Genomic DNA, 144,179 nt, shown 5'->3' with positions numbered 1-144,179 from the left:
TTTTCAAAATCCTTTGGAAATATTTTAGTGGTTCTAAGAAACCGCTTTGAGTAATTTCAAGAACTAATATAAAAATCTGGGGCACGCTCCGAATTCTGCTGCAAATTTTTTAGGAATCTAGATCAAAAACTCAGGTCATAAATTTACTTCTAGAAGTAAGGAACTGAAGTTATTTTTAAAATTTGCCAAATTGCGTTATAGTACTAAATTCTGAACTTGAATTCCAAGTCGTGATATAGGGAACTGAATTCAGTTCCAGCATCTAGTTTCAGAAATCATGTTCACAATTTAGTTCAAACATGTAGGTTCTGAATTCTGGAAATGAATGCTGAAACTAAATTGATGAATTAAATTCTGAAACGTAATTCAGGAATTAAACTCTGGTTTTGAATTCAGTTTTTTTAAATGAAGGTTCGGTGTTCAGACCTAATATTTAGTAGTTTCAGAATCCAGATCTAAAATCCATATCCTGAATTTTGTTTATGAATTCTTAAAAATCCTAAATTATATCTCTGGATTTGAATCCCTGAATAAGGAACTAAATTTGAAACCATTTTCAAAATCCAGAAATAGTATTCAGTTCTAGAGTCATAGTTTTAAATTCTGAACCTGTAATCTGGAACTAAATTTTGAAATAGAAGTATGACACTAAATTCGGAACTTAAAATTAACTTCAGCATTCAGGTGGACCAGAATCTAGGTTCTGAGATTAGTTCTTGAATTTAACTAAAAATTCAGTTCTCTGCTACTGCTGGTTTACTCTGCTATCCACGACGTCCGAATGCGAAGTAGAGCACCTCCTGAGAGCATTTGAGGTTTTTACCACCTCAATATTACTGATGTTGATGGAAGAACCTCAGCACGACATCCAGTTCCGTCTAAGGTACTAGATAAAATGAACAATTCTCGGTCAAGCCTATTACCTATTACACTCAACCAGTAGAACATCAGAACTGATATGTGCCTGACTACCTCAAAACCTGGGTCGTCCTGGTGCGAAAAAGGCAAGTAAACGTGATGAGTTTTTCTCGTTGTTTCCAAAAGTTTGAGAAAACATAGATTTTGAGTTATTTATGGTTATTTTACGCTGTTGAAAATTTTATCACAAATTCCTGATTATATTTCTAATAGCATGGAGAAAAAATTATGCTGTTGCGTTAAGTATAACAAGAGATATTCACGATCAAAAACTTATCACTCTCCCAGAAGGTAAATTTTGAAAAGGCGCCCCATAGTAAAGTAAGTCGTATTCACGACAAAACGGCTCGATGAATTGATGTCAATGAAAGGTGAAGATTTCTTCTTAGATGGTACCCATCAACTGCCAAAGAGACGAATAAAATGTGCTTTGAACCCAAAATAGTACACATTTTAGGCGTTCTCCCCTTGTATTGTGGGAATCTGATTGATTGCAATAATAAAACTATATCCGTGATTATTGTCACCCTTCGCCAATTTGTCTTCTGAATGTTTACAAATTTCCAAATTTACAGTTTTTTCTACCACTGAAAACCCGAACAATGCAGCATTCGATCTCCCGAAGCCGTAACTTATTGGAAAATATAATTTCCAATAAAATATTGCTTTTTGTTCGCCGTCACACCTGCCGGGAACTAGCAGTACCGTGAGGGGCAATAAAAAAAAATCTCCCCAAAGGTAAGGGAACCACTTACCGTCAGCGGCTGGGTGGGCGGTGAAAGGTTTGGCAGATCTATGTGAATTTTCGCTCGCTGTGGTATCTGTTACCGCTTCCGGGGAGAAAGGTAACAGGTGCTGTCGCACATAAAACATGTTTATTTAATCTTAGTACTAAAGCAGTTTTCGTCGCTTCCAATCGCTTCTTTCGCACCCTTTTCTTTTATGCGGAACTTAGTGCTGACTTGTGTGTGTCCGATATCGTTGCACAGAGTGGCACCGGAAGAGGTTCCGTTTCAACTTCGATCTGATCGATTTCAGACACTTCACTTCGGCCCTCGGTCCCTCGCTCGGTTGAGAATCGGCCACATGTTGCAAATCGATATCTACCGAAACGGCTGCTGCCCGGAGAATGGGAACGAAATCACATGCTCGGCGTATTTTGCTCGAAATGAAACACAATCCGTTCGGATGCTTTAGGCGTCCCGGGAATGGAATGAAATGAAATAAAATAAAAACCCTGTGGAATCTGTTGAGTGCTGCTGCTGCCATGCTGGAACCATCGTCTATAGTCTATAGTCAGCCCGAGCGAATATTGACTCGGATAATATACCGACATGCTATTAGAGACAGAGAAAGCGGCTGGAACAAGTGTTCCAACGAGTTCCCACGGAGCTTCCGGGACACAGTCAACAGGATTGTGCGATTTTCGGTGCCCGGGCTGGAAAGTGTCCCATAAATTAATGTCGGCTTAGAAGGAGTTTAAATACATAATAGCAATAAATTAGATGGTGTCTCAACACCGAAGAATCGAACTGTTTTGAGCTATAGACTCTAGGGGTCCTTTTTCCGGTAGACCGTTTCAATTATCAAGCTTCAACTTTTCACATATCAAATGTTGGAACAGGAAAAGTTTTCTGTCTTTATAAGAGTCTATTTATTGATTATTAAAAGTCACTCGAACCGCTTCTACTGTCAAATTGATATAACTTTCGATCCATCAGCAGATTGAGTTTAGACACTAGTCTCTAGTCTCAGCCTCATTCTCGACGGGAGAATGTTGATGTATGCCGGCTAAGCCCAAATTTAGCCGTTTTATTTACCTTACATCCACCAAGAGCTACTTCCAGCAAAACTTTGTTTAATGAAAAAGATTGTCATACAAGTGTACACAATGAAAGCAGTAAGAAAGCGAGTGGTTGCTTATGCTTGTTGTTTTGGCTTGTTTGGGATGGTCGTATTCAAACAGCCATCATCAAACCGAGCGATGAAGGTAGATGAAGTAGCTCCGGCAACAACAGAGCTCAGCCAAACCAACCACTCGGCGAATAAAAGTGACTGACAATTCTTATTCATGATGATATGTGCGAGCAAATAAAAGAACTTCATTGCAAGCAACGAAATAAAACTCCGAGTCAGACAACAACAAACAAAAAGAAAAGCGCTGATGATGGTGCCGTTCAAGGGCGCCTGCTATCAACGCGGTATGGCCACCGGAGGGGGGGAGGAGATTGGTACAGGAATCCGTGTCGTCCTGCTGGCATCACTCGTTCCGAAAGTTCACGATGGTAAGATATACTTTTTTTTTCTCACACATGCATGGAATGATACTTCTCCCAAGAGAAAGGGGTTTTGTTGATGGGAGGAAAATATACCCCAGCGCAGAAAGCACCAATTCATCGCTCACATACAGGATGCTCGCTGGTGGCGAGAAGAGGGGATTCTTTATTTTCTAAGTTACACAAAACTACGTGTAGCAGGCACTGGCAGAAAAAACAATCTTGGAATTTTCGCGACGACAGACGGTGATCGGAAAAATTATTAATTAGTTCAACACAAGAATTTGCCAGTTAACATTTTTGCAATTTGTGAAAAAAAATTCCATCACTTCACGGCGAATTGGGTGGAGAATCTAGTTCTAGTATACAGCTTTCAGACAGGATAAAAACTCACGTAACAGTGCTAAAACAACTGGAGGTGGAGTCCTAGTCGCCTGTCGCTTTGAAATCAAATCACCCCAGCTATCTATACCAAACTGCAACTGTGTTGAGCAAATTTGGGTTGTTATCACTTTCAAGAATTACACACTTTACCTATGCTTGCTGCACCTACCGCCTGATCGTGTCCATGATTCTGATCTAATCGACCAGCACTTAAAACCTCTCTCGTTTGTAACGGAACAAGTAACCTTGAATGATAAGCTTATTGTGATAGGCGATTTTAACATTCCTCGTATTAGGTGGGCTCACTGTTTCTTCAAGTACTTCTACCCTGATTCAACAAGCTCGTCGTTATTTGCTACCAGAGATGGCATTTCACCAGAGTGATACACGCTGGCGTCAGATTCTTGTCCACACCGAGGATGCAAAAAACGAAGCATCGCACAAAGAGGAAAGCGCACTTCTTCTCAGTGTCCATACAGACAGACTTTGAGTGCGTGCTTGTGTTGAAAGAATCTGGTGCGAGAGAATAACATTCTCTTCGCACGAATCGCTCTCACGTGCTCTCGCCTAAATACACCCAAGCGATCACTGGCGCGTGATGGTGAGCGATCACTTCTGTGAAATTCAATTAATAGAGAATAGATCTGACCTTGCTATGAAAAATGTGCAATGAAAACTGAAAATTTAACGATAAATTGTTTTATTCTGCTGATTTTGCGTGTCCCACGCTTCTTCTACGCAAACCATACACCAGAGTGCTCACCGGCGTGTACACCTCTGTGAAAGTATCTGCATCCACCTCAGAGAATTTATTAGCTAATGCTCTAGCACTTTGGTGCGATTCAGTGGAAGAGGTAAAAGGAAATAAACAAACGCACTCATGATGCGTGCACACTTTATACAACAGTGGTGTATATATGTGTAAGAGAAGAGCTCTCGTTGAAGTTGTCAGTGCGAGGGGAGAAATTTTGCTTGCTCTTCGTCACACAGAGGAGATGGACATGACTGTCTGCTACAGTTCAAAATTATTGGATGACTACAACACAGCCGGTTTAGTCCAATTAAATGGCGTTTATACTAACGTCAGTCAAGAACTTTCTGCCTCGATTACACTAACGGAAGCTCTTTCAACACTTGTTAAAACTTGTAACCATCATCCACCGCTTCAAATATATATCCGGGACCAAATCAATTAATCATCTTCAAAAACATCACTGAATCAACATAACAGATCGGCTGAAAAGTTCGTATCGTTTCTATGAGAGGGCGCCACTAGAATTAAATCCATACCATTTTCAGTTAGTACCAACCTTCAAAAGATACGTGTATAAATTTGACAGCTGTCTGATTATTAGTTTGTGAGATATTGCATTTTGAGTGAAGCTACTTTTGTTATTGTGAAAAAAGGAAAAAAAAGGAATTTCGTGTGTTGATGAAACACTACTTTTTGATGAAAAAAAGTGCCGCCGATACCAAAAAATGGCTTGATGAGTGTTATCCAGACTCTGCACCGGGCGAAGCAACAATTCGTAAGTGGTTTGCAAAATTTCGTACTGGTCATATGAGCACCGAAGACGATGAACGCAGTGGACGTCCAAAAGAGGCTGTTACCGATGAAAACGTGAAAAAATCCACAAAATGATTTTCAATGACCGTAAAGTGAAGTTGATCGAGATAGCTGACACCCTAAAGATATCAAAGGAACGTGTTGGACATATTATTCACGAATATTTGGATATGAGAAAGCTTTGTGCAAAATGGGTGCCGCGTGAGCTCACAATCGATCAAAAACAACAACGAATTGATGATTCTGAGCAGTGTTTGGAGCTGTTATATCGAAATAAAACCGATTTTTTTCGTCGATATATAACAATGGACGAAACATGGCTCCATCACTTCACTCCGGAGTCCAATCGACAGTCAGCTGAGTGGACTGCACGCGATGAACCGAACCCAAAGCGTGGAAAGACTCAACAATCGGCCGGTAAGGTTATGGCGTCTGTATTTCGAGATTCGCATGGTATAATTTTCATCGACTACCTTGAAAAGGGAAAAACCATCAACAGTGACTATTATATAGCGTTATTAGAGCGTTTGAAGGACGAAATTTCAAAAAAAAACGGCCTCATTTGAAGAAGAAAAAAGTTTTGTTTCATCAAGACAATGCACCGTGTCACAAGTCGATGAAAACCATGCTGAAATTGAACGAATTGGGCTTCGAATTGCTCCCTCATCCACCGTATTCTCCAGATTTGGCCCCCAGTGACTTTTTCCTGTTCTCAGACCTCAAGAGAATGCTCGCTGGTAAAAAATTTAGAAGCAATGAAGAGGTAATCGCTGAAACTGAGGCCTATTTTGAGGCAAAGGACAAATTGAGCTACAAAAATGGTATCGAAAAGTTGGAAGATCGCTATAATCGCTGTATCGCCTCTGGTGGCAATTATGTTGAATAATAAAAACGAATTTTCAATATAATTACCTTTTAGGGTGATACAATGTTTCCAACGTTTTTTTTCCAATTTTTCAATACCATGTTTATAAAAAAATTTACCTTTCGCTTCAAAATAAGCTTCAGTTTCAGCGATGACCTCCTCATTTGAGCCAAATCTTTTTCCCTGGAGCATTTTTTAAGATCAGCAAAGAGCTAGTAGTCACTGGGGGCTAAATCTGGCGAGTATGGGGGGTCGGGAAGCAGATCAAAGCCCAATTCGTTCAATTTCTGAATCATCGACTCGTTGCGGTTTTTGTTCCATCGAAAGCAATCGCGGCACCCACTTGTTTTATCAAAACTCGAAACTCGGTTTTTTCCATTTTTTAAACAAACTACAAAACGACTTTACTCCAACCTCGATAACTCAGCTGTTTCTGGTCTGATCGACTTAAAATTTTGACCCGTTTCAAGCAAAGGTTAGTACTCTAGAAAGACGTGGTTACTGTTTTATTACGAGCGCCATCTCTGCTTTAGTCTCGGGACTTATTGATCCATGTATTACTAACTGGATGATATACAAAAAAAAAACAGTTAAAAAATTAGTCTTTTCAATAGATCGATATGTACAGAACAATTTACACAATGTGATGTGATGCTATATGCTAAACAATTCTTTTTTATTTTCTACTTGAACATCATATTTCTTTATCTGAATTCGATTCATAAAAATAGCAGTCAATCAATCAATTCGTAATTTCATTATCTTGCAAACATAATACTTTTGTCATATTTTGTGCTTTTTGACCGCAAATATGAAATCACACATCCTGAAAAATATTTTACCTTTTCTCACGCTCATCAATCCGTAGCTCCGAAATCGCTGCTCCAATTTGCAAATAAACACGAAAATTCCTTTTTCTCAGCCTGAAATAAAACAAGTGAAATCTAAACTTCGCTCCGCTTGTTTCGATCACAGTTGAAAAGTACTGTTTTGAAATAATTGCTTAATCTTCGAGTAGAAGCAAACAAACAGATTAAAGACATTTATTTTAAGGATTATTCGAGCCTTTAACAGCAGGCCTCGATTAAGTCGCCAAAAAAAACGCTGTTTGGCTATTTCCTCGTCACTCGAATCCCTCAGCCTTTCAAAAATATTAGCCCCAAGAGAATTCTCGCCGTGTCTGCAGTACAGATCTGCACACACCAAACACAAACGAAACTCCGCTGATGAGGCAACAAATAATGCTCTCTCTAGCCAAACAGTACACTGCTGCCAATGCCAAGACAGCCACAGCGCAAACGACAATACGAACGAATGAACGAACGAACGAACGTACGAACGAAAGGCGCTAGATAGACAATGTTGTTGCTGGTGAGCAGCGAAGAACAAAAAAGCGATCCAAAGTACTGTAGAAAATTTTCCCACCCGTTCCCCGAGGCGATTTAGAACTCGCAGCTCAGCCATCCCAACTCGAATCGGTGGCTCCCCGGTGCCCCCTCACCCAACCCCCCCTGTTGTGCGAAAAACCCATCGACGACGCGACGAGGACAAGGACGATGACGAGGGGATGGTGGAGAGGGAAAACAAGAAACCTTCGACAATCAAATCGCATCAACATTGTACTGGCTCGCCTGATGCCTCTGCCGTCGCAATGTGCGGGAAATTGCCGGGAGAGAGAGAGAGGGAAAACTTCCCCCCTAGCGTACGGCTGCCGAGCGTATAACGAACAGTTCGTACAACTTGTTTGCAATGGAAAAACGAAAAATTTATATCACGCAACATGTATTTATTTGCCACCGCCTGCATGCTGCGGAGGAACCGATGGGACATGTGTCACGGAGGAGAAACTTTTCCTAAGCAGCCTTATTTTGCTTGTTTCGCGAAGAAGTGCTGTTGCTTACAGTAAAGGAAGGTAGCTATTTACTAATTCTTCTCTGTGAGACGTGTTTGTTTAAACCGAGAATTGAAGCAGAAAATAATCTTTTAAACTACTCAACAATAAGGACTCGATGCAGATAGCAATGCGGAAAATAGACAAAAAGTAAACAATTAAAATATTGCACACGGGTTTCGAATGTAGAAAGGAGATACTTTTGCGAGTAAAGATTATTTTTTAGATTTCCTCTTGTTTTCTAAAGTAACAATAGCACAAGGATAGTTTAAGTGAAACGATCATTTGTCAATTTGTCAATTTGTCAATTTGTCAATTTGTCAATTTGTCAATTTGTCAATTTGTCAATTTGTCAATTTGTCAATTTGTCAATTTGTCAATTTGTCAATTTGTCAATTTGTCAATTTGTCAATTTGTCAATTTGTCAATTTGTCAATTTGTCAATTTGTCAATTTGTCAATTTGTCAATTTGTCAATTTGTCAATTTGTCAATTTGTCAATTTGTCAATTTGTCAATTTGTCAATTTGTCAATTTGTCAATTTGTCAATTTGTCAATTTGTCAATTTGTCAATTTGTCAATTTGTCAATTTGTCAATTTGTCAATTTGTCAATTTGTCAATTTGTCAATTTGTCAATTTGTCAATTTGTCAATTTGTCAATTTGTCAATTTGTCAATTTGTCAATTTGTCAATTTGTCAATTTGTCAATTTGTCAATTTGTCAATTTGTCAATTTGTCAATTTGTCAATTTGTCAATTTGTCAATTTGTCAATTTGTCAATTTGTCAATTTGTCAATTTGTCAATTTGTCAATTTGTCAATTTGTCAATTTGTCAATTTGTCAATTTGTCAATTTGTCAATTTGTCAATTTGTCAATTTGTCAATTTGTCAATTTGTCAATTTGTCAATATGTCAATTTGTCAATTTGTCAATTTGTCAATTTGTCAATTTGTCAATTTGTCAATTTGTCAATTTGTCAATTTGTCAATTTGTCAATTTGTCAATTTGTCAATTTGTCAATTTGTCAATTTGTCAATTTGTCAATTTGTCAATTTGTCAATTTGTCAATTTGTCAATTTGTCAATTTGTCAATTTGTCAATTTGTCAATTTGTCAATTTGTCAATTTGTCAATTTGTCAATTTGTCAATTTGTCAATTTGTCAATTTGTCAATTTGTCAATTTGTCAATTTGTCAATTTGTCAATTTGTCAATTTGTCAATTTGTCAATTTGTCAATTTGTCAATTTGTCAATTTGTCAATTTGTCAATTTGTCAATTTGTCAATTTGTCAATTTGTCAATTTGTCAATTTGTCAATTTGTCAATTTGTCAATTTGTCAATTTGTCAATTTGTCAATTTGTCAATTTGTCAATTTGTCAATTTGTCAATTTGTCAATTTGTCAATTTGTCAATTTGTCAATTTGTCAATTTGTCAATTTGTCAATTTGTCAATTTGTCAATTTGTCAATTTGTCAATTTGTCAATTTGTCAATTTGTCAATTTGTCAATTTGTCAATTTGTCAATTTGTCAATTTGTCAATTTGTCAATTTGTCAATTTGTCAATTTGTCAATTTGTCAATTTGTCAATTTGTCAATTTGTCAATTTGTCAATTTGTCAATTTGTCAATTTGTCAATTTGTCAATTTGTCAATTTGTCAATTTGTCAATTTGTCAATTTGTCAATTTGTCAATTTGTCAATTTGTCAATTTGTCAATTTGTCAATTTGTCAATTTGTCAATTTGTCAATTTGTCAATTTGTCAATTTGTCAATTTGTCAATTTGTCAATTTGTCAATTTGTCAATTTGTCAATTTGTCAATTTGTCAATTTGTCATTTTGTCAATTTGTCAATTTGTCAATTTGTCAATTTGTCAATTTGTCAATTTGTCAATTTGTCAATTTGTCAATTTGTCAATTTGTCAATTTGTCAATTTGTCAATTTGTCAATTTGTCAATTTGTCAATTTGTCAATTTGTCAATTTGTCAATTTGTCAATTTGTCAATTTGTCAATTTGTCAATTTGTCAATTTGTCAATTTGTCAATTTGTCAATTTGTCAATTTGTCAATTTGTCAATTTGTCAATTTGTCAATTTGTCAATTTGTCAATTTGTCAATTTGTCAATTTGTCAATTTGTCAATTTGTCAATTTGTCAATTTGTCAATTTGTCAATTTGTCAATTTGTCAATTTGTCAATTTGTCAATTTGTCAATTTGTCAATTTGTCAATTTGTCAATTTGTCAATTTGTCAATTTGTCAATTTGTCAATTTGTCATTTTGTCAATTTGTCAATTTGTCAATTTGTCAATTTGTCAATTTGTCAATTTGTCAATTTGTCAATTTGTCAATTTGTCAATGTGTCAATTTATCAACTTGTCAATTTGTCAATTTGTCAATTTGTCAATGTGTCAATGTGTCAATTTGTCAATTTGTCAATTTGTCAATTTGTCAATTTGTCAATTTGGCAATTTGTCAATTTGTCAATTTGTCAATTTGTCAATTTGTCAATTTGTCAATTTGTCAATTTGGCATTTTGTCAATTTGTCAATTTGTCAATTTGTCAATTTGTCAATTTGTCAATTTGTCAATTTGTCAATTTGTCAATTTGTCAATTTGTCAATTTGTCAATTTGTCAATTTGTCAATTTGTCAATTTGTCAATTTGTCAATTTGTCAATTTGTCAATTTGTCAATTTGTCAATTTGTCAATTTGTCAATTTGTCAATTTGTCAATTTGTCAATTTGTCAATTTGTCAATTTGTCAATTTGTCAATTTGTCAATTTGTCAATTTGTCAATTTGTCAATTTGTCAATTTGTCAATTTGTCAATTTGTCAATTTGTCAATTTGTCAATTTGTCAATTTGTCAATTTGTCAATTTGTCAATTTGTCAATTTGTCAATTTGTCAATTTGTCAATTTGTCAATTTGTCAATTTGTCAATTTGTCAATTTGTCAATTTGTCAATTTGTCAATTTGTCAATTTGTCAATTTGTCAATTTGTCAATTTGTCAATTTGTCAATTTGTCAATTTGTCAATTTGTCAATTTGTCAATTTGTCAATTTGTCAATTTGCCAATTTGTCAATTTGTCAATTTGTCAATTTGTCAATGTGTCAATGTGTCAATTTGTCAATTTGTCAATTTGTCAATTTGTCAATTTGTCAATTTGTCAATTTGTCAATTTGTCAATTTGTCAATTTGCAAATTGGTCAATTTGTCAACTTGTCAATTTGTCAATTTGTCAATTTGTCAATTTGTCAATTTGTCAATTTGTCAATTTGTCAATTTGTCAATTTGTCAATTTGTCAATTGGTCAACTTGTCAATTTGTCAATTTGTCAATTTGTCAATTTGTCAATTTGTCAATTTGTCAATTTGTCAATTTGTCAATTTGTCAATTTGTCAATTTGTCAATTTGTCAATTTGTCAATTTGTCAATTTGTCAATTTGTCAATTTGTCAATTTGTCAATTTGTCAATTTGTCATTTTGTCAATTTGTCAATTTGTCAATTTGTCAATTTGTCAATTTGTCAATTTGTCAATTTGTCAATTTGTCAATTTGTCAATTTGTCAATTTGTCAATTTGTCAATGTGTCAATTTATCAACTTGTCAATTTGTCAATTTGTCAATTTGTCAATTTGTCAATGTGTCAATTTAGCAACTTGTCAATTTGTCAATTTGTCAATTTGTCAATGTGTCAATTTGTCAATTTGTCAATTTGTCAATTTGTCAATTTGTCAATTTGTCAATTTGTCAATTTGTCAATTTGTCATTTTGTCAATTTGTCAATTTGTCAATTTGTCAATTTGTCAATTTGTCAATTTGTCAATTTGTCAATTTGTCAATTTGTCAATTTGTCAATTTGTCAATTTGTCAATTTGTCAATTTGTCAATTTGTCAATTTGTCAATTTGTCAATTTGTCAATTTGTCAATTTGTCAATTTGTCAATTTGTCAATTTGTCAATTTGTCAATTTGTCAATTTGTCAATTTGTCAATTTGTCAATTTGTCAATTTGTCAATTTGTCAATTTGTCAATTTGTCAATTTGTCAATTTGTCAATTTGTCAATTTGTCAATTTGTCAATTTGTCAATTTGTCAATTTGTCAATTTGTCAATTTGTCAATTTGTCAATTTGTCAATTTGTCAATTTGTCAATTTGTCAATTTGTCAATTTGTCAATTTGTCAATTTGTCAATTTGTCAATTTGTCAATTTGTCAATTTGTCAATTTGTCAATTTGTCAATTTGTCAATTTGTCAATTTGTCAATTTGTCAATTTGTCAATTTGTCAATTTGTCAATTTGTCAATTTGTCAATTTGTCAATTTGTCAATTTGTCAATTTGTCAATTTGTCAATTTGTCAATTTGTCAATTTGTCAATTTGTCAATTTGTCAATTTGTCAATTTGTCAATTTGTCAATTTGTCAATTTGTCAATTTGTCAATTTGTCAATTTGTCAATTTGTCAATTTGTCAATTTGTCAATTTGTCAATTTGTCAATTTGTCAATTTGTCAATTTGTCAATTTGTCAATTTGTCAATTTGTCAATTTGTCAATTTGTCAATTTGTCAATTTGTCAATTTGTCAATTTGTCAATATTGTCAATTTGTCAATTTGTCAATTTGTCAATTTGTCAATTTGTCAATATTGTCAATTTGTCAATTTGTCAATATTGTCAATTTGTCAATTTGTCAATTTGTCAATTTGTCAATTTGTCAATTTGTCAATTTGTCAATTTGTCAATTTGTCAATTTGTCAATTTGTCAATTTGTCAATTTGTCAATTTGTCAATTTGTCAATTTGTCAATTTGTCAATTTGTCAATTTGTCAATTTGTCAATTTGTCAATTTGTCAATTTGTCAATTTGTCAATTTGTCAATTTGTCAATTTGTCAATTTGTCAATTTATCAATTTGTCAATTTGTCAATTTGTCAATTTGTCAATTTGTAAAATTGTCAATTTGTCAATTTGTCCATTTGTCAATTTGTCAATTTGTCAATTTGTCAATTTGTCAATTTGTCAATTTGTCAATTTGTCAATTTGTCAATTTGTCAATTTGTCAATTTGTCAATTTGTCAATTTGTCAATTTGTCAATTTGTCAATTTGTCAATTTGTCAATTTGTCAATTTGTCAATTTGTCAATTTGTCAATTTGTCAATTTGTCAATTTGTCAATTTGTCAATTTGTCAATTTGTCAATTTATCAATTTATCAATTTGTCAATTTGTCAATTTGTCAATTTGTCAATTTGTCAATTTGTCAATTTGTCAATTTGTCCATTTGTCAATTTGTCAATTTGTCAATTTGTCAATTTGTCAATTTGTAAAATTGTCAATTTGTCAATTTGTCCATTTGTCAATTTGTCAATTTGTCAATTTGTCAATTTGTCAATTTATCAACTTGTCAATTTGTCAAATTGTCAATTTGTCAATTTGTCAATTTGTCAATTTGTCAATTTGTCAATTTGTCAATTTGTCAATTTGTCAATTTGTCAATTTGTCAATTTGTCAATTTGTCAATTTGTCAATTTGTCAATTTGTCAATTTGTCAATTTGTCAATTTGTCAATTTATCAACTTGTCAATTTGTCAATTTGTCAATTTGTCAATTTGTCAATTTGTCAATTTATCAACTTGTCAAATTGTCAATTTTTCAATTTGTCAATTTGTCAATTTGTCAATTTGTCAATTTGTCAATTTGTCAATTTGTCAATTTGTCAATTTGTCAATTTGTCAATTTGTCAATTTGTCAATTTGTCAATTTGTCAATTTGTCAATTTGTCAATTTATCAACTTGTCAATTTGTCAATTTGTCAATTTGTCAATTTGTCAATTTGTCAATTTGTCAATTTGTCAATTTGTCAATTTGTCAATTTGTCAATTTGTCAATTTGTCAATTTGTCAATTTGTCAATTTATCAACTTGTCAATTTGTCAATTTGTCAATTTGTCAATTTGTCAATTTGTCAATTTGTCAGTTTGTCAATTTGTCAATTTGTCAATTTGTCAATTTGTCAATTTGTCAATTTGTCAATTTGTCAATTTGTCAATTTGTCAATTTGTCAATTTGTCAATTTGTCAATTTGTCAATTTGTCAATTTGTCAATTTGTCAATTTGTCAATTTGTCAATTTGTCAATTTATCAACTTGTCAATTTGTCAAATTGTCAATTTGTCAATTTGTCAATTTGTCAATTTGTCAATTTGTCAATTTGTCAATTTGTCAATTTGTCAATTTGTCAATTTGTCAATTTGTCAATTTGTCAATTTGTCAATTTGTCAATTTGTCAATTTGTCAATTTGTCAATTTGTCAATTTGTTGTCAATTTGTCAATTTGTCAATTTGTCAATTTGTCAATTTGTCAATTTGTCAATTTGTCAATTTGTCAATTTGTCAATTTGTCAATTTGTTTGTTTACTTGTTTACTTGTTTACTTGTTTACTTGTTTACTTGTTTACTTGTTTACTTGTTTACTTGTTTATATGTTTACTTGTTTACTTGTTTACTTGTTTACTTGTTTACTTGTTTACTTGTTTACTTGTTTACTTGTTTACTTGTTTACTTGTTTACTTGTTTACTTGTTTACTTGTTTACTTGTTTACTTGTTTACTTGTTTACTTGTTTACTTGTTTACTTGTTTACTTGTTTACTTGTTTACTTGTTTACTTGTTTACTTGTTTACTTGTTTACTTGTTTACTTGTTTACTTGTTTACTTGTTTACTTGTTTACTTGTTTACTTGTTTACTTGTTTACTTGTTTACTTGTTTACTTGTTTACTTGTTTACTTGTTTACTTGTTTACTTGTTTACTTGTTTACTTGTTTACTTGTTTACTTGTTTACTTGTTTACTTGTTTACTTGTTTACTTGTTTACTTGTTTACTTGTTTACTTGTTTACTTGTTTACTTGTTTACTTGTTTACTTGTTTACTTGTTTACTTGTTTACTTGTTTACTTGTTTACTTGTTTACTTGTTTACTTGTTTACTTGTTTACTTGTTTACTTGTTTACTTGTTTACTTGTTTACTTGTTTACTTGTTTACTTGTTTACTTGTTTACTTGTTTACTTGTTTACTTGTTTACTTGTTTACTTGTTTACTTGTTTACTTGTTTACTTGTTTACTTGTTTACTTGTTTACTTGTTTACTTGTTTACTTGTTTACTTGTTTACTTGTTTACTTGTTTACTTGTTTACTTGTTTACTTGTTTACTTGTTTACTTGTTTACTTGTTTACTTGTTTACTTGTTTACTTGTTTACTTGTTTACTTGTTTACTTGTTTACTTGTTTACTTGTTTACTTGTTTACTTGTTTACTTGTTTACTTGTTTACTTGTTTACTTGTTTACTTGTTTACTTGTTTACTTGTTTACTTGTTTACTTGTTTACTTGTTTACTTGTTTACTTGTTTACTTGTTTACTTGTTTACTTGTTTACTTGTTTACTTGTTTACTTGTTTACTTGTTTACTTGTTTACTTGTTTACTTGTTTACTTGTTTACTTGTTTACTTGTTTACTTGTTTACTTGTTTACTTGTTTACTTGTTTACTTGTTTACTTGTTTACTTGTTTACTTGTTTACTTGTTTACTTGTTTACTTGTTTACTTGTTTACTTGTTTACTTGTTTACTTGTTTACTTGTTTACTTGTTTACTTGTTTACTTGTTTACTTGTTTACTTGTTTACTTGTTTACTTGTTTACTTGTTTACTTGTTTACTTGTTTACTTGTTTACTTGTTTACTTGTTTACTTGTTTACTTGTTTACTTGTTTACTTGTTTACTTGTTTACTTGTTTACTTGTTTACTTGTTGGATTATGTGAATACTTATTTATAATCCGTTAAAAATTGCTGACTTCGATTCGGTTCTCAACTAATCAGAAATTTGTTCATTGAATAGTGACGTAGATGAAGAAGATTACAAAAACATGTCAGAGGCGAACCGAATGACCCTCAAACAACAAAAAAGGACTCCACCTACTCTGCGTCTAAAAGATTTTCAAGCAGGCAAGTATAGCGTGAAGAGTAATTCGAATTCTTTTATTCTGGCCTCGATTCTCAGATCCGCCCCTTATTGCGACACGTTATTATCAAAATAATGACTGTGAAGACTAGAAGAAATACGAACAAGTATTCAAAACAAATTTCAGTAATACACCTCTCTCTGTTGAAACTTTGAATGCCGCTCAGCATAGAACTGGAAAATGAATTAACATAACAATATTTTGCATGGAATGAAAAAAAAACCTTCGCCCTAAATTTCATCCAATCACCCCACCGTTCGAAGCTCATTAAATTCATATTCCTGCCCTCGACGAACCACTTGCTGAATACATTCCAAAATTATGCAAGCAGCTCGCGGACGTTGGCTTGCCGCATTGTTAGCACGAACGAGATGGCCGCCCCCTGGTTTGCAACATAGTTTATTTTTGTTAACACCGAAACTGCTATCGCAGTATGGTGCGAAGGCTGCAGCAACAGCAGCAGCAACAACAACAACCAACACCAACTGTCAGCATAGCATTCCAACCAGGAGTTTTGCCGAATGCCACGGGCTCTAGCGAAGGCTCCCCAGTTGACTGTTGATTGATGGCTGGCAAATTGTAAACGACGAAAGCCGGGAATTTCGATCGGGATTATGTTGTGTTCAATGATTTTATTGGAAAACGGTGGTTTGCGTTGCGCTGGCAGTAGATTTAGTAAGGAGAAATAATGATTTCGACTAACAGAAACCCTTCATTTTTAAAAACCAAGGATCCCTATTAATAGCATGTGGTATCACTAACGGTTGCGTTTTTTTTTGACATAAAACAGTATATTTTGCGTTAAAATCAAAAAAAGTACAGTACATTGACTTTGAACAACCTATTTTAATCCACCTAGGGGTGTAATGATGCCTTTCTCATATTACTCATAACATTATAAATATTACAGTGGAATTTGCAAAATAATAAATTTGTTCATTGAACAGGAATATAGAAATCGGCCTAAATCTAACAAAATCTACAAATCCTTTTTACTCTGCAGCTCGGGAAGCGGAAGTAGTATCCACAACAAATTTTGGAATTCCGTATGAAAATGTAAGACTTTTCCTTTGAACCTATAAGTTTGTGAAAATCGATTTGACCATCTTGAAGAAAAGTGAGTGAGACCTTTTTTTGCATTTTTTTATCACTATTTCCGATTCAGATGACCGGAATAGCCGAAGTTGTTTCGTTTGCCAGCTACAAATATGATCTACAAATTTAAACAGCTTTGAACCTAATTAAACCTTGACTTACTGTCTCATGCTCTATTTCGATTAAACCAATTAAACGAAATCTAACAATAGAAGCGAACCTGTGTTTCTGTTTCTTTTGCATAGGTAAGTCAAGCTAACCAGCATGAATCAGCAGCATAAAACATGTAGTAGAATTATTATTATTGTTATTATTACTATTATTGTTATTATTAACATCATTACACCACCGGCAGAGTATAACTGCACTACTGTCTGTGAAAATTGCATATTTTTTCTAAATAAAATCAATTTTTATCAACCGCTGCACCACCTTTTACCAATATTACATGTCAGTAGCAGACATCCGTAACCGTTTCGTTTTCTTTATAGCATGTACAAAATAAAACAAAGCACGCATCGTTCATGTTGTGTTTGCTTCTTCCACGTGGCACCTACCGGTGTTGTACGTATAGTCATTTTATATGGTGGTTTGATAACTATGACACTCATCGCCCTGTAACTGCTAAGCCGGAAGTCGGATCCGGATGAAATTTCACAGTAGCTTTAAAGACAATATAAGCTTTTATTCTAATCAATATTTGTGAAAATCGGTTCAAGCATCGCTGAGAAATCGAAATGAGTTCTATTTTTGGAGAATTTTTCACCACCTTCGGTGCTTTCGCTACAGAAAAAGAGGTGCCGAAGTGCCGACTTATGTTTTAATGCCCACAAACTAACAAGTTCAGCTAACTTATCAGATAGGTTTATGGGATTTGCACCTGTTTTTGAGCATCGTTTGTGGAAAAATACTCATGAAATTGGTAGTTTTCCACTTATCAAACTTTAGTTCCGGAACCGGAAGGCAGATCCGTATAAAATGTTCTAGAAATCTTTAGGAAACTATAAGACTTTTCATTTGAATCTTAGATTTTGAAAATCGGTTAGGCCGTTTCCGAGAAAATTGATTGCACATTTTGTTTCGATCTTGAATAAAATAAGAAACTTTCTTTGGGTATAAACTAATATAACCTTTTCAATTTGTAAACAATAACTGTTAATTTGTAAACAATAATAATTAATACTTTTTTTTCTTTATTTTGCATCGTCGCACTAAATGATTAAACACACTTTACCCCACCCCCCTTAACCGGAAGTCGGACCCGGATGAAATTAAAGGGCAATCTATGAAAATATAGGAACTTTTATTTGAGCCTGTTTGTGGAAATCGATCGAATCAGTCTCGTTTTAAACTTTTTGACCACTATTTCCGGTACTTCTGGAATCAGGAAATTGGAACCAGTATAGCCAATGACGGTTCTTTATGTAAGTAACTAATATAGCCTACAAATTGAACCAGTTTTAAACCGATTCTAGAAGAATTTTACCCATTTTTGCATCGTCGCTCTAAATGACGGTGTGAAATTCAATAGCAAACTATGGAACTACGAGATTTTTTAGTTTATGATTTACATTATTTGACACATACTCACACATACACGCACAGATACATACATTGCTCAGCCCGATGAACTGTGTGTGTGGTATAGAACATTTAGCCCTCTGGGCTAATTTTCACTAGCCAATTTTTCAAGTGATTGCATAAACTTTCTTTATGAGAAAGGCAATAAGTGTACTTTTATAGAAAAGCATCGTTAGCATGATTTTGTAATAGCACTAACAAGTAGGTACAAATTGAATAAAAGGATTAAAAATTTAATTTTTTTTTACCTGAACTATATAAATTTTATTGTAGCAACCCTGCACGCTATACGAAATTGATCAAAGCACGCTACGAACGGAGCAAAGCCACACGTACCGTCGCGTACTAGCTTTGCATCATCATTTTAAATAACGATTTTAATGTTTTGACACTCATCGCCCTATAATTTCGTAGCCGGAAGTTTGATCTGGATGAAATTGCACAGTATTCTTCCAAAAAATAAGAGCTTTAATTTGAAACATGATTTGTGAAAATCGGTTTAACCATTGCTAAGAAATCGGAGTGAGTTCCGTTTTTGAAGATTTTCTTCACTATTATCGGTGCTTTCGAGAGCGGAAACTGTAGTTTTATATATTCACTAACTAACAAGTTCTGCCAACTAGATGAATTTAGTAGTAAATTTTTTAAAACTGTTCAGCTCGTTTCGCCATCACTTGTGAAAAAATACTCATGAAATTGAAAATTTACACTAATCGCACTGTAATATCGGAACCGAAAGTCGGATCTGAATCAATTTTTGGGGAACTTTTTAAAGAATTTTAAGACCTTTGATTTGCTCCTTTGTTTGTGAAAATCGGTTAAGAAATTCCGAGAAAATTGAGTGCACATTTCTAAATTAATTTGCAGATATTTCCTTTCAATTTCTGAACCGGAAGTCGGGTCCAAATGAAATTCAAGAAATTGGATGAAGCTATAAGACCTTTCATTTCAATCTAAGTTTGTGAAAATCGGTTTAGTCATCTCTGAGAAACGTGTGTGACTATTTTTTTCCTCTTTTTGGTACATATCACCCCGTAATTCCGGAACCGGATGTTGGATCGGGATAAAATTTAATAGAGGTCTATGGAATCATAATACCTTCATTTGAATATGAATTTGTGAAAATCGGCTCAGCCATCTCTGCGAAAATTGAGTGACATTATTTGTTACATACGAGGTCTGTTCAAAAAGTTCCAGGAATTTTTTAATTGTGCGCGTCTGGAGAGTCCGGTGGTCAAAATTTTTTTTATTGTGTTGGTACATATGTCCCTAATGTATGGTGAAATTTTCAGCTGTATTCATTGTTTACATTCTGTCTTGTAGCGGCTGGTGTAGACGTGTTTTTTTGAGCTCGCCGATTTTTATTAGTTTAAACTATGGAAGAATTTGTATTAAATTTTGCGTGAAAAATGAAATAAAGTGTAACCAAGTGTGCGAAATGTTACAGAGAGCCTACGGTGAGTCTGCTATGAAAAAAAACAAGTGTTTACGAGTGGTATAAGCGTTTCCAAGATGGCCGCGAAGACGTTGAAGACGACGAACGCTCCGGTCGACCCAGCACGTCAATAATCGATGAAAATGTGGGAAAAGTGGAAAAATTGATTATGGATGATCGCCGAATCACTATTAGAGAAGTTGCTGGTGAAGTTGGCATATCAGTTGGCTCATGCCATCATATTTTTTCAAATGTTTTGGGCATGAAACGAGTGGCAGCAAAATTCGTTCCAAAACTGCTGAATTTTGATCAAAAAAACAAACGCATTACCATCGCTCAGGAGCTGTTAAACGACGTCAACGACGATCCAAATTAAAACGAACCGTGCTAAAATCGGTCCGAGGCAAAATTACACGAAAAAGGAAGCTGTACACAGTCGTTTTGGTATTTAGAAACAATTATATAAAAAATTGGAATAAGGGGAAAAGTCACTCACACAAAAATATCGATATCTCCGTTAAAAACGGACGGATTTTAACAATCTATGGCTTGCTGGATAGCTATTACCAGGCAAAATCTAAGTCTAAAAACATATTTTGTTTCCAAGATCAATTTTGACAGATATTGCCAAAAAACTGAAAATTTTGACATAGAACTTCGTATAACTCAAAAAGTAAACACCCTATCTCAAAACCATTCAATAGCGTTATGGGTGAGGGGAAGACCTTTCATTTGCGACTAGTTTGATCAAAATCGGTCCAGCCTTCTCTGAGATTTCGACCTCTTAGATGACAAGACACACACACCCCCGAAGTATTGAGCTTAGCTTAGTTCCGGGGGGATCGAGGCAAGATGTCCAAGGTGTTTTAGTGGGTAAGGTTCAGCCAGTCCCACTCGCTGGTTCACAATAGCGGTAGCTTGACAACAACCGAGCGCGTGAGCTGGGAAAGTATATAAGGTATTTCACCTTGTAAACACACACACACACACACACACACACGCGCGCGCGCGCGCGCACGAACGCACACACACGGACATTTGCTCAGTTCGTCGAGCTGAATCGATTGGTATATGGGCCTCGGAAAATTTGTCTTCAGTTTGAGCGAATTCTATACATATTTTTAATATCTATAAAAAAGGTAAAACAGTACATTTAAGGGTGAAAACAGAACGCAGTATTTGGGTCAAAAATACAATACGGATACGAGCGCTAGGTATCACGAGTATGGGCCGAAGATAAAAAGTTCATTACCACAGTTCCTTGTGCTGGTAGATCTTAAAGCCTGAGCCGCAGCTAGTTTTTTGGTGACCCAGAGCATCTACAATAAACCTCTTCATAGTTAGTGGAATCACGAGTATAGACCGTGATCAATAAGTTCGTTATTGTAATTTTGTATGCTGATAGATCTTAAGGTCTAAACTCCAGGTAGTTTTTGGATGACCTAGAATATTCACAATAAGCAAATGATTTGCATGTGGTATCATGAACATAAACCGTGTACAACGATATTGATAGTTCATTTGGTTACGCTCAAGGATGGCTTTTATCGTATCAAAGAACGCTCACTAGCAACTCTTCACACGATTCAATCAGCGCCATCAAAGAGAGACGGATATCATTGCAGCAACAAAAAACCGGCATGGTTCAATTAACATAGAATAGACACCAGTGCGAGAGCTAATTTCTCTCGATGACCTGTCTGAAAATCAAAGATTAGCACGCTGCTGTGAGGATTCTCTCTGAAGCATTCTCGTTTCGCGATCCGATTCTATACGGGCAGTTGATAATTGCGATAGAATCATTTTACTGTTGCCGCTTATTCTAACTACACATATAAAAATATTTTGTGAATTTACATCTATTTTAATGCACATATTTGGAGCAGGTAATTAAACATAAAATTACTTTACAATTCTGTACGTTTCAATACAATTTAATCGCAAAATAAGCGTTAATTGAAAGATACAGTTATATTCATTGAATATTCAATGCAATTCAATTTAGTTTTGCATCGATGAAGGTTTTCAATCAAAATTTCGATTCAACCCATGTCTATTCCATGTTACTATTGATTTACATCTCGTGTAAATTGTATAAGTTGTGTCTATGAAAATGTAAGTGAATGCTCCACATAAGGGTTTTGAAATATTGCAACTCAGTATGAGAATCATCAAAGTCAAATCATCGATTTTTTGCGATAAATGTCAACTTGCGATTCTCTCTTAGTAAATTCCACACAGCATCGATCATTATCAGACTGACTGTGTCTTTTTTAAGGGCCGTGAAATACTCAGAGTATGAAGAGGAGCGAAGAAATGTAGAAAAATTCTCTCACGGTTCATGCATTGAGAGACACGAGTTCTTGTAGCATCTTCTACCGGATTGAAAATGTTGTATGCAATCTTGATAAATATCGAGCAGCTTCTGTCAAATAATCGGCAATCACCAACACTGATTATGCTAGTAGATCTTAAGACCTATACTCTAAGTAGTTTTTCAACGAACAAGCACTACCTCATAACTCATCACAATGATCCAATAAAATTTATGTGATACCACGAGTATGGATCAAAAAAAAGAAACTCACGAATGGCATCGGTTTCGTTGGTAGGCCTGAAGGCCTACATTCCAAGGAGGTTTTGGATGTACAAGAACTTCCACATATTTTTGCTGAATACAGTACTACCGCACTAAAAAATTATGCAAAAATCACCAGTCTCGCATTCATATACCGATATCTTTCGTTCCAAAGAACTCTTGGATGCACTCGATCCAAGCTAGATTCTATGAAATCGAACAATTCCATAATATACATTTAATAAAATTCAATTCACTGAAGCAAGTTGGATTATTTTGTTTACGTACACGGATACAAACCCATTACCGGTACCATGATGGGGAAAGCATGAAAAGCATGAAACATTACTTCTAATGAGTCCATGCTTATACTGATTATGTTGCGAGAAAATCCCATAAAAATTTCCACGATTTACGGGGGAACTAGGGTCTAAATGATGAAATAAGTCAACATTTTTGCCAATTTTTTTCACAATTATCGTTCAACAAAAAAAAATCAAATGTTCTGCATGATAAAAAGCATCATTCGAACAACATTTTGTAAATTTTTCGTGAAAAAAAAATTGAGAAATAAGCCGATGAGGAAGCATTTTTGAGGACACTTCTTAGAAATCATGCTTTGCGGTATCCACTGTATCTCAGCGCAGACTAATCAGAAGTGAACTAATCAAAGCAGTATAGTTAGATGATTTTTCACCAAAAACCCGCCATTTTTTAGCTGTAAAACCTCCCCAAAGTAACAAACAACGAAAAGGAAAACGTTGGGGTCTGGTTTTTTTAATATATAGAAAATGTGCAAAATTTGAAAAAAAAAATTAGTGCAGTAGATTTTTAATGACGATGGATACAGACTTTCAAAACCTGATTTCGAGAAAAACGCGTTCAAAGTTTTTGCCTTTCTCTATAGAAAGGTATAAGAATTGCTGGAAAAACCGACTTTCGAACGGAAGATCGGTGACCCATAGTGTTATATACCATTCGACTCAGTTCGACGAGATCGGAAAATGTCTGTGTGTGTATGTATGTATGTGTGCGCTTGTGTGTGTGTACTTTTCGAAGCTATTTTACCGCGCTCAATTTTCTATGAGATAGTTGAATCGATTTTAACAAAATTATGCTAGTTTGAAAGCTACTTTGGGATCATTGATCAAGTTCAAAGATCAAATGACTGCGACTTGTGGTTCCGGAGATATGATGGTATAAGTGACATAACCTACAAAAATCGTTGTTTTTTACCGCTCCAATATATATAAGAGTGCGAATATTTTGGGATCCCCCCCTAATTTCGTAAGGCGGTGGTACTCAAAAGTTTGAGCACTTCGATAAAAATCCCCATACAAAATTTGAGCTGAATCAGATATGGGTAAGAGGTGCTGTCCGACGGTAAAGGTTCTAAAATTTTCGATCTTGAAAAATCACCATTGGGGGGAGTACATGAAATTTCCGAAATCGAAATTTTTTTTTCATGCCAAACGCCTTAGAATTGCATGGTGATTTTTCAAGATATATGAAAATTCCACTAAGTAGACTAAGAAGGGTATTTTTAGATTAGCATCACTCTTCTCATACAAATAGGCAACGCAAATGTCAAGCACTAGGTTGGAAAAATGATGCTGACTGTGTGACATAAACAATGAAGCATGCTTTTGTGAACCACTCGAATCAATCTGAATCAATTGGTGTCAAAATTAGTATCCGAAATTATTGAATAAAAGTTGAAATATATTTTCATGAGACTGTTATGAAAGAAGAGAAAGGCATTATCAAATCACTAGGTGGATTAAGAAGGGTTTTTGTCTATCAGGTGTACAACTTTGCTTCCGTCGTTTTCCGATAGGTGGCTGTACCGGTTGAGGCTGATCAAAGTGCCTAACGAATTGTCATCGCCGTTTCAGTGACAGTTCTTGTTTTCATATTATTCACGCTCGAAAATGTCTGAAATGGGAAGTCTTGCCCCACCCGCCGTATTCCCCAGATGTCGCCCCTTCTGACTTCCACCTATTCCATTCGATGGCCCACTGTCTGGCAGATCAACAATTTCAACCCTTCGAAGAGTTGGGAAAATGGATTGCTTCATGGATAGCGTCAAATGAGGACTCCTTTTTTCGAGCCGGGACCCGAAAATTGCCGGATAGATGGGAGAAACGGACGGACAGTACTTTGAATAATTTATCTGTAAGCACTTTTTCGCAATAAGGCTTTTAATTTTGAAAAAAAACGGTGGAAGCAAAATTGTACACCTGATATAAAATCAATGGAAACAATTTATCACTGAAAAGTGTCCGTAGGGACTTACATTTTCAAAAAATCGTATTTTTCTAGAATGTTTTGTCAAGCTTCCAAGTCAATCGAAGCAGAAATCTTGGGCCTATGCGCCGAGCTCTCACTTCTTTGCAGTATGAGATAAGCAAAGATAAAGGCCCATAATTTGATGAGTTTTGTTCCGATAGACTTGAAAATTTCACAGAATTTTCTTGAAATGTTTTACTATAAGAAAGTAATAAATGATTTTTCAAAACTGTTAGACCCTACCCGCCCCTTAAATCATTCTGATCATAATATCATCAACAATAGGTGTCTCATAAGAAGACACGTTCCATGATGTTCATAATTTCCTTATCGTGGTACCGGCAATAGATTGTTATCCGTGAATAAATAAAAATTTTCTTTATCATGCAAAAACTTGTTTCATGCGACAATCGCTTAAATTAAGTAGAACATCAAGTTATTTCTGATAAAACGCGTAAAAAAGTCGTGTAAATTTAGGTGTCTCTGTCCCTGATGTTTTTCAATGTAATTTGTATTCAGATTAACTCCATCCAGAAAAAAAATGTACATTTTAATTGATCGAATATTTATTATATTTTGTGAGCCTAGGTAACACCGTTGGCCTCGGAATGTTGGTTACCAGGACAAAACTGATGATGCATCACTGGCAGCTAAATATTTTTCGAGCCTTCTTCGTGCTGGAAAAAAAAGATAAATGACCTGCTATCGACCTCCTGTTGGACCACGGTCACTAACAGCGTTCACCTGAGTCACGATTTACCACTAATCGATGACCGTTCACGAGTCACGGTAGCTTACGTTAATTGGTGTTTTAATTTTGTAGAAATAAATAAACGTACCGAAAATCCCGCCCCTAAATTTAGATTAACGTTGAAAATATTGGGTTTCATTAGCTGCAACAGGAACGCTAAAACGGATTAGGAAGGCAAAAATATCACCGGAGACCGGAGTCTCTTGAGTGATAGTAGGTTTTCATGCAAAACTGTAATTTTCCTTTTCACGATGCTAAATTCGGTTCCTTGACTCATACGAGTGCGGTCAAACTGTGCGATGTCCGATTTCTGCAGTCGTCAGTGTTAACTTCAACCCTGTCAATCGGTGCAGTGCCCGTGAAACGAGAATCGGATAATCTTTACAACCCCCCCGGGGGGGGGGGGGGGTGAGAGACGGGAGCGACATACGCACAACAGTTACCACGTTTAGGCATTTGCCGTTCCTGTGATCTTTCCTGCGACAGTGAAGATGGCAATAATTCTTACGAAATCAGAACGGCTGTAAGCAGAGGAACAGCCGAAATCTCCTCAATTGCTGCCACAATAAAGGATCCTATCGGAATCAAAATTCCGAACATTCGCTCGTTCACGCTCCGAAACGATGCTCATGCGCACTCGGGAGGTGGTGGGCAACCTGTGTGAACCATTACCACTTGTTAGACGCTATAGGGGTGAATTTTCTTCAACCCTCACTGCGACGAGCATTTGTGTTCGTACATAACGCTTCGTACAAGGGAGTGGTAACTGCTCGAATCCGTGCTGAGTGTCCTTTCGTCGACACAGTACAAAGCGTCCCGTACTGCTCTGGCGCCGCGGGAGAAAGCGAGACGGAAAAGGTGTTCATTCTAGCGAACCTTCCAGCGATCGTCGAGTCGTCGCAAACTTTCGCCACTGTGTGTTTTCTTTCCTCTGTGAGCGCTGTGTGCTTCCTGTTCCTCTACGTTCTCGGTTCCGACCGTTTTCCGTTCTTTCTCGCAGTAAGTACTTTTTTCGATCATCAACGGGAAGGAGAATGCGGTTCAATTGGAAGTTTGCGCAATTTTAGCCGAATTTTGAAGTGCAAAGTGGTGAAAAGTGATTCTCGAAAGTGGCGCTTTTCTGGGGCCTGGTTGCGGGAAAAATCGAGCTGCCAGAAAATGGCTCACGAATGCGGTGCTAGTGTTGGTGCTGGCAATCGCTGTATTGGTGCCCGTCGGAACAGTGGAAACCTGTTCGAGCAACCAACAACTTGTTAGAGGACTCGAATTCACTCCCTTGCCTGTACGACGGGGTGGTGGTATTGGTGCAGGGAAAACTATAACGCATTTCCTCGGTGAAAAACGGTATGATTATTCGAGTTTGCAAGCATGGCCGCCGGATCCGGTTCAGTGTTCTGTCAACTTCCAGTTGAAAATTGCTAAAAAGTGGCCAAAAAACGGACCAAATTGACCGGTGAACAGTGACTGTCGTACAGCACCGGCGGAACACCAGTGACAAGTGTCAGTTTGTAACCCACAAACACCCATTAGTGTCGTATTGTTGCCTCGTTGGATCTCGTTGGTTCGTGTTCGCCTGCGAACAGAGAAAAGTGTTGTGTAATTTTGCCTTGGACTTTGGGAAATCCCTCAGAAGTTCGAGTCCCGACCCGAGTTGGAAAAGTGCGCTTGTTTCGCAGGTACACCTGCTAGATCCGCGCACCTGTTGGACTGGACCTGTCCGGTCAGGATTTCCGTTCCGGCGAGGGGGGGATGGGCACGAAGAATAATGCAGAAGATCATCCTCCCGTTACCGACTACCCTCGAGACGGATGGCACTCCATTTTCGGCTACTTGTTGCATCAGCTGTAATTATTACATACATACATTAGTGAACTGTCCGCAATTTTTTAGATGTGAACAAACCTGCGACTACTGTCACGTAATGAAAGCAATTAAATGTTTGAAAACACAACGAAAGCAATAACCATCCTGTGAAATTACAACACAAAGCAAATTAAACTGAGAATATAAATCCTATCTAAAGTTTGGAATCAAATTCCCATCTCCTAAAACGCAAGCAAAGATTAGAGCAATAAATATTTTATACTGTAAACTTTTAACATAAAACAAATTAAGATAAATCAATATCGCTGAGCAGCTAACTCGAGTAAACCGCAATTACCCCTGCACATCCAGTGGCGTCACAAGCAGTAACGAAACAGCCAACCAGTTATCGGAAGTGGAAGTGAGAAACTCGTCCAAAGGAACTCCATAACAACAAGTGTTATACGATTGTTTTTTTCCTTAAATACATAAATATACACATTGACTCACCTACATTAGTTTTCCTACTCCTCCTCCTCCTTCGGATCGCTGTTTGTTGCTCTCGTATGCGTCAACCGACGGCAGAACCTGCCAACCGTAAGAATCAACCAGCCAGTCAACCACCCACCCATCCGCTCACCCACGGAAAATCGAGCACAGCTCCACACCCTACAACACCGAAGGACCAAGAACGCTCACTCATACAACGAACCATACAACTGCTAGAAAACACCAAAACTACAACAACAACAACACGGCAGGGAGAAAATCAACAACAACCGACGAACCAAGAGAACCAGCAAAGGAACCAGCGGCCCGCGAGTGAACGGGAGGGCTCGAGATCAACCGGTCTCGCTCTGCTGCACATGTGATCTTCACCAACACCAACGCGCCCAACTGTGACCGAAGCCGGGGTACACACAAAAAGAAGAGAAGTAAAAAAACAGTCATTCAATCGCGAATATTGCCAGCCACCCGCTCGGGGATTTCGTATCCGACCGACCAAATCTACTACTCCTTCGGCCAGCGCGCGGATTCATGAACCGGAGAGCGACCATTAAAACATATTTCATAAATCCAACAAGTGTGTTGTTTTTCGGTGTCGTGCTCGGTCCTGCAGCGGATCCCTTCCGTCTCCGTCGGTCATCAGAAGGAAAAAAAAACAGGCAAAGGTAACTTACCGACAGCGGGTGGAAGTTTTATTTTTATCGATTTATTAGCCTACCGCTAGTCCGTCCGCTGGTAGGAAGTTCTCCGCCACAGCAGCCGGGCTGCTTCCAGAAATAAATAACATTATTAGTGCGGGCGGATCAATTCAAACATGCCCCGTTGCTATATCGCCAAGAAGCAAACGACGGCGACCGACAGCGGTGCCGGTGGGGGTGGTGGCGTCGGTGGTGGAACGACGATTCCCTACGGACGTTTTGCTACTAATGGGTTGCTACCCGGTCAACCAAATGGAGCTGGTGGTGGTGGTGGCCACGTTACCATTATCAGCGGGACTGGTGGCAGCGGAGGTGGCACTACAACGGAAGTGGGAAATGTGATTGTGAAGCATAGCAGCGGCACCGGCCCGAACAGCGGAAATAACGGTGCAACGGTGGGCCCGGGAGGAGTGATCTGTAGTCCCAGTCCGGCACCGACCGGAAATGTAATTATACTGAACAGTGTGAGTGTGATCAGTGGCGGTCCCGGAGCGATGGGAAATGTGATTGGAACCAACGGCACCGGAGGAGCTGGCACTACGACCGCTGCGACCGGCAGCGGGGGCTTTGGGATGGCGGGTGGCGTAATACAACGAATAGAGGATTCCGTTGGACCGACCAGTCCGACGGAGGCGTGCGTGGCACCAATTTACTACACCAACTTGGCGGAAAATCAAAACGGTAAGTCGATGCTGCGGGGACAAAGGGCATCGTTAAACCATCTTAGGGTCACTGACGTTTTTCGCATAAGTCCGTTTGAAACGTTTCCGATTATTTTCATGTAGATTGTATTACATATTATTATTATTGACCTAAGAATACCACTTGAACGAATGGAAATTGAATGAATTTATCATGTTCCGAAAATATTTCATAAAACTATTACATCAAATACAAGTTTCCAACTGCGAGAGCTTTCGTTTAAGAAAACGAAAAATGGTTCAAAAAAATAGTTCCGAAATTGACTCAAATTTCGATGGTGATGTAAAATCATGTGAAATGTGAAATACATCTTCTGACATAAGGAGTGTATCGAAAAGTAGTTAGCAACATTGATTATTTAATAAAAAAGCGAAAAAAACATATTTTGACATCAGTTTCGATATATTGTGGAAACATTACATTGTTATGCATTTCACTGATTATATTGAAGAAAATCCTAGTTTCTGTGAAACGCTCGCACTTTGGACTTGACATTCTTCATTAAATTCTGCACAATTACTTTTTTGACTTTCCAGGTGGCCAGTTTTTTTTTAACTCCTGCATGTTTTTTGACACTGTACCTTCCTTCCGAAAGTGCCGCTTGACAATTGCCCAATACCTTTCAATTTGTCGAAGATCCGGGCAGTTCAGTGGGTTGATGTCATTTTCCACGAATTGTACATTATTTTTTGACAACCACTATAGAACAGAGTTGGCGTAGTGGGCTGAAGCCAAATCCGGCCAGAACAGAGGAGGAGCCTTATGCTTTCTGTACAGTGGCAGCATTCTCTTTTTCAAACATTCTTCCTCGTACACCTTGGCGTTAATTGTGCCCTTCGTGAAGGAAATCGACGACCGCAAACCACAGGTACAAACTGCTTGCCAGACCAACACCTGCCCGAACTTTTCCATCGCCACCGTGGTGTCAGTGTCGTCCAGTTCCTGGTACACCGATCTCGTATAATATTGCGGTCCGACCAGCGCTCGAGAGTCTTCCTTGACGTAGGTTTCGTCGTCGATCAGGATGCATCCGACTTTATTCTGTAGAATCCGGTTATACAGTTTTCGCGCTCTTGTTTTGGCCTGAACTTGCTGTACCAGTGACTTTTTCGGCACCTTCTGTTTCTTGTACGTTTTCAGGGAGTTCCGAACTTTGATCCGTTGAACCATCCCGATGCTGGTGTTGAACTCCTTGGCCAAATCCCGCGTCGACGACGATAGGTTTTTCCTGATGTACTCAACCACTTTTAAGTCCCGGCCGGGCTGGCTGGGACCCGTTTTCCTACCGGATCGGGGCAAATCCTTCATGGAAAGGGTCTTACCGAACTTCTCGATAATATTTTTGACACTGGTGTGGTGCACTTTCACCCGTTTGGCAATTTCGTTGTACGTGACACCACTTTCTGAGCACCAAGTGTGCAGAATTTTCTTTCGCGTTTCCGGATCAATTCGACTCATTGAAACAATAACCCGTACCGAAACCAATCGACTGTTTTTAACATGTAAACAAACATGTCACCGCAAAACACGCTGCAAAAAAATAAGCCATTTCAGAGTAATAACTTTTTGAATGTTGCTAACTACTCATCGATACATTCCTTAGTTTAGTTAGTATCATGAATTTCATTCAATATGCAATTTCAACTGACTTCTGATAAATCACAAGGACCTCAAGGGCGATCAACTAAGCTGAGCTATTGTCACGATTTGAAACAATATTTGAAACCAATTTGGATATACAATTGTTTAAAATAACAAAACGATCAGTTGTCTATCAAACTACATTAACAGTTGTTTTAGGCCGAGAATTCATTGATTCAAGCATGAATCGGCTTACTGTAAACTAGAGCATGATTGTTTAGAACAAATGTTGTTTGTTTCAAGAAAACATTGGCTAAATGAAATCAGATTTGTTGTTATCACTATATCAACCAAAAAAAGCCCTCACCCAAATATGTACCCAGAATTTATTGATTCACACAATAACATTTTCTGATGGTTCAATTTAGCATTGCAGGTTCCAAAAAGGAATAATCAAAGTAGATTAGGTTTATAGTTGAGGAAAACCGGGTGGAGCATACTATTGATTTGAATCATTTCGTCTTAATTATTTGTAAAAATGTATTGTAAATGATATTGAATAATATATTCTCATGAATGTTTAAAAGAATTATAAATACTTTTTGTTCACGCTTGGTGAATGTAAATGAATAATTTATAATAATAGAATTCTTAAAATATAATATGGCGGCTTTCGGATTGTGGATATTCTTTTAAATTTCTATATAATTTGTATTTTCAAACGGGTTTGAAACTCAAATTTAGAAATTCTATAAGGCCACAAAAGATTTGCTGTAGATTTATATATTTTCAATCAATTTAAACATTACATTTTAAATGTCATCGAATCGGTCTGGTCCGCTACACAATCCTGTAATTTATTGCACTCATGTGCTCCGCTTTACCATTACAATTCTGCTAGTGATGTTTGCAAAATTCACAAACAATCAACTAGTACGTACTAGTATTATCATTCGGCCAAAAGCATGCCAGATTTATTCGCAGTTAGTTTACCCACCTGCTGTTTCAAACAAAGTAGACTGCTCTGTTTTAATTGATTCATGTGATACCAATTTTTCTAACTTTTGAACAAAATAGGACATAAACTCTTCCTTTTGTTTTATGTTTTTGTTTCTATATTGCATGTGTCAGTTGTAACCCATTGTTCAAAAATAATCTCATCAATACATTTCTCATCTTTTTACCTTTTTTTATAAATATAAAAAATAGGTATAGAATTCGCTCAAACTTTAGAAAAATTTTCCGAGGCCCGGAGGGCCGAATGTCATATAACTGAGCAAATGTCCGTGTGTGTATGTGTGTGTATGTGTGTGTGTCTGTATGTGTGTTGTCAACTAAGAGGTCGAGATCTCAGAGATGGCTGGACCGATTTTGATCAAACTAGTCGCAAATGAAAGGTCTCCCCGTCACCCTGAACGCTATTGAATGGTTTTTAGATCGGATGTTTACTGTTTGAGTTGTACGAAGTTTTATGTCAAAATTTTCAGTTTTTTGACAGTATCTGTCACACTTGACCTTGAAAACAAAATATGTTTCCAGACTTAGATTCCGCACGGTAATAGCTATCCAACAAGGCATAGATTGTTGAAATCCGTTGATTTTTAACGGAGATATCGAAATTTTTGTATAAGTGACTTTTTACCCTATTCCATCAGTAGAAGTTTTGAGCGCTGTCTGGCAAAGAAATGCTTGGGAGTAACATAAAACACGATTTTTCACACTGTTACATACATTTGTTTCTAAGTACCCAAAAGACTGTGTACAGTATGACATTGATGGCAGCATTTTCGAGTTGAAAGCAATTCCATAATTATATTGATTTAAACTACTTACAGCAATAAATGCTGGAAGATCATAACAGCCATATACCATTCGAATCAGTTCGTCGAGATCAGCAAATGCGTGTAACAAATAATTTCACTCAATTTTTTCGGAGATGACTCAACCGTTTTCTACAAACTCAGATTCATATGAAAAGACGTATTCTCCCAAACAATTATGTTTGGCTCCGACCTCTGGTTCCGGAACTACAGGATGATATGTGAAACGATATTAAAACTGTGTAACTCATTTGTCTTTGGCTTGGCTGAACCGATCTATGATTCAAATCAAAAATTTTAAGATTCTAAAAAAAACATCTTGTTTTTCAGTCAGATCCATCTTCCGGTTTCGGAGATACAGGGTGATTAGTATAAAAATGTCTATTTCACATAAATTAATCAGGTTTATCGGGTTAGCAGATTTGGATAGTAGATGACCAAATAAACTTATTTCATTTTTGGTTGTATTCAGTTTTCGTTTCGGAAGGCACCTAAAAATTTAATTTGCGCTACGATTCCTCAAAGATGTCATTTTGAAACAAATGTAAACTATACAGCTACTCAGGTGAGTTTGTCTGGCTACACCGACTTTCGAATTCCGGTTCCAGTATCGAATCGTTTCTCAAAGCTCAATCGTTTTCTCAAAAAAAGCCAAATCGAATTTCAGAAACAATAGTTCAAATTAAAATAAATCCTATTTTATAAAAATTCTGACTACCGATTCTGGAATTGTAGGATGAAGATTTTTTTAAATTCAAAGCGATATAGAAGCTGACAATCCCGAAAAGCTTTAAAGTTGGACTCAAAAATATTGCAATTTATTCGTCATATGACCATACGAATCGGTTTGGGTTGTGCTGGTTCCTGAATACCGGCTCTGGAAGTACCTCAAATTACCCTAAACTCTAAAGTGAAAATTACTTCGACATATCATGGAATGTTTAATCGATTGTTACACTTTTAGATTCAAATTTGATCCGATTTACAGTTTCGACATTACAGAGCAATGAGAGATTAAAATCTCAAATTGCCACTTAAAACGACGGACAGTAGAATAATGTTATAAAAACTGAAATATCGCAGAATATTCATGTAAAAAACTCATGCGGATTGATAAAAAAAGGTATCATCTCACTGCTAGGTGGATTAAGCACGTTTTTTCTAAAGATATAGATAAACTTTTTTCCAATTAGGCTGAATCTATGCAATTTTCGCATTGACCTAAAAATATTCTACTGTTACATTTTCACGTTGTTAGTCCCTGGGCTTGATAATAGTTTGCAGTTTTGAGCAAAGGATGAAAATCGAATTTTTATTTCAGAGTTCAATTCCTCAAATCGGTTCAGGGCTTCTCGCAATGTAGTGGTCATTAGTCTTTTTTGAACAGCTTGGCGTTTTCCGTTCTTCTCAATTGTTACATAACCACGTTGACCAGACATTGGTCGGCTGGTTTCATCATCCTCGTAAAATTGCATTACGGGTTTCTTAACATTTTCATCTAGTCCACTGGCTGGATCAGGGTCATTTTGCCGAAAGCCATTTCGCCGAAAGGGTGATTTCGCTGAATCCTGAAATCGTCTTAAAATCGTAATTAGAATTGATTCAAAATAAAGACTAATGAAAGATGAAAGCGTTAACGCCCGTTTTGTTGACCTACAATTGTACTTCTTGAATAAAGATTGATTCTTGTACTCTTGAATAGAGATTCATGAACCTCAGAACGGAGTTCCCAAGAAGCATCGAAGCAATTGCATAGGTGTATCTACAAGGCAAATGTATGTGGTATTTTCTGTTTATTGGGTGAAAATGAAAAAAATATCTAATGCGGCTACGCCACATCGTTTCGGTTCATGTGCTGTCCGACCTCTCTACCGTTCGTTCGGACCTAACTAAAGCAAAGAAACCTAGCTTTTAGTAGACCGGGCAAACGAAGCGGTTACAGGTTTGTATGCAAAAGTCCGCCGCTTCCGACGGCGGGTCGGTGGCCAACTCAGCTGGCATCGGCTCGGCGACTTTGTGCCGCCGAGCCATCTTGGCTTCGGTTATGTGGCTGCGCCACATCAGTTATACAGGAGACATAACATACAGGAGACATGACCCTTTCGGTAAAATGGCGCTTTCGGTGAAATGACTCTTTCGACGAAATTACCCTTTTGACGAAATGGCATTCGGCGGTACGACTTTCGGTTAAATGGCTTTCGACGAAATGACGCGCTCCCCACTGGCTGCCCTCGATCTCATTCAGCTCTCATTCAGTAATCTTTTTGCCTCCGTTGCCGTATATATCGTCGAATTTAATGTTTTCTTTATTTACTCTACTGTCCATGACTTAGGCAGTACAGCTGAGAGTTGAAATTGTTCAGCCCTTGTCGTACTTTCACTTGAAAACTTTTCTTTGAGCTGCTCAATTATTTCATATAACTCGTCGATTCTTCCTTCATCAAAACTAACATCTTTGTTCAGAGAAAATAAATGGCTTCTAATGCTATTTATTATCTCGTGATATTTGATATATTTAACAGAACTAATTTTCGTTTTGTCAATTGTAATTTATAATTGGATATCAAATATCAATATTAACTTTTTCAATATATATTACTTTCTGTGAGATTTCGGTATCTCTCAGAACACTTTTAAGGAAATATATTTACGCAATCCATGTAGATGAACCTATCCATATTGTACTTCATTCTTCAATTCTGAACTGTTTCTTATTTTCACTTGATTCACGATGATTATTTTATCGGAAAGTCCCATGTGAAAAATTTTCTGTCACGACTTTCGAACTTGTGATTGTTTCTCAACATTGTAGCATATGAAGAAAATGTTGCTTAGAAGATGACATTTGTTACCCAAGTGACAATTCGAATGGCTTTAGGTTTAAAACATAATTTATAGTGGCTTTATCATTGATTCAGCAATGACTACCGGTTTTATGACAGCTATTATAAGTGCCACTCTTCACAAGTAATACAATTATTATAAATTGCATTTGAAGCTTGTATCAAACCTTTTGCGAAAACTACCAACTTAGCAAGATTTTGACCTTATCATTGGTTTCGAAAAAGCATTGCAACTCCCCCAAATAAAATAATTAGTGCTTGAATTTTTTCGAGAAAAATCGTACTTTTGAATTTAAACAACCACCAAAAATTAAAAAAAATTAAACAGAAACGTTGAGGTCTAGAAAAACTTCTACTCTAACTTTGCTGCTTTGATTTGTGCACTTCTGATTAGTCTGCGCTGAGAAACAGTGGACACCGCAAATCATAATTTTTTAGAAACGTCTTCAAAAATACTTCTTCACCGACTTATTTCTCAATATTTTTCCACGAAAGAATTACAAAATGTTGTTCGAATGATGCTTTTTATCATGCAAAACATTTGAATTTATTTTGTTAAACAATAATTCTGGAGAAAAAATCGCAAAGATGATTATTTTTTCATAATTTTGACCCTACCCCTCCTTAACAAACAAAGCAAACCATGCTTCGTCCACAACGACAGTCGGTAAAAACTTTGAATGCAAAAACCGGATGTATACATTTGTTTTGGAAGAACCGGTTAAGTTTTTGTCCGGTTCTTGCAGAAAAGATGTTTTTAAACGATTCTTGCATTGAAAAATCCATGCCCGGTTTTTGCTCTCCATGTTTTTATCCGGTTGTTTCATTCAAAAATAGGTAAACGGTTTTTCCAAACTAAGTTCTACTTATCCGATTTTTGCTTTCAGCCGTTCAAGTAAAAAAATTTCAATTTCATGAGTATATTTTCAAAAGTGATGGCGAAAAGAGGTGTAAATTTTCATAAAACTTACTGGTAAATTCATCTAGTTGGTAGATCTTCATGGTCTGTGAATTTTTAAATCTACTACTACTAGTCCACGTTTTCCGCTTTCGAACGCACCGGTAATAGTGAAGAAGAGCACCAAAAACGGAACTCACTTCGATTACCTCAGCAACGGTTGAACCGATTTTCACGAACCATGATTCAAAAGTATCTTAAAAGAAGAAACTGTGCAATATCATCCAGATCTGACTTCAGAAATTATAGAGCGATGATTATCAAAGCATTAAAACTGTCATACATAATGGTACAAAACCGGTACGCATCGATGCGTACTGGTACGGAAGAAGAAAAAACCTCCACCTAGCACACAGCTTGCTTTGTTCAATTTTGTATAGCGTGCTGGGTTGCCACATTTAAATCTATACTATCTTGACATAACTGTTTACAAATTGAAACGGTGATGGTAGTTTATACCCAAAGAAAGTTTTTGATTTTTGATTTAATCAAGTTTGAAAAAAAATTCTGACCGATTCTATTAGTGATGTTTTTGAAAACATAAGTAATATGAGTAAGGCATCATCATCATCATAAGGATTAAAAAAGAATTTTTCATAACATGATGAGAAAATTTGGTAACCTTACGATACGAAATGAGTAATTTAGGTGCAAACTTTCATCTCATATTTTTTAAGATTTTTATTGTCTAGCGAGTAATGTTAAAAGTTTCCAATCGTTAATTAAACAAGTGAAAAGTGAACATTACTAATGTTGAAGCCATTCAACATGGAATAATGGTGTAATTATATGAAATAGTGATAATGTTTTGGAACGAATCAATTGGTAAATATTGAGAAACATGACGAGCTGTAAAACTTGAAACGAAAATGTTTCCTAAATTGGAAAGTAATTTATTTTTAAAAGCAAAAATGGTTACTGAAGGATTTGAAACCATTTCTTCAATGGGAAAGCATGACAAAAACTTGGATCAACATTTTAAAACATTTCACAGTTTGGTTCAGTTGCGTTGAAAAATACCATTCATGTTCAAAATTATGAAATGAAGGGATAAGATGGAAATAGGAGCTCAGATGAAATAGAGATCCGTTACCCTATACATTCACGCTAAAAATTGAAAACGTAATGTAATGAGGATATGCTTTCACTAGAAAGAACTTAGATTAAAAACTTTGTTGAACTAGTTTAGTGATAATTTACGACATCTACACTATTGACTATCTGGCATCACTGTCCAGCAATCGTACAACTGAAAATGTACCCGCGCTTGTACACAAATTTATCAGTTTCCCTTTATACACGAACTGAGTGTTACAAATGAGTACAAAACAAAGTATAGTGTTTGGTGTTCATTTGGGAAAATTCTATTCATTTTTTTCTAACGTTTCGTCTTCTATTCAACACATAGCCGCACAACTTAACAGTTAAACTTCAAACGGCAATGAAAATGTAAGTTTATTTGATAACCTCAATTAAAGAAGTTCAACTTCTTCTCTGATGTGCTGACCGAACTCATAGTTAAAAATTAAATAAACTTTCACGTCTGTGCTTAGCAGTTTAAAGTGAGGTCATATCAGTCGTAGGTCTGAACTACACTTGCAGCTGATATTGAAATATGGAGCCTTGTTATTTATTGAACAAAACGCATTCCAGAATTTAAAAATCCGGTTTGTAGGAAAACTAAAAAATTGCAGTGATTTATTTTTCCTATATAAAAAGATCTGCATCAAAAACCGTTCACCACTAAGCCAGACAATAATGAGGGAATTGATAATAAGTGTACTCTCTTAATGTCCTTTTTTCGTAACTTGTAAAGATAAATATCTATCTCTATTAACCCTCAACGGTCAGCTACCCACGACAAAAAAATTGGATATACACCAAACAATCTCCTCCTGGTAGCAGAATCGGTCGAGTGCACACGGTGCTAAAATCACTAGAAAGTAATAGCCACTCAGCGTTTTTGGACTAAATCATTTTTCCACCAAACATTTCGGTTGCTTGGCCCCGCTCCCAGTCCATCAACCGCATCCGGCAACGAAGAAGCGCAACAACAAAAAAATAAAATCTCATCGGGGATTTTCCCTACTTTCTATATTATCTGGAAAAAAAAACCATCCACCATCGCAGCCCAATTCCCACCATCGAACAGCGAAAATAAAAGCTTTAACGAACTCACGTACTTTGCCGACCGTCGCCGCACTGCACTCTCCGACCAATTTGCCCCTTCCCCTCCGGCAGCCAACCAACCAACCAACCTAGGGCCAACAGGAACATGTTTCACCACGGCAAGCACACCCCCATCGCGGGCCGCACAAGAAGAGACCAATCTTCATGATCATGTTGTTCGGTGGGCCAGCTAAATTTTACTTTTAATTAAAATATATTTGAATTTTATCGCGAGTTACCTTCTCTCTCTCTCTTCTCGGTATTGTCGGCCTGTTGGTTTGAACTCTAACTCTGACTACGGAAACCTGTCCTTTCTGTCCACGACACGGAGCCGCTTGTTGTTGCGTGAGTAAGAATAACATTCATTGGTCGTAAAAAAATCAGCCCCTATCCAGTGCCTCCACCAGCAGCGGTCGTGACGCAGCTCTTCAGCATCGTGTTGTGCGTTTTCGGGATTTTTTTTTGTTTCTCCCCCCAACCGCGGTTCCTTTTTCGTAACGTAGGTACTGGCCGCGATGGCGGTCAGCCACTCGGAAGGCTAACCGGTGGGTGGGTGTTGGAGCGAATGACGCGGCCTATGGGGGAGAAGGAAGAGAGCAAAATAGGAACTTGTTGGCTTTCACTCCACGACATGAATAATATATTAGGAGAATAATTTTCCAATTAGAAATTCAAAAACAAGTTTTTTTGTTCTGCCACCGACGATGGTCCTCCTAATGGGGCTGATTTTTTTTGTCCTATTTTCGGAGGAGGAAAAGCACATTTTTCGCCCGGTAATGAAGAGCTGTTTGTTGCTGGAATGCAAGGCCCGTTGAAAGGTTTATGATTTGTTGGGACAGAGTTGGGGGGAGTGAGCCGGTAAATTGTGCTGTTTTGTGTTTGGACTACGCAAATCCGAAAACGACGGTCGACTATTGCCGAGACATTTGCTAGTCGAACTTTTAGGTGCTTGCGTCTCTTACAATTGATAATTTCATTTTTTTTTTGTATTATCATAGTATGAAACAGTAGCTAATTAATCTTAAGAAACAGTATCGAATTGTTTTTACAGTAAACGATTCACCGAATCAAAGTAGTGTGGCACATTTTGAGTTGTTGAATTCGGGAAAACGGTCAAAAGTTACTACTTTTTATCACCTCTCAGGCAATTTTCCAATTCCATCTCGAAAAAATGTCTCGTCTATTGGGGTGAAGCCAACTTTCGATTTCTGCGAAAGAAGTAAACCAATAACCTTCCAGATCGAGCTGTATCCATCGGAACAACCAGTAATCAGAAAGAGCAATGTCAAAAGAATACGGCGGATGCGGCAAAATGTCTTACTTGAGCATTTACAAATATTTTTTCACAACTTTTGCGAGACCGAGCGTTGTCATGCAGGAGAATAACTTTATCATGTCTTTGCTTGTATTCCGGCCGTTCTTCTCGTATCGCACGGCTCAAACGCATCATTGCAGCCTATAGCGATCGCCCGTTATAGTATCGTCTGGTTGCAGAAGCTTATAGTACACAACACCCTTTTGGTCCCACCAGATGCACAACATGACCTTCGAACCATGAATATTCGGCTTTGGTGCTGATCGTAAGGACGATGGCAACGATTGACCAGCAGAGCGTAGTATTTTTTTTCCTCCATTTTTCATCCCCAGTAACAATACGATGCAAAAAAAAACTTTTCCTTTGAATGAGCTGCTTGCAATTGAAAAATCGCCATTCAATGTCTCTCGGTTTCAGTTCATAAGGCACTCAGCTGCCTTGCCTTTGGGTCATCCCCATGGATTTTAATGGTTCAGAAACTACTTGTTGAGTCACTTCCAATCAGTGCAGTAGAACTTCATTCAATTCAATTGAGACGGAATGTGAAACACACTAACGATCTCTCTACTGCAGTAAACTTCACACTCTGACACACACAACGTTCGCTGACGTACCGAACGGGCAGCATTCAGCTTTTCTATCGATTCTCTTCCAAACAAAGCTCAGTTTAACCATCGTCAGTTGATCTCTTGAAGTAACAAAATATCTCTTCCAATAGTGTGAGAGCGGCCTTCAAATGAGGTTTATGTAAACATTCGAATTGGTTCAAGATAATAGATGAAAGACAAAACAGGTAGCTGAAATAACAATTACAGAATACACATAAATTAATAGTTTCCGCCTTCAGTTTTCATTTTTAGTACTTTACTCCATTTATAATTTTATTGATTCTAACTTGCTCACTACCAGCAGTGAAGACAATGAAGCAGCTAGACTACTTGACACTTGAAACTGAGCAAACCAAACTTCAAATTACTAGGTACGACTATTCAACTGACGATGAGTTCTGGAAGGTTGACTTGAAAATGGCAGCAAATGTCAAATGGATTTGAATCGATATGCTGACGGTCAGTGGGCATAAATTTCATCTGCTGTCATTCGATTGAAAATGAAATTTTACCGCACTGCTTCCAATGATTCTGCAAGCTTCTCTTGCGTTGGACTCGGATCTTCATCGAGTAATGCCTCCAACTTTTTTGGTTGTCCAGAGCGAGGCCTGTCTTCAACGCTGACATCTCCATTCTGGTAACGTCGAAACTATTCCCTACATGATTTAACAGTTGGGGCCTAATCATCACAAACATCAACAAGCATTTTATGCGCTTCAGCTGCACTTTTCTTCCAATTAAAACAGAAAACTAAAGCTCTTTTGCTCATACTTAACCCAATGAAAAGCAAGATTTTATTCAAAAACAAACTCGAAGCAATATGAATTGAATATTAATGACAGAGGTCTAACCTCTTGAAACTTTCGTTCAATATTCGTGCTGTCCGATCAATAACGTAAATTTTATCTGTTGAGAAGCAAGCACTAAATAATTAGGCAATTTACAACTGGTTGAATGTCTTCCATAGGATATATCTCCTGAGATGTGTCTTAAAGCTACAGGGATTTTGAAGATGCCACTTTGGCCACTGAAAAAGAATTCAAATAGAAGTAATCTCATTGACCAACAGTGTAATAGGTTTATCGAGAAGATTTTTAAAAGGGATTTGCCAAATTTCTAAACCCTAAAATTTGGACAGCTTAAATTAAGAATAATTCGATAAGGCAATGTCAGTGGTATAATCACATAATTGACGTAGGACTACATTCGAAATGTGTATAGATATTAACTGATTTGATACCGTTTGACCGTTTAAAATTTTGTAGTCCTGAAAAGCCCAATTGATTTCGGAAGATTGCGTTAGTATTCTAGAAAGTAGGGCGGCAGTTGAGGACAATTTTCTAAATAATTTCTATCTGGTACTTTTGAGGTCCTGAAAAAAAACCGTTACTGGCTTTGAAGTTCTCGAAATGACTATTTTTTTACGGATTACTACATTTGTATTCCAGGAAGTAGGGCGCCAGTCGAAGTCATTTGTAAGTTTGAGCCTTAACGTAGAAGAAATCATTACATAAATATAATCGTATTCAAATCATCGTCAATCAAAATATTCAAGGTTTGCACTACACTAATGATGTTTTACCACGATTTGCTGAGAAGTAATCTTTATAGTTCTTTAGACAACATCTAAAGGGTGATTTTTTAAGAGCTTGAGAACTTTTTTAAACAATAAAACGCATAAAATTTGCAAAATCTCATCGGTTCTTTATTTTAAACGTTAGATTGGTACATGACATTTACTTTTTGAAGATAATTTCATTTAAATGTTGACCGCGGCTGCGTCTTAGGTGGTCCATTCGGAAAGTCCAATTTTGGGCAACTTTTTCGAGCATTTCGGCCGGAATAGCCCGAATTTCTTCGGAAATGTTGTCTTCCAAAGCTGGAATAGTTACTGGCTTATTTCTGTAGACTTTAGACTTGACGTAGCCCCACAAAAAATAGTCTAAAGGCGTCAAATCGCATGATCTTGGTGGCCAACTTACCGGTCCATTTCTTGAGATGAATTGTTCTCCGAAGTTTTCCCTCAAAATGGCCATAGAATCGCGAGCTGTGTGGCATGTAGCGCCATCTTGTTGAAACCACATGTCTACCAAGTTCAGTTCTTCCATTTTTGGCAACAAAAAGTTTGTTAGCATCGAACGATAGCGATCGCCATTCACTGTAACGTTGCGTCCAACAGCATCTTTGAAAAAATACGGTCCAATGATTCCACCAGCGTACAAACCACACCAAACAGTGCATTTTTCGGGAAGCATGGGCAGTTCTTGAACGGCTTCTGGTTGCTCTTCACTCCAAATGCGGCAATTTTGCTTATTTACGTAGCCATTCAACCAGAAATGAGCCTCATCGCTGAACAAAATTTGTCGATAAAAAAGCGGATTTTCCGAATGGACCACCTAAGACGCAGCCGCGGTCAACATTTAAATGAAATTATCTTCAAAAAGTAAATGTCATGTACCAATCTAACGTTTAAAATAAAGAACCGATGAGATTTTGCAAATTTTATGCGTTTTATTGTTTAAAAAAGTTCTCAAGCTCTTAAAAAATCACCCTTTACAACCATTAGAAGTACTAATTTTGTACAATGTTCCCCATCGTTGTCCACTTTTCGTTGTATTGTTCGCCAATGCAAAGACCAGTAGGATGACTCAGTCACTCTTGTTTGAAGCGAAACCGGCTCTGCGAACGTCCCGCAGCAGAACTGCTCACAGTGCCGATTGATTCTATACTGGAGCAATTTTGGTTCAGGGCTTTCTTTCGATGTGATTTCGTTTGTAGCTTTTTCACAAATGGGCGGTTCCAACGGCCACAAAAATTGCAACATACAGAATTTTGATGTCGATTATTTCATTTCGAATTTGCATATTTCAACTAAAAATGATAGTTTCCAAAATGCTGTACGATATTCATATCTCGCTTTCAGAAGGGCTAAATTGTGGAATTCTCTCCGATATTCAACACTGTTCGGAACATTTTTATCGAACGCGAAGCAGCCAAATGCTAGCTTTATTTGCACTCGTTTGATGCGAAATTTTCACAACGAAAAAGTGCACAAAGCTAATCAAAATATTCTAGATTTGCACTGGTAATTTTTACCTCCAATTTGCAAAGAGGTAGTCTTTATAGTTCTATAGATAATACTTAGAGTCATTAGAAGGGCTAATTTTGTATAATGCTCCCCATCGTTGTCCATTTTTCGATGCATTTTTTTTTCAAAGCAAACGACCAGCAGCAGAATGACGCAATCGCTCTTGTTTGAAGTGAAACTACGAAGTTCCGCAGCAGGTCTTTCTTTTGATGTGATTCCGTTGTAGTTTTTTCTCAAATGGACGGTCCCAACGGCAACAAAAGTAGCAACATACAGAATTTTAATGTCGATTATTTCATTTCGAATTTACATGTTTCAACGAAAGAAACTATCAAAATGCTGTACGAGACTTATCTCTGGCTTTCAGAAGGGCTAAACCATGGAATTCACTACGATATTAAACACGGTTCGGAAAATTTATCTCGAACGCAAGGAGCCTAATGCGCTCGTTTGGTGCGAATTACGCACTGTGAAAATTGCATAAAGCTTATCAAATTATTCTAGATTTGCACTTAAATGATGATTTTTACTTCCGATTTGCAAAGAGGTGGTTTTTATAGTTCTTCAGATAACATTTAGAGCCATCAGAAGGGCTAATTTTGTATAATATTCATCATCGTGGTCCACTTTTCGTTGTATTTTTCTCCAATGCAAGCGACCAGCAGCTGGATGACGCAATCGTTCTTGATGGAAGCGGAACTCACACAGCGAACGTCCCACAGCAGATATGCTCACAGAAGAACTAGTTGTGGTTTAGGCTTGAGGGACGGAGCGTCATATTCGCCATTGACTGAAGCACCAGACAAATAATGTCGAGTGTAGTTCCAACATTATTCAACTCCGTTCATCTATTATCATAGACTGAAGCTAGCAAACGTCCAACAGGGTCCATTTATAGATTCGGTCGATTTTGATGTTCCGTGTTTGGACCTATTTATTCACTATTTAAACAATGTTTTCGTAACAAACGTGGTATTACCAACAATCTTACACCTTTTTCCATTCGTTTCGTGAAACAATTATAGAATATACTCAAACAGGCAAAAAGTTATTAAGAAATCAAATCTAAAGTAATTTCATCACACTTTCCAGTTGGGAAATTCTGAAAATGCACCCAGGTGAATATAGTAAATAAAGACGTAGTCCTACATAAAAAAATCCAATACATTTTTTGCGTAAAGACTAAATGCCAATTCATACCAAAATAGCGAGGGAGCATCATGGCTGCGTAGGAATGGTAACAATCGCTTTTTTAGGCATTCTTCACAGTATATTTTCTTGTTTGCAGTTTCAGTAGTGATGAAGCTTTGATTCGCCCGACCACAGCTGCATATTGCATGCCAAACCAAATATTGTTTGGGAAATTTGACCTTTCTCTTCATGAAATTTCCGAAATCGAAAAAAATTTGATGTCAAAAGGCTTAGAATTGCATGAAACGTCGAAATTTAGTGTCATCTCGAAAAATATATATATTTCTTAAATCGACTTTCTGGGACTTAGAAAAAATATCAAAATTTTCAAGTCCCAGAAAGTTGATTTTTTTCAATAAATTTTTTTGAGATAACACTAAATCTCGACGTTTCATGCCATTTTAAGATTTTCGTCATCAGAAAAAATTTCCCCCTATGGTGCTTTTTCAAGATCGAAAATTTTCAAACTTTTACCGCTGGGCAGCACCCCATACCCATGGCCGATTTAACTCATATTTTGCATGAGGACTTTTTCCGAGGTGCTTAAACTTTTGAGCACTAAAGCTTTACGAAAATAGAGGTGATCCGAAAATGTTGGCACCCTCATATATATAAGAGCGGTAAAAATCAACGTGTTTTATCGGTTGCGTCACTTATACCATCATATCTCCGGAACCAGAAGTCAAAGCTATTTGATCTTCGAACTTGATCAATGGCTCAATAGTAGCTTTCAAACGAGCCCAAGTTTGTTAAAATTGGTTCAGCCATCTCTTAGACATACACTCACAGACATTTTCCGATCTCGTCAAACTGAGTCGAATGGTATAAAACACTATGGGTCTCCGAGGTTCCGTTCGAAAGTCGGGTTTTCCAGCAATTCTAATACCTTTCTATAGAGAAAGGCAAAACCTGTTTTAATCCACTTAGCGGTGTAATGATGCCTCTCTCATTTTCATTTTCTCCTGTATATTACAACAGAAATTCCCCGAAATACTAAAATTTAAAAAAGTTCAGAAAATAGTTTTCAAGATTTCTGTTGCACGACTACATTGGTACACTACATTTGACTTTAAGTTAGTGAAAATCTATTCAATCATATGTGAGAAAGTGAACTGAGGTCCATGTTATCATATTTGATAAAATATAATACTTCCGGAACCGAAAGCTGGATATCGGCATAGTGACATTCGGTTCATTCAACCATACACTAACATGAACTACAAATTTATTAACGGGTCTCCAAGACGATTGGAATGTGGGAAAAAATGTACCGGTAGTCGGACTTGGATAAAATTCAGTAAATCATTTATGGGACTATCAATGCTTTATTTGGTTACAGAATCTCATGGTCTGCAAACTAGGGAAAATCACTAGCCTATATAAAAAGGTAGCTTATGAACAAAGTATTCCTGAAATTGACGTTTTCATACTGAGCACCCTATCTCCGGAACCAGGGGTTTGATCCAAAAGGAAATTTGTATATTCTTATGACATCCTAAGAACTTCCATCTCAGAGAAAAGTGAGTGACATTATTTTCAAATTTTTATGCATATCACCCTTTCATTCCGGAACCGGAAGTTGGATCCAAATAATTTTCTAGAAATTTATATGGGACCATAAGACCTTTCATTTGAATCTAAGTTTGTGAAAATCGGTTGAGCCATCTCCGAGAAAAGTGAGTGAAAATATTTTCACATTTAAGGTGCATATCACCCTGTAATTCCGGAACCAGAAGTCGGATCCAAATGAAATTTAGGAACTTTATATGGGACCAAAAGACATTTTACTTGAATCTCAGTTTGTGAAAATCGGTTGAGACATTGCCGAGGAAAGTGAGTGACAATATTTGTCACACTCACCCATACACACACAGACATTTTCGTCGCTGAGTCGAATGGTATATGACATTCGGCCCTCCGGGCCTCGGTTCAAAAGTCGGTTTTCGCACACGAGAAAAACAGATAGGGAAAATTACATGCGAATACAATTATGTAATGAAAACCGCAGAGACGGGACTCGAACCCGTAGCTAGCATCTGTTTGCTAACACATGGATCAATAAGTCCCGAGACTAAAGCAGAGATGGCGCTCGTAGTGAACCAGTAACCACGTCTTTCTAGAGTACTAACCTTTGCTTGAAACGGGTCAAAATTTTAAGTCGATCCGACCAGAAACAGCTGAGTTATCGAGGCTGGAGTAAAGTCGTTTTGTAGTTTGTTTAAAAAATGGAAAATAACGTGTTTCGTGTTTTAATAAAACATTGTTTTTTAATGGGTAAAAACACCGTGCAAGCGGAACAATGGATTGAAAAATGTAATCCGGACTCTTGTCCATCAAAAGCAACGATTTGTCGGTGGTTCGCTGAGTTTAAACGTGGTCGTACCGACACAAGTGACACGGAACGCTCGGGTAGACCTGTGGAAGCCGTTACACCGGAAAATATGAGTGAAGTGACAAAAATTATAATGAAAGATCGTAAAGTGAAGCTCCGTGAGATTGCTGAGATGACACAGATATCATATGGAAGTGTATTTACTATCCTTCATGAAAAATTGAGCATGAAGACACCGCCGGGTGCCGCGATTGCTTTCGATGGAACAATCTGCACCCTGCCACAAGTCGATAAAAACAATGGCGAAATTGAACGAATTGGGCTTTGATCTGCTTCCCCACCCCCCATACTCGCCAGATTTAGCCCCAGTGACTACTGGCTCTTTGCTGATCTTAAAAAATGCTCCAGGGAAAAAATTTGGCTCAAATGAGGGGTCATCGCTGAAACTGAAGCTTATTTTGAAGCGAAAGATAATTTTTTTATACACATGGTATTGAAAAATTGGAAAAACGTTGGAACCATTGTATCACCCTAAAAGGTGATTATGTTGATGAATAAAACAAAAATTTGTAAAAAAAATGTTGTTTCCATTGTTAGTCTCGGGACTTATTGATCCATGTGTTAGCTATTGCTTGGCCAATTGAACTACCCAATTATAGTCCTATCTCTGTGGCAAACTTTTCGCCAGCCATCACTTATACATCGCATCGCAAGTCTATCTACACTCTCGGCTTTGTCGTCAGACACTGATTTGATTTTTTTTGTCACCTAATGCTTGCTTCGTTTAGAATCGGAACAAACTTTTGCTCATATTGTGGCGCTACTGGTGGACGGATTTGGAAGTTCTTGGCGCCCACGTATCGGTAATTTTGTCAGCTTCACGTATGATTTTTGACATTCCGCAAATCGACTGTACTTTGTAAACAATCAACATGGAAGCCGAAAGAAGGGAAAAAATTGTGCACAGTTATTTGGAAAATCCATTGTGGTCTGCATCTAGACTAGCTAAACAGCTGAAATTGCCCAGAAATACCGTATGGCGCGTTATCAAACTGTTTAAGGAAACATTGATGACGATTCGGAAGCCTCAAGGCAATCGTCGTAGTGGAACTGTCGACCGGAAACTGCGTGGTAAGATTTTGAAGACGATTGAGAGGAATCCTAATCTGTCGGACCGTGATTTGGCCAGAAAATTCGGTGCTGCCCATAGTACCGTGAGGAGAGCTCGACTCCGGGAAGGAATCAAGTCGTATCAAGCTAGCAAACAGGCAAATCGGACCATAAAACAGAATAGTGTGGTCAAAATTCGTGCTCGGAAAGTATATGACCAGGTGCTGACCAAGATCGACGGGTGTCTTCTGATGGACGCTGAAACCTATGTCAAGGCTGACTTCGGGCAAACCCCAGGTCAAAAATTTTACTTGGCAACGGCTCGGGGGATGTTCCAGCCAAATTTAAATTTGTTTTTGCCGACAAATTTGCAAGAAAATTTATGATTTGGCAGGCCATTTGCAGCTGTGGCAAAAAAACGAAAGTTTTCGTTACAAATAAGACAATGACATCGGAACTATACCAAAAAGAGTGTCTCACAAAAAACAGATTTGGCAAGCTGTCATTACAGTAAAGTCGTTCAAGAATGGTATGCAGAGAAAGGGGTCCATTTTGTTCCGAAAAACCTTAACCCACACAACTGCCCCCAGATGACGACCTGATGGAATAAGATAGCTAAAACGATGGACGAAGAAGTTGTGCGCCGCCTAATGAGCCGTGTTGCAGGAAAAATTCGGGAACTCCTTCGAAACCGTGACGAATAATTTTATCCGTATTTTTTCTTAAAAGTATAAAGAAAACGTTACATTTGTATAAAAAAAAAAGATCTTGAATTCAATAATAAATCACTGAAATACAGGCAATTGTCTTTGTTCCAGCAGTTGTGAAGCAAGCTTTACTGTACTGTCAGAATCGCCAGATTTGATTAAAATCTGTTGTTATCGTTACTGCAATCTAGCATTTCTTCGACAGCTCCAATCAATTTCGAGTAGAGCAGCGACAAATAGGATTCAGCAGCGACAAGTAAGAGTTCACCACGAAAACGATTTTGAAGTTTTTGAAAGCAGTTTTGCCAGTAAATTAATGAGATTCAACAAGATCGTTTACTATTGTTTAAGAATTTCGATATTGAACAAAGTTTCGTTTGGCAAGTAATATTATGTGGCGGACGATTTCGTTACAATTGAAGCCATGAAACAAGAAATTTATCAAACGAAGTTTCTTCAAAAAAAACTAGAGCGCAACTTACATAGTTTTCACTATCCATAATCGATCAATCAACGTAAAAACCGATTTACTGCTGACCAAAACAATATTGTTCTAGTGTTTTACAGAAAGACCAATCCTGAATCGGCAGACTATGCTCAATTAAACTCATGTCCGACACTAATCTACCATCCCCCACACAAACATTTCGCACAGTCACATTTTACCACCTGACACAAAACCACTTCCCTTGATCAACTTTTAATTACTTTATTAACGCACCTCTGAATCCCGGGGCAAAGCCCAGCTTTCGATCGGAGCAGCGAACCGGTTTTTCCTCTACCAGGACCCCCTCGAAATGATCAAATCACGCGTTAGGCACCTTATCTAGGACTAGGACTAGGTCCACGTCCTTTCGCCGGTGAACCTTCATCAACTTTATCAACACCCTAATTGCGGCCATTCAGGTGTAATTAACAAAGATTCGCTACCCGTTCCCATCCCGTCCTCGGCCCCGGCGCAACGAATCAACCAATCCCGACCAAGTCCAGTGGTGTCCAGAGGGCAAAAGTTTCCTTTCGTCTGTACGATTCTCCACATGACCGTCCCGGTTCTTTGATAGACTCTCTTCTGTGTAAAAGTAAAGTTTGATTGCTTCCGCGGGCGACTGATTTCCGGGGAACGAGAGTCATGCTATCAATTCTGTTCAATTGTGGCCCCGAGGGCATATCCAGCTATATCACTCTTTCGGGGAGGAAAAAAAATATCCCTGCTATTTGCTGTAACACGGTTTCCGTTCGGACCGGTTCCGCTCCGATAATGAAGATTTTGGGGAAGTTTACAGCGCTTGACCCAACTGCTCGCGAACCTTGAAATGTGGCAAAAAAATGCTCACCTGGCACCCAGATAGTGAACTTCCACAAGGGGATAAAAATAAGGAGATTATGAGGATTTCATTTTTTTTTTGTTATTTCGCAAACCATCCTGCCTATCCCCAGAGGGAAAGTTCGAGACAGTGGTTGTTTAAATACTGACTGGACTGGCCCTTCGGTGCTTGGACCGGTAAATGTGGCCCGAATCGACGGAGAGTGAATCGCTTAACAATTACCGTCAAAGTCCGGTCGGAGCGAGTTCCTTTTTTTCATTTTGGTCACTTTTTGCGGTTTGCAGATCTGGGGCCGGTGTTTTCAGGGAGGTTTCTTCCGTTCTGACAGGAGCGACAGTGATTATTATTCATTTATGTGTAGCGACTTACTAATCACAAGATTTTTTCCTGGTTCACAACGAATAAACGAGGTTTTGCGCTAGTTCGGGAAAACGTGGCCTCCAGGGGATACAGTCTAAACCATCATCATTTGAATTACTGTCGTTTGTGCCATTTTAGCTTGATTTAATAACATTTCAATGAGTAATTAAAATCGAAGTCCTTAGGTATCTGAAAGGGGTATGAAATTTGCAATAATATGAGAATTTTTTAAAACATTTTTCGACTTAATTTCATCATCACTAATTCATGTTTTACTTTTCACGAATCGTTATCCCATGGAAATATCACTACTTTAGTAAAGTAGACAAATTACAAAGCATACCATTACCATCTCTTCTTTTGGTGATACCATATCATTCAACCGGTCTCTTTCTTTGAATCGAATTTCAAGAAAGGTTCTCATCGAGGCGTGTGATAGGAAATTGTGAACCATAGTCGGATAACAATATTCCAATCTATTACAACCAGAACTGTATAAAATCGTAATTCCACAAAATCAACAAAAATGTCATTCGCTTTTCTCCAGGCGATCGACTAATTTGATATCGTGGCTGGTCCTGCAATTGCGAGAGGAGGGAGGGGAGAGGCTTGCAATTTGCTGGTGTCTCGACGATCCTGGACTGGTGTTACGGTACGAATCTATTCGGTCAAATCTAAAGTTCTCCAAAAGCCAGCGCTTCCGACACCGAGTGCGAATCGAGCAGAAGAATGATTGGATCGATCCAGCGATTCCGATTGAAGGATGCGGTTCACTGAGGCACAGTGGACCTTTCACATAATACTCATTTTCTCCTTTCATCTTAAATTCCCCGAAACACTACAGTTTAAAAAAGTTTAGAAAAGAATTTGGAAGATTTCTATTGCATAATACATTGTTTTATCCCATCATGGGCTACTCTTGTGAGGGTTACAAGGCTCCACACTTCCCATACCGGAAGAACTAGGCTATGGTGCCCAAATGAGCATTAATAACAAAGAAGGAAACTCTTTAGCATGTAACCCAAGTGACTGATTCCTTTACGGGTAACCAATTAAAAGATACGAGTATTCTCTATTGCAAATTCGCCAGAGAATTCATCATTTGGGTAGGAAATGTGCTTCACCCGGTAACGACTTAATCATTGGGTCGTGCGTCTGTATCGTATCGGTATTTTGTCATCCTACCAACTGCTTCTGTGTTTCCAATGTCTTCGTTAATGAAACTTCGGAGAATTTCGCATTGTATCTGCTTCGGTCTTGGCACTGCTCTCCTATAAAGTCGTTACGATTATTACTTTAACTATCTAGGAACGATATCGAATTGATTGGTCTACTAACACAAACTTTTCTAATCTGTTCTGGTATTTTCGTATTTATTTTGCATCCCCATAGTGGGATACGAACGATGATTGATGAGTGAGTGTAGTATTAGTGAGGAACTGAGAAAATGTAACGAATGTCAGAAAAAGTACCAAGCATTCTACAACGCAATCTAAAAAAAGGGCTAAATTTAACATGCAATCAAACTACTAGGTGTGCAGACTTTCGACGTTGTTATCCACGCAGTTTGCGGCTTCCAGAAGTAACAAAAAATTCCCCTTTTCTGAGCCAAAGGACAGGGGAAACAGAAATATTGAGTTAATACACATTGCAATCAATGCATACAGGTACATGTGGTATGTATCACCAATCATGAGAGATTTGATTAGCATATTTATTTTCTGCCACAGATCAGTGGGCAGTATCAGTTTTGTCATAATCATTACAATGTACTGAGGACTAACAGATCGGCTGAATAGTTCGTATCGTTTCTATGAGAGGGCGCCACTAGAATTAAATCCATACCATTTTCAGTTAGTACCAACCTTCAAAAGATACGTGTATAAATTTGACAGCTGTCTGATTATTAGTTTGTGAGATATTGCATTTTGAGTGATGCTACTTTTGTTATTGTGAAAAAAAGAAAAAAAGGAATTTCGTGTGTTGATGAAACACTACTTTTTGATGAAAAAAAGTGCCGCCGATACCAAAAAATGGCTTGATGAGTGTTATCCAGACTCTGCACCGGGTGAAGCAACAATTCGTAAGTGGTTTGCAAAATTTCGTACTGATCATATGAGCACCGAAGACGATGAACGCAGTGGACGTCCAAAAGAGGCTGTTACCGATGAAAACGTGAAAAAAATCCACAAAATGATCAGTGATTGGAGCTGTTATATCGAAATAAAACCGATTTTTTGGTCAATATATAACAATGGACGAAACATGGCTCCATCACTTCACTCCGGAGTCCAATCGACAGTCAGATGAGTGGACTGCACGCGATGAATCGAACCCAAAGCGTGGAAAGACTCAACAATCGGCCGGTAAGGTTATGGCGTCTGTATTTTGGGATTCGCATGGTATAATTTCCATCGACTACATTGAAAAGGGAAAAACCATCAACAGTGACTATTATATAGCGTTATTAGAGCGTTTGAAGGACGAAATTTCAGAAAACGGCCTCATTTGAAGAAGAAAAAAGTTTTGTTTCATCAAGACAATGCACCGTGTCACAAGTCGATGAAAACCATGCTGAAATTGAACGAATTGGGCTTCGAATTGCTCCCTCATCCACCGTATTCTCCAGATTTGGCCCCCAGTGACGTTTTCCTGTTCTCAGACCTCAAGAGAATGCTCGCTGGTAAAAATTTTAGAAGCAATGAAGAGGTAACCGCAGAAACTGAGGCCTATTTTGAGGCAAAGAACAAATCGTACTACAAAAATAGTATCGAAAAGTTGGAAGATCGCTATAATCGCTGTATCGCCTCTGATGGCAATTATGTTGAATAATAAAAACGAATTCTGGCAAAAAAATGTGTTTCTATTAAACGATACGAACTTTTCAACCGAACTGTTATGAGCTGTTTTCTGGTCCTTTGATAAATTATTAATCGTAGTTCCGTGCTGAGAGTGATGAAGTTAGAGTAGGAAAATAATAAGATATTGTGGAAAGGGAAACTACTAAGTATTCTAAAATCGACAGCATTGCTGTATGTAACAAGAATTACATGTATTTCATATAGAAATACTAGGTGTTGTTGGATGAAATGGTTCACGTGAACATCTCACGTCTCATTCCGACCCCCACCCGTCTAGCGGGGGTACGCGCCCTGTAGTTTATCATCCAAAGCCTACACAGAAAAAAATGATGAATTTTACTTGTGACAGAATTCGACAAACGATACAACTCACAACTACTTAATTTTTCAAATGACGCAATATTCCACTCGCACAAAATTTTACAAGCTCCGAATGTAATTTGCACTCGGTTACCAAGTGCCGCTGTTTGGATTTATATGTATCAATTATTCAACGAACAGATATGAGCTCTGTGGTTCAGTTGAGTAACCGATGTGCTTGTGATCTAATATTTCTCGGTTCAAGTCGCGATGCTGCTAACGATCTTTTGTTTTTTATTTCTCTCGATTTCAAGCAATGTAATTTTCAAGTCACATAATTTTACATGTTCTTGAATAAAAATTTGTGTGGAATATGACGCTCCATTTATGTGCGACTTGAACCGAGAAATATTAGATCACTAGCACATCGGTTACTCGACTGAACCACAGAGCTCATATCTGTTCGTTGAATAATTGATACATATAAATACAAACAGCGGCACTTGGTAGCCGAGTGCAAATTACATTCGGAGCTTGTAAAATTTTGTGCGAGTGGAATATTGCGTCATTTGAAAAATTAAGTAGTTGTGAATTGTATCGTTTGTAGAATTCTGTCACCAGTAAAATTCATAATTTTTTTTCTGTGTACTTCCGTGAACTGAAAACCGGATGTCTGATAGCCGAAGTTAATTCGTGCGATCATCAACTAATAAGACCTACTAACTAGAAAAAATCACTGACTAGTATTGTAAAATACACAAAAAAATTGAATTTTACAGGGGACTTAATTCTGTAAACGATACAATTCATAACTACTTAACTTGTCAAATGATGCAATATTCCATTCGAACAGAATTTTACAAGCTCCAAGTGTAATTTACACTCGGCTACCAAGTGCCTCTGGATGTGTTTATATGCATCAATTGTTTATAAATCAGATATGAGCTTCTGTGGCTCAGTCTATCAATTCACGTGCTTTGTGATCTAATGGTTCTCGGTTCAAGTCGCGCGCGCCTGCTATCGACCTTTTGTTTTTGCTTTTCTCATATAGAAAGGTTATGCAATCACTTGAAAAACCGACTAGTGAAAATTGGCCCGGAGGGCCAAGTGTCATATATCATTCGACTCAGTTCATCGAGCTGAGCAATGTCTGTGTGTGTGTGTCAAATAATCTCACTAGTTTTTCTCGGAGATGGCTGAACCGATTTTGACAAACTTAGATTCAAATGAAAGGTCTCGTGGTCCCATACGGAAATCCTGAATTTCATCCGGATCCGACTTCCGGTTCCGGAATTATAGGGTAAAGTGTGTTCAATATTGTACACTAGAGATGGGTAAAACAGCTCATTTCAAAGAACCGTTCAGTGATGCAGAGTTCTGTCGAAAGAACTAGTTCTCCAGAGCCGTTCGTTCGTTCTTTTTGTATGTGTTTGTTTGTTCAAAGACTGAACTAGAACTTAGGTTCGGTAGGTTAAGCGAGCAAAACAAAAGGTCCCACAAATTAGTACTGAGGTTTCGTGATAAAGCTTTCTTATTAGAGAACTGCCGTTCTCGACAACAGGTTGTGCGAGCAAAAAAAAAAGTTCCACGAATTTGAATTTGCACAGAGGAACTACCGTTATCGAGAAACGAACTATAGCTCATTCATTCTTTCAAAAGAACTAGTTCTTTTGAACCGTTCGCGAACGAATTGCCCATCTCTATTGTACACCGTCACTTAAACTGGCGGAATAAAAACCGTAAAAAATGTTTTAAACTGAACTCTAAACCAGGGTTCCTCAAAGTGGTCGATATCCTTTTTGCGGGGGTCGACGTAAACGAAAACTGACTATGGAGGTCGACGAGGTCTAGAAATCGACCCCCTATTGTTTAATATCAGTTGTTATTTGAAATATTTTCGCTAAAAAAGTTGTGTTTGTTTGACCATCCGCAGAAATTGGTAACTATTTTACATCAATATTTTAAAAGCAAGAAATTGAATTTTCAAAGGAATTTGTTAATGGGGATCTGAGGCCTAAGTTAATTTTAGTAAAGGGGTCCATGACCCAAATTAGTTTGGGAACCCCTGCTCTAAACAGTTATTCCCAATCTTAGGATCAATAGAAAGATCTTATGGTCCTACCAAAAATGACTGCATATTTTCGGATGCAACAACCATTTAAATCGTACAGTGCGTTCTCTTAGTAGAATTTGTATGTCATGTTAGTTTGTGGCCGTACGAAACGACTTTGATTATACCGGTTCTCGGTTTCATTCTATATGTTATGCACAAACAATCTCTTAGTTTCTCTCAAAAATCGAAGAGAAAACTTTTAAATAGAATACCACAATATTATAGTACATGCATGCGACATTCCTTTCGTGACCGTCGTATCGATCGGATGGTAGTTTGCATTAGAGCAGCTGTGCGTTAATCCATTCTAATCCGTTTCAAGGTCATTTAATATCAGATCTTTTGTTCGTGAGCTTGTGCAGTAGATCAATACAGTATAAACAATAAATACCGTTAGACAGTGCCGGGTGCTATTGTGTTAAAACAATAAGAACAGTGAACCGACGTTTAGTGTGGTGCCGTGAACCGGTGCTGTGTGCATATTTATTCTCGGAGGTCGTTGTAACTAACGCTTGGCCTCAGCGGCCGAGTTGCTACGGATCATTAGCTAAGTATAATATTTTTTCCCTTCGTGTCCCTTTATCGTCTTATATTTTGACTCCCCCTATAATTTGCGCGGAACCTCAACCGCGCTATGGCAAGTCCATTAAATTCTCCCCTGCCCCCCGAAGATAAAATGGAAACAGATTTTAAATCTGCCCCAAATAGTAAGACTCACCGGGTTAAACAGTATCCCGAAGAGCCTTCACCCTCGGCCGGCCTTTATGTGGTTTATTTTCGGACCAAAGAGAAGAATAAACCGCTTAATATTTTGAAAATATCTAAAGACTTGGAGTCGAAATATACAACATTGAAATTTATTTCAAAAATTCGTCCCGATAAGCTCAGGGTCTCGTTGACCAGTCTGAAACATGCTAATGAGATCGCTCGAAACGATCACTTTACGCGGGACTACCGCGTTTATATACCAGCTCGCGAAGTCGAGATAGACGGAGTGATCACGGATCCAAGTCTGACATGCGAGGACATTCTCAAACATGGGGTCGGATGTTTTAAAGATCCCTTGCTTAAGAATGTCAAGATACTGGACTGCAAACGTTTGCATTCAGTATCGATCGCCGCGGATGGGACAAAGTCTTATCCCCACTCGGACTCGTATCGGGTGACCTTCTCCGGCTCGGCTTTGCCGAAATTCGTTCTCCTGGCCAGGGTTCGTCTACCTGTATGACTTTTCGTACCACGGGTAATGAATTGCACTAGTTGTCAACAACTAGGACACACAGCTTCCCATTGTGGAAATCGGCCCCGCTGCTCGAAGTGTGGAGAGAGTCATGCGGATGGCGTTTGCGACAGAGACATTGAAAAGTGTCTTTACTGTGGGGCGGCCCCGCATGACCTCACAGCATGTTCTGCGTATAAATTGCGTGGAGATCATTTGAAACGATCTCTCAAGCAACGATCAAACCGCTCGTTCGCAGAAATGCTGAAAATCGCCACACCACCTGAACAGAACCCCTACACCTGTTTGTCTGCGGACGATTGCGACTCTGACGATCCTCAAGAAGGTACATCTTCAACTGTCCCTCGTAGTTTTAGGAAGAGGAAAAATATATCATCTCCTAAACTCCCTAGAAAGGGTTCGAAGATATCTCTTGAAGGCCCTCCAAAAGTAACAGCAGAAGGAAGTGTTGGTAAAAAAAACGAAAAGAAGAAGCCAAAAGCTCCTAGTTCCGGAGACTTGAAATCGGAGAAAGAATATCCAACACTTCCGGGGACACCCAAAACCCCGAAAGTCCCCAAGGAACCAGAAAACACATCAAGTGCTGGACTTGTAAAATTCAGTGACATTGTGGACTTTATATTTTCCGTCTTCAACATTTCTGACCCCCTAAAAGGTATTTTGATGACTTTCCTGCCAAAAGTTAAAATGTTTTTGATGCAGCTGACTGCAAAATGGCCCCTCCTCTCAGCAATCGTTTCCTTCGATGGCTAATTTTTCGAACGAGGTCAAGGATTCGATCACTGTTTTACAGTGGAACTGTAGAAGTATCATCCCGAAAATAGATCCTTTTAAATACTTAGTAAATAATCTGAAATGTGACGCATTTGCATTGTGCGAAACTTGGTTAACTTCTGATGTATCACTAAACTTCCACGATTTTAACATTATTCGCCTGGATCGAGATAATCCCTACGGAGGAGTACTTTTGGGGATCAAAAAGTGCTATTCCTTCTTTCGAATTAACCTCCCCTCGATATCAGGTATTGAAGTTGTCGCATGTCATGTCACAATTAAAGGCAAGGACCTTTGTATTGCTTCCATCTATATTCCCCCTAGAGCCTCAGTTGGGTACCACTGGCTCAGCAGTATCATGCAACTTCTTCCCGCACCGACGTTAGTTTTAGGAGACTTTAACTCTCACGGTGCGGGATGGGGTTGTCTTCATGATGATAACAGATCAGCTATGATCCATGATATTTGCGACAACTTCAATATGACAATCTTGAATACGGGAGAAATGACACGAATTCCCGCACCACCAGCAAGACCAAGTGCGCTGGACTTATCCCTCTGCTCGACATCGCTACGGTTGGATTGCACGTGGAAGGTAATCCCTGATCCCCACGGTAGCGATCATCTGCCTATCGTAATTTCAATCGCCAGCGGATTAAGACCATCGGAAACAATCAATGTTTTGTATGACCTCACACGAAATATTGATTGGAAATACTACGCAATATCGATATCTGAGAAACTAGAAACAACACAAGAACTTCCTCCGGAGGAAGAGTATACGTTTATGGCTGGCTTGATTCTCGACACTGCGATTCAAGCTCAGACGAAACGTATACCCGGCGCGAATACTAACATTCGTCCTCCCAACCCGTGGTGGGACAAAGAGTGCTCATCACTGAACGCGGAAAGATCTTTAGCATTCAAAAAGTTCAGAAAATATGGAACACCTGATAATTATAGAAATTACGCAGCGCTAGATAAGCAAATGAAGAACTTAGTTAAAGCAAAGAAACTAGGTTACTGGCGACGGTTTGTTGACGGATTAACAAAAGAAACATCGATGAGCACTCTTTGGAACACAGCCCGACGAATGCGCAACCAAAACACAACGAACGAAAGCGAGGAATATTCTAACCGCTGGATATTCGATTTCGCTAAAAAAGTATGTCCTGATTCTGTTCCGGAACAGAAGATATCCCGCGCCGCGACTTCGAATACAAACGAAACACCGTTTTCGATGGTAGAGTTCTCACTTGCGCTCTTGTCGTGTAACAATAAGGCCCCGGGGTTAGACAGAATTAAATTCAACTTGTTGAAAAAGCTTCCTGACTCTGCCAAAAGGCGCTTGCTGAATTTGTTTAACAAGTTCCTCGAGGGTAATATTGTTCCACACGACTGGAGACAAGTGAGAGTTATCGCCATTCAAAAACCTGGGAAACCAGCCTCCGATCACAATTCGTATCGGCCGATTGCTATGCTTTCCTGTATCCGGAAGTTGTTCGAAAAAATGATTCTCTTCCGTCTAGACAATTGGGTCGAGACTAATGGTTTACTTTCAGATACACAATTCGGCTTCCGCAGGGGTAAAGGAACGAACGATTGTCTTGCGTTGCTCTCAACCGAAATTCAAATGGCATTTGCTCGTAAAGAACAAATGGCATCAGTATTTCTAGATATCAAGGGGGCTTTTGATTCAGTTTCTATAAATATCCTATCTAAGAAGCTGCACCAGCATGGTCTTTCGCCGGTTTTGAATACCTTTTTACATAATCTATTGTCCGAGAAACACATGTATTTTGCACATGGTGATTTGTCGACAATACGATTCAGTTACATGGGTCTTCCTCAGGGCTCATGCTTAAGCCCCCTTTTATACAACTTTTACGTAAACAACATTGATGAATGTATCAACACATCTTGCACGCTAAGACAACTTGCCGACGACAGCGTTGTGTCCATTATAGGACCCAAAGCTGCCGATCTCCAAGGACCATTACAAGATACCCTCGACAACTTGTCGACATGGGCTCTTCAAATGGGTATCGAGTTCTCTACGGAGAAAACTGAGCTGGTCGTATTTTCAAGAAAGCGAGAACCAGCACAACTACAGCTTCAACTAGGGGGTGGAACCATAGCTCAGGTCTTCACATTTAAATATCTCGGGGTCTGGTTCGACTCCAAAGGCACCTGGGGATGTCACATTAGATATCTGAAACAAAAATGCCAGCAGAGAATCAATTTTCTTCGCACAATAACCGGAACTTGGTGGGGTGCAAACCCAGGAGACCTGATCAGGCTGTACCAAACAACGATATTGTCCGTAATGGAATATGGATGCTTCTGCTTCCGATCTGCCGCGAACACCCATTTCATTAAACTGGAAAGAATTCAGTATCGTTGTTTGCGTATTGCCTTAGGTTGCATGCAGTCGACTCATACGATGAGTCTCGAAGTGCTCGCGGGCGTCTTACCGTTGAAAAACCGATTCTGGGATCTCTCATATCGATTGCTAATCCGATGCGATATCTTAAATCCGATGGTGATTGAAAACTTCGAAAGGCTTGTCGAGCTCAATTCTCAGACCCGTTTTATGTCCTTGTATTTTGATTACATGGCTCAGAATATTAATCCTTCTTCGTTTGTTTCCAACCGTGCTCATTTCTTGGATACTACTAATTCTACTGTGTTTTTCGACACATCCATGAGAGAAGAAATTCGTGGAATTCCGGACCACGTGCGCCCTCAAGTGGCCCCAAATATTTTTTATAATAAATTTAGAACAGTCAACTGTGAAAAGATGTTTTACACTGACGGATCAAACATCAACAGGTTCACAGGCTTCGGAATCTTCAATCAGAACATCACCGCTTCGTACAAACTCAGTGATCCGGCTTCAGTCTACGTCGCAGAATTAGCTGCTATTCAGTACACCCTCGAGATCATTGAAACCTTGCCCAAAGACCATTACTTCATTGTCACGGACAGTCTAAGCTCAATAGAAGCTCTCCGGGCAATGAAGTCAGGAAAGTATCCCCCATATTTCCTGGGGAAAATACGGGAACATTTGAGAACTTTATCTGAACGGTCTTATTTAATATCGTTAGTCTGGGTCCCTTCGCATTGTTCCATTCCGGGCAATGAAAAGGCAGACTCATTGGCTAAGGTGGGCGCATTAGAAGGTGATATTTATGAAAGACCAATCTGCTTCAATGAATTTTTCAGTATCTCTCGTCAGAAAACTCTCGAAAGTTGGCAAACTTCATGGAGCAATGGCGAACTGGGACGATGGCTGCATTCCATTATCCCTAGGGTATCGACGAAACCTTGGTTCAGGGGGATGAACGTGAGTCGTGACTTCATTCGTGTGATGTCTCGGCTCATGTCAAACCATTACACCTTCAACGCGCACCTCCGGCGTATTGGAATCGTGGAGAGCGGTCTCTGCGCTTGTGGTGACGGTTATCAGGACATCGAGCATGTCGTATGGACGTGTACGGAGTATCGTGACGCCAGGTCTTTATTAAAGGACTCCCTAAGGGCCCGAGGTAGACCACCTGAAGTTCCGGTCCGAGATGTGTTGGCTAGTCGGGATATCTCTTATATGCTTCTTATATACCAGTACCTCAAACACATTAATATCCAAGTGTAATCTGTTATACCTCGCTCAGAAAGTATAATCTCCACCTACAGGTTCGACACTAACATCCGCTCGATTCTCTCGATCACCGTCCCTGTCCACCATCTTCATTGGAACTAACAAGATCTTTTTTTGTCACTAACTTTTCGTTCCCCCCTTCCATGTCTCTTCACCATCTCGATGGCAACTAATTAGATCTCTGTAGTTTTCAGACATTTTGTTTCCATACCCCCTATTTACCTCGGTTTTCACAATATTTACTTTTTTTATTTTCTCATCTCTTCGTAACATCACCATCACCGCCTACGGTCCTACGCTCCAGACGATGACCATCATGCGGGCCACCCGCCGGGCCTTCGTAGCCTGGGGGTGTTTCCCGCGGACCCACACGAACCGAAAGGAAGCGGCCATATATAGCACCATTTGGAATTCATGCAATATTCAATTCACCGACACCTGCCGAATACCAGCTAAAAGCTTTTTTCAAAAATTCTAGACGACATAATCTAATAATACTATTCTAGTTTTAAGTTAGTCGTTAATTAAGATTAGGAAATACCCTTGGCATCTTAGAGCTTAAGCAGTGTGCCTGAAAATATATATTATACTATTGAAAAAAAAAATATAGTACATGCATGAGAAAGGCATCATTACACCACTAAGTGGATTAAAACAGGTTTTTTTTTATTTCATTGTAAGCCATGTAATATTCAAATCACACAATTTTACATGTTCCTAGATATAAATTTGTGCGAATACGATGCTCCATTTATGTGCATCATATAAGATGTAAAATCACAAGATTTTTTCCAACTGTGTATGATTTATCTTCACTTATTCAGTTATGAGAGCACACTTTTGAAGTTAAACTTTTTCTCTCATCAATCTGGAGCTAAAGAAAGACGCGAATGAAAATACATTCGTTTTGCATGGCTTCATAAGACTTTTCATTTGAATCTTTGTTTGTGAAAATCCGAGTATCAATCTCAAAGAAAGGTAGGTTTGTATTTTCTTCACAGATTAGCACATGTTTCTTTGTAGTTATAGAAACGAAATGAATTTCGTTCTAATTCGAACAAAGCAAGCACCGTCTCAGATTTAAATGAGACAAATCAATCAAAGTTTTGAGTAACGATAATGAAAAAAATCCCCCTACACTGAAAAAATTAACCTTTGATAATTTAGAATCGATCCCCTTAAAAATGTCCTTCTTGCTACACATGGAAGGTTGACAGGGAACATAATTAACTATGTTGAAATAAAATTGCATTCAAATAAGTAATGGTTTTTGTCTTGTAATTAGATTAAAAATTTTAAGATAAATTTATTTAGTGTAGGGTTCGATAAGTATTTTTTTCATTATTTTCATTTGAAAATTTAACCTATTTTATGAACATCATCAGCCCAACAATTTTTTGGAAGATTTGTTAATTTTCGGCTATATTTTTTTGCAAAAAATCAAAGGACAATTGATAGAAAAAATTTCAAAAGACAATCTGGATCAATTTTGGAAAAACAAAGTTATCAAAGTGACATGTCTACAAGTCTACATTCATTTAAGTCTGAGAGGTTACTGCTAAATCCGAACACGATTTGCTGAAAAATTCGTTTATTCGAATCATACACTGAAAAAAAAATGATTTTCAAAATTTAAAATCGATTTACAACAAAAAACAAAGGAATTTTATCACGAAGTGAGAAATTATGAACCCTTCCAACCGTCCACGAGTTGTAAGACGAACATTTTTAGGAAAAAAAAGTATTTCTAACTAAAACTTTTTCTTGTCCATTACTGATACTTTTCGCAAATATCGGGCAACTAGCAACAGGGTGCTCTGTGAAACGAGGTATTCTGTGAAATTGAGTTTCATTGAATTATTGAATGATAATAATCTTCAGTTGAGATTAGTTATCATTTAAAAGACACTACAAAAAAATCTGTTCTACACTGTTTTCGTTGAAAAAAAAACGACTTTCCAACGAAGTCTCGCAAACCGATAGTGTTTTATACCATTCGGATCAGCTCGACGAGATGTGTGTGCACGTTTCGAAGATACTTTTTCTGCTCAATTTCCTCCGAGATGGATGAACCAATTTTAACAAACTTAGGCTCGTTTGAAATACACTGAGGTCTTTTTTAAAGCGGTTTTTTAATGCGGTTCCTTTTTCCGCGGATTTTTTTTACCCGGATTTCTGAAGCGACGCGGATTTCCCAAGTTACACGGTTTTCTCGTATCATCCGCGTAAAAAAACCTCAATGTATTGGGCTATTGATCAAATTCGAAGATTAAATCACTGTCACTTCCGGTTCCGGAGATATAATTATATAAGTGACATAACCGACGAAACACGTTTTTCCTTTGGCTATGCAATCACCGTGAGAACGAAGACCCGGATGGCCGAGTGTCATACACCATTCGATTCAGTTCGTCGAGATCACAAAATGTCAGTGTGTGTTTATGTATGTATTATGTATGTGTGTATGTGAAAAATAATGTCACTCGATTTTCTCGGAGAGGGCTGAACCGATTTTCACAAACTCAGATTCAAATGAAAGGTTCCATAGATCACTATTGAATTTTATCTCGATCTGACTTCTAGTTCCGGAATTACAAGACAATATGTGCAGATCTTTGAGAAAATGGGCCCTAATTTTTTCGGGAAATTTCATAACCGATTTTTACAAACTAAAATGCTAATCAACGGCAAGAAAATTCTTTAAAAAGTCCTAGAAAAAGCGATCCAGATCCGACTTTCGGTTCCTGTATTACAGCGCAATAAGTGAAAAAAATTCAATTTCATGAATATTTTTTCAAAAGTGATGGCGAAACGAGATGCAAATATTCATAAAACTTACTGGTGAATTCCTCTAGTTGGTAGATCTTGTAAGTTGGTGGATACACTTTTGGACTACTTCTCCCCGGATTTCGCTTCCGGAAACACCGATAATAGTGAAAAACAACTCCAAAAACGGAACTCACTTCGATTTCTCAGCAACGGTTGAACCGATTTTCACAAATCATGGTTCAAATTAAAGCTCTCATTGTTTTTAAATATACTGTGCAATTTCATCCAGATCCGACCTCCGGTTCCGTAATTATAGGCGATGCGTGTCAAAACTTTCAAACTTTCATACAAAATGACGTTCTAGTACGGAAAAAGAAAACTTAACCGCCTAGTACACAGTATGCTTTGTTCAATTCAATATTAACTTGATATAACAGTTTACAAATTGAAAAGGTTATGGTAGTTTATACCCTAACAAAGTATTTGATTTTATTCAAGTTTGAAAAAAAACTTGACACAGTCTTCTGGTGATGTTTTTGAAAATATAAGTAATATGACAAAGACATCATTACACCGCTAGGTGGACTAAAAAGGGTTTTTTATTTTAGATTAGCATTACTCCTCTTATACTACAAGGCAACGCAAATGTCAAGCGATTTTTTTTGAGAAATAATGCCGAATATGTGACATAAACACTGAAAGATATTTTTGTGAACAACTCTAACCTCAACCTTATATCTCCAAATATCAAGGGGAACGTGCCATTTGAGCCAATTTGTTCTGAGTGTCAGAAATTATCTCAATATAAAGGCAAAAAATGTTTTTATGATACCTTTTCGATGAAAGAGAAAGGCATTCTTACACCACTGTGCCCATCTGTAATGTATTAACGGTTGCTAGGGAATATAATCGTCTATCTTGGGACAAAACTTTATCAAAATCAAATATGGTACTTTTTCCCTTTCTCATATAGAAAGGCTATGCAATCACTGTGAAAATCGATTTTTTAACCGAAGCCCGGAGGGCCGAATGTCATATACCATTCGACTCAACTCGACGAACTGAGCAAATATCTGTGTGTGTATCTGTAATAAAAATATGCACTCACTTTTCTCAGCAATGGCTGAACCGATTTTCACAAACAAAGATTCAAATGAAAGGTATCATATTCCCATAGCCTGCTATTGAATTTCACTCCGATCCGACTTCCGGTTCCGGAGATATAGGATGATATGTACCAAAAAAATGAAATAAATATGCACTCACTTTTTTCAGAGATGGTAGAACCGATTTTCACAAACTAAGATTCAAATAATAGGTATTATGGTCCCATAGTTTGCTATTGAATTTCATTTGTATGTGACTTCCGGTGGCGGAGTTATATGGTAATATGTGAAAAATTGAGAAAAAGTTTACACTCAATTATCTCTGGAACAACTCAACCGATTTTCGCAAACTAAGATTCAAATAAAAAGGTCCTAAAAATTTGTGAAGCATTTTGTCTGAATCCGACTTCCGGTTCCGGAACTAAAACGTTATAAGTGGAAAATTATCAATTTTATTATTATTTTTCCACGAACGATGGTTAAAAACAGGTACAAATTTCATAAAACTGTCTGATAAATTCTACTAGTTTACAGAGCTTGTTAGTTTGTGGGCATGAAAACTTTATTCGGCACTACTGGTCCCCTCTTTTCCTGTTCGGAGAGTACCGAAAGTGGAGAAGAAAAACTCCTAAAACTGAATTCACTTCGATTTCTCTGCGATGATTGAACCGATTTTCATAAATCTTGATTTGAATTAAAGTTCATACTGTCCTTAAAGCTACTGTGAAATTTCATCCGAATCCGACTTCCGAGTTACAGGGCGATGAGTGTCAAAGTTATCAAATTGCCATACAGAGTGACAATATGTACAACACCGAAAGAAGAAGAAAACACAAAACGAACAAGGCGTGCTTTGTTCTATTTCGAACACGTCAATTTGTCAATAATGATAATAATAATAATAATAATAATATTAATAATAATAATAATAATAATAATAATAATAATAATAATAATAATAATAATAATAATAATAATAATAATAATAATAATAATAATAATAATAATAATAATAATAATAATAATAATAATAATAATAATAATAATAATAATAATAATAATCCTACTACATGTTTTATGCTACTGATTCATGCTGTTTAGCTTGACTTACATATGCAGAAATATCAGAAACGCAGGTTCGTTTCATTTGTTAGGTTTCGTTTAATTGATTTAATCGAAATAGAGCATGAGATAGTTTGTATAGGTTTAACTACATTCAAAACTGTTCCAATTTGTAGGTCATATTTGTTGGTAGCAGTTCCGTTTATCTGAATCCGGTTTCGGAAGAATTGGAAATAATGATCAAAACTGCAAAAAGGATCTCACTCACTTTTCTTGGAGGTGGCCAAATCGATTTTCACAAACTTATAGGTTCAAAAGCAAGGTCTTACAGTTTCATACGGAATTTCTTAATTTGTTGTGGATACTACTTTCGGTTCCGGAACTACAGGTTAAACAGGATTTATAAAGTTTGTGAAATTAGATCCGAGCAAATTATCTTATTTCTATTCAATAGACAGTTGTTTTTGCGAATTTCACGGTTATATTTATGATGTAATGAGTAATGTGAGAAAGACATCATTACATCACTAGGTGGATTAAAATAGGTTTTTGAGAATCGATTTAAAATTTTTAAATTATTTTTTCAAAGTAAAGCTTGCTTCATTTAGAATTGGAACAAACTTTTGCTCATATTGTGGCGCTCCTGGTGGACGGATTTGGAAGTTCTTGGCGCCCACGTGTCGGGAATTTTGCCAGCTTCACGTATGATTTTTGACATTCCGCAAATCGACTGTACTTTGTAAACAATCAACATGGAAGCCGAAAGAAAGGAAAAAAATTGTGCACAGTTATTTGGAAAATCCATTGTGGTCTGCATCTAGGCTAGCTAAACAGCTGAAATTGCCCAGCAATACCGTATGGCGCGTTATCAAACGGTATAAGGAAACATTGACGACGATTCGGAAGCCTGAAGTCAATCGTCGGAGTGGAACTGTCGACCGGAAACTACGTGGTAAGATTTTGAAGACGATTAAGAGGAATCCTAATCTGTCGGACCGTGATTTGGCCAGAAAATTCGGTGCTGCCCATAGTACCGTGAGGAGAACTCGACTCCAGGAAGGAATCAAGTCGTATCGAGCTAGCGAACAGCCAAATCGGACCATAAAACAGAATAGTGTGGTTAACATTCGTGCTCGGAAACTATATGACCAGGTGCTGACCAAGTTCGAGGGTGTCTTCTGATGGACGATGAAACCTATGTCAAGGCTGACTTCGGGCAAATCCCAGGTCAAAAATTTTACTTGGCTCGGGGGATGTTCCAGCCAAATTTAAATTTGTTTTTGCCGACAAATTTGCAAAAAAAAATTATGATTTGGCAGGGCATTTGCAGCTATGGCAAAAAAAACGAAAGTTTTCGTTACAAATAAGACAATGACATCGGAACTATACCAAAAAGGGTGTCTCCAAAAACGAATTTTGCCGTTCGTTCGATCCCACGACCATCCCGTAATGTTTTGGCCAGATTTGGCAAGCTGTCGTTACAGCAAAGTCATTCAAGAATGGTATGCAGAGAAAGGGCTTCAGTTTGTTCCGAAAAACCTTAACCCACCGAACTGCCCCCAGTTCCGCCCTGTTGAGAAATACTGGGCAATCATGAAGAGGAGACTCAAGGCAAAGGGAAAGGTTGTCAAAGACATCAATCAGATGACGACCTGGTGGAAAAAGATAGCTAAAACGATGGACGAAGGAGGTGTGCGCCGTGTTACAGGAAAAATTCGAGAATTCCTTCGAAACCGTGACGAATAATTTTATCCGTATTTTTTCTTAAAAGTATGAAGAAAACGCTACAGTTGTATAAAAAAAGATCTTAAATTTAATAATAAATAACTGAAATACAGGCAATTGTCTTTGTTCCAATTCTATCTGAAGCAAGCTTTAGGACTCGATAAAGAATTTTATCACTATTTTTTAAATGTTTCTAACTTTGTGAGAATAACTGACTGTTTATATCAAAGTCTTCATGTTCAGAAAGTTTCATTCAAATGAAATTCGCCTGGATCTGTAGCAAATAATTGCTTCGAAATTTAAGATATACTACTTATTGGTTTACAAAGCTTAAAACGAATTTATGTAGTTTAAAGCTTTTTACACCAATAAGTAGTCTGCTGGGTATTATGAAGTGGCATTTCCAAATAAGGTCGAATTATGAAGCATTCCGATGTAACTAACAGTGGCAGCTGGACAAATCTGTATTCAAAAATCCTCACTTGTTCCAACAGTACACAGCTTTGGAATATTACCTTTTTTTCTGTTCTCTTAGCAATACCCCGATGACGTGATTAGCGTTAATGTAAATACCTTCTAAATAATCCACAACCAAGTCTCAACACAGCAGCAGCACCACTGTCCCGTAGCCTAATGTCATAGTGACCACCTGCCCCACGTTTTCCAACACCGGTTCCAACAACTTGCCGACATGTAACAAAAACCAACAACGACACCCCTCCCCCCCTGACCCGACTCTTCTCCAGTGTTGTTGCGTGTGCAATAAAGCTTTCCATTCGGGTTCGGGTTTGGGTTTGGGTTTGCGTCCTGCAGCCGACCGGGGCGTGGAAAGGTTGATAAAAACGTCATGTTCAATTCTAAATTCGGTTAATTGAATGTGACACGTACGCCATAATTAATGACCACTACGAGCGCAAATTGCTTTCAGATTGACTGAATTGTAGCAAGGGTCAAGTTGACTGTTTTGCTAAACGGTTTTGTCAGAATCTGTCCGATTGTTCGGCACGCAAATTAAATCCGATTCGGTCGTGTTTTTTTTTTTGCTTCTAAACTACGAAACGCGAACGAATAATTGTGTAATTCCCCTTCCTACAGCCGATAATTTCACGAAGGGGTAATTTACGCTTCAAGAATGTAAAAGATATTCTGATTGATGTCGAATTCTGTATTGTGACCACGTCAAAAAAATCAAAGCAAAACTATGAGTACTTTGATAACTTTTCTAGTGCCCCACTATCGTGTAGGGTGGAGGAGAAAGACGCTAATTAGCCTGTAATAAATTCAATCAAGCTCCTTTCCCTGCCGATTATGGTACATCGACTTGAGCAACAGATTTCAAGGCTGTTTGCTGTGGCCATCCGTATATCCCGACACAGAGTACTCAGTCCCCGTCAGTCGAGTGGCGCTGATGAGGCCGCGCGCTCCCAAATTCGTGTTATTTTCATTGTCCTGGGTCTCATGGAAGCACTGGAGCTTAATAACGCACACGATAAGCGTTGGTGGTTGCGAGTTATGTTGATTGAATTAAACCACTGTCGGGCTGTAATCGCGAACTCATTATTGCTGATTGTCGTTTCGTGTCCGCTTCTACATTACAGAACCCAAATGGCAGAGATTTCTCGTGCTTTATGGTACTGCATTCTCAAGTAGGGCACAATTTTCACGACACCTAACGACGTCACGATGACGCTGAATGGTGTCGAGTTCGGAGTTTGATCAATTCCTGGGACAGTTTCATCGGATTAACAGTTTTAAAGTTGGAACTTTTACACAAGAGACACACCAACGACAGATTCAAGGCATGCTGGTCCTTGCAAAACAGACACACCAAAACCGAAACCGTTCCCAATAACTAGCACGAATAACATAGCAAACCTTGAACAATTCTGCCAGCAGTACTTCTCGTGTACCGCATTTTCACGAACCCTTTCGAAATACTTGCGACTCCGAACAACCAACGTAGAATATTCCGGAACTCAATACAAGAGGGAAGTAAACAGATGCAACAAATATGTGGTCGATGTTGGTTCCAGTTTACACAATAACAAAAAAAATGGAACAACCAGGAGCTCCCAACTGGCATCGTAGTGAAACGATAGGAAAAAAGCTCAGAGACCTGATGCTCTTCTTTTCAAAATGCTGCTAAAATGTAGAGAACTAGTGGACTAGTGAAAATTCGGTGGAATGGCGTTTTTTTGTGAACCAGGTGAGTGGACCGCGTTTGGAAAGCGACATTGCTGACGCTGAATGTGTGGGATTTTTTTTTGCTGTCCTCGATGATTTTCCACACGAACATATGGCAGACTAGAAGAGTAGGTTTCTGGTATAAGATAATAGTGGAAACAGTGGTAGCAAAAAAAGGGCCACCGTAGACCGTAGTGTAATTTCATTAATGTCATACTTCTTTTGATTTTTTGACGAATGGGAATATTGATTATGTGGAAGCATACGCCCGTAGCTGAATCTCAATTTCTAGGAAATGGTGGATTATTCTATAATGATTTGATCGGAATGTTGAATTATTCATTATTGTTCTCGAAATTGCATGACGCAGTAGACGAACAGACACTTTTTTAGAGAACGAAACGGTTGGTATGGAGTCCGCAGCTGCAAATTGTTTTCCAGATAATCAGTTTCTAGAAAAGTAAAGAGTGACGTTTCGTTTCAAGCCTTTCCTTCAGTTTTGCACAGCCACAGATCACTGCATCTCGCCGACAATTGCCTTTTGCATGTTCTTGAGGTTACGCTTTATGATTCCCCATATTATTCTATTTTGCAGAACTCTGGTTGTAGGAAGGACCCTTGATCACTTTACATGGACGTTGTTAGCGGCATATCATCTCATGACTTTTTTCCCGTATTTAAAAGATACCAAATGCAGTTCCCTTTCACATCTCATTCGAAACAACAATGCACCGCATACGGTGGGAACGGTAGAAACCAAGGTCAATATAGTGGTGTGAACAATTAGACAATATCGGAAAGGGCCAAACTAACGAATGAGAAACAATGGGCTGGAAATCGCTGTTGACTTCAAACAGAGTGAAATTCGACCTTCGATACAAAAATTTGCAAATTTGCTTAACAACCAAATGTTTCTTGAGTGCATGTGATTTCATTGAACTTAATCAATAATGCTGTATGCATGCAATTCTACAAGAAATTCTCAGGAATTGAATTCGCTAACAATACGATAACAAAATTATTCTGAATAACGACGTATTGATTTTTCGATCGAATGTGGTTCGGTCGAATCTTAGCTAGCTTTGATTTTGCTAGCGTTATTGGGAAAACAATTCAAATACGACCGAAAAATTAATACGTCGATTTATTAATTTTAGTTGTTTGACGTAAAGCCGCCATAACTAAGTTCAGTTTTTGCAATGACTGAGCGGAAACATATATTGGAGAAGACAAATGAATGAAAACTAACAGAAAAGATGATTTTTTGGAAAAAGATACGCTCAGAGACAAGACTCGAACCTGCGTTCTTATGCATTCCGTGCATACGCGCTACCATTTCGCCACTCTGAATCTTGTTTTAGTCACTCTAAAACGCCAAACAGACACAATAACGCGTACATCGAACATGGTCTGCTTCTTCATTATCAGTAAACATTTGTGTTCAGTCACCGGAACATCAAAAACTGTTGAAGAATCCTGGCACCTCTTCTGCGATTGCATGTTCCGTGGTTTGATAAAGATGTATGTAGAAATCGTAAAACGAATTTTCAAATTCGAAGAAGTGAGGTTGGACGCTGTTTTCAAATCCGGGTAAAAAAAATTGTCTAAAAAATTTGCTGAATGCATGGGATATGTTGAGAGAATTCCCGATCACACTATCTCGTGGTGACCTGACGCTGATTCGATTTTTTAATAGCTTTGATATTGATATTGAGTTGATATTAAATACGCTCAAGCGAACACGGTGTGCAGCAGACAGCAGAAAATGGCACCGACACACAATGCAACAGCGACAATCCAGCAAGCGAACGCATATACTTTATAATCCAGTCATCACCTCACTGGACGAGCTACTTGCTATATTCACAGGCAGCGCTGCCAACTCTACGGATTTATCCTTAGATATACGGATTTTTGTCTACAGATAAATCTCTTGAAATCCACGGATTTTACATTATTTCTCCAGAAATATCCAGATTTCGTATTATTTCTATAGATATTCACAAAAAATAATGAAATCGCTCATTTTTTCTGACAACGTTTAATAAACCATCTGTCCAAATTCACTTTGAAGAAAAACTCGGGTTGATTCGGTGTTTACTCAGAGTCATTGCTAAATCATCTCCATAATTACTTCTGGCATGTGCAGTTATATAAGTAATTATACATGCATTTGCCACCGATCACTCATTTTTGGGAGCCTGTCTTTATGGCATCAAACAGTTAATTTTATGAAAATTTACAAGTATGAGTACACTTGAAAAACATTCTATGAATTTGACCTCATGGAAAAGTGGCATCACTGTTCATTGGAAAGGACCTACTAAGCAAAGAAATGATATACAGCATATATTTATAGATTCCTCTTTGTGCGAAACTTCATACTGCCGCTACTAATGAAATTCGAGGTGTAAGCAACGATCGAAACCATCGGCCGTGCTAGAAAAATCAAACGGATGACATCATGACGGCATGCTGTGTTTGGTTCTTGAAAACCTAAAGACTGTCCCAGAAAGTATGGACGCACTTTGATTTCGCTGTAAATAATTCACAAGTGTTAGATATTCAAATTTTATTCAATATACTGATAATGTTAGACTACAAAAACAGAATATTATTCTAAACATTTGCTACTTAGCCATTGTAGACTAGCTGGCGCACCTTCTTGCGAACGTTCCTCATTCAATTCCGTACAAACTTCTTGGCGACAAGTTTTGACTCTTTTTTCCAATCTTTTTCGAACTGTTGAATGGTTTCGGCTGCCGAGACATGTTTCCTAAGATGTGCCTTCGTTAATGCCCAAAAATCCTCAATTGATCGAAGTTGTGGGCAATTTGGTGGATACATGTCTTTTTTTACGAAAGTGACATTTTTGGTAGTATACCATTCTACCGTTGATTTCGAGTAGTGGCAAGAAGCAAGATCAGGTCAGAAGACAACAGAATCCTTGTGGCTTTGAATCATGGGTAAAAGTCGTTTTTGTAAACATTCCTTGATGTATATTTCGCTGTTCATTGAAGCAACGGTGATGAAGGGTTGAATCGTATTGTACAGCTTTCGAACCCTCGGCTTGATCGATGCTTCTTGTTTCCGACTACGTTTTGGTTGTTTCTGCTGCCCACTTTTTTGGCCACATCTCGAACTGAAACCTCCTTCTTCTGCTCGAACGCTTTCAGTATACGTTTATCCAACTGAGGATCAGGCTGGATCTTTTTTTCGACCCGTTTTCGGTTTATCCTCAAATGTGTTATCCTCACCGAACTTCCTGATTGCATTTCGCACGGCTTTTTCACTTACTCCTTCCATTTTCGCTATCTTTCTCAGTGACAGTCCGCGTTCTGTGCACCATTTATACACAATTTTTCGACGTTCTTTTGCTGAAAGTCCACGCATTTCGAAACGAACTAATGAAAACGAATAAACAACTGCACAAGTGGTTAGAGAAGAGTGTAAACAACAGGACGTAGCCATAACAATTGACAGATTCTGAACCATTGCGAAATGGCAGCGGTTTTTGGTTGCGTCCATACTTTCTGGGACAGTTTTTAAATCGATTCGAACCAATTTTTCAATAGTGTACTATTGAAATACTGAAACAACGTTGAGTTATTATCGTTGAACTTTATGACAGCAAAATGTTACGCGGCTGTTATAATTTTTAACGATAATAACACAGTCATTTGTTGACGGGTTTATATAATTTAACAACCAATCGATTTGGAAACATTCAGTTTAGATACAGTTTAGGACTACCTTACTCTACAAAATCGTTGTGTTTGATTCAGAGCCGCTTTTACAGAGGGACACGTGCCCCCGGACTCAGGCTCTTAAGGGGCCCTTGAGGGGATCCACCGAGCAAAAAAATATAGCATCCAGTTAGTTAGGGGCACACAAATTAATCTTGCTCCAGAGCCCATCAATGCGTAAAAATAACACTTAGCAGTAATATTTTTTCTTCGTTAAAGCCGTAATCATACTGATGTGTTTCAGAGCTAAACGATCGCTATTTTTTTTTTCAAATTGGAAGAATGATTTCGGTGATGTCCGTCTGTAGTTTCAACAGTTTCATTCAACGCAGCTGTTCTCTCCCCTCGTGAGTATTGGAAAATAGGACAATAAAAAAATGGGGCGTATTTTGTGCGGTCTTATTTAAATCGGAAGAGTCATCGTCACTACGCAACACACCATAAGTGCAGTATAAATAATAGCCATGCATTTATCCTCACCGTTTTTTTCCTTACGGAGTCGATACAAATTTATTCAATCAACTTGTTTGAAAGCCGTTTATAATATTCAACATACTCCTCCCAGCCCACCCTTCATGTGTTTGTTTGGGAAGGTCTCTTCATTCACAACCGTTTTATTGCACTCTATTCATTCGTATGTTTGATCAATAAGTTTTATAACTAAACCTCAGATTAATTTGTATACGGGCTTTTTTTACTCTCGCCTTGTTTTGCAGCATGGAACTAAAGTAGGAACAACTACAGCAGCAGTAGTAAAACGCTGCACTTGCTGCTGTCTGCCGAAAATTTCTCATTTCCGTTTTGTTGGTCGCTCGAGGTAATGAAAAACGAGGTGAAGGTAGGAAAGCGGAAAGTCGGAACGGTTGGTATGCATCGTGTTGGTTGCCGTTGGTATTCTCCTGTCTCGAAGTCTGCATCCTTAGGGGATAGAATATCGACTATGCGGGCAAAAAGGGTAATTATTGCAGTACTGATGTTAGTGTATTAAGAAAAAAAAACAAATGAAACAACAAATGAGGTTGACGGTTCCTAGTCTCATACATCACGACGGTAACATGCGTAATTTCAATTTTGTTGTGCTTCGTAGGGAAGACTTCCGAGACTGCCCATCGTTATGTCGATAACTCATTCTGATTTTAATTAAATGATTCAAACATTCGAAACAAAGTGTTCAGGCGGACACAAATCGGGAGAGTTGAACAATTGGATTTACTGTCTAAAGCAGTTTCGAAAATTGAGCCAGATGGTTGTTGTAAACGAAATAGATTTTGGTACCAACCAAGCCAAACTTTGAAGTCACTTCGTTATTTATACACATGTATATTAATTATGTCGTATTTTGCTCAAAAACTTTACTTGTTCTCGGAGCTGCATTTCGAGGAGCGGATGGAACGCGCGATGGAACGTGTCAGGAAGATCTAAGCTCCTGAACGAATTGTTCACCTACCGTCCGCATCAGGAACGGAACGCGCAGGGAACCACCCTCGGCTGATCGTCCCCGTTTGGGTCGGTTTTATCGTCACAGATTATATTTATAAATCGATGCTGATGTGCACCTAAGTGGATCGTACGAGGAACATCTATCTCCTGGTACCGGCAGGAGTTACACCGACAGCAACAGTTGAGGCAGTATGAGGCGGCACTCAGTGCCCGGAAAGTTTTGAGTAGTGGGGGGGAGTGAGGGAGCCATATAACAGGACGCGATGCAGAGAAGTTCGACACTGCGGAGCTTTCGAATGTGGTTTGTGCTCACAGTGCTTACAGTGCTCGTGCTGTTCGTCGTCGTGGCTGAGACATGCGGTTGAATGCTTTCACTTTACCGTGCCGGCGACCTGCAGTTTGCAGATAGGGATGATCAAGTTCGGTGGAATAAAATCCCGGAATGCGAACCTAAAGAAGCCAACCGACCAACCCCAGTCTCGTTTTCTCGTTGATGGCACATAAAATGTGACTTACAATGCATGATGTCATGTTGCCGTTTGGCAGCAACAGCCGCAACGGCGGAATATTTTGGTTGCATATAAATAGGTTTTTACTGCGACATGCCAGACCGAAAACAATCTAACATTCATACCGGGTGGATGTTCGTTCGATTTCGACCCGGCTATCGTCGGCATATAGTCGGTGCATGTCAAATCTTTACGGAACTTCGAATATTTGTTTTAGTACAACACGGATTTGAAGATCACTGCGAACGAAATACTCTCACAAGGCCGGCTGTCATTCTAAAGGTTGCAAAACATTTCAATTTGTGCAACTTTGGCAGGATTTAGAGCATTAACCGTCCATCGAGTTCGTGATACCGAGCGAAATGCAGAAACTTGAATTATTTGATTATTGGGACGTGAAAAATCATTCCAATTTCGGTACTATTTGGAAAGTGAAACAGTCAAAGATAAAATCATTTATTGCTCTTCCAGGGAAAACGATCACCACTGAAGTGTGACTCGTGTGTGAAAAATCGGCAAAAATTTGTGACAGAATACGATAAAAATATGTTTCAATGGGACTGTTTGAATGAAAAGAGAAAGGCATTATCACACCACTAGGTGGATTAAGAAGAGGTTTTTCCTTCGTAGATCTTCGAGTTCAGTATTCGACATTAGTATTTTGTCTGCAAATGCAAATTACTCTCCGAATCCGAGAAAGCGAACTAATGAAACCAGCGCCAGTTGTATGTATTACAGACTGTCCCAGAAAGTATGGACGCAACCAAAAACCGCTGCCATTTCGCAATGGTTCAGAATCTGTCAATTTTTATGGCTGCGTCCTATTGTTTACACTCTTCTCTAACCACTTGTGCAGTTGTTTATTCGTTTTCATTAGTTTGTTTCGAAATGCGTGGACTTTCAACAGAACAACGTCGAAAAATTGTGTACAAATGGTGCACAGAACGCTGACTATCACTAAGAAAGATTGCAAAAATGGAAGGAGTAAGTGAAAAAGCCGTGCGAAATGCAATCAGGAAGTTCGGTGAGGATAACACCTTTGAGGATAAACCGAAAACGGGTCGTAAAAAAGGTTCTGCTAATTCTCAGTTGGATAAACGTATACTGAAGGCGTTCGAGCAAAAGAAGGAGGTTTCAGTTCGGTATGTGACCAAAAAAGTGGGCACTTCGAAGTCAAATGTTCTTCGTGCAAAAGAACGTTTGAATCTTCGAACCTATAAGAAGCAGAAACAACCAAAAGTCCGAAACAAGAAGCATTGATCAGGCCGAGGTTTCGAAAACTGTACAATACGATTCTGGCTGGAAATTTGAGCTGCATAAACATGGACGACGAAACCTACATGAAACTCGATTACAAATCCTTGCCGGGACCACAATATTATACGGTGCGAGAAGGGCAAATGTTAAACTAGTCCGAGACATCGATTGAAGTCGAAAGATTTGGTAAGAAAGCTATGGTACGGCAAGCAATTTGTAGTTGCGGTAAAATTTCGAAAGCCTTCATCATCACCGCTGCAATTAACAGCGAAATATACATCAAGGAATGTTTACAAAAACGACTTCTACCCATGATTCGAAGCCACAAGGATCCTGTTGGCTTCTGGCCAGATCTTGCTTCTTGCCACTACTCGAAATCAACTCAAATCAGAATGGTATACTACCATAAATGTCACTTTCGTCCCAAAAGACATGAATCCACCAAATTGCCCACAACTTCGACCAATTGAGAAATTTTGGGCATTAACGAAGGCAAATCTTAGGAAACATGTCTCGGCAGCCGAAACCATTCAACAATTCGAAAAAGATTGGAAAAAAGTATCAAAACTTGTCGCCAAGAAGTCTGTACGGAATTCAATGAGGAACGTTCACAAGAAGGTGCGCCAGCTAGACTACAATGGCTAAGTAGCAAATGTTGAGAATAATATTCTGTTGTTGTAGTCTAATATTATCAGTATGTCGAATAAAATTTGAATATCTAACACTTGTGAATTATTTACAGCGAAATTAAAGTGCGTCCATACTTTCTGGAACAGTCTTTAATGGGCCCGGGGGTCAAGATTCTTATGTCTGCCATTAACTAACTGAATGACCTTTTATTGGCTCGGTGGGTCCCATCAAGGGCCCCCTAAGATCGTGGCGGCCCTGATGCACACATACACACAGACATTGCTCGGTTTATCGAATTGAATCGAATGGTAAATAACATTCGGCCTTCCGGACCTCGGTAGAAAAATCGGTTTTCACAGTGATTCCATAGCCTATCTTTATGAGAAAGGAAAAATAGGTATAGCATTCGCTCAAACTTCGGGAAACTTTTCCGAGACCCGAGTGTCAAGTTCCAATCGATTCAGCAAATGTCAGAGTATGTGTGCAAAATTAAGAGGCGTGTTTATAAAAGATGGCTGGACCGATTTTGACAAACTAATTGCAAATTAACGGTCTATTTAGAAGTATTTACCCTATTGTTTTTGCGATTAGATCTGATGATTACTTTCCGAGTTGACCTCGAAAACTAAAAATTGTTATATGAAATTTACAGCTAAAAAGTCGAAATGTGTTCAGTTAGAACTTTTTTGTGATCAATATTAGTTTTGCATATACCAAAGTTAAACCAGTTGACCAATCGCAATAATTAAAAATTGCACTTTTTTCAAATTGAATGAATATTTCATTCCCTGGTCTTAATGGTAGCCATTGGCATAAGTTTTTCCATGCATACACTACCGTGACAAAGTGTAGAAATATTCTCTTTGGTAGTGAGAATGTACTTCCAAAAACGAAACAAGTTTGCTTCGCACATGTACCGGCAAAAAATTTGCGTATAAGCTCAGATTTAACTTTAGCCAATTTTTTAAACTGAAGGAGTTTTCTACTTATTCTACTTATTTATTTAATATTATTGTCCCGGATAATGTACGGAAGCTTTCAACTGACGCTGTAATTGAATTTCTTTGTTGCACCACAACGAATACGGTAACCGATATGAAATCATTACTTAACTTTGTCTTATAATGTGTCACTTTTTCATTATCGCATTTTGTTACGGTGACCAGTTGGTGACTAAAAACAGTCAATGCGAGTACGTCGTAAGAGTTAGAATACCGAAAAGTTACGTTGGAACTTTTTATTTAAAAGTTATGTTATTCAGGCCTATTTGCGTACAAGCTTTACGTGGCCGATTTAGCTGAGTTTTTACATATATTTTTTTGTATTGAATCTCGTTGTCATACTTTTTCTAGGGGGAGAGGTGCTTCCATTTTCCTCCTGCGAGGATTGAGGGGCAGTTTGTTCGTGGTTCGTCTCATCATCCATTGCCGTGGTATTGTTGTTGATTTCGTTGCTAGTTGCTGTAAATGCGCCTTGTTGTACATTGTTTGCAGTTGCTGGTTGGTTAGATGGTAAGCTGTTAATTGCAGCTGGTGTACTTTGTTCTATAGGGGATACGTTGGATGGTTTCGTTGAAGGGGATGCTTCATTGTTGTTGGTGGCTGTCACAGGTGTAGTGGGGTTGCTTGGGGTTGGTGTGAAGGAAGCACCGTTGTCCTTTGGTGTAGTTGTCTCCTTGTCCAGTTTATCATTTGACTTATCGTAGTGAACAGTTTTGTCGTCAATACGACTTACTTTACTATGGGGTGCCTTTTCAAAATTAGCCATATGGAAGAATGGGCAGAACTTAATCGTGATTATCTCGACTTGTATTAATGGTAGCAACATAACTCTTTCACCATTTCATCAAAAATATGATCAGGAATTTAGGATAATATTTTGAACAGTGTGAGATAACCACAAACAACTCAAAAATTAAGTTTTCTCAAAATTTTAAAATAATGCGGAAGACTCTTTACTTTCGCTTGGGGTTTTCGCGCAAGGACGACGATTTTGAGGTAGTCAAGCACATATCTTCAACTGAATGCGTATAAAAGAGGAACCGTGGTGAAAATCGATCATTTCTTTTCGTGCGTTCGATGGTAGCAGACGTCGTGGGAGTTAAACCTTCAACCAGCAGCGACGGAAAGTGCACCTTCTGCGTGGTTAAAACCTCAAACGCTCAGGTCGCAACTCTCATTGGCTTTTCGGTAGTCGTAACGAGGTTTAGAATTCAGAGCCTGCGTGTTGAAACTGGATTCTGGAACTGTATTCCGGAACTAATTTGAGTTTCAGAGTCTGCGTGCTGAACTAACTCAACTCGTCACTCTTCACGAACGCTTTCATAAAAAGTTCTTTTCAGAGCCACCATTTTTACCTTTTTTTATATATATAAAAAATAGGTATAGAATTCGCTCAAAATTTCGAAAATTTTTCCGAGGCCGAATGACATATACCAACCGATTCAGCTCGACGAACTGAGCAAATGTCTGTGTGTGTGTGTGTGTGTATGTGAGTGTCTGTATGTGTGTTGTCAACTAAGAGGTCGAGATCTCAGAGATGGCTGGACCGATTTTGATCAAACTAGTCGCAAATGAAAGGTCTCCTCGTCACCCAAAACGCTATTGAATGGTTTTGAGATCGGATGTTTACTTTTTGAGTTATTCGAAGTTTTATGTCAAACTTTTCAGTTTTTTGACAGTATCTGTCACAATTGACCTTGAAAACAGAATATGTTTTCAGACTTAGATTCCGCACGATAATACCTATTCAACAAGCCATAGATTGTTAAAATCCGTCCATTTTTAACGGAGATATCGAATTTTTTGTGTAAACGACTTTTCCCCCTATTCCAGCAGTAGAAGTTTTGAGCGCTGTATGACAAAGCAATGCTTGGGAGCAACGGAAAACACGATTTTTTATTCTGTTACATACAATTGTTTCTAAGTACCAAAAAGACTGTGTACAGCATCCTTTTTCATGACAATTTGCCTTGGACCGATTTTAGCACGGTTCGTTTTTGGCAACATAATCGTTCGAATATGGCATTTATAAACCAGATGATATCAGCATTTTCGAGTTGAAAGTAATTCCATAATTATATTGATTTAAACTACTTACAGCAATAAAAGCTGGAAGAACATAACTTCCATATACCATACGACTCAGTTCGTCGAGATCAGCAAATGCGTGTGTGACAAATAATTTCACTAAATTTTTTCGGAGATGGCTAAACCGTTTTCTACAAACTCAGATTCATATGAAAACTAGTATACTTCCAAATTTGGATCCGACTTCTGATTTCGGAACCACAGGATGACATGTGAAACGAAATTAAAATAATGCAATTCATTTTTCTCGTAGATGGCTGAACCGATCTAAGATTCAAATGAAATCTAAGAATCATCTATGATTCAAATGAGAGGTCTTAAAATCCTATAAAAATTAGTCAGATCCGATTTCTGGTTTAGGAGATACAGGGTGTTTAGTATAAAAATGTCCATTTCACATAAATTAATCAGGTTTATCGGGTTTGCAAATTTGGATAGTCGATTACCAAATAAATTTATTTCAGTTTAAGCAGTATTCGTTTTGGATTCGGAATGTACCTTCAAATTTTAATTCGCACTACAATTTCTCAAAGATGTCTACACACTCCTCAGGTGAATTTATCTGATTTCGGCTACACCGATCTTAGAACTCCAGATCCAGTTTCGAATCGTTTCTCAAAGTTTAATCATTTTTTTCAAAAAGGCCAAATCGAACTTCAAAAACAAAATTTCAAATTAAAGGACTTAAGGTCCCATACAAAATTGGTGAATTTTATCCGATTCTGGAATTACAGATGATGAATTTTTAAAATTCATACCGATATAGAAGATGTAAATTGTTTGGCGTATTAATTTATGGCCATTCGAATCATTTTGGGTTATGCTAGTTTCTGAATACCAGCTCTGGAAGTACCATAAATAATGACGAAAAACTCTAAAGTGGAACTTACTTCGACATCTCATGGAATGTTCAATCGAATGTCACACGTTAAAATTGAAATTCGATACGATTTGCAGATTCGAAATTACAGGGTAATGAGTGATTAAAATCTCAATTTGCCGTTTGAAACGACGATAATTAAAATAATGGCATGAGAACTAAAACACCTAAGAATATCCATGCAAAAAACACATGCGGATTGATAAAAAAAGGTATCATCTCACTGCTAGGTGGATTAATCACGTTTTTTATTATAAAGAACTATACTGCTTATTTCATAATATTTAATTGCGTTTCAGAATGTATAATGTAACTAATTTGTAATTTAGTCTAGGCGCATCGTTTAAATTTCTAGTAATGAAAGAGGGGAAAGTTGCACAATTCAAACAATCGATCAACTACCAATTCGAATTCGGAAGCATAAATAAAGCGTATCATATTCGTATTCACGACATCCAGTTATGTCTGTGACATTACACACCCGTACTTTTTTGGCAATATTGACAATATTGTCCTGTCTCTGAGCGTATCATTTTCCAAAAATTCATCTTTTCTGTTAGTTTTTCATTCATTTGGCTTCTCCAATATATGTTTCCGCTCAGTCATTGCAAAACTGAATATTGACATGTTACCATCTGACTATCATAGGTAACAAGTGATTTGCACGGAATTCTTGTATCTTGACCGAACATCACATAAGAAGGTATAGGCCTCTTCAAGCGCATGCGTAACAAACGTACTCCATGTAGAACACCGGGGAAAAAATTCTTCCACTTTTATGTTTTGTTTTATAGACTGACTTGGATGAGATGAGAAAGCGAACTGACGTTCGTTGGAACTTATTGTAACTTATTATGATGAGATGTCAATTCGTAACATTATTTTGACTCAATTGTCATCATAATACGACTACGTCGTGTTTGTCATGCAACCATTATACAGCATCTGTTTGGTTTATATTTTTTATGAACAAGTTACATGTGCTACTTGGGAAGTCCTACCATACCCTCCTATTTCTATTCAATGAACAGTTGTTTTTGCGAATTACACAGTAATATTTTTGATATTATGAGTAATATGAGAAAGGCATCATAACACCACTAGGTGGATTAAAACGGTTTTTTTTTCAAACCGGGTCGAACACCACACACCGTGTGCTTAGTTCATAGAGGCGGTGCTGTGTTTTCTTCTTCCGTACCTGTGCACTTTATATGACGGTTTGAAATTTTAGACACTCATCACCTTGTAAATCTGGAACCGGACAACAGATCCGGATGAAAAATTCAGAAGTTATGTCATATCATAGACCTATCATTTGAACCTAAGTTTGTAAAAATCGGCCAAGCCATTGCAGAAAAAAGTGAGTTCGTTTCATTTTGGAGTTTGTGACCACAATATTCGGTGCTTCCGAAACCGGAATCCACATGGAGAACCCTTCGATCATAAAATTGCGATATCGCAGTTTTTGATTTTTGCGATAGTTGATTCAACTAATTTATTTTTGATTCAACCAATATGGTTTTTAATTGGCATATATTCAAGTAGTTGAAAAATATGTTGTTTTGAATGCTGTCAAATGCCGGAGACAGTTGAAAGCAAAACAATAATTGCAATGCAAAATCAACAACTTTTTTAGTTGAACTCTGTTCGCGTCGCTTCAAAATGTCAATGAAAACAACATCGATGGTTAAAGCGTTTGGTGAAATTGTGTTCATTCGATTTGAGAAATTTATGATAACAAGTGTTTATCTACTAGCGGTGTTGTGATAAAGTTAACCTTGTTTAAGATGAAAAAGATTTGGTGACAAATTAGAAAATGTTAATGAATGATCATCTCGTAATGCTTCAAATTCGATCATTGATTTACTTCCAGCAGACTGTTTTACTTCCAGCTGTTTGATACCGATGATGATGTTCATGCATTAGCAATAAAACGCTTTTTGACATGAATTTAATTTATGAAAATGACAGGAGCGAAGTCGCAAAATTCCAATTCCCAGCGGTTGATGCACCCAAGCTCATATAAATTGACTAAAATTTTTGCAAATCAATCACATTGTTCGAATTGATTCAACTATTTGCAATGTCTAAAACAAATAAAACCGATTTATTTTTCAACTAACAGAATTTTGTTTCAATAACAACACCAGATATTTCAACTAAAATATTTATTGAAATTGAAAGGTATGTGTCATCACTAATTGACAGCATTTTTTTTTTAAACAGTTAAATTAGTTTGTTCAACCATCGTTTCTGCTAATCGAAAAACAAAAATGACAGTTTAGTTAAAACAACAATCGATTAGTTGTACCAAATTTTAACCAATCGAATTCAGAAAATCAACTAATATTCTGGTTGAAATGGGATCGCGGGTGGTTTCGTGCAGGGACTGGTGTAGCCGGAATGGATACGTTTGGTCGTCAACTGACAAGGGCTATCGATTGGAACTGGTTCGAGCTCCAAGTAACTCCATTATTCCTTGTTTTTCATCACTGCTCTGTATGTTAGCTGCTTGAAATGTCCAACACTCTTTATCCTGCAATTCCGGAACCGGAAGTCGGATCCAGATGATATTCAGAAGTTTTGTAATAGTAAAAATCGGTCACGCCATCTCTGAGAAAAATGAGCGATTAAAATTGGATTTTTTACTCTAATCACCCTGTAATTGAACGATGAAATTTAGAAAAGAAAAGAAAAGTTTGTGCACTTGTTTTCATATTTTTTTGCACATTTTACACCATAATTCCGGAACAGGAAGTCGGATCCAAACAATGTTTAGGAATTTTGTATGGCACTAAACCTTTCTAAGGCAGTGTCTATGTTTGTAAAAATCGGTTACGTCATCTCCGAGAGAAGTTTCCGAGTGTCATATACCATTCGATTCAGTTCGTCAAGTATGCAAAATGTACACACGCAGGTATGAGTGTATGTAATGTTTTATGCACTAACTTTTCTCAAAGATAGCTGGACCGATTGTCACAAACTTAGATTCAAATGAAAGATCTTGCGGTTCCATACAAAATTCCTGAATATCATTTAGATCCGATCTCTGGTTACGACACCAGAAGTCGGATCTAAATAATATTCAAGAATTTTGGGGTAAAATGTACAAAAAAATGTGAAAATAAGGGCAATTTTCTCGAACACGGTTGTACCAGCTCTCACAAACTTAGATTAAAATTAAAGTTCTTATGATCTCATTCAAAATTTCTGGATTTAGTTTGGATCTGAAAACGTAAGTTTTAATGGAAGGTCTTGTGGTCTTGTACAGAATTCCTGAATTTCATCCGGATCCGACTTTTGGTTCCGGAATTAAGGGTGTGTGTTAAAAATTTTATACTATCGTCTGTGGCCTAAAAATTATGAATATTACAGGTGACAAAATTCTACAAACGATACAATTCACAACTACTTAATTTTTCAAATGACGCGATATTCCACTAGCACAGAATTTTACACGCTCCGAATGTAAATTGCACTCGGCTATCAAGTGCCGCTGTATGGATTTATATGTATCAATTATTCAATGGACTGATATGAGCTCTGTGGTTCAGTCGAGTAACCGATGTGCTTGTGATCTAATGTTTCTCGGTTCAACTCGCGCTGCTGCTAACGATCTTTTGTTTTTTATTTCGTTCATATTCAAGCCATGTAATTTTCAAATCACAAAATTTTACATGTTCTCGAAAAAAGATTTGTGTGAAATACGACGCTCAATTTATGTGCATCTTATAAAATGTAAAATCACAAGATTTTATAGAACTGTGCCCAAACAGAAAACGTGAAAATTTCGGCCTACTACGCCAATTGGTAGTCATTATCATTAAGGGCTGAGGACAGTACCATAAAGTGGTAGGTTTTTTGCTATTTTCCCGTTTCAAATACAGTTTTCTTGGAAACGATTCAGAATATAGAAAAACCCACGTGACAATATCTTCGGAATTTAGTTCAGAATATTCTGTGTAATTTTCAGAATGATTTTTTTGAGTTTAGCGGTCGTGTTGTATTTTTTTCTGACTGAAGAACTACTGAAAATTGTAACGCTCGGAAATGCATACCTCTACTTGGAATCCATATAATGTCCAACCCATACGATAGATTGATGTGATAAAACTTCTCATCAAAATAATAAAATGTATGCTGGCAACCCGGTACAGTTTGCTCATATATGAGAGAGTACAAAAGAAATACGATGCGCAAAGGTAATTGAGCGAACCACGTGGTCAATTTAAAACTCAACACGTGGCCCTCTGTCCTCAGACCTTAAACGGTCAAATAAACCAATACCGGTTATTCTTTCAAGAATCGAAGAAAATTATTTTGCAGAATACCACAGTATTATATATGATAGTATGTTTGATATGAGAAAGGCATCATTACATCACTAAATTGATTAAAACGGTTTTTTAATTGTCCTTATTGTTTTAATAAATATCTTATCCTACTTATTTTAATAAATCAATCCACATGACCAGTCTTTCTAGTCACAATTTTTGATAGCAAAAACGATTGCTGCTGCAGAAAACATATGGACCAATGAAAAAAGAGATCAGCTTACCGTTCGACTTGTATAAAACATATCGCAAAAAGAAAAAGTATTTTTTATTAATCTTCTAATTCTTAAAAGACTTTTCAGTGCACATTCTTTTAAGAGTATGCAATTAATAACCCTTAAACTTCTTGGACATCATTTTTGTGCAATTCACAATTTCGAGTTAGAAGGATCCATCGAAAGTGCATTCAAAATTTCATTCACCTTGTTTTTCTGAAAATCAGTCTTGAGTTATACTTAGGTTTGTTATACTGAAAACGTGTTAGAATTTTCATCCAGATCAGAGTACGTGAAGTCTAATAACATGCTACTCAATTCTCAAATTGCTCTCCTGTAATAATAGTGAAGATACAAAGACACACTCGATCTCTAGAAACCACTAGTATCGGAAAATCATTGTTTCCTGTCGTTGGCAAAGTACCATTTGGTCATATTCGAGTCATTTTTTTCTTTTTATGAGAGCGTTAAATAATAATGCTGCGGACATCATGATGTTGATATATCATAAATTTGTGTTAATCATGAAGTCCAACTACAGACAGTGTTCGTAGACGCCATTGAAAGATCTATCAACGTAATCGGATATTTTCCTGTGTTGAATACTCCGGTAATCCAAATTGAACTCTAGTTGGAAGATTTCCATTAAGGAAGCGTTAGTAAAACACATCAATCAACTTTATTTGAAATGGGAACAAATCGTATTAGTCACCTTTTTCGAATCGCATACATTTATTCCCTAAATAATCACTAATTGCGAATTTGCCTCAATCTTAAGACAAGAGCTATACGCGGATATCAAAAACACACAGCTCGACAGGAGACCATATCACTTACAGCAAAATTGACAATCAATCCTCACACTCCGGGCCTCTCCGCCGCAGTCCAGCCGAGTGCCACTCTTCTCGCAGAGACAGACAACCTCAAAAGGAACCACCCACCTACCATCAATAAGTAGCAGTTCATTTCCAGCGAAACCGATCTGCCGATTACAAAAGAAGCAATCAACGACGAATCGCACCTCATGCCACAACCCATCAACGTCAGATTGGATTTCACTCCCGCATTCAATCTGAAACAATCCCATCGAATCAACGCGCGTAACTCGACACTAACTGCTTGTTTTTCGCTAGAAGGCAACCAACGCAGCGCAGTGCCGGTGGTGCGGTTCTCCGGTACTTGCGGTTTAGGCGTACGACTAAAGTGTGGGGGGAGCTGTCACTTGATCAAAGGCATCTGAAATGTCATCAGCGAGAGGGTCTCTGCAGCTGGCTGAGCGGGTGTAAACAATATCCTTTCATGGGCTTCAAGTGGCCCACCTCCACCCATTTCGTGCTGACGTTTGAAGAGCCTTTAAAATTGAGTAAATTGCTGCCGTCCCCCAGTAGACGTTTGCCATTTGTCTTCGGAGGCGATAAATTTAGCATCGAAAGACGCAACAAACCGTTTTCGAGGAGGTCATTAATCTTGCTTATAAAAACATATAATCCTTTATAAACGTGTATTAAATAAATAATTATTGGAGTAGATTTACTCCTTTCCGATGGCTAATACGGGGCTCAGGCTCGGGTGCGTTATGGGCTATGCTTGCGTAGACAAAAGGCTTCTCTACTCCCACCTTCACCACCACCACCACTACCACCGAAGATCAGACGATAGAATAGAAAAGTGGGGGAAATATGGCAGAGCGCCCTGATGAGAAGTGCTAGGAAGTGATTCTCAGGATTGTCGTTTGTCCTGGTTTCGTCCCATCTTCGTCTTTCGTAATGTTTAATGGACGGAGCCATCGTCTTGAGAATGTGTGGAAAATGTTGAATAGGGATGTTTTATGGGTTGATCTATTCTCTACAGCAGGACCGTCTCGGAAAGGGTAGGTGACTTGATTTAGGAAAGATTGAAAGCTGATTTTCAATATGCAGTGACACAGATTAATTGTGCTTTTAGTATGTTCATTAAGGGGTCGCACGTCGGAGCATGTAGAGACTATTGAAAACTTATTAGGACTATAAGACATAGAAAGGCTAATGTTAATGTAACACTAGTACTGAAAACACTTTCATGTGGTTGAAACTTGCAAGAATCACGAATTATTAACACAGAAAAAAAAAAATAAACCGCTGACAACAAGACATCTAAGCTAGAAAAAACTTTTTCAAAAAAAACTGCGTACAATTTTACACGAAAGAGTTTCCACTGTTAGCAAGATCTGACGCAAGAACCCAGAGCTCGAAGCGCCTCTATTGGCAAATTTCTATTTCGCTTTGTCAAAAAACCATTGAATTTCTTACACACACGTGAAATGGATGTCTGTTCTCTGTGGTAGAACTAAATTGGATTGCAGAGACTTTCCAATTAATAAGCCGGTAGATCTAAATCGAAGAAGGGTAACGGTACCCTCATTCATGACAATTTTAGTAGTAGTCATCTTATACACGAAAACCACTAGTTAGAGTGAGATTTGTTTTCTCTGTTTGATAGATTAACTTTACCCGTTTGCATGTGCTTGGCAGATTTCCCTCCAGACGCCTGGCACCGTCTGCCAGAAAGTTTTGCCGGAATGCTGGCACAATCCTGGCAAGAGTCCGGCAACAATGCAACAACCGTTCCCGGCAGAGAATTTCGCCTAGCGGTTATTAACGGTTCTGTTTCTGCCGGATTTTTGCCACACGATAAGCAAAGCTTGTTCTCTCACTATACCAATATTTTCATTTCATTTACCATTTACCTCAAGACTTGTTTTCATTTTTGGATGTACATGCAGGATTGACGAGTATCAAATAAAGTCAAACAGAAAAAAAAGAAAGAATGATCTCGCAAGACGTGACGTGGCGAGAGAAAATCGCAATTTCACCTGCAAAATTTTGACAGCTGCCGGAATCTTGCCAGGCTTCTGCCGGCTGCCAGAATTTTTATCAAGCGGGTAGTTCGCTGTCAAATGCTGTGTTTAAGCAGTGTTCACACGTTAACATTTTTCTTCATGCGGTTGCATCAACATAAGGAAATGATTTCGTTGGAATATAATCAAATTATAATAAACCACAATTTCATATTCAGAAAGAAGTCAAATTACTTGTTTTATAGAGAATACTAGACTAGAGTTATATTTATATTGGGTTTGAAGATATTAACTTTTGACACTAGTGTGGTTTGATTATATGGTATGAACGTAGCTTAACATATTGTTGACAACAACGTCACTAGAACAAAATGCGTCGGTTTCAGGAACCAGCTTCCATAGCTGGGGGGGTTGGAAATTAGGTGCATAGAGCGTTTTTCTGTACTCTTTCTGATTAGACTTTTTGATAAACGCTTTGCTCTCTCATGAAGATACAGCTTTCGAGCACATGTGTGATTTTTTTCATTCCCGAATAAAAATCAGGAAAACAGTTATTAACAATGAAATACGAAAAAAAATATCGGCCAACCAATTTTAGAGCCGGGTTAGTTTGGTGTTTGTTGGGGGATGGGTTAATTTCTCATGTATATATTTCCTTATAATCATCACTAGCAGTTCAATTTGAACTGCACTGCACTGATGAGTCAAAAACGAAACGTAAAAATGATAAAAACGGTTATGTGCTCTAGCACAAAATTTCTCTAACCCCTAAATGACCAAACCTGCATCGACCAGCAATAGTCGAAAACACGTTTTTGTTCGGCACGTCAGAAAAGACATTGCACTCTGTTGCAAAACGAAGAAGTGTTCTGTAAATAGCAGAAACTTTACGTCTGCTTAGCGGTTCAAGTTGAACTGCCGAGTTTAGCACTAAGCCGTTTAATTTGAACTGCTCTGCACTGATGAGTCAAAGACAAAACGTAAAAATAATAATATTTAAAACATGCCAAGTGAGTTTTTGACCCGTCTCAAGTCAGTTGTGTTTGTATTTTTTTTTTGTTTCTATTCACAAAAACCCTACTTAATTCACTTAGTGGTGTGATAATTCCTTTCTTCTGTCAGTCTCCTTTTTTGTCAATATTGGTCCATATTACGTACAAAACATCTGTGATTCAATAAAACACAATGGGAATGACAGTACTAGCCTGTCGCTGAATTTTTTTCCGTAAAGCTTGCTTCAGATAGAATTGGAACAAAGACAATTGCCAGTATTTCAGTTATTTATTATTGAATTCAAGATCTTTTTCTATACAAATGTGTAGCGTTTTATTCATACTTTCAAGAAAAAATACGGATAAAATTATTCGTCACTGTTTCCAAGGAATTCTTGAATTTTTCCTGTAACACGGCTCATTAGGCGGCGCACACCTTCGTCCATCGTTTTAGCTATCTTATTCCACCAGGTCGTCATCTGATTGATGTCTTTGACAACCTTTCCCTTTACCTTGAGTCTCCTCTTCATGATTGCCCAGTATTTCTCAATAGGGCGGAACTAAGGGGAGGTGGGTGGGTTAAAGTTTTTCGGATCAAACTGGAAACCTTTCTCTGCATACCATTCTTGAACGACTGTGCTGTAATGACAGCTTGCCAAATCTGGCCAGAACATTACGGGATGGTCGTGGGATCGAATGAACGGTAAAATTCGTTTTTGGAGACACTCTTTTTGGTATAGTTTAGATGTCTTATTTGTAACGAAAACTTTCGTTTTTTTGCCACAGCTGCAAATGCCCTGCCAAATCATAAATTTTCGCGCAAATTTGTCGGCAAAAACAAATTTAAATTTCGCTGGAACATCCCCCGAGCCGTTGCCAAGTAAAATTTTTGACCTGGGATTTGCCCGAAGTCAGCCTTGACATAGGTTTCATCGTCCCTCAGAAGACACCCGTCGGACTTGGTCAGCGCCTGGTCATATAGTTACCGAGCACGAATTTTGACCACACTATTCTGTTTTATGGTCCGATTTGGCTGTTCGCTAGCTCGATACGACTTGATTCCTTCCTGGAGTCGAGTTCTCCTCACGGTTCTATGGGCAGCACCGAATTTTCTGGCCAAATCACGGTCCGACAGAGTAGGATTCCTCTTAATCGTCTTCAAAATCTTACCACGCAGTTTCCGGTCGACAGTTCCACTCCGACGATTGGCTTGAGGCTTCCGAATCGTCGTCAATGTTTCCTTATACCGTTTGATAACGCGCCATACGGTATTCCTGGGCAATTTCAGCTGTTTAGTAGCCTAGATGCAGACCACAATGGATTTTCCAAATAACTGTGCACAATTTTTTCCCTTCTTTCGGCTTCCATGTTGATTGTTTACAAAGTACAGTCGATTTGCAGAATGTCAAAAATCATACGTGAAACCTACAAAATTCCCGACACGTAGGTGCCAAGAACTTCCAAATCCGTCCACCAGGAGCGCCACAATTTGAGCAAAAGTTTGTTCCAATTCTAAATGAAGCAAGCTTTAAACTAATAACTTCACGTACTTCCCACAAAAAATAAACGAGTAACGTCAAATCACACGAACGCGGGGGCCAATTCACTGGTCCATTTCTCGAAATAATGTCGTTGAAATCATTTAGGGGTTAACCGCGTTTACTTTTCTGCATGTTCCGTCTTAGACTCGTCACACACTGACTTTGAAAATAATTTTCTAGCGTTGTTCTGGTAACTCCATGATGATTTGCCAAACAATCCTGAGTAGAGACGTCACTTTACACTATCAAAACAACTTTCAGACTATAGAGTAATCTCTATTGAAAAAAGAAAACACCTGTTACAAAAAAAACATGATTTTTGAAAAATTTTAGACCCTATCCGCCCCTTAAAGAATGTTATTTCTGGCTTGGATGTCTGTTCTCTGTGATTGAAGTAAGTTTAAAGTTATCTTATGTCGAAAAATTATGCCTGGTTTACTTGAATACGACCGTAGTAATTTGATTGTGATATTTCGGTCTCGACCCTGCCACCATCAAAATTTTGTATTTTTTTTCTGGGAATCCTACACTGAATCCTCCTACACGAAACGATTACGCACACAAAGCTCACTTTAAGGCAACCGTCAAGGTGCTAGCTGTAAGCTGGATATCGGACCTACATGTTGAGTACCGGAGGAGATTTAATTGTTACCTTTGTGCCATCCTGCAAGCTTGCGTACGCCAGTGCCGGTCTAAAAACCATCACACATCGTAGGATGTATGCACTGCACTTTGTGAGCGTACTCCGTACCTACACTAAAGAAACAAGTAGACAGGATATTGAACCATTTTGCGTATGTACTCTGAAACCGAAGCCTTTGTCGGTTGTCCGGTTGGCAGTCGAACTCCTGCCCCGATAGTGAAGAGTGCCCCTTGAAAGCCTCGAATGTTGGTACTTGCACTAGCGCCCACCCGCCTCATGGCCTGTGAAAAGTGAGTGCAAACAGAACAGAAACGAGGAGAGGTTAATCTTAATTGAGTAGTTTTATGATCCCATTATTTCAGACAATGATTAAGGCATCGATAGCGGAGTAATTTATGGTTAAATTGACCGAGTTGGCCTCCGCCTCTTAATAATGGGTCTATCTAATCGGAGCTGAAAAACGGATTAAAACCACCCCTTTGCTGGTCGGTCGGGATTTGCGCTTCGAATAGGTGGCGTGGCCATGGCAGCATACCGTGCACAGGACCGTGCTCGTTCGATGCGGTTTTCCTGCAGGCAGGATCCCGAACATCCACAGATGAAGGACCGGGATTATTTTTGTTGATTTCAGCTTGTATCAGAAATCTTCGAAAAAGGGTTATGTTCATCACGTTCCCGAATGTAGATTGCCATATGTCAACAGAGACGATTGGGAATACGGTTTGTTTTGAATCCATATTATTCTGCCTTGGTTCTCTCTATATCTCTTCTATCAGGTACATCATTATTATCAAAGACGAAACACAAGTAATTCAACATACATAAACTTAAGTAATAAGATCATACCTCCATGCAAGGTGTTTTCCGACAACATTTTTCAACAAGAAATTGAGTTCTCGACTGAAATTAAGCGTATTTCGATGAAAGTGTTTTGAATCGTCCGAAACAAGTGATAGTCAGGTGCAGACATTTGTGGACTAGGTCATGGATGAGGCAACATTATCCATTCAGCTATTATCCAAACAGTTTCCGACTGTTCAATATGTTGTAGTTGAAAATAAGTTAGAAGTGATTTTTGCATTATAGCGTTTCGCAATGATGATTTGATGGAAAACATTAAAAATTCAATCTGAAACTGACAGCTTTTTGTAAATTTTTGTTTGTAATCTTCTCCGATTTGGATGAAACTTTGAACATGGCTTCAGTATGGCAAACCATAAGTTTTGAACCGATGGAGAGGTCAATCCGACTCACGACTGATTTTTAAAAAGGGCGTATGTATTTTTGCATTTCACAAAAATTGTTTTTTTTTTTCAATTCGTTGTAACTCGGAAACCGTTAAATGTACAAAAATGGCGTTCAGGAAGAAGTTGTAGGGAATCGATTGGGCACTCTAAAAAAATATACACTGGAAAAAAAAATTTTTTTCCTAATAATTACAAAATAATCCGAAAAAGTTAAATAAAAAATATCAGAGTTTTAATTTTTTTTTTTGATAATTTTTCATTTAAAGCTGTTATTAAAACCTATATATTGATGGCTATCCCACCCGTGCCTTTTGTAAAATGAAGAAGTTAGGGCATATTCAGGAGTGTTCTAGTTCTAGATCCATAATTTATGTCAGTTTTAAAATTCAAATCTAGAAATTATAACAAAATAAACTGGCAGCCCCAGCAGCGTTTTATCTGTGTTTCAAATATAGAAAAAATAGAACGGCAATGTATACCAGTTTTAAATTTGACAGTAGAACTGGTCGAATAAATAAAACAAAACCGGATTGCTGGGGATACGTTTGTTTCAGTTTCATTTACATTATAGACCACCCATATGAATCTTGCAGCTGCTGAATTTGCTCTTACAGTTAAAACAGTTTACGGGTGCATGCAAATTCCAGAAGTTACGCGGTGCGTATCTCCCGCGTGACAAAAGACCTCAGTGTATTAAGAACCTACATCGAACACGCGAACCCGGACTCTGTTTGCCTTGATTCGTGTTTGTCTTGTATCCGACGAAATTACCGAAATTACATTAATAGCCGAAATATATGCAATTATATCTACGTGCATACTAGCGCAACGAATTTCGATATTTTAGCATCTTTTCGCCAAGCTTGTATTCAAGTTATGCATGCATGCAGTTTTTTTATAGCGTTCAGTTCTCTACCATTACTACCATTCTGCGATTTCGATAATAAATCGAGTTCATCTTATTTAAATTACACTCCAAAAAAAATTTGAATTTTACAGGCGACCTAATCCTTCATACGATGTAATTCAATGAGACCTAATTTGTCAAATGACGGAAATTTTATTTGTAATGACTTAATGTTAGATTAGCTTGAATTTTACTGGTTTCGACTGTAACTTGCGTTCTGCTAGCAGGTGCGACTGTATGAATTTAAATGCACCTTTTACCAGTCAAGCAGATGCATGCTTCTGTGGCTCAGTCGATTAACAGACGTACATGCGATCCAATGATTCTCGGTTCAAGTCGCGGTGGTTGCTATCAGTATTCTTTATTTTTATTTCAATGAATTTCATGTCATGGAGTCTTAGACACAATATTAAATGTTCTTCGACGTAAATTTGCGTGAACTGCGAAGCTCCATTTATGTGCATATAATAAGATGTGAAATCACAGGGTTTTTTTAGGTGTGTAGAAATTAATCTTAAGCACTTAAAATTTACCTTGATATTCTTGCAAAGCAACATAATAAATCATTTCATCCAAACTCGCATGACACAAGATCAAAGCAAACCATTTAAAAAAAACCCTGTGATTTTACAACTTAATAGATGCACATAAATGAAGCGTCGCAGTTCACGCAAATTCACGTGGAAGAACAATTAATATTGTGTATAAAACTCCATGACATGAAATTTGTTGAAATAGAAAAAGAGCTCTGATAGCAACCACCGCGACTTGAACCGAGAATCATAGGATCGCAAGTTCCTCTATTAATCGACTGAGCCACAGAAGCATACCTTATGATCAAAAAAGAGCCGGAATTTTCATTTTAAAATTCCCGCGCTTGTCCAATCGGTAAACTTTTATTCTCTCAACGTTGGCAACACTTTTATACACATTCTGTCAAATGTTGACGCATATCGTACGATTAGTTTTTGTTGGCGTCTATACAAAGAAGTTGAAAAATTTTCGTGTGGCGATTTTTATAATGGATAATTATAATGAAAATTTAGAACAATGGCTCGCCTTCGAAGCGCCCTTCGGTCGATTGTTGTGCGGTTTCAACGTCATATTCATAGATCCACACCTTATCACCAGTTATGATGCATTCGATGAATTTGGGGTCACTATCTGCGTTGGAAATCATCTCTTTGGCCACATCAACACGACGCTGTTTTTGAATGAAATTCAGCTTTTTTGGCACCAGCCGAGAAGCGACGCGTTTCAAACCCAAAACATCAGTTAAAATGTGTTCGGCTGATCCATAAGAGATGCCCAACAACACAGCAATCTCTCTAATCGGTACAGAACGATTTTGCAACACGATTTGCTTCGCCTATTCAATGTTTTCTTCAGTAACAGATGTTGTTGAGCGGCCAGGGATCTCATCATGATCCAAGCTTGTACGACCACCTTTGAAGCGTTTATACCACTCTTATGCCTGTGTTTTTCCTAGACACGAATCACCAAAGACCTTTTCTAACATTTTCAACGTTTCGGAACACTTAAATCCATTTGCAACACAAAATTTGATGCACGCACGTTGTTCTAAATTTTCATCCATTATAAAAATCGCCACTCGAAAATTTTTCAACTTCTTTGTATAGACGCCAAAACAAACTAATCGTACGACATGCGTCAGAATTTGACAGAATGTGTATAAAAGTGCTGCCAACGTTGAGATAATAAAAGTTTACTGATTGGACAAGCGCGGGAATTTAAAAATGAAAATTCCGGTTCTTTTTTATCATAAGGTACATCTGCTAGGTTGGTAAAAGGTGCATTTAAATTCGTACAGTCGAACCTGCTAGCAGAATACAAGTTACAGTCGAAACTAGTAAAATTCAAGCTAATCTAACATTAAGTCATTACAAATGAAATTTTCCGTCATTTGACAAATTAGGTCTTTATGAATTACATCGTATGAGGAATTAAGTCACCTGTATTATTCAAATTTTTTTGGTGTGTAGATTCAAAAAGAAAGTAATGACGTGATAGTTCCACTACCTGGTATTGAGTTCCATCTGGATACGATTCTCGTTCCCGGAATGATAAAAATTTCATTCACAAAAGCGTGTTTTATTTATATATGCGAGGGCGTTGAAAGGATCAAATTCCTTAAAAATAGTTAATAAATTCTTTTAGCGTGCAGGTCGGGATAGCCGGTGTTTAAACAAACTCTCTTTGATCCTCAATTTTCACTCCTGGAAGCACCGAAGATAGTGACTCTACACACTTAAAAACATATGCACATAAATGGAGCGTCACAGTTCACGCTAATTTACGTGGCAGAAGATTTAATATTGTGTCTAAAACTCCATGACATGAAATTCGTTGAAATAAAAAAATAGAATACTGATAGCATCCGCCGCGACTTGAACCGAGAATCATTGGATCGCAAGTACGTCTGTTAATCGACTGAGCCACGGAAGCATGTATCTGCCTGGCTGGTAAAAGGTGCATTTAAGCAGAACGCAGCTTACAGTCGAAACCAGTAAAATTCAAGCTAATCTAACATTAAGTCACTACTAATGAAATTTTCCGTCATTTGACAAATTAGGTCTTTATGAGTTACATCGTATGAGGGATTAATTCGCCTGTAAAATTCATTTTTTTTTTTGGTGTGCAATTAAAGCTTCAAATCGTTTTATGGCACTTTTTGTCTTGCTGTCTAGCAACAACACGTAGGACTGAAACGTGAGATATAATTTCGATTATATTTATAGATTCTCGTGATACCAACAGCTTCGCTTTTGCATCGATTGACCAATCAGAGCGATGCTTTCCAATTGTTATATCGCTTACTCCTCCAAAACCATCGTCTATGGCAGAAAAATCCGGTATGTCGAAGATTTTTAGCAGACAAAATATGACACTGGTAACTATTAATCAAAATTTCAATCATACATAATTGAAAATATGTGTCTTGATACATTCAAATGGTGAAATAATATTCATAATTGATGCAAAATTGGCTGAGCTGTAAGTGTTTAAAACCTGACCACATTTCTACGTGTATTTCTCCTTGAGCTTCCAATTTGCACCCCTATATAGAAAACAAAGATATGTTCCACATCAAAAGCTCTTCCAGTGAGCCATTCTGCTAGTGCAGGAACAATTTCTTAATGCCCTGTGTACATTTTGCTGGTGATTTCCCTCTTGGGAAAGTTTGGGAGTTTTAATCTTTTGTTTATTTCTATATCATCTGTGAGTTTAGTGATAGTGCTAGAAGCAGCAACTTGGGCAAAATTTCGATGTTCAAAAGGTTAACGATTAGCTTTTCTTTTCCTCTTAGGGCGTATGTCATTGCTTAACTGTAACGTTTCACTGCTCGTGTGTGGTTCGTGTATTTGCTGTGTGTCATTGTTAAACTGCCAGCACGATAAATAAGAAACGACAGTTTAGTTAAACTAACAATCGATTAGTTGTACCAAATTTTAACCAATCAAATTCTGAAAAACAACTAATATTTTAGTTTGGTACGTACATGCGCTGGTATGGAAGAAGAAAACACAACCGCCTTTAGGAACGAAGCATACAGCGTGCGGTGTTCGATTTCATACACGCGGTAAAGAAAACGAAAACCGACACCCAAAGAAACCATTTGATTTTTGTTAAGTTCGAAATAAAATTTTTATGACATAATTATTTAGAAAAAATTAGTTTGGTATGTGCTATAGTAACGCACAAATTCGAAGCGAATTCAACCAATTTTCATTTTTCCCTTTGAATCTAATCGAATTGCGTCGAACAGAGAGCGCTGGTACCGTTACCATATTTTATGAAATTCTGAAATTTTGTATTTCTCAATGCAATACAATTCAGTGCACGGATTGAAATTATGCTCTATAATGTAGTGGTCTTTAAAAGAATTCTTGTTATGACAAATTCATTCATATAATCAACTATCTAAATCATATCTAGGGGTAAACACGAAACCGTGCTAAAAATGCACCAACCAACTGTCAGCTGCCAGAAAAAAGTAATTCTCATAAGAAAAACTACAGCCCAATTCATGTCCAACAGACAGTAACTAGTTTGTCATTGCCCCGTTCGCACACAAACAAGTTACAAATGTGTAGACATAAAAACCGGAGAAAACACCATTAGCACGAAATTTATGGGCACGGGAAATGAATTTATTGATTCGACTGCGCTGTTGCTTTCCTTCCCGTGTCATTTCCACAGCTCCGTATCAACTGTTCGACTATTTTCGGCGAACGGTTCCCATCAGCATCACCGATGGATGGATCATTTCCGTTTCGGGCAACGTTTCCGCCATCGCATCGGTTGGCGGCCGACTCTCAGGGCGGAAAAACTCGCGGTTGGATGTTATTATTTGTTGAAATTATGAGCCATACAGTTATAAAGTGAATGAATTTCAATAATAAATCTGATTGAATAATCAGAATTTATGCCGAAAATATTCAAATCACAAACCGTATGTGTTGCATGCCGATCGCGTCGCGGGCTTTTCCAACAACAACAACAACAACAACAAAAAATAAATAAACCCATCGCCATCGACAGACTGCGAGTACTTTCGCTCCGACTCGGGGGTGGCCAGGCGCGTGCTTGTCGGCGATTTATTGCCGGCACATGAGGTCTTTAGTGGTAGAAGCGATATGTTTTACGGGGCTGGTTGTTTTTTCGCCTTTCTTTCTCTTCTTTCTTTGCTACCTCAATGTTTCATTTCGCTTCGCAAGGTTTCTCCACCACCATCCGGAACCCGGTAAGCAACCGATGTCCCCATGATGAATGGCAACAAATGAACCGTTGAAGGCTTACAACTAGTGATATCACGTCGGGGCCGTGTCGCATTTACCGATTTTCCTGGTTCCCATTCATGGCGAAGGGGTTTTCTTTACTTCAAAAGAAGGAAATCCAACGAGCTAACGAGTAGATAGGATTATCATAGTTGATTCTCTAGAGATGGGTGCTCAACGAATTACTGATGAATTATGGAAACACACAATTAGTAACTCGCTCAGGCTAACTTCAAAATAGACAACGAAGCGACAAGTAAATTTGTGCTGCTTTAACACATACGAAATATCTTAACTTACTGTCTGTGAATTGTCTATATCAAATAGTTTACCTAAATTTCAATTTGGTCTTCGCGAAAGAAGACATTCACATTCCGGTTGGTGGTCCCGGTCATGATGAAAATGTTGCTCTTCATACGGCAGGAGCAGATGGCTTGCCTCACGAGGTATTTTTTTGCGAACTTCATCAATTGATCAGTATTTGTTGGCATGTTCGGATGAGTGTTTCGATGTAATCTTGGCGTAATGACGGAATCTTTGCGTAACGATTGCACTCTATCCGTGCAAGTTCTAGGTGCAATCTACCTTAACCCTTTAAGGGGTGTGCTGTTGCTGAAATATTAATAGTCGGGGTTTTAACTTTCCCAGTCTAAAATGAAGCCCAGCTTCGGAAGGACTCGTTTTTTCACGAATCCACCGCAGTCATCTTTTCATACTGATGGCATCAATTTCCTCGATCGATACATACGGAGAACCCGCAGATCACAAAATTACAATATTGCAATTGTTGTTTCACGCCCTGGTTGTTTCAACTAAAATATTGTTGATTTAACTAACATATCTGTTGATTTTGTCATAACCATTCAGGTAACCGAAATTGTTGCATTCAAATGCTGTCACTTGGCGGAGAACGAAGACGGCAAAACGCAGAACAAAAAACCTCTTCATTTCACCAGAAGCGTTTCATATTGAAAATTTTTAATGGTAAATGAACGTCGTTTATGTTAGTTACGTAGTGGTCGTTTTATGTAAGTGAAAGTATGCAGAAGAATATAACAGTTAATTGTAAAACAAGTTTTCCATGTGTTAAATAGATATTCCTACAGTATAATTTTTTTAATTTCATTCGAGAGTAATGTATTCTAGGACAGTTCATGTCAATGTTATTAAAACCGCTTAACGCTTAAAAATTTGCTGCTAAAGTGAAGTAGTACTATTTGTATTTTCTTGAAAGTGTATCTGTAGCATTAGGTTTACCAGCGAGCCATTCTGCAAGTGAAGAAAATATTTCCTAATTCCCTGTGACCATTTATCTGGTGAGTTCCCTTTTGAGAATTGTAATCTTTTGGTTCATTTCTATATCCTTTGTGAGTTTAGTGATAAAGATATAAGCAGTTAATTAGGTAAAATTTCGTTGTTCAAGCAGTGAACGATAAGCTGCCCCCAGAAGAGGCTAACAGTAAAAACTATTTATTGCAATTGACGTCTTAAGTTCAAATAACTGAATAATTGGTTGAAACAACTGAGACATTTTTTTGCTTTCATGCATACAAGTAACTTTGCTGGGATTGTGTCTTTGCTCAATTGCACGAGTGACACCTCATTGAAACGTTTCATTTTTCGCTCAGGGTGTTTGGCATTGCTCAACTGAAACGTTTCATTATTTGTTTGTGGTGCGTGTCTTTGTTGGGTGTCGTTGCCAAGCTGCCAGCACGATAAATCGAAAATGACAGATTAGTTAAAACAACAGTCGATTAGTTGTACCAAATTTTAACCAATCAAAATCAGAAAACCAACTAATATTTTAGTTGTTTTGCGATCGTGCAGTAAAAATCCGCTACACAAATTTCACCAGATGATGAATGAGGCAATAGAATTCTGAATATCAATGATGTAAAACTGCAAATTGAAACCAAATGACGCACACATTGACGATCGCTCTATTGTAGTAAACTTCGCATTTTAACACACAACCTTCGCTGACGTACAGAACGGGTAGCATTCAGTTTTTCATTCATTTATCTTCTAGGTGAAGCTCAGTTTAACCCCCACCGTCAGTTGATCTGTTTAAATAAAATATTGAAAAATAAATTTAAATAAAATATAAATTGAGGCCTCATTGGCCTTCAAATGAGGTTCATGTAAACTTTTAATACTTTGGAACCAGAGCTAATAAAAGTCATTTTCATTGACTCAAAATAGACGAAAATGACGATAAATTACTGTCACTCTCAGCTTCGCTTGCAAACTATGAGAACGAAATCCATGTCCAGTCAATGACATAAGCGGAACAGTAGTTTCAAAATTGTGTTCTCTCTTTCTTTTGCCCTTTCAGTCATTTGCGGTTTTCAGTGAAAATCTCATAGTATGCAGTGTCGGTATTCAACCGAAGCTTTGAGAATCGAAAATGACAGACACAATGACTTTTACCTGTTGGTGCTCGAATTTGTAGTAGTTTTGATTTCCAAAGAGGTTCTGGGATGTATTGACTTCGATTTGTCATATTTTAGTCACTCTTTATAGCCAAGCGTCGCAGATTTTCAATACATCGATAAAAAAAATAAGGATTGAAATTCTGCTGATGCTCCATGCTGACGTTAGAGTGGTTTTGTATTGTCATAGAGTAAAGAGTGACGTTGGCGATTATACTTTCACATTTTTTCAATTAGAAACGAAAATACTTCGTCTCTCTTCGTTTGTTCTGGTGTCGGTCATTTACGAATGAGACATAGTAAAATATTGAAAATGAGGCTGTTGGATTGGATTCTTTCATTGAGAATGCGTGACAATTTTAAGCTCTGTTTGGAACACATCGCAATACATTCCAAACAGTTGAAAATTATCGATTCAAACTTGATGATAACCGAAAACTCAAACAAGAACCGCCAGCCTCTATTTATAATTCTGGACGGAGAGAGTTTTGGTTATCGAGTTGATGTCCATGCCTATTCCATAAATTTGGAAGTTGGTGGTAGGTGCCAATTTTCAAATCTGATTCGGAACTCGTTTAAATCACACATTCGGAAAGATCGTGGAGTTGCTATCATCTCGTGGATTCCCAAATTATTCGAAAAAGTAGTAAATGATAAATTTTGTCAGCAAGTAAAAAATCTTATAACAAATAATCATCAAAGGCCGCTTGGCTGCATCTAATTTACTAGAATTTGTGACGTTCACTCTCAATGCAATGCATGATGGCAACCGTGTAGAAACATTATATACTTATTTCAGAAAAAAAACATTTGACCACATTGACATACCGTTGCTGCTATTAAAACTTCAAAAAAATGGTGTGAATAAAGCTTTCTAGAATGTCCCAAATTATACCAAGCAAATTGTTTGCTTTCAAAATAAATTTACCAAACCAATCCATGTCACTTCTGGTGTTCCACAAGGCTCCCACTTAGGCCCTCTCCTTTTTATTATGTATGTTAATGACATTTCCTTCTTACTTAAACATATAAAAGTACTTATTTATGCAGACGACATGAAGCTTCATATGGAATAAGAAACGGCATTGATGCAAAATTTCCAGAACGACATTGATTGGTAAATAAATCAATTACGTTCTGCAGTATACATTGAAACACAATCATTAAACATATATTTATGAGATCAACTGGTAAAAAAAATAAAACTGTGCGTTTGCTTGTTGCATGCTTATCAATACGAAACACTTAAGGAACGCCGAGAATCAGCAATGATTTACTTCATTACTGACATTATTTTGCAACGTATTCAATCCGCAATATTACTTTCACAAATAAATGTTTATGCTCCTATCCGTTACTTAAGAAATGGTAGTATATTTTTGGAAAAGTCTTATAGGATAAATTATGCAAAAAATGATCTAACTAACCGAATGATGCGTTGTTACAATAAAAATCGTGATATAATTGAATTCAGTTGTAAAAAAATCAGTTAAAATTACAGCTAAACCTGAGAAATAATGCCAAGTGTATAAGTAAACATTGTGAATTATTATGGGTAGTCTACTTTAAGGGACTAAGTACGGTTATTCAATTGACGATGAATTCTGTGAGCTTCATTTTAGTATGGCAGCAAAAGTGAAATGGATATGCTGACAGACAATGGCCATAAATTTCATTTTCATCTAATAATATTTGATTGAAATGAAGTTTTACCGCACTGATGTCAGTATCCCCTAAAGACTGTCCCAGAAAGTATGGACACACTTTGATTTCGCTGTAAATAATTCACAAGTGTTAGATATTCAAATTTTATTCGATATACTGATAATATTAAACTACAACAACAGAACATTATTCTCAACATTTGCTAATTAGCCATTGAAGACTAGCTGGCGCACCTTCTTGCGAGCATTCCTCATTAAATTCCGTACAGACTTCTTGGCGACAAGTTTTGACAAGTCGGCAAGGATTTGTAATCGAGTTTCACGTAGGTTTCATCGTCCATGATTATGCAGTTCAAATTTCCAGCAAGAAACGTATTGTACAGCTTTCGAATCCTCGGCCTGATCGATGCTTCTTGTTTCGGACTACGTTTTGGTTGTTTCTGCTTCTTATAAGTTCGAATATTCAAACGTTCTTTAGCACGAAGAACATTTGACTTCGAAGTGCCCACTTTTTTGGCCACATCCCGAACTGAAACCTCCTTCTTTTGCTCGATCGCCTTCAGTATACGTTTATCCAACTGATGGTTAGCAGGACCTTTTTTTCGACCCGTTTTCGGTTTATCCTCAAAGGTGTTATCCTCACCGAACTTCCTGATTGCATTTCGCACGGCTTTTTCACCTACTCCTTCCATTTTTGCTATCTTTCTCAGTGACAGTCCGCGTTCTGTGCACCTTTTATACACAATTCTTCGACGTTGTTCTGCTGAAAGTCCACGTATTTCGAAACAAACTATTGGAAACGAATAAACAACTGCACAAGTGGTTAGAGAAGAGTGTAAACAATAGGACGCAACCATAAAAATTGACAGATTCTGAACCATTACGAAATGGCAGCGGTTTTTGGTTGCGTCCATACTTTCTGGGACAGTCTTTATGCCTTGAGATTGAAGCTTCTAGGCAATCCCATAGCTCCAGCATTGATAAAATCGTCAGATATAATTTTTATAAAGCAAGTTCAATGGCAAACTACTGAATCGAAACGATTAAAGTCGTCTCACAGAGCTGCATTAAAAAATATTCCAAATATGTCGGGTACGCGCTGCGAATATTCAAAACAAATTGAATTCTGACCCAAAAACTTCCTGAAAGCTCGCAAATAAACAAAGAAAAAAAACGTATTTGCCTTCGACGATGGGAAATAGTATCGCTTTTAATTTAGATAAAATTAGTCAATTGTTTCCTGAACATAATTTCAAGCGTTTTCTCCAATGAAGTTTTGATTCTGAGCCGAATTGCCCCAACAACAACGGTAACTTTGAGCTATCATAGCTCAGTTGTTACTTGACCAATTTCGATAAATTTTACACCCTCGAATTTTGTAAAGTTTGCAAATTATTTTAAGTATGTCATTATTGACGATCGTTTAGGAAAAACTAATGAAAATCTGATTTTTCCTGTTTCAAGTTTTTTTTTCAAGCTCGAAATATGTCCTATCTGCATTCATGCGGCACCTGCATCGCGAATAGGATAATGAGAACTTTAACTTTACCGAGTCATAACTTTGTTGTTAGTCAACCGATTTTCGAAATTTGTTCACCATTGGAAAAGTACTACTTCCAGAAATAAAATGCCCAAAGGGTTGTCTACCCAAAGTTATAATGAAAACTGTAGATAGATTACCTCAGAAAAGGTGATAATTTTACACATCATTGAATTGATAGTGATACCAGCTACAATTTTCGCCCAACTATCAAAACTATATTCTTGAACTATCAAAAGAAATCATTGAAAAATCGATAAATTATTAATATATATGATTTTTTCATTTTTTTCACATGTTTGTATATAACACAAAAATTAAAGCGATGACATATACATTTTTGCCTCCAAAATATTGGAATCATTACCAGAAACAATGTATTGATGAACAAAATTATATATCCGTTCAAAGAATCTCAAGAAATTTGGTACAAATACAGAGAATTTCTATTACTGGGAAAATTTTGCAAATAAAATCAAAACAAAATTTTTAAATTATATGACATATATTTTTTATTATTTTAGTTGGAAATTTATTATGAATTAAACAGAACCGGTTTATCGTATAACATTGGTTTTAAGTAAAATCAAAATAATTTTTTTCACTGGCCGTTGGCTCGCGAGTCGCATCTTCCTCCATTTTACCGTCGTCGTCGTTGCTGTAGTTTTTAGTGTTTTCGTAGTCACTGTTTTGGTATGTTTTTTTGAATATTCGTAGTATTGTCCGGATCGATGCTAGTTGAAGTGGGTTTGTGTTGTTGCACGATGGTCGCAGTTGATGCTTAACCTAGGGTAGCTTGTTCGGTTATTGCAATATTTTGTTTGTTGAACTCACTAGATACCCTGCTGAACGGTTGCCTTTGGTTGAGGATGTCTTTTTCGCAGTTTCAGTGCAGTACAGGTGCCGTAGTGAGCAGTTTGTTCACAAACCAGCGATTTACAAGGATGTCTTCAGCACTGACCACAAATTTCATAAAATGGAATCGCCTTATTCAGTCGCATACGTAACACTCGCACACCATCCCGGATACCGGTGAAAAAATGCCTCCATAGTGAGTGAAAGAATTTCTCCGTACTGCGACATACTTTCTCGAACGAAATAATCACTGAACTGATTCTTTAGGTAAAATTTCAATTTCGCTTGCTGTTAGTCTAACTTTGCAGCGTTTGAAATCAATACAAATTGAATTTGGTCTTATAGGCCAAGTTTCAGGCTTATGTAAATCGTATTTGCCCATTTCGTATACTCTATTGTTCACTGCACTGTATTGTCTTTGTTTCTGTTATCTCGACCGTAAGCAATTTTCGACTGTGTCGGATAAAATACGAACAAAAACTGATTTGGTGAGCTGGTCGGTTCGAAGCTGCTCACCAATGTGAACTGTTTCGCACACCTCTAAAACTCAAACTGCCAAGTGAAAATTTTGAACCGCCATTTAGAGCGACAATGCAAACAACGGGAAAATTCTTCTAAACTTGGTTTAAAATCAATTAAGAGCTGGAAAGTTATACTAGTTTATGCCCCAATAATTCCCAAATTATAGGAGATTCGAAGAATCTTTTAGTAATATTTTACGAAAATATGAGTGATATGAAAAAGGCACTAACTACTAGGTGAAATAAAACAGGTTTTTAATGAACGACGAAAAAAATGCGTCAAGTTGAAGTACACCAGTTTCTGATCGTAACTAAAAAAATATATTCCTTCAACTATAAACATATTCCTTATAGACTATCACAACGAGGTAGTGATTGATGTATACTACTTTTCTAGTCTGCAGTTCTAGCCCTCCTCTCCTTTTCACCGCATCTTTATTACATACACCTAGTTTGCTTCAAAAAGCGTGCGAATGTTGACGTGATTTAGTACTTCTAGCAGTCAGTCGCGAAGTTCCACACAGTTCAGAAGGCGAACAGTAATTAATTTCCTATCAAAACTAAAGTAAGATAAATTTTTATAGCCACCCATAAAGTCCTTATCGATCTCCGCGATGGGAAACGATCACGCGAACAGAACCCGAGAACGGCTGCTGCAACTCCTTAGAACCTCTGACTCCAGTCGCGAAGCGTGATTCTTACAGCAATTAATAGTTCATACTGTCGAGTTTTCAAATACATCACCGTTCGTAGAATGGGTAATCTTTTCGCCCGTAATTGCACTGCTTCGAAAAGTAGCGAGTCATCAAATGAACCGAGTTTAAACAGGATATAAATACTTGTGTAGTAATTTCCGTGTTGAACAGATCCATCACCAAATGGCTCATTACTCCACAATCAAACGAATCCCTATTTGTAGCCGAAATGCTAGCCAGGCATATTAAACACTATGCTTATGCTGATAGCACAGATTGCATTGTGAATGTGAAATCGGTAACCGTCGAACGGTGTTTTTTGAGTCGCAAAATCTGGCCCATTCCGCAGGTACGGAAAGGAGTCTCTCTTACTGCACTTGCCATACAACAGCCCACCACACCAATGCGGATCTGACCATTCGCGTGAATCGCATTTTCCTCGCAAGGCGAAATATTACTCATCGTAGCAGAAAACGTTTTAGATCAGCAACTATATAGGGAACGCGTCCAATGGAGCTGTACAATGGAGCAACCGAATGCGTACATCCGGCTGTGCTTCCGCTTCTTTGGCCACAAACGACCGTTTGCTGGTTGGGCGTTCGCTAACGTTCGTGAGGACCTTGTTCTCTTCCTATTCTACCGAACCCGTTGGAAAACGCTGGAATCTATTCCCGGCCACCACCATCACCACCGCTCGAATGTTGACTGCAACGAACCACCGACCACCGCCTCTCGTTCAACGAAACCCAACTGGCTTCCAGTTCGGTTTGCTGGAGCTGCTGGAAAACATTCATAAAACAAAAGGCATCCGAAATCAGAAGGAAAGATAAAAACCGCCACGTTTTGTTTTCTTATGCAGCATGTTGAATGCTTTCGCACCCCAGCTTATGAGCTCTCGCCGATATTCCCTTCCAAGCCGAGACCGCGCGTATGTGTGTGTATGTGTGTATTACAACAAACAACCAGTGCGGTGGAGGCGGCGGCGGTTGTCGAGGTGGCAGAGTTTGGCCGGAACAGTAACAATGACGAGTGGACCGCGAACAAAGAGCGCATATAAAATATCTATTTAATTTAAATGTGCAAAAACATTATATTTATATGCATAAATCAAAGCGTTGCGCTCGCGTTGGCAGCCAGCAGCTAGCTATATGCGAGGATAGCTGGTGGCGGCCTGAATGTACCTTTACACAGTACGGCCGCCAGAGGGGGACAACCAGGATTCTGTTAGAATCAGGAAGGACAATGGAGAAAACTGAGTGCATTCGTCGTTGCAGTGTTGGAACGGGTTCCAGCACCCGGCAATATCTGTATGTTTCTGCTTCCCTGAGTTCTAGCACATCCTGTCGGCCAAACTGTGGGCCGAATGGCCGCCACTGGTGTTACAAAAATTCCGAATGCCATTCCGCCATCTAGGTAGCTTCCAACTTGTGATTGTGCCCAAAATCAATCATCATTTCAAGCATAGAAATCAGTAAAAAATAACAACCGTTTATAAATCCGTTCGTTACATGAAACTATCCTAATTTTCCTAGTGCTGATAGGATTCCAAAACGATCTTTAGGTGAAGCAAGAATAATAAAGTTGGAATCATTGAATATCTGTTTGCGAAAAAAAAAGATTTATCTTGATCATTTATTGCACTTTAAAGTATATTAGTCCTATTCGAACGCAACACACTCTGTTGACTGAGTAGCCCTTTTGTTACACCAACTCTTCATCTCTGTTGCATCTCTAGTCACCTATCCGCTGTTCTTCAACTTCTGTTCAACAATTGCCTATTTTTTCTGGAGGCCGCAGAACAAGCCCAAACCAAACGATTTCTTGGTCCATCGTCTAACAGAAGGCCTTCAAACCCTTGGTGGGCCAAAGAATGCTCAGATGCTAAACACTCGAAACAAAATGCTTTCAAGACGTTTTTGAAACGAGGAGGAGGAACTTCTCAGAATTTTGAAAAATTCTTGACTTTAGAAACCAAGTACAAGAGCATACTTCGGGCCAAGAAATGTAGCTATTGGAGACATTTTGTCGCAGGTTTGTCAAGAGAAACCTCAATGAGCACTCTTTGGAATACGGTCAGACGAATAAGGAATCGTAACGTAGGAAATGAGAGTGAGGACTACTCGAACCGATGGATATTTGGTTTTGCGAGGAGAGTTTGTCCAGGTTCTGTTCCTACGCAGAGCATTATTTGGGAGTCTTCTCCAAATAATGGTTCCATCGATAGCCCCTTTTCAATGATGGAATTTTTTAAAGCACTCATGTCTTGTAACAATAACGCTCCTGGGTTGGATAGAATTAAATTCAACTTGGTGAAGAATCTGCCCGACCTTGCAAACAGACGTTTGTTGGAATTGTTCAACAAGTTTGTTGACAAAATATTGTCCCAAATGACTGGAGGCAAGTGAAAATTATCGCCATTCAAAAGCCGGGGAAACCAGCTTCCACTTGGGTCGAAGTCTTGAAGTTCTGGCGGGAGTTCTTCCATTGAAAGACCGTTTTTAGGAACTTTTATCGCAACTGCTAATAAGATGTGAGGTACTGAATCCCCTGGTTGTTAATAGCTTCGAAAGGCTAGTTGAGCTTCAATCTCAAACGTGACAGTATATTTTAACCATATGTCACAGGAAATCGACCCTTCAAGATTCCTATCCGTGACACCCTCCTAAATGTTCCTGACTCAACTTTATTTTTCGACACATCCATGCAGCGCGAAGTGCGTGGAATCCCGGAACACCTACGCTCGATGGAAATCCCAAAAATATTTACAAGTAAGTTCAGGCATATTGACTCTGAGAAAATATTTTACACGGACGGATCACGAATTGAAGAGGCTACTGGGTTTGGTATATTCAACAATAATAAGAACCTGCATTTGTTTATACAGCAAAGTTAGCAGCAGTTCATTATAGTTTGAGTGTAATCGTCACATTATCTCCAAACCATTATTTTCTCTTCACAGATAGTCTGAGTGCAATTGAAGCCATTCGCTCAAACGCTGCTGGCAGAAATGAACCGTTTTTCTTGGGCAAAATAAAACAGTGTCTGAACGACATATTGAATAATAATTATCAAATCACAATAGTTTGGGTCCCGGCTCATTGCTCCATTCCAGGCAATGAAAGAGTCGATAGTTTTGCCAAACGTGTTGCTATTGAAGGTGAAATTTATGAGCGACCGATTGCTTTCAACGAATTCTATAGCGCGTCTCGCCAAAGAACACTTGCCAGCTGGCAAGCTTCTTGGGATGAAGATGGGTCGGTGGATGAACTCAATTATTCCTAAAATATCGACAAATACATGGTTCAGGGGACTGGATGGTGTCCAGACTCATGTCCAATCACTACAGGTTAGTTGCACATCTCCTTTGAATTGGACTTTCCGAGAATAATCATTGTGCTTGTATATTTGGTCATCAACTAACCAAAGCTGTCCAAGTCCGGATGAATTTTTGCAGGATTATATAGGGTTGTTACACCTTTCATTTGAATTTACGCTAGTTGGATGAGCGGTCTTTGAAAAAAATAGTTTTTAGTTCATTTTGCATATTTCACCCCGCAACTCTCGAACCAGAAGTCGGATCCAGATGAAATTCGATAGCAAACTAGGTAACTACAAAGCCTTTAATTTAAATCTCAGTTGAAAAACTCAGTTGAGCGGTCTCTGAGAAAATCGAGTGCACTTCTTATGCATTTTTTTGCACATTTTACCCTGTTACTCCCAACCGGAAGTTCGATCTGGGTTAAATTCAATATGGGATCAAGAGACCTTTCATTTGAATCTAAGTTTGTGAAAATCGGTTCAGCCATCTCCGAGAAAATCGACTGCACATTTTTGTTGCATACACACATACATACATACACCTACAGACACAAACAGACATTTGCTCAGTTCATCGAGCTGAGTCGATTGATATATGCATTTAAATAGACTGTTTTCACAGTTCAATACCGTTCTATATGAGAAAGGCAAAACTACTCGTGAAATTGAAAATTTTCACTAATAGAACTGTAATAACAGTGAATCGCAGTGCACAGCGACGGAACCGGAAGTCGGATCTGGATCAACTATCTTGGGACTTTTTAAAGAATTATTTGTTTCTCAATTTATGAAAAGCGGTAAAAGATATTTCCGAGAAAATTGAGTGCGCATTTTTTCATAAATTTGTATTTCTGGAACCGGAAGTCGGATCCAAATGAAATTCAGGAAAATTTTATTAGGCCATAAGATCTTTCATTTGAATCTAATTTTGTGAAAATCTGTTTAGCCATCTCTGAGAAACGTGTGTGACTTTTTTTTTTCTTTTCTTTGGTGCATATTACCCTGTAATTCCGGAACCGGACGTCGGATCGGGATAAAATTTAATAGCAGTCTATGGTCATTTAAATCTGAGTTTGTGAAAATCGGTTAAGCAATCTCTCAAAAAATTGACTGACATTATTTGTCACATACACACACAGACATTTTGTGATCCTGACGAACTGTATTGGATGTCATATGATACTCGGATCAGGGTCATTTCGCCGAAAGCCATTTCGCCGAAAGCCGTTTCGCCGAAAGTCATTTCGCCGAAAGGGTTATTTCGCCGAATGACATTTCGCCGAATGGGTGACTTCGCCGAATGCCATTTCGCCGAAAGAGTCATTTCGCCGAATCCTGAAATCGTCTTGAAATCATAACTAGAATTGATTTAAATTAAAGGCAAACGAAAGATGATAGCGTTAACGCCCGTTTTGTTAACTTACCATTGTACTTCTTGAATAATGATTGATTGTTGTACTCTTGAATAAAGATTGATTCATGAACCTCAGAAAGTAGTTTCCAAGAAAACTTGTTGACTATTAGCTAGTAAGCATCAAAGCAATTGCATAGGTGTATCTACCAGGCAAATGTAGGTGGTATTTTCCGTTTATTAAGTGAAAATGAAAAAATACTAATGCGGCTACGCCACGCTTTGTGCCGCCGAGCCATCTTGGCTTCGGTTATGTGGCTGCGTCACATCAGTTATACGGGAGACATAACATGCAGGAGATATGACCCTTACGGCGAAATTAACCTTTCAGCAAAATGACCCTTTCGGCGAGATTACCCTTTCGGCGAAATGACCCTTTCGGCGAAATGACCTATTCGGCGAAATGACCTATTCGGCGAAACGACTTTCGGCGAAATGGCATTCGGCAAAACGACTTTCGGCGAAATGGCTTTCGGCGATATGACCCGCTCCCATGACACTCGGCCCTCCGTTGTAAAGTTGGTTTTCACAGCGATTGCATAGCCTTTCTATAAAAGAAAGGCAAAAACATCCAAATCTACGAGTCGTACTGAGGTTTTGAATTAAATACTGATGAAATTTACTTGCAAAATATTTCTCTAGAACAACTTGCTTGCGAATAGCACGAAGTTTCACATTGTGTAAACTGCATAGATTTCAGCATGCTGATCAATACCAATGCCGGCCACGTCCGGATCTATTTGGGAAGAGAAGGATATTATCATGTGTTTATTCCTAAGGCGGGCCGGCTACCGAGAATACGTTGCAATTTATCATTTCTACCGAAACTCGTAAAACTCCGGACAGCCGGCTGTCGGGAGATCCGCTATCAATTCATAACATACATTTATTTCGTTGTGTTCTGTTTTTATTTTTTTCATTATACTCTCGTAAAACTGGCAAGATATCACTCCATCACCATCAATCGATCTACAACGCCTTACGTAATACGAAGTAATGTTGATATCTACTCCCTAACCATAATAATAAAATACCAAATGGATCCTCCTCCTATCCAACATACCGGTCGGTATTGCACAAATAAATGCATCAATATTGGCGTCCAGTGCCTCAATCGTTTCTGGGTTATCCATGTAGACAAGAGCCTTAAGATGGCCACACAAGAAATAGTTCAAATGCGTTAAATCACACTATCTAGGCGACCAATTGACGATCCCAAAACGTAAGATAAACTGTTCACCAAAAGCGGCTCTCAATTTGGTCATTGTTTCGCGTGTGGCACCGTTTTGTTGAAATCACATGTCAGGCATGTCAAATTCTCCATTTTGAAGAAAATCATCAATCAGCAAACGGTAGCGCTCACCATTCACAATAACGTTCCGCCCATCGTCGCCTTTGAAGAAGTACGGCCCGATGATGCCGCCTTTGCTTGTTGACACACAACACAATTTTTCAACAAAAAAAGTGGAACTTCCTCCAACTTTGCCAGCGCCCATTCACCAAATATTAGACGTTGTAAGTTGATTCATAATTAAATTATAGACCAAACTGAACAAGTTTGACAAGTGTTACCAAAAAGATACCATTCGAAAAAATCATACCATTCGAAAAAATCACCCTTCATACGTATTCATTAAATACGCCCTTATTAAGCACGGTCGCCAGGAATATCTTCACGGTTGTAAACTTCACGCGTACGTCCTAAACTTAGCTTTCAACCTGAAGAAAAAAAAAGATCCATTGATCGAACGTTCCACAAATAATCGACGGAGTTTAGTCTAGGCTGATTTTTAGTAAGGAGAAATATAATAACAGATTTTAAATATGAAAAATGTGAAATATCTCTAAGAAACGAACTCACCACTATCGTGCTTCCTCTATTCGCATTGCTGTAAACAACGCGAGATGTCACACCACTATTGAAAAAATAAAATAAGAAATAATAAAATAGATTTTCATTGACTGCAATTTGCAATTGAATTTTCACTCAATCCATACAAATCTGATAACACCGACAATGATATGCAGATGGCGCATCTATCGATTTACATAGTTTAATTTTGGGTGGTAGATTCGCAGTATCCGTCACTTGAACATTTTTTAGTTTCGCAATCCACTATCACTCAAAATAATTGTCTCGGCCAATTACTTTACTACAAATTGTTTGATTCACATTGAAATTAAACTTTTTTGAGACCAACAATTAGGCACCGCATCGTACTACCAGTGATGCCAACTCTCCTTCTGGACCATTTTCAATGAGAGTATTGCCGACGAATCGCCTCAACCTGAAATTTCAATGGACTATTGAGACACAAACCCCTCGCTGGCCCACAGTGAATCCAACAAGTCAACACATGCGAATTACGCCAACGAAACGGAACACGTATATGCGAGGGCACTGCGTCTAGTACTGCATCAGAAATAGACGGTCGTAACAATAGTAGCAGCACCAGCACCGGCGATAAAATAACATCATGTACAATCACATTCCAGTTCTCGTCCCACCGCCTCGATTCTATCGCCTGGACAAATAATAAAGCATTATGTTATGATGGAACTACAAAAGCAAGTGAATCCATATGTAACGGCGTGGCGACAAATGGGGAAGGAGAAACGGATCGGAACGGAACGGAACGGAACTGTGGGATTTCGCTCGAAGCGAAGGATTGTCTCTCGGCAAAGTATATTTTATCGTCCCAGCCCACGGGATAAACAACACACTTTTGCGCAGATATTGAACAAGATCTGATGGGACTGTAACATTACGTACTATTTGTGAACACTCATAAACGTGCTCGTAAACGGGAGGTAGATAGACACTTGTGAGTTGGCGGCACTTGGATCAGACTGATTGGAGTTTATTGAAAAGTGTTTTCGTGAACCCGTGCAATGGCGTCCGGGGCCAGCATTCGAGTGCCCCCAGCTGGGGATCATCACTATCAGTATTACGGAATTGGTAGCATGAAATCAATAACAGTGTGAAAAGCTGACATTCGAGAGCTGGTAATTATTTGAAAATATCTCACTCTTCGAAGCACCGCAATCCGGTTAAGGTACTATTTCGACAAGTGCGACATAAGTTCCATTATTTCAACAATGACATCCCGTCTCCTTGTCACCTCCCTCGCCCCCTTCCTCCACGGCAAAGGCACTCAAGTTCTGCGTCCGGCAGCTGGTACCCGACTAGCTTTATAATCCACATATTTCCTCAGCTGGGTTGAGCTTCCAGGCGGCACCGAGAAACAATGAAAAGAACCTCGCTAGATTGGTGCCACACACACACACACACCAGAGTGCTGCACGTGAAAAATAGCAGGACGCGCACTAATGGTGATAATTTTCAACGGAACCTATACACGGCAGGATCGTGATTTCTTGCCAACCAGGGGCAGAAACTCCATTCTCTATCGGTACGTACGTCATGAATCAAATGGCACACTATTCGATGCAGGCAGACCTGGGACCTGAAACCTGGCCCTACAGAGAGTTTGGATGGACCGGCGTTGATTTAAACAGTGTTTGCCGGCCTCAGCAGATTGCGTCGTTTGTGCCACACTCTCCGTGCCGCGTTCGATCCGGCGGCTCGTTCGAATGAGCACAGATATTTCACCGCACATCGCATCCTCCTCACACGGCGTTAGTGAAAAAGAGGACGGGTAGACGTTCGGCACAGCACATTGTCGTAGAATTCACCGATAGTTTTTCAATTTGTTGCCATTTTCGTTGACTTGGCTTTACAGGCTGTACAGCTTTCGGTGAGGAACACGCAGGGCGGCTTGATTTAGGGCTTCGAAACAAAAGCCGAAGGAAATCGATTAATGGTTGCGATGGGAAGGAATTCGCCATGCTGGGAACGGAAATGGATTACGAGAAACAATGTAGCAACACGCTATATATTTCCGGGGTATCTTTTCGACCGTCATCCACAGTTTCCAACAAATTAATGCAAAGATCGTAGTTTTGTAATTTGAAACGATGCCAATTTACTTTACTCATTTTTATTCTTTTTTAATTATAAAAATGCGCGTAGTTACTAAACGAATAATAACTAATTGTACATGGGTTTGTCTCTGCCTCAATTATAAAAAATTGATCCTATTATAATCGTAGAAGGTTTTACGATAAAGCATTAGTCAACTACAAAATCTGTACAATCCTCAAGATGTCTGTGCCTACTGTTCATTCAGAAACTTGCTCATCAGTTGTGTGAACGGTGTCAAAATTTTGCTTGCGCATCGCGAAAATCCGAGCTACTCACATGTCGATGTGGCCAAGTTAACGTAATGAAAGTGCGGATAGCCAGGAAGCCTCGTTTGAGAAAATAGAAACTCGGAAGCCTCAAAAAAGTCCAAAAGAATGGCCAACTGTTTCAAGCGGAAGCCCTACCTCTTCGCCCGATCTGTCACAATCAAGCCGAGAGTGGGGCGTCCTCAATCGAGCATTAAGCTAACACACGATTCGGACAGTCGACTTACAGGAAGATTGGGACTCCCAATTGTGACCATAAGCTACGTAAGTTAGCCAAAGTACGATAGTGATAACAGGACAAAAAGATGCTAACGAATTTTGATTGCGTAGTTGAGGGTGATAAAACCTGCATTAAGATGGACTTTAAACTGCTTCCTGAAAAGGAATAAAACTTGAGTCCCCTCATACTTGGACATGCTGTTTATTTCACTGTAGAGCTCCTAGCTTTCAAATCTGAAGTGTTTGGTCTGTAATTGATCAGGATTCACCTAGTTTTGTAGTAGTTATATTTGACGGGAGCCTCTAGCTAAAAAAGTATTATGGACACCCACTTCAAAAATCCAACGTGGTCAGATTCAAGAATCGTGAAGCCGTTTAAATTGGTTAAATCGACCAGCAGTTCCGTGAGTGGCATACTTTCGAACGGCTGTTTCACAGCAAGCGTTGTAGTAGAACTAAGAATTGGAAGCTGTATTGAAGGTGTTGAGGTCAATTATGGAAAACTCTTAGGGCTATGATGTCACCGGGAAGGTCAGAAAGATATACCTACATGCAGAGTTTCGCTCTTTCCAGACCAGTAAGCAACCAAACAGGATAGTGAAACAGAATCTAGTGGCCTAAAGACCAGCCCGGAACTTGTACAATCAGAGCCGGTGAAACATGTAAAACTCAGGTGGGTAATTTTTCATACCGGGGAAAACGACCCACTATTTTAAAGTACACTAAAACCGCAATTTGCGCAAACTTAATTTACGTGAATTTTATTCACGCGATTTTTTTCACTCGTTTTATTTGAAACATCGCGATTGATTATTTAATTGACGCGATGATCACGAAAAAAAAAGGTTTCTATATAATGATGAAAATTTCAAATTATTGTGAAATGTACATTAATGAATTTGGGCATCTAAGAATTTGGAAAACAAATACTTTATATAATCGCTCTTATATAACTATTGAGTGCGGTATGTATTCGTAGTACTATTTACGAAAAATTTGCATACTGTGATAAGATATGCAGAAGAACTTGCTCATTTAAAACCTCCTCGGAAAAGGCCTCAAGGTCTTCCAACGTAACCGATGATCTATCCGAAAACTTCCTGGGTTTTAGGCCTTGAGATCGACCTGTGTAACAAAGTGTATTATCAAACTTATCGTTCTCGGTCTCCTGAATGCTCGTATATATCTTAAGATCTGTTTTCACTGAAGTTCTTGGACGGCTGGGAACCTACCTGTAACAGCTATAAATAGACAAGTAAGTAATGTGCAGCTCTAAAAGTTTGAACTACAAACAAAAAAGGCATTCGTCGCTGTAGTTCATTTTATTTATACTAAAATCAAATGAAATTTGAAAAAACCTTTTTTTACGCGAAAATTTTGAAATGATGTTTCATTAATTTACGCGAAATTTAATTTACACACCCCCGGCTCTGCGAGTAAATCAAGGTTCCAGTGTATTCCTTTATTCTAACGGAAATTATATTTATCCCGTAAAAGTGCAAGATCGTTTTTTTTTATATTTTGTTTCTATAAAACATTGCATGTAACGTTGGACTACCCAGCCAGTTTCAAAATCAAACATTTGTTTTCAATACAAAGGAAGCAGTGTTTTGTTATCCGTTTTAACTTATTCGTGTCTGCGGAATTTCGAAATTATTTCTTTGAGAATTTTGGTTCCAGGTCATCCAGCATTTTCTTGAATATAAAGAAACAAACTATCTTCGGTCAAAATGTGGCGCGAGTCGAACGGCGAATAAATCAAATCCATGAACAGTCCAGCCGCTGATGTACATAACGCATTGATCAATAAGTCCCTGGACTGACCCAGAGATGACGTTTGTGATGTCGAACTAATCTCATTTTTCGAAAGTACCAACTTTTAGAGAACATGTGTCAAATTTTCACATCAATAGCATCACAAACACTGAATGTAAGTGACGTTACATATAAGCGATGTTACAAATTCATATATGAAAAATGGAAATATCGAAATCCGTGTATTGACAAAACATTGCTTTTTAAAAGGAAAAATCAGCGCAAGCCAAGCACTAGCTTGAGAAGTATTTCCCTCACTCGGATACATTAAAAATAAAGGTTTGTGGAGTTCTGATTTTGAGCGTGGCCAAATGAAACAGTCAACCGGAAAAAAATAAGCAAATTTTAATAATCGTGATGTACGAACGCAAAATCAAAGTTCGTTAGATTAGATGTTCTGAGATGGTTAGCACATGAACTGGAAGTTCTTCTACGATCTTGTACGAAAATCTAGGCATCTTTTCCAAATGGGTGTCGCATTCGCTCACAATGCGTTTGTATGAAACAGTGGACGAAACATGGATCTACTATTTTTATCCGGAGTCATACCAGCATTCATACTGGGAAAGCCACCCAAAAACGTAACAGGTAGCTGAACAATCATGGCGTCTGGTTTTTAGATGCTTGAGGTATAATCAAAATCGACTACCTGGAGCTAGAAAGTACCTTCAAAAGTGATTAGTACATTGATTTATTGATGCGTTTGATGTATGAAATAGTAAAAAACGGCCTCATAAAATGAACAAAAATATCACCGTTAACCAAGACAATGCATCGTGACATAAGTCAATGAAAATATTAAACGAATTGGGCTGCAATCTGTTTCCTCATCCAGCTTATCCACAATAATCTAGCCCCGGTGACTGCTTGTCCTTTACTGATCAGAAAAAGACACGCCAGTGAAACATATTTGGCTCGAACGAGACAGTCATCACTACAACTGAAGTCTATGTTCATGTCATTGACAAATAATTCTATAACGATGGAGTCTATTCGATACAGAATCTTGTTTTGTATGAGTAATTTTATTAAATGCGAACGCACTCATTGGAACCCAGAAATCTTATGGAAACCGTGTACAGACGAAATTGTCTTATTTGCTAAAGGAAACCATGACAATGATTTTCGTTCCTAACTGAAGTTTCAATCACCAAATATTTCCAAACAGTTTGTGTAATGATATTGAGAATCAATTCAAAATGATTGAGATATTAATGTTTAAAACCTGTTTGAACGGTATTATTTTTTGTATTTTGAATTTGCACAATGATGAAGAAAACATAAACGTAGTCCTACGTCAAAAGATTTTGAGTGATTTTATTTATGTGAAAATATAGAAGCTGATACGAGACAAGTATCTTAGTACCTTAGCTATCATTTTTTACCGAAGGAGTCGAGCTTAAACATCTACAGAAGCAATTCCGATGAACCCCTTCTACCATTTACTATTAGATTCGTGAAAGCTACCAGAAGATGTTACTTTCTTCTTGCTACTGCATTCTTCATTTACCGGTTCGGATAGTAAAGTGTAAAAGACCTTTATCGTTACTTTCCGGTATATCGGAGACACTCAAGTCTTATTCTCACATTTACATTGATGAGATGCTTAAGCTCGGCTCTTCTGCTGGAAGGAGAAAGTTAAGTTACTGAAAGATTTCTGCTTGCTCAAATGATCCTTGTCAGATCTCATAAATATATTGTTAAATGAAAAAAGTCTCATATTTCTGCGGTATATCTTCACATCTTTGCTCTATCTTCAGAACTAGCATTCTATAATTTGGATTTTATTTATTATTCCGAATTACAATAAAAATATTCTTATTGCTATGAATAATACTAATATTACCGTTGTTTTTCGCTAGAAATTTCAGGTGGGTAATTACCCACCTTTGGAATTTTCGGGTGGGTAGTACTACCCACCGTACCCACCTCTTTCACCGGCCCTGTGTACAATTGATGTCTTATAAAGCTTGCTTCAGATAGAATGGGAACAAAGACAATTGCCTGTATTTCAGTTATTTATTGAATTGAATACCTTTCTTGAACGACTTTGCTGTAATAACAGCTTGCCAAATCTGGCCAGAACATTACGGGATGGTCGTGGGATCAAATGAACGGCAAAATTAGTTTTTGGAGACACTCTTTTTGGTATTATTTGAATTTAAATTTCGCTGGAACATCCCCCCGAGCCGTTGTCAAGTAAAATTTTTGACCTGGGATTTGTCCGAAGTCAGCCTTGACATAGGTTTCATCGTCCATCAGAAGACACCCGTCGAACTTGGTCAGCACCTGGTCATACAGTTTCCGAGCACGAATTTTGACCACACTACTCTGTTTTATGGGTTGATTTGGCTGTTTGCTAGTTCGATACGACTTGATTCCTTCCCGGAGTCGAGTTCTCCTCACGGTACTATGGGCAGCACCGATTTTTCTGGCCAAATCACGGTCCGACAGATTAGGATTCCTCTTAATCGTCTTCAAAATCTTACCACGCAGTTTTCGGTCGACAGTTCTACTCCGACGATTGGCTTGAGGCTTCCGAATCGTCGTCAATGTTTCCTTATACCGTTTGATAACGCGCCATATGGTATTTCTGGGCAATTTCAGCTGTTTAGCTAGCCTAGATGCAGACCACAAGAGATTTTCCAAATAACTGTGCACAATTTTTTCCCTCCTTTCGGCTTCCATGTTGATTGTTTACAAAGTACAGTCGATTTGCGGAATGTCAAAAATCATACGTGAAGCTGACGTGGGCGCCAAGAACTTCCAAATCCGTCCACCAGGAGCGCCACAATATGAGCAAAAGTTTGTTCCAATTCTAAATGAAGCAAGCTTTTGTAAAGATACACAACAAAAACTTTTGAATGTTTTCAATTAACTCTAATCCTTATATGACTTAACGCAAAGAAACGTAATTCGTAGAATTACTGAACATTACAAGAATGTTTTCAATATGTGTCAAGCTTACTCAACCTTTCAAGCATGCGTAAAAACTTGCAAGTTTCAATTCTTTTAAAATATGCCAGAATTCGTTTAATATATGTTATATGAACTGTAAAAATGAGTCATTTTCGAGGCTTGAATAGTTTTTCTAGGGGCGCATATTAAGGACAGCTTCCCGGACAAAAACCAATGCAAATGACCAAAGCGATATTCCTAGTAGGTTTTTGTCGATAATTTTTCAAGACAAAAATTTTTTTTTTTTTATTTTTGTTCAGGGTCAACATATGGACTAAGTTGCTTCGCCAAAATCATGCATGAAGGTATTTCAAACAAATTTGCAGAAAGTACTTTCTCTGTAACTATACACATGGGATGAAAAGTCCGGGGCCTAACACATAGATGGCACTAGTTCCGTTGCAGTAACCTTTTTTCAGTTAATACTAACCTCTAAAAGACAAATGGTAAAATTTCATGATATTCTATTCATTAGTTTGTGAGTTATTGTGCTATAATTGACGCTACTTTTGTTATTTTCAGAACAATGGACCAAAAAGAATTTCTTGCTTTTTATTTTACACTGCTTCTTGATGGGAAAAAATTACCGTTCAAGCGAAGTAATGACTTGAAAAGTGTTATAAAGACTCCGTTTCGTCAGAAACAACAATGAAACGTTGGTTAGCTGACTTTAAACATGGTCGTAGAGACACCGATGATGCAGAACGCAGTGGACGGCCAAATGAGGCGGTAACACCAAAAAATATAAAAAAATCGACAAAATCGTTTTGAATTATCGAAAAGTGAAGTTGCGTGAGTTAGCTGACATAATAAAGATATCAAACGAACATTTTTGCCTTTATAGTGCAAGAGCGTTTGACTATGAAAAAGCTGGGTACCGCGTTTGCTCACTGTTGACCAAAAACGAGAACGTTTTAATGATTATGAGCAGTGTTTGACCATGTATAAACGTAACAAACCGGTATTTTCGCGGCGATATGTGACAATGGATGAAACATGAATCCCTCATTTCACTTCGGAATCAAAACGATCGTCATCTGTGTGGACAGCAACTGGTGAACCTCGTCCAAAGCAGCCCAAAGGCACAACAATCGGCTGGAAAGGTTATGGCCTCGGTATCTTGGGATTTGCGTGGTGTAATATTTATCGACTATCTGAGAAAAAGAAATACCATTAACAGTGAATATTATATAGCGTTATAGGAGCGTTTGAAGGATGAAATTGCAAAGAAATGACCGCATATGACAAAGAAAAAAATTTTATTTAATCAAGACCACGTCACAAGTCCATTAAAACAATGGCAAAACTACATGAATTGAACTTCGAATTGCTCCTATATGCACCGTATTCGTCAAATTTGACATCGCAGGCTTGAAAGAAATGCTCACCTGTAAGAAATTTTGCACGAATGAAGAGGTTATCGTTGAAACAGAGGCCTATTTTGAGGCAAAAGATAAATCGTTCTACAAACGTGATACGTTGATGAATAAAGTTGATTCTGAACCAAAAAAATCGTGTTCTCTTTGTTGGACCCGGGACTTTTCAGCCCATGTGTTATCTACCAGACAAACTTTTGTGGTATTTTCCGGTTTTTGAGTGAAAATGAAAAAAATCTAAGGCAGCTTCGCCAAATCGTTTTGGTTCATGTGCTATCCGACCTCACTACCGCTCGTTCGGACCTAACTAAAAGAAAGAAACAAAACTTTGAGTAGACCGGGCAAACGAAGCGGTTGCAGGTTTGTATGTGAGAGACCGCCGCTTCCGACGGCTAGTCGGCGGTCAACTCAGCTGGTGTCACCTCGGCGGCTTTCTGTCACCGAACCATTTAGGCTTCGGTGCAGAAGGCATAATAACCCAAAAAATAATAATATAATATATTCGGAATTACCCTTTCGGCGAAATGTCCCAATTCGGCGAAATGATCCTTTCGGCGATACGACTTTCGGTGAAATAATCTATTCGGCGGCTAAATGGCATTCGGTGAAATGACCCGTTATCATCAGCTTTTCAAAGATTCATTCATCACAATTGTATCAAAGGATTGTAGAAATTTTGACCAGGTAAAGAACACTCTCCATCTGACTCCCATTGAATTCTTGTTTAAGCTAATGGGAAACATGTTCATTCTGTTCTGATTTATGACCGTCGGTTAAAAAGGTTTAAAAGTGGAAAACTCAGTGTGATAGACAAAAAACGCAGAGGTCAATCGAAAAAAAAATTTAAGATACCAAATTGCAAGGAATGTTGCACAAAGCAATACCTGAACTCAAAAACAAATGGCAAAGAGGTTAAACTTTACTCGCCAAGCCATTTTTGATCGTCTACCGGTCATAGAAAAGATTCAGAAGGTGGGAAAATAGGTTCCTCATGAACTGTATGACAGACAGCAATAAAAACTAAATACGTTGAACGAAATTTGCGTTCTCGACATTAAATGCAGGATTTTCCGCTTCAGATCGGTATAGAAGATGAAAAATAGATTTGTTCGAGAATCTCATGGGAAGAAAATCATGGATCGACCTGGTTCAACCATCGCCGTTAATTTTTGTTTTCATTTACCAGCTATTTTTATTCAGGCCTATCGGCGTACAAGCTTCACGTGGCCGATTGAGCCGATTTTTTAATTAACTTATGTTTTTCTCGCTGTCACTCTTTTTTTAGGGGGAAAAAAGTTTCCATTGACTTCCAGCAAGGATTGAGGGGCAGTTTGCTCGTAACTCGTCTCGTTATCTATTGCCGCATCGGTGGTATTGTTGCTATCAAAAGTATTAAAGACTGTCCCAGAAAGTGTGGACGCAACCAAAAACCGCTGCCATTACGCAATGGTTCAGAATCTGTCAATTTTTATGGCTGCGTCCTGTTGTTTACAATCTTCTCTAACCACTTGTGCAGTTGTTTATTCGTTTTCATTAGTTCGTTTCGAAATGCGTGGACTTTCAGCAGAACAACGTCGAAAAATTGTGTACAAATGGTGCACAGAACGCGGACTGTCACTAAGAAAAATAGTAAAAATGGAAAGAGTAAGTAAAAAGTCGTGCGAAATGAAATCAGGAAGTTTGGTGAGGATAACACCTTTGAGGATAAACCGAAAACGGATCGAAAAAAAGTTTCTGCTAACCCTCAGTTGGATAAACGTATACTGAAGGCGTTCGAGCAAAAGAAAAAGGTTTCAGTTCGGGATGTGGATTAAAAAAGTGGGCACTTCGAAGTCAAATGTTCTTCGTGCTAAAGAACGTTTGAATCTTCGAACCTATAAGAAGCAGAAACAACCAAAACGTAGTCCGATACAAGAAGCATCGACCAGGCCGAGGGTTCGAAAGCTGTACAATACGATTCTTGCAGAAAATTTGAACTGCATAATCATGGACGAAAAACTCGTAAAACTCGATTACAAATCCTTGCCGGGACCACAATATTATACGGTGCGAGAAGGACAAGTGTTAAACCAGTTCGAGACATCGATGGAAGTCGAAAAAATTGGTAAGCAAGCTATGGTCTGGCAAGCAATTTGTAGCTGCAGTAAGATTTCGAAACCCTTCATCACCACTGCTTCAATGAACAGCGAAATATACATCAAGGAATGTTTAAAAAAACGACTTCTACCCATGATTCTAAGCCACAAGGATCCTGTTGTCTTCTGGCTAGATCTTGCTTCTTGCCACTACTCGAAATCAACGGTAGAATGGTATACTACCAAAAATGTCACTTTCGTCCCAAAAGACATGAATCCATCAAATTGCCCACAACTTCGACCAATTGAGGAATTTTAGGCATTAACGAAGACACATCTTAGGAAACATGTCCCGGCAGCCGAAACCATTCAACAGTTATTTATTTATTTATTTATTTATATATTTTGAAGTTGATTGAAGTTGCATGACAACTCCTCCGCACATACCACAAAAGCGTTCCAAAACATTACTTCTGCTCTCAAATGGGGACTTTGGTCGCACAAGGCATACTCTCCAGACTTGGCCCCTACCGATTATCATTTGTTTTCAACGATGTCTCGCGCACTTGCTGAGCAGCGCTTCACTAATTATGTCGATGTGGAAAAATGGCTGCAATACTGGACGTTGAACAGTTTGTTCGTTGGTGGCAAAATGGAAAATTATTAACTTTCCCACATTATTAACTGGCTCACCTGATACAAAATCTCAACGAATCAAAGGTAAAGTGGGAGCTGGATCCCAAAATTATTATTGTGTTTTTCTAACGCATTAGTTATATTTTTTTATCCTAGAAAAAGTATATAGTCTAGCCCAACAGAAACTAAACTAGGAATCCAGTATCTTTCTATCTTCGATGTCTCACGCACTTTCTGAGTATTAGTTATGAAGATGTGGAAAAATGGCTGCACTTCTGGACGTTGAACAGTTCGTGAGTTGGTAGCCATCCACAACGCACAAATACACAAAGTACATTCCCAAAGACATTTTTCGATACTAACAATTTCATGCGACGTGGAATATAGCTAATAAAAAAAATTACCAATCGATAGCCAGGGTCCAGTATATTTTGCTTGGACCGAACAAATCAAATGACATCCAGAAGACACAACTTCGAACCGATGTCGAGAGCTCAATAACACGAAATCCGCATCCGCAGCATCCCGGCACAACAATCGTCATTATCCACTTTCTGGATCGGCCGAGACAGACGACGCAACGATAAAATTAATTTATTACGCAGCAACCGACACCGGTCCACAGTCTCCATTGGTCATGGCGGCCCGGTCACTGCCAAGTGCCGACATGGAAAAGCCTATTTCTGGTCGCTAAATTAAAGATACCAGCCAGTTTGTATCCTTAACTTATGAATATTTCATATTTAATCTGCAAGGGTTTAATTGCTCACATTACCTATTTAAATGGCACATTCATGGCAAGCAAGTGCTTCGAAGTGGCGATGCAGTCAGTAACGCACCTTACCCCTCCTCACCACCCTTTAAACTCCTTTTCCAACGAAGTGGCCGTGAATGGTCACACATTTTACTCAACATTCCAATGTAGCACCTTTCGTTTCCCAACGGATAAAAGCCCGCCCCAGTGAAACCCTGGCCGTATTAGTCTAACGTCGAACCTACACACGTACTCGTATCCTTACCCTTAGCTTATGTGAACAATTTCTAAATGAGAACACTCTAGATTACACCACCAACCAGGCAGCAACTAAGGCACCCAAGAGTTTAAAGGCCGTCCCAGCTTCCCACCCCCCAGAACGGGGAACGGAGGACACCGAAGTCGGTGGTGCACAGTCACATGCCACATCAGCATAATGGGAGCCAGCAATTTTCATTCAAATTCGATTTAGCTCGTTAGTGCTGTTGTAGCCTTTTTCCGGTTCTGCTTGCGGCCATTGTGTTCTGCTGCCGCTGCTGCTGCTGCCCGCAGGTGATGCTTCCAGGCTCTCGCATTACAGAGGAGCTTCGACTGACCGCAAACACACGAAAGAGATCCTTATTTCCCATCAGGTGCCTGTAGCTCGGTTGTCCGTTCGATGCTTATGCATTAAATTTCATTTCGCTTCAATATTTATTGGTTCAAGCCGGTCCAGGTTCCAGGGATGGGTTCTGCCTTGCTGCCTTGTTCTGTGGTAGACATGGTTCTCTCCCTCGAAAGGAGTGTAGTTTTAAGTGTATTATTATCGAACATTAATTGCAATTAAAAGAACACTGTGAAGAGCTTTTCGGATAGCATTGCACCGGGTTTGGGATGCTGGATTACTACTATTCGGATCTATGTGCGTATCTATCTGTATGTAGCTTGGCTAGGATTTAACTCCTCTGGAGAAGAAGGGTTCTAGATAATTTCGGGAGTAAGGTTTTATGGTCCGTGTCTAATCGGGAGATGCTGTCTGATTGGAACGGATTTAGCCCACTGCAGCCGAGAGGAAGGTGATAAGCCGACAGAAACATTTGCATTTATTGCAATTCGTTTCGTTTCGTCGACGGAGTGAGCCTAATGAAAACGATTCAGCAGAAAAATAATCGCTTAATACCATTCGAAGTATCCAAAAATGTACAATAAAGAACTAATACTGTATCTGTGTATTGTCACATCACGTGATCGTCCAAGGTAGGTATGTTCGATTATTGCCGATTACAAAATAAGTCCTAACTCCGATTTGCCTTAGTAATCAGATTTTGATTCTTGGTAAGAGTCAGAGTCGATAAAAAACAATACTTTTGACGTTTGGGGAACCTTTAATAATTCACCCTTTGGAAGAGTGAAGAGTTTTGGATCGCGAATATCTCTTGTTGTATTGAACGCGACGACATAATTTTTGCTACATATCATCGGAAATATGATCAGCAATTTAAGATACAATTTCTAGTTGTATGGCATAACCACAAATAAATAAAGTTTTCCGAAATGTACTACTAGTCAAGGATGGCTTTTATCGTATCAAAGAACGCTCACTAGCAGCTCTTCACACGATTCAATCAGTGCCATCAAAGTGAGACGGATATCATCGCAGTAACAAAAAACCGGCGTGGTTCATTTAACAGTGCGAGAGCGAATTTCTCTCGATGACCTGTCTGAGAATCAAAGGTTAGCTCGCTGCTGTGTGGATTCTCTCTAAAGCAACAAACGGTCGCTTATTCTCGTTACGCGATCCGAACCTGTATGTGCAGTGGATAATTGCGATAGAATCATTTTACTATTGCCGCTTATTTTAACTATGTGCATATAACCTTTCAATAAGTTGTGTCTTTTAAAATGTATGTGAATGCTACACACAAGAATTTTAAAATATTGCAACCTAGTATGAGTCAACTTGCGATTTTCTCTTGGTAAATTCCACACAGCACCAATTATTATCAGACTGTAATTTTTTCAAGGGCCGTGAAATACTCAGAGTATGAAGTGGAACGAAGAAATGTAGAAAAATTTTCTCGCGGTTCATGCATTGAGAGACTCGAGTTCTTGTAGCGTCTTCTACTGGATTGAAAATGTTGTATACAATATTGATAAATATCGAGCAGCTTCTGTCAAGTTTTCGGCAATCACCAACACTGCTACTAGTATCAAAGCGGAAAACTCATGACGCGTTTTTGCCTTTCCCGTAACCGCGACGACGGTCTTGAGGAAGTAGGTTTGAAAGGTTAACACTTGATTCATTATGTTTATTCTAGCCTACGCAATTGACTGAGCAGGAAGTAAAGCAAGTGCATCTAAAGCACCTCATTTCGGCTGGTTCAGGTCCAAAGAATTGAGTTCCTGAACACAATTACAGTTTCAGATGCAGAATTCAGGGTAATGACAAAAATAATCGGACGCAAAAAGTGACTTAAATAATCAGTTCTTTTCAGAGTAAAGATCCCAGGTCTGAAGACATGTTTTAGTTGCAAACTTTTTGCAAAGGGTGTAGCCGGGTTGCATATAAAAACTTCCCCCAAAAAGAATAAAAATTGATATACGCTGTTTGAAAGAGTTTATATTGGAGATAATTTTCTCAAAATTTTAACCCTTTAACTGCCATATTGGTGGAGTTAGGGTGGTTCTTCTGATTTTCAATTTATTCAAATTTTTCAAAAACCTCTTCAGTAAAAAAATTGAAAAAAATCAGAAATATTTTAGGAATTACGGGAAACCTTTTTCTGAATTTTTCGAAATGTATTTCATGTGAAAAAAAATGTTCAAAATTTTTTCTTTTTTTTAATCGCACTTACAATTTTGGTACCACTCTAGATTTCACATCAAAAATAAATCATTCATGAGTACATTACGCATTTTTAAGAATTATAAAAAATGTGAACGGGTCAGATTTAAAAAAAAATAAATCATTCGGAAAACCTTGCGTCTCCATCAAATTGTCATCATCCGATAGAGACGCATGGTATTTAGTTCTAAACTCATATATCACATGACCTTAGAACTAAATACCATGCGTTTCCATCTACAACTTGAACTCGGGGCTTGAGTATTGACGTAATTAATAATGATAAAAGAATTTTATTCCTTATGTTCTTTTAAACTTAATATTTCCAGCTTTTTGCTATTTCCTGAAGGGTGAACGTTTTTTCGGTGACAGTGCGCCATACAGCTGCAAATTGCAGAAGACAATTCAACCATTTATGTTGGTTGAAAACAACGTTTTATTTCTCTAATTCAACTAAAAAATTAGTCGAATGGAAATAAAGTGTGCCTTAGCTAAGAAATGACAGCATGTTTAATTGGTGAATTCAACTAAAAAAATAGTCATTTCAACAAATATTTTATTATTATTAAGGGAATGAGTATTAAAATATCTAAATTTGCAAAAGTAAAATTTTTTTGTTGCCTCAAAAAAAACTAACTAAAATCAGAAAACCAATTAATTTTTTCACCAAAATGCTGATTTCGGTCTTTCCGTGACCAAAGAGAGACGAAGCATTTTCATTTCTCATTGAAAAAATTAGAAAGTATAATTCCCAACATCACTCTTTCCTCTATGACAATACGAAACCACTCTAACGTTCGCATGGAGCATCAGCAGAATTTCAATTTTCATTTTTTCATCGATGTATTTAAAATCTGCGACACTTGGCTATAAAGAGTGACTAAAATATGACAAATCGAAGTCAATACATCCCAGAACCTCTTTGGAAATCAAAACTACTACAAATTCGAGCACCAATAAGTAAAAGTCATTGTGAAACCTTTTTCTGCCGTTTTCGATTCTCAAAGCTTCGGTTAATGCCGACACTGCACACTATGGGGAAGTGAGATTAATTTCTCGTAATTTTCGTCTATTTTGAATCAATGAAAATAACTTTTATTAGCTCTGGTAAGAATACATTGCAACTGTCGTTCGAATGCGATAAATGTTCGGAAGCGTAATGGATTTTTCTCTCTGGTTCTCATTGATTCCAAAAGCATAAGAAAATTTGTTTTGCCTTTCCTATCTGGTGTACAACTTTGCTTCCGCCGTTTTCCGATAGGTGGCTGTACCGGTTGAGCCTGGTCAAAATACATAGATGATAATGCCTTTAAAGTGAGTATGTACAGTGCCTAACGAATTGTCATCGCCGTTTAAGTGACAGTTATTCTTGTTTTCGTATTATTCACGCTCGAAAATGTCTGTTTATGTGCCCAATTCTCGCCATTTGCGGGAAGTTTTACTCTTCTGTTACAATTCGAAAAAATGCAGCTGAAGCGCATCGAATGCTCTCGGAAACTTACTGTGATGCTGCTCTGAATGAAAGAACGTGTCGAGAGTAGTTTCAACGTTTTAAAAATAATGGCTTCGATGTCGAAGACAAACATGGTGGTGAAAGAGAAAAAACCTTCAAAGATGAACAACTAGAAGCATTGCTTGATGAAAATTCGTACCAAACCCAAGAAGAATCGTTGCCGAATCGTTGGGAGTGAGTCAGCAAGCCATTTCAAAACGTCTCAAGGCCCTGGGCATGATTCAGAAAGAAGGAAACTGGGTGCCGTACGAGTTGAAACCGAGAGACATCGAGCGCCGTCTATTTGTATGTGAGCAACTGCTTCAAAGACAAAATCGTGAGGGGTTTTTACATCGAATCGTAACCGATGATGAAAAATGGGTTCGTTACGATAATCCTAAACGCAGAAAATCATGGGGAAAGCCCGGGCATGCTACTTTGTCGAAGGCAAAACCGAATATTCACGGCGCCAAGGTTATGATGTGTATTTGGTGGGATCAGCTCGGTGTGATTTACTACGAGCTCTTAGAACCAGGTGAAACCATCACAGGAGATCGCTACCGAACGCAACTGATGCGCCTTAGTCGCTCTCTAAAAGAAAAGCGGTCACAATATCAAAAGCGACATGACAAAGTCATCCTCCAACACGACATTGCTCGGCCTCACTTCGCAAAAGTGGTCAAAATGTACCTGGAAACGCTGAAATGGGAAGTCTTACTCCACCCGCCGTATTCCCCAGATGTCGCCCCTTATGACATCCACCTATTTCGTTCGATGGATCACGGCCTGGCAGATCAACATTTTCAATCCTTCGAAGAGTTGGAAAAATGGATTGCTTCATGGATAGCGTCAAAAAAGGACTCCTGTTTTCGAGCCGGGATCCGAAAATTGCCGGAAAAATGGGAGAAAGCGACGGACAATACTTTGAATAATACATCTGTAAACACTTTTTCGAAATAAAGCTTTTAATTTTGGAAAAAACAGCGGAAGCACCTGATATATAAAAAGCTTATGCGATTAACTTAAAAAACGGAAAATTCTAAATTTAACTTATAACTGTTAAAAAATTGTAAACGTTATGTCAGTTCATTCCCAAATAAGCTCTCTAGTTTCTACTCAAATTTCAAATAAAATGTTTAAGAAGAATTCTCTAGTAATATTTATGAAAATAACTGGCATAATTGAACCACCAGGTGGATTGAAACATGTTTTGCTTTTCTCTATAGAAAGGTATTAGAAATGCTGGAAAAACCGACTTTCGAACGGAGCATCGGAGACCCATAGTGTTATATACCATTCGACTCAGTTCGACGAGATCGGAAAATGTCTGTGTGTGCACTTTTCGAAGATATTTGAACGCGCTCAATTTTCTCAGAGATGGCTGAACCGATTTCAACAAACTTGGACTCGTTTGCTAGCTACTTTCGGGCCATTGATCAAGTTCAAAGATCAAATGACTGTGACTTTTGGTTCCAGATATATGATGGTATAAGTGACGTAACCGACAAAACCCGTGGATTTTTACCGCTCGTATATATAAGGGTGCCAATATTTTGGGATCACCTCTAAAATCTTAAAGCACTAGTGCTCAAAAGTTTAAGCACCTCGAAAAATGTCCTCATGCAAAATTTGAGCTAAATCGGACATGCGTAAGGGGTGCTGCCCGGCGGTTAGGGATTGAAAATTTTCGATCTTGAAAAAGCACCATAGGGGGGAATTACATGAAATTTCCAAAATCGATTTTTTTTATGCCGAAACTCTTAAAACTGCATGAAACGTCGAGATTTAGTGTCATCTCGAAAAAAATTTTTTTTTTAAATCAACTTTCGGGGAACGTAATTGCCAAGCGCTTGATAGAAAAAAACGATACCGAGTATGTGACATAAACACTGAAGCATGGTTTTGTGAACCACTCGAATCAATCTTAATTAATTGGTGTCAAAAATGAGCCAATCCTAATTAATTGGTGTCAAAAATGAGCCAAAATTAGTGTCAGAAATTATTTCATAAAATGATAAAAAATTCATCAGACTGCTTTCAAAGAAAGAGAAAGGCATTATCACACCACTAGGTGGATTAAGAAGGGTTTTTTTAATTAAAATTACAGGGTGCTCCATTTATTATGCCGGTATGTAAACATTGAATAACTTTGAGAAAAAAACAACCGATTTCTATAAATCATGTATTTTTATTCAGTTTGGTTTCTTACCATTTTTTGGATTAGTTTTTAAAAACAATATCAATAACGTGGTCACCATTATTAACAATTACAACATGACTCCTTTTTTCTGCGTTTACCATTACCTTTTCGAACATCACGGGTGTCGGTGTCGGTTTGCCTTGAGCTCGTAAATAGTTTGAGGCTGATTGGCGTAAAGCTTGCTTATCTGATAACCTCACAAAAACAAGTCGACACGAAACGACGAATAGTATTGTCAGATGGTGCCTTTTAGCCGGTTTTTTTTCCTATACGTGCTGCACGTTGAGTTAACACAATGGAATGACTGTTTTCGATGTAAAGTGTCACTATTCCAGCGCGCTGTTTCGGTGTGAAGCGCGATCCATGGCAAAAATTGTACTGAACTGACGTCCAAAACATATCTGATGCAATCACTCGGTTTGTAAATGTGAAAAATATTCAGCGTTTACATACCGACATAAAAAATGGAGCACCCTGTAGTTATCTCATACTCCTGAAAATAAAGTTATAATTTGCTGATCATGTTTCCGAGAAAGAATGAGGTTGCTACGTTTAGTATTACATATGATATTTGCAATCAATTACTTGTCACTTATAGTAAGGTATACTTTACGAACAGACAATTTGAAATCGTTATATGAAAAAAGGCTCAGTCATTGACGTGAACATTACCCGTATTCACAACGTAACGTGATAAAGAAAATTCCAAGGAATTAGTCTCAAATGGAATAGGTTTATTAATTCCTGTCTAAATTAAAAACAAACCGACTTTTACCCGTCGGTTTAAAATGACACCAAATACGACAATTATTCAATTTACCAAACAGCAATATACTGACAGTTACTACTTTAAAACTAGTATAATACTCTTATCTATTAGATTTTACTACATTTACCCATCTAATTAGAATCCATTGCATTTCTTTTTGCTTCATTAACAAAGCCCAATTTGTTATCATTCTCACCTCTCGGTTTTCACCAAATGACTTCGAGTTCACCACTCTCTAATTAGATTCCGACAGCAGGGCTTTAATTTTAATTACCTTTCACTTTCTTCCGTTCGCAGGATTCTCCATTCAGCTAAGCGATTACCGGAACATAAAATGTGGGCCAGTCACCGCCTCCCACAGCACCAGTATCAAAACCAGCAGCCATAATAACACAAACAGTACTAACAACAACAACAACACCACCATTAGCCACGTGAAGGCTAATTCCTCAAGACATTTTACGGTAAGTGCTTCCTCAAACCATTCCGTCGTCAACCAGTCGCCTTCGGCATCAGCAGCAACAGTAACTCCACAAGCATCAGCAGTCGCGACGGCGATGCTAAAATCCGGCCGTAGCCATAATAATTATCCGAATAAAAGAGAACAACAGATGTTAATTTACACGCAGCCCCCATCGGATAAGAAAGCAGATAAATCACCTTCACCAGTGCCTACGGGCACCGACTCATCTTTCGCAGCAGCAGCAGCAGCTAGTGGCGGCAGGAATAGCAATACAACATTAACAACAACAACAACAACAGGTCGTCAGCCGTCAAGCACCCCGTTCCAGTATGACGCCACGTCGCCGATATTCCGCGACCGTAGCATCGAAGAAACGGAAGCCGCTCATGATTTATTGTCGTTATCGCAGAGCCTACCCCCACTTCCGGCTCCGTGCGTAGTGACAATTCTTCACCCCAGCACGGAACCGTCCGTGAACATTGTCGCGTCCAATGCACCAACCGCCAGTGGCCCGCCTGCTATCGTACAGAATACCAACATCATTAACATCGTCGACGGAAGTTATCAGTGTCCCGCGGGATCGACACCGATATCGATGATAATTCCGTGTTACGAACTCACGTCAACCGCTATCCCGGTGGTGAAGACCATCGCCGCCACGACCGCTCCATTGACGCCGCCTACATCCGAACACTCATCCGACACGGAAAGCTGCGGGTCCTCACCGATGGCCAAATTACCGGTGGTCTCATTCGTATCATCGTCTTCCAACCAGTCCAACAAACGGACCAAAAAATCTTCCTCCGCTGGAATAGCACTTTCGCATCCTAGTAAAAAATCCAAAATCAACAGTTCGGACTCCATCGAGTCGAAAGCCGCTGAACTCTACACCTACGATGACCTCATTTCCAGCGATGGTCGCACCAAGAATCGCAAAAAATCCAACACCAGCAAACACCCGACCAATACAGTCACTGACCAGGAGCAACCTCAACCGAACAGCAAAACACCATCGTCCCCGGGCGGCACCGTGTCCAAGGGTAAATACAAATGCCCCGAGTGCGGCAAACAGTACGCCACTTCCAGTAACCTCTCGCGTCATAAGCAAACTCATCGCAGTTTGGACTCCCAGTCGGCCAAAAAGTGTATGACCTGTGGCAAGGCGTACGTTTCCATGCCCGCCTTAGCCATGCATCTGCTGACTCACAAACTTTCCCACAGTTGCGGAGTCTGCGGTAAGCTCTTCTCCCGACCTTGGCTTCTGCAGGGTCATCTTCGTTCGCACACCGGCGAAAAACCGTACGGCTGTGGCCACTGCGGCAAGGCATTCGCCGACCGGTCCAATCTGCGTGCCCACATGCAAACTCATTCCACCGATAAAAACTTCGAGTGCGAACGGTGCCACAAGACGTTCGCGCTGAAATCATATCTCAACAAACACCTGGAATCGGCCTGCTACAAAGAGGACGACATGGTCGGCGGCAGGAAGATCTACCACAGCAGTCAGGATATCGATCGGGACGAGGCACGCCAACGGCAACTGCAGCAGTTGCACGACGAGAACAGCAGCATGACGATCGACGTGGTCACGACCACCACCGGTTCCTGGTGCGATGATCTGAACGCTACGGGTGACACTTCCGGAGGCAACACGGTGCTGCTTCCGAGCAGTCACAGTGACGGACAGACTGATGACGATGAGGATATCGATGTGATTACGGCGTAAGGTTGAACGGTTGCCGGTTTATTTTCCTGCTTTTAGTTTTATCGTAAACAGATCCGGTTAGTGCTGTATATTGACTCCTACGGTAGGTTTGAGTTTGCGAGGGATTTATTTTATTCCTATTCCATAACGAATGGAAATTTAGATTTTTTTTTTTTGATTTCACATGAAATATTTTGTTCAGTTAACAGCAGAAACGAGTTCACGACATCGTATAGATTTGTTTTGGAGAACAATGTATTTTGCTTCTATTTTTTGAAAAAATCAAACTTCAAATAGACACTGTAAAACTACAATATTGACGTCTTTAGTTGGCTAGGCTATTGTGATAAATATCTGCTCTAAAATGACAAGCAGTTGCATCATTTAAAGCTTTCAAATATACACCCAAAACATGCTGTTCCAACGGTTGATCTCAACATATTTTCTTACGCCAAATTTTATTTTTCGCTTGTAAACAGATGTTTTTCGCACCCATACACATGCATAGAATGTGCATATCAATTATATTCATGTTTTACATTCTGAACAATTTGAAACAAAGATATCGACCTGTTATCAAACTAGTTTCATGTTTTTGCTCGAAAAAAGAACTGCATTGCAACTCACTGCGTTGCGATTGACATGCTATACATTGACGTGTTAAGTAGATCAGTCCATTTAACATAAAACAGTGTTGCCAAAAATCTAAGTTCTAAAAACTAAACGTTTTTAAGTTCCAAAAACATAAGCATCAATTTTAAAACAAAAAACATCTTAATTCACCCAGTCGTGTGGTAATACATAACTCTTGCCTATGAATAAACAACGTTAAAACATTATTTTCATTAAGCTAATTTTCGAAACAAATTTATATAGATTTATTCGGATTCATTCAGAATGATTCGAAAAGTTCACTAAAACAAACCTCAATGCTTACGCCGCTTATTCGGTAACATAAGCGGAATCAGAAGTATCAGCAATAAAATTTTCGAATTTGATCATTGAACTCACTCTGAGAAATTGAAAGTCGTGCGAATAGTCGGTTACGGCACTTAAACGATTATATCTTTGGAACAGAAAATGTTCGCCATGAGCAGTGATGGCATTTCACAAGAATAATGCACCAGTGCGTAAGTTTCATTTCTACACTGCGGATACATTTAGTATGCACCACACAAAGAGGAAAGCGCACTTCTTCACAGTGTCCATTAGACAGACTTTGAGTGTGTGCTTGTGTTGAAAGAAGCTGGTGCGAGACAAACTCGTTCTCTTCGCATGAATCGGTCTCACGTGCTCTCGCCTAAATACACTTCTGGGAACTTTAATACATAGAGAGTAGATCTGGCCTTGCTATGGAAAACTTGCAAGGAAAAACGAATATTCAACGATAAATTGTTTTACTTTGCTGATTTTGCGTGCCCCACGCTTCTTCTACGCAAACCAGAGTGCTCGCCGGCGTGTACAGCTCTGTGAAAATATCTGATCCACCTAGAGAATTTGATAACTCTGCTCTAGCACTTTGGTGCGATTCACTGCTAGAGGTAAAAGAAAATAAACACGCGCACTCATGATGCGTGCACACTTCATGCAACAGTGGTGTATATATGTAAAACTTTTACTAGTAGGTTTTTCAAGTGATTGCATAACCTTTCTATATGAGAAAAACAAAACGGTTCTTAATACTCCTAGTGATGTGGCAATGCCTTTCTCTTGCCATTTAAATATCTTTCAAACCTTTCAAACGAATCTAAATCTTTCGATATCGATACTTTTATCTCCAAGAAAATTTTGCTGCATTGGAAAATACTGTGATTTGTCGATGACGTCACATACATTATTATTTCTCTCGAACTCTCTCTTCTTACCCTTCCAAATTTGATCAATATTTTTAGCTTTTAAATAAGCCTAAGTTTAAAAATTCGTTGATTTTCTAACTCTATCAACAATTCAATAGCAGCTTTCAAACGAGTCCGGACATGTTGAAATAGGCAGCCATCTCTGAGAAAACCAGTAGTTAAAAAACACTGCGTTATGTAAGTAACGTCACTTATATCTCCAGAACGAGAAATCACAGTCATTTGATATTCGAACTTGATCCACAAATCAATAGTAGCTTTTGTTAAAAAAAGAACGCTTTCTGTTGGTTACGCCATTTATACCTAATAATAGTTTTCAAATGGAATTGTTGAAATCAGTTTGACGTTCTTCGAGAAAATTGAGCGACAATACAATGACAAATTTCTATTAGCAGAATAATTATTAAGTAAACTTCAATCACAATGAATTCATCTTGATAATGCGTATGTGATCTGCCATCGGCTACAACTTGCACGGACTTTTAGAAACGTGTGCTATTTATTTGAAATAATGGTTATTTTGTGCATAGTATGATTCCTTTTCATTCATATTTTGTATTAATCGACGCCTTGGTCTTCAGAACCTCGTGCTTTATTCGAAACATTGTCTAGTTTAACTATAAAAATAAACTATTACCGTAGACCGTTCACTCTAAAAAGTTGCTCATCTTTGACAGATATACATTTGTTGATGCTTTCAACGACTTTTGTCGAGCTTTTACCAGTTGAAACTGACCTCAATCCACCAGCCGATTAATTTTTCTTGTGACTCTAACGCTAGTTAATTTCAGCGAAGGGGTTAAAACAGCTGTTCAATATTCTGGCAGAGATGCCAGGTGAAATTTAAGGCGTCTGTGTATAGAAATGCTCCTATGCGCGCTCAATATTTAAAAGTATGACGAGAAAAACCAAACAAAAACCCTACAGTAATAGCAAAAGTCATTAAATTGGACGATTGTTTATAAAAACTTCGAAAATCTGCCAAAAAAGTCCGCTTAATTGTAAAGTGTGCTAACAAACGAATTAGCAAATTTACATACCAATCTGCAAACCTGGCATCTGTGGTTTTGACGCTCATTATTTCGTAAAGGAATATTTGAACGGATAAAGGGCATGTTCAGGAGTGTTCTAGTTCTAGATGCATGATTTATGTCCGTTTTAAAATTTAAATCCGGAAATTATACCAAAGGAAACTGGCAGCCCCAGCCGCGTTTTACTCGTGTTCAGAGATGCCAGATATTTTCAAAGAAAATCTGTATTACCCAGAATGAAAAATCTGTATCCACTTTAAAACCGAGATATTTATAATGAAAATTTATTGAGGTAATGTTTTTCCCAAAATTTAGGGTTTTATAATAAGGAATTGAATGAGCGCTTGGTATTCATATCATTCTACAACGACGAAATTAAATGCTTTCAATTTTTCATCAACAATTGGAATCAACAAAACATAATTTCAATTTCATATACTTTCAAAATGTTGGCTTGGTGAGTTGATGTAGGATCTCAGCACTCAACTTAAACTACCCATACCATTTAAAGATTTTTAGATCAATTTGTGATTCGTCGATTGATTACAAAACTCTCACCTCGTCACTACTACCAAAAAGAGCGCAAACGACCAAAATTATTTTATCCTTTCCTTTTTTTTGAAAAATCTGTACAAATCTGTATTGAGTTTAAAAAATCTGTACAAAATCTGTCTTCTGTAAAAAAATCTGTATGCGCATGTAAAAATCTGTATAATACAGATAAATCTGTATAAATGGCATCCCTGCTCGTGTTTTAAATAGACTAAATAGGACAGCAACGTATGCCAGTTTTAAATTTGACAGTAGAACTGTTCGAATAAATGAAACTAGAACTGCGTGCTGGGGATACGTTTTTTCAGTTTTAATTATATTCTAGATCGCCCATATAAAACGTTCAGCTGTTAATAGGCTCTAACCCGGGAGGAATTTATGATTTCTGTATGAAACTGTTATACAAAAATTAGTAGCTCGGAAAAATTACCACGGGACCAACTTTAACACTAAACCTTTTTGAACGGTTCGCCGATACTGTTTGCAATGAGTGCATGGATCTAGTGATCCTATAACTAGAGATCAGTGCAGTGAAAAGTCGTAAATTTGGCAACAAGATTAACATAAGAAAAATTCTGGCGACACATCAGTTGTATTTGAGTGCAAGTGATTTTTTTGATTATTTATGTAAAAAATCTTTCCAGCAAAAAATGAAGTGTATCCATTAATTCTACTCATATTCAGTGAAACAATCAGCCGCGTTTTTTTCAAATCTCATATACTTTCTATTTGGATTCAATACTCCCCACTTTTCAATCGGAATCAAAACAATGTCTCCGCTTATCTGTGGTTGTAGGATTACTAGGCTCAAAGAATATGATGAAAATAAGTGTAATCGCATCGAATTTTTGCGTCAGTTTAACAGAAATATTTCAAATTTTTCACTTCGTTTTTGCTGTAATTTCTTGCATCGTTGAACCTAAGACAAGACCTGACAACTGGCTTCTTATTCTTCCTACATCATTCTTATTTTCGTCACCTTCGCCATGCTGAAAATATTTCAACTACTGGGTACGACACATAACAGTGATGTTGATATTTTTTTTTAGTCAAGAAAATTCAGCACCACGACAACTGTTATATGTATGTCGCTCCAAGGTAGATAACCAAGTAATAATAACGGATAACTCTGCCCAGTCACTCCATGATAAATAAGCCACCTTTGCATGTCCCGGGTTGGCGGTTCAATGCATAAGGCGCTGGTCCTACAACCCAGTTGTCGTATGTTCGAGTTCCGACCTGGAAGGATTCGTAGTGTCAGTAGAATCGTAGTACCAGCCATGCAATGGTTCTGTACACTCTGAATCGGCTGCGAAGTCTGTTGAAACAGAAGGTCAAATTCCACTACAGGAATGTAATACCAAGGCTTTTTGAATTGAAAATCGTTGACTTACCTGTTTGTTTCAATCAACGTCACATGAGATACTTATGAATCAAAATAGCTGCATAATACGATTAGTTTTTTCCCGGACTGTACTTTTTAAAAACATCCATTTATAAATCTAACTCTTGCAATGAGAAGAAATCCATTCTGGGTTTCTAACATCAAGTGTAAGTAATAAGAATGTAAAAGTGAACTCTTTCTGTATGAATCGCAAGCGTCTTATGACGAATGGAAAGTAGGTATGTATTTTATTCAACTCTGCTTTGATTTCCCTTATACTTACTAACACTGCTCATAAGCCCATCAGGAGCTTTTATTGTCATTATTGTCTGGACGGAGTAATCAAAATCAGCCAATCAGGAACTGAAACATTCTGACATAAAATTGGGGCCCTTATTACCGTTCTCACTTCCACTTTCACATTCACTTTACTTAAATGCAGTGTTAGTGATTGCCAAAAATTTGACAGAAGCTGCTACATTGCTATCTATATTGTATACAACATTTTCAATCCGGTAGAAGATGCTACAAGAGTTCGAGTCACTCAATGCATAAACCGTGAGATAATTTGCTACATTTCTTCGCTCCACTTCATACTCTGAGTATTTCACGCCCAAAAAAAAACCCAAAAATATTTTAAAACCCTTGTGTGGAGCATTCGCAGACATTTTCATAGACACAACTTATACAAAGGTTATATGCACATAGTTAGAATAAGCGGCAGTAGTAAAATGATTCTATTGCAATTATCAACTGCCTGTATAGAATCGGATCGCGAAACGAGAATAAGCGACCGTTTGTTGCTTCAGAGAGAATCCCCACAGCAGCGTGCTAGCCTTTGATTCTCAGACAGAAATCTCGCGAGAAATTCGCTCTCGCACTGGTGTCGATTCTATGTTAAATGAGCCATGCCGATGATATCCGTCTCTCTTTGATAGCACTGATTCAATCGTGTGATGAGTTGCCAGTGAGCCATCCTTGCTTACATATCACTTCACTGGATTTTCTCTATTACCAGTATCACGCATAGTGAAGTGATCACTGTAGTGGAAAAAACTATTTTTTTCGACAAAATGTTGGGGGCGTGATGTTCATAATGACATCAAGAAGTAATAAGGGCCGGAACAAAACGAGACCCTAGTTTTCAGGTCTTGCCTTAGCTTAGGACCGATGCAAATATGCAACGACAGATTACAACACAGTCCGCAGTTGTAGACCTAGTAATAAACAATATAATATAATGAATCGACTAATCAGATGATTATTGGTACTATTTTCCAACTGTGTTAAAGTTTTACAATTAAATTTATTATATTTGTGGTATTCTGAACAATGCGCTAACTGTAGACTTTATTGTTTTCCACAGAAAAATGTGAGGAATTTTAACTGTTACGAAAATTTGTTTGTACAAGTTACGATAGCGTAAAAAAGTTTTTCACAATTGATTGAATATTTTAAAAGAAAATATTGAAATATTTTTGTGGTCACTGTAAAATAACTCTCATTCATCGGGAATTCTCTCCAAAGTGGATGTTGATAAGAGGCTTAACGGTTTACCTAAATTTTGCGTTTAACTTTGAGAAATGACTTTGTCGTCTTTTAATAAATCAGTGTTAATAAAGTTTTAGTCTGCTGCCTCCAGCTAAAAATTTTCCCAATTTCAACCAAACTTTAGTTCCTGCACATTACAATCTACTGACTGTAGTTCTAGCCCGACAGATGTTAATAGTTAGTAACAGAGAAAATGATGAGCATAGAAGAAAAATGAAAAATAATTTAGGGAGCCGAATAAATTGCTTTTAAATGATGACTCATTGCCTCCCAGGAACCGGTGATCATACGTCAGCGAGAAGAGTTCGCTTCCATTTTAGCTGTGACCATGGCGAAAGAACGCTAAAATTTTCGCGAACTTCCGAAGCAAAAACTTCATAGACATCGTTACGTACCTGCTTTCCAGAGCTCGCTCCTTTCGCTATTTTGAGTAATCGTCGGTGCCTCACTATGAAGCAGTGCTCAATTTTCCCCTCCCACCCATCATTAGAAGGCAAAAAATGGAAATAGGTAAAAAAACAAACTCATTCCGCCAAATCTATAGCCTCCCGTGCTCACTCAACTACTCAATTTGGGTTTGAAAAATTGCGTTTATTGGAAATTGATGACTCCCCGCGTTCACATGGAACTGTGCTTCCTACATGCCGTCATGTCCTTGGATCGCGCTCATTTTTTTTCCTTCTGCCCGCGCCAACTGGATGACAGCGAATTTATTTGTTACAGTAACAGATTGTCATCGAGCGGCCGCCACCCCGCCCAAGACGATGGAATGAGTCATCAATAGAACTCGGGTCTTTTAAAGCACTTCCTGCTTTTAACTCCCCGATGAAACATTTTCCACGTTCCGATTCTCCACACGCACAGTTCTGCGGTGCCGTTTTCGTTTGATACCAAAACTAACGCAGTTCAGACCCAAATTGGTTTCAACTCCTAGTTTAGAAATCTGTATGTTTGCAGTCAATTTTATTCCGATGCAATGTTTTACCGAATTCTATCTCATCGCACCAATAAAAACCAACATCCATTACTGCTTGCTAATATTCAAACATTTTTTCTCCTGGATATTTTTCTGCGTTTCACTCCATGATAACAATAACTATTTTTCGGCTAACTGGCTATCAGATCACGATTCGCGATAACGGAAAGCCTACTACCTAACAACAGCAAAAAAGTCAAATAATGGCACATCCCATCAATCTTCGGCTACTTGTCCTTCACTCTGCGTGCCGCTGAGACGCCTATACCCGGCGAAAAAAAACCCTTGAAAAAATATTCCAAGCAGCCGAAACGCAGTGACCAAAACAAATGAAACAAAAAATAAGTGAAGACCCTTACCGCCCCTACGGTAGCTGAGTCAGTCCTAATCATCAGGCCGCCAGGACACAGCAGTAACCGCCTCTCTCTCTCTCTCTATCCGCCGGCTTCCAGAAATCACTATTCCACTCTGGACTGTGCTCTGGACGTTCAAGTCATTATCAATCACCATTATCACCCAATCCAACGAACCGACCAGCAGTGAAAGCGGGGCCAAAGCAAACTAGAGAGAGAAAGCGAGGAAAAAAACACCGAACCCACCTAAATCACAGTACAGAGCAAAAAAAAACTGTATCATCCTCAATCATCCTCGTCTTTATTCGCAATCATCGCCACCATCAACAGCCACCGCAGCAGTAAAACAGTAAGCGACGACAAAAAAAAGTGCTACCGCAAATGTCAATTATTTAGAAACGTTTTAATCGATTTATCGATAAGTCCGGGGGGAGTTTTCCTTCTGTCATTACCTAGCGTCCGGCCGGATCCCGAACTATCGGAGAATTGCGCCAGCAGCAATTACGCAAGGGGAAAGAAAAGAAGCAATTTATGATATTTTCTCACGTATAACGACTTAAAACTATAATACTTTAGGGTTAGTAAAACTGTTGACGCAGGACTATACAATTGTAGGAAAAATGTGTTGATCAATGTGTTGGTTTGAACGTCACTCGATGCGTTCATTTTGCAAAATATAATTCGACTGTACTCGACAAAACAAAATTGCTGGCAAATTCTAAAAATTTCTAATGGTTTCAATTGTAACAACGTGTTTATGTCAACACTTTCCATTTCCATTAAAACAAATAGATTTCACTTCAACAGCAATCAAATATCGATTGTTTTAGAAGATTTGCATTTGTTAAAAAAAATTGCTCAACACAACAGAAATTCATTTCAC

General features: G+C 38.1%; 1 protein-coding gene across 1 annotated transcript; it reads left to right on the top strand.

Moving 5' to 3' along the window:
- The first annotated feature begins 26,627 nt into the window (after positions 1-26,627).
- On the top strand, positions 26,628-138,086 carry LOC131434825 (protein sister of odd and bowel-like). The gene is made up of 2 exons (XM_058601996.1): positions 26,628-29,335; positions 133,723-138,086. Exons 1-2 carry the CDS (start codon positions 28,771-28,773, stop codon positions 135,612-135,614), a joined length of 2,457 nt encoding a protein of 818 aa, XP_058457979.1. The 5' UTR covers positions 26,628-28,770; the 3' UTR covers positions 135,615-138,086.
- Positions 138,087-144,179: the final 6,093 nt, after the last annotated feature.

This window comes from Malaya genurostris, chromosome 3 (assembly GCF_030247185.1).
Source record: "Malaya genurostris strain Urasoe2022 chromosome 3, Malgen_1.1, whole genome shotgun sequence".
Taxonomy (NCBI): Eukaryota; Metazoa; Arthropoda; class Insecta; order Diptera; family Culicidae; genus Malaya; species Malaya genurostris.
This window is presented reverse-complemented; position numbering and strand designations above follow the sequence as displayed.

Excerpts from the sequence above, each read along its gene's own strand:
- LOC131434825 (XM_058601996.1), top strand. The coding sequence starts at position 28,771 with ATGCCCCGTTGCTATATCGCCAAGAAGCAAACGACGGCGACCGACAGC. Across the intron at positions 29,336-133,722 it reads CTTGGCGGAAAATCAAAACG|GATTCTCCATTCAGCTAAGC; the intron begins GTAAGTCGATGC and ends TTCCGTTCGCAG.